The sequence below is a fragment of the Chiroxiphia lanceolata genome, chromosome 1, assembly GCF_009829145.1.
Source record: "Chiroxiphia lanceolata isolate bChiLan1 chromosome 1, bChiLan1.pri, whole genome shotgun sequence".
Classification (NCBI taxonomy): Eukaryota; Metazoa; Chordata; class Aves; order Passeriformes; family Pipridae; genus Chiroxiphia; species Chiroxiphia lanceolata.
The window spans coordinates 27,714,856-27,859,034 of record NC_045637.1 but is presented as its reverse complement, the minus strand read 5'-3'; the positions used below and the strand labels follow the sequence as shown (position 1 = coordinate 27,859,034).

At 36.6% G+C, this 144,179-nt stretch overlaps 4 protein-coding genes across 10 annotated transcripts; 3 read left to right on the top strand and 1 right to left on the bottom strand.

Annotated features, from left to right (window-relative positions):
- Positions 1-851: 851 nt before the first annotated feature.
- ATP6V0D2 (ATPase H+ transporting V0 subunit d2) lies at positions 852-19,478 on the top strand. The gene is made up of 8 exons (XM_032675241.1): positions 852-1,096; positions 7,035-7,206; positions 8,470-8,648; positions 11,612-11,691; positions 13,513-13,590; positions 16,890-17,066; positions 18,434-18,511; positions 19,041-19,478. The coding sequence occupies exons 1-8, from the start codon at positions 967-969 to the stop codon at positions 19,200-19,202; spliced, it is 1,056 nt and encodes a 351-aa protein (XP_032531132.1). The 5' UTR covers positions 852-966; the 3' UTR covers positions 19,203-19,478.
- A 20,424-nt stretch (positions 19,479-39,902) lies between these two features.
- Positions 39,903-98,629, top strand: WWP1 (WW domain containing E3 ubiquitin protein ligase 1). 4 transcript variants are annotated; one of them, XM_032697061.1, is made up of 24 exons: positions 39,903-39,972; positions 59,276-59,366; positions 64,531-64,669; positions 66,978-67,102; positions 69,869-70,006; positions 70,104-70,170; positions 72,294-72,475; positions 75,413-75,758; positions 77,784-77,879; positions 78,499-78,673; positions 81,955-82,009; positions 82,118-82,202; positions 82,290-82,418; positions 83,328-83,400; positions 83,491-83,562; positions 84,589-84,677; positions 87,319-87,478; positions 90,134-90,267; positions 90,360-90,500; positions 91,737-91,857; positions 92,983-93,087; positions 94,596-94,692; positions 95,017-95,089; positions 96,302-98,629. In XM_032697061.1, the coding sequence occupies exons 2-24, from the start codon at positions 59,297-59,299 to the stop codon at positions 96,399-96,401; spliced, it is 2,772 nt and encodes a 923-aa protein (XP_032552952.1). In that variant the 5' UTR covers positions 39,903-39,972; positions 59,276-59,296; the 3' UTR covers positions 96,402-98,629. The 4 variants fall into 4 exon arrangements, with proteins under 4 accessions (XP_032552952.1, XP_032552960.1, XP_032552944.1 ...); XM_032697069.1 differs by lacking the exon at positions 39,903-39,972 and adding an exon at positions 40,734-40,850 and having other exon boundaries at positions 70,107-70,170; XM_032697053.1 differs by lacking the exon at positions 39,903-39,972 and adding an exon at positions 40,734-40,850.
- Positions 95,071-142,357, top strand: CPNE3 (copine 3). 4 transcript variants are annotated; one of them, XM_032697096.1, is made up of 18 exons: positions 113,634-113,703; positions 114,252-114,327; positions 116,420-116,478; positions 122,911-123,050; positions 123,669-123,848; positions 125,017-125,091; positions 125,550-125,621; positions 126,420-126,503; positions 128,108-128,197; positions 131,474-131,572; positions 133,551-133,637; positions 134,209-134,268; positions 135,204-135,337; positions 135,796-135,850; positions 135,952-136,003; positions 136,631-136,764; positions 137,947-138,183; positions 139,576-142,357. In XM_032697096.1, the coding sequence occupies exons 4-18, from the start codon at positions 122,919-122,921 to the stop codon at positions 139,684-139,686; spliced, it is 1,602 nt and encodes a 533-aa protein (XP_032552987.1). In that variant the 5' UTR covers positions 113,634-113,703; positions 114,252-114,327; positions 116,420-116,478; positions 122,911-122,918; the 3' UTR covers positions 139,687-142,357. The 4 variants fall into 4 exon arrangements, with proteins under 4 accessions (XP_032552998.1, XP_032552981.1, XP_032552987.1 ...); XM_032697107.1 differs by lacking the exons at positions 113,634-113,703; positions 114,252-114,327 and adding an exon at positions 95,071-95,089; XM_032697090.1 differs by lacking the exon at positions 114,252-114,327 and having other exon boundaries at positions 113,630-113,703.
- On the bottom strand, positions 100,287-113,401 carry RMDN1 (regulator of microtubule dynamics 1). Its single transcript, XM_032697123.1, has 10 exons — positions 113,267-113,401; positions 112,521-112,632; positions 110,738-110,825; positions 108,852-109,011; positions 108,118-108,207; positions 107,406-107,461; positions 105,428-105,515; positions 103,791-103,821; positions 102,401-102,534; positions 100,287-100,434 (listed from the first exon to the last, which is right to left on the bottom strand). The coding sequence occupies exons 1-10, from the start codon at positions 113,384-113,386 to the stop codon at positions 100,396-100,398; spliced, it is 918 nt and encodes a 305-aa protein (XP_032553014.1). The 5' UTR covers positions 113,387-113,401; the 3' UTR covers positions 100,287-100,395.
- Positions 142,358-144,179: the final 1,822 nt, after the last annotated feature.

Sequence of the window (144,179 nt, the reverse complement as noted above, 5' to 3'; positions counted from 1 at the left end):
CAGCTGGTGTGACACAAGACTTTGCCTTCCAGCAAAGCTTGAAGAAAAGTGTTTCTTACACTAGTGAATTTAGCGAAAAAATAGACTTTCTGTGTTGATTACAGAAGCACAGCCACTTTTACTGCCACCTTCAGGGCACCAAATCTGAAAGGCAGAGACTTAATTGTTTAGTATAAAAATGATTGATTTAGCAACTTGAATTTCAATTGAATCGAAATCAAGAAATCTAAAAAGCACTAATTTGAATACAACCAGAGTATTTTAACTTGGACAAACTCTGGTTTTGAGGCAAATTCTGGATACTGACTTTCAAGGACAATGAAAGTCAAAACCTTCAAAGACTTTTCACCTATGTGCATGATCTAATGCTCACAGTAATTATTAGGAGGCTCTTATACTTTGTATACTTATTTCTTTATAGAGATGAGCAGCAGAAAATTTCCAGCAAGCAAAATTGTAAAAACCAAAAGGTATGCAGGCACACTAAAAAAAAATCTAAGCTCCTTGAATAGACTATGTTCTGCCACAGCCCTCTATTTTAGTGCTGAAATACTTTTCCAAAAGATGCTCACAGATAACTTCCTGTTTATAATACATATAAGAAATAAAAAAATGTTATTCAAGTTTTCTAATGTGCCTTCTTGTTCTTCAGTCAGTGCAGAGCATCCTTGTAAGAAGTAGTTAAAACTTGTACTTCCTTTTTGGTTTCTCTTTCAACAATAATAGGTTCATTTTCTGGCTCTGACAGGAGGGAGTTGGATTTTCTGGCTGGCTGTTGTTCCATCAACTAAACTGGAACTACAATACGAGCAAGAAACAGGAAGAAACCAGTTGGTAAAACACAATCATAGGCTGGCAGGAAATCAGTGACTATTTGTCACTCCTTCCAAAGAGGAGAGAAACAGTTGGTGGCAGATATTCAGTACCATCAAGTATCCAGCAGAGAGATTTAAACTTTCATTCTCCATGCCGGGATACTCAGAGTTTTATTTCAATGTAGACCATGGCTACTTGGAGGGTCTGGTCCGAGGGTTCAAAGCTGGGATCTTGACAAGTGCAGACTATGTCAATTTAGCCCAATGTGAAACGCTTGAAGGTAAGTCTGATGTTTTATTTTATTTAGAAAGAAATACTCTTGCTTAGACATTCGAAGAAAGTAATATAAAAGACTGAAGTATTGAGAGCTTATCTGAAAACCCAGAGATAACCCTGATGTCCTCTGAAGAACTGTTCTTATATTTAAGTTAATAGCTTTCCACAGACTGTGATTTGTATACAGACTATGATTTGCAAAGCAGTACAGAGGATTGGATTTTCTGGTTTACTGATAAGGTTTGGAAATCTCATCCATGGAGTTCTTATGGAGATGGGTAACCTTCTCACAGATTTTAACCACGCTATAGAACAGTTCAGATATTGAAGTTTCGTATAATTTCAGCTGGATAAAATAGTTCCCAAAATCTTATTAAAAGCTTACCATTTGGCTCTGAGTTTCTCTATAAAAGATATAATTTTAGTAATTTATTACTTCATGGGTTTTAGTGTAGTGAGAGACATTGCTTACCAGTAAGAGAAAACTAGACTCCACAGAGATAAAACTTAAGAAAATACAAAAAAAAAAAAAAAAGCTCTTTCCAAGGTGACTTTGCCACAGTAATAAAGAGAACACACAGTGGTTTCCAAAACAGCTTTTCATGGCCAAGACTGGTTACAGCCTGATGAAGACAGACTTGTACAAAGAATCACACACCTCCAGACACTTGGCAGGAAAAAAATGCAACAGAAAAAAATCCCCTTTCTAAAGGAACATTAAGTTCATTTCCCTGGTTCCAAAATGAAAGCTATGATTCATCTTGCAGATTAAAACAACTGCACATAGAAATGTACATATTTACCTGTCAGCAGGATTAAATTCCTCTGATAGTTAAAGAAGAGATTGTCAGTACAGTCAACGTGATCTAGGCAATATTGAATCGTCCAAGTGCACGTACCTACTTCAGCTGATGACCTGGAGAGCTGTATCAGCTCTCCATTTCGTGTAATGGCAGTTCAGACACAGAAAACACACGTATAAAATCATTCTGAGAACTGAAATCTATTCCTTATGTCATCTGGACAAAATCAATAGTTTCTGTATCCTATATGTTCCAGCAGTTGTGACCTATGCAATTTAAAGACGTCACAGACACTCTTGATATTGTATTTAGTTGTTAAAGTCAAAAAGTCCTGCTCCATGAGTATATAGACTTCAGAAAAAGCTAACAGAGTTAGTAAACGTCTGTAAAAGGCACAAAGGACAGAATGGTGGGATTATTAAACCTTGCTCTTACTTCACTTCTCCCTCCAGAGGAGTTCAATAAATGATGTCATCTAAAGTTTCATGTAGTGAAAAAAAAAAAATCCTGGTTGCTTCTGAATAAAAAGAAAATACAAAGGTTTGAAAATACAAAGGTTTAAAAATACACAAGAAAAAAGAATTATCTACACCCATCCCAGAAGAATCTTTGCTCATGATAAGAATAGTTAAGAAAAACTATATAAATTTAAATTTTAAGTCAACCTACAAGAATATTATTTACCACTAGGAAATAGTTTTCAAACGTTTCTGAGCTATATAAACCTTCAATATTATGAAAAGCACTCAGCAGATCAACAAATAACAACAGAGAGATAAAATCCTTTTCTAATTAAGATTTATAATAGAAAGAACAAAAAGTTTTATTTTTGAACCTTATTTTTTCTAGTGTTCATTCCATTTTAAAATGTAAATTATTTCAGCAACAGAAGCAGCAGCCTTCATAAACCTTCTACAAGCACATCTCTACTACCCACTATCACTTTGCTTTTTTCTCTATTCGACTGCATCTTTTTCTCCACTGTATTTTCTACTTATTATAGACAGCTAACAGATTCCTAACAGTTACCTACCAAATGCATTACTTATAATGTAAATAAGAGAAATACTGGATTTCTACATGACACTAAACACTCTTATTTCTCTGCACATATTGGATGCTGTAATATTGAACTTGCACCACGAGTGTACAGTACACGAAAACCACAGACCTCTAAATTTCATACATTGTCTTTTGTTTCCATTGAAAAGATTCAGCAGTGATTTGTGATGTAGTACTATGATGTGTGTCCAATAGTGCCATCACTTCATGTCTTCACATTAAAAGGTAATAAATTTACCCTATTCTGTATTCTGTGGCATAGCACCACACCACAAAAAATGGCCGTAGTTTAAACCACTATAAATATGCTAAAACAAACAAGTAGGGGGAAAAAAAATCAAAATCACTCAAAGTAACCTATAAATAGAATAAAAGGAACTTTTAATTTCAAAGTGGTTTTGATATCTCTAGAAAGGAAACCATGATGTCAGTATGGAAGAACCACAGGAAAAACTGTAGATTAATGCATTACATCTTCTTGATAATCACAGAGCAAGCATAACAGTGAAATGGAAAGAAAAAAAGGAGACTACTGACTTATGATACACTGTGTCCTCTCAATTCAGGGCCATACAGACAGGCTTCCAGCTCATCTTAGACATCCTTTTGGGCTTGATTGAATTACTATAATTTCCATGGAGCTACCTTGTGGGCAGCTTGCTACTAGTTTGACCCTATGTCACCATCTGTTTCAAGGGAATGAGATTCCCAGAGCAATCTTGCTGGCAGTCTTTGAAGTAGAAATATGAGTGTGTGTTAAATTTGGTGTTTTATTCCTACCTTGCTTATTTACGTGATGGAAAGACTCCTGCTCTGTAGAAAGGAGACTACGTCACAGAAGGACAAGCATTCCACCTCTCCTTCCAACACATCACTGAAATAAGGTTGCTTAACTTGCCAGAGCCAGAACTCACTGGCATGTGGCGGCTGAAATAACAGTGTAACTCAAAGAAAACTGCAGTTAGTTGACAATTTGGCTATCGAAGGGAGGAGTTAGACAGGTTCCCACGTACTTGATGCCAAGAGACCAGGTTGACACTTTGTTCAAGTTCTCACAATACTCTTTCTTTCTGATCAGGATCATTCCTGTCTTAACTGCATCATCTAAAATTAGTCTCCCTCTGTGCATTAATTCCCTTTACACATACTCTTAATTGTGTTTGGTTGCTATTCAATTGTGAGTAAAATCATATGATTTAAAATCATATTATTTAAAGTCATAATTTTCCTACATATTATTTTCCTGTATATAATTGTGTGAGGAAACACACAATGCAGGTGGATGACAATCATACTGACAGCTAAAATATGGGAATTTTCTTTCCTAGGGATCTTGTGGACATGCTGAAAAACCCAGCCTAGTGCAGGTCTCCAAGAGGGCCTAAGAAAAGGAATAGATATAATCAATAAAAAGTTTTGGTAAACAGGAATGTCTGAAACCACTGTAGTGCTCAGCCATCTAATCCTGCTGGGTCACCAGGTCATGTTACTAGCAAAAGTATCTGACTGAAATAGTCCCCCAGGTCTTACTTACGCCAACAATAGAGAACTATAAATTAAGATGAGCAGTTTACACTGTGGTTCATCTGTGGTTCATCTGAAAAGGAATTGAGGAAAGTTGGAATTCTCTGCATGTAATAAGTAATATTATCTAATTTCACTATAGGCCAAGTATTTTTACATTCCTTGCAATAAAAAAGAGGAAGTAAAAATGAATAGTTTTCACAGGAAATGTGGATGTGAAATCAAAATATTAATGATTTTTTAAAAATTTGGTCTTACATATTTAGACTAATTTCTGGGTATAATTCTCTGTTTTTATTTATATCTTAATCTTGCTTATCTTTCTCTCTTTCTTTAGTTAGCTAGGTTTCTTTTTTGTTCATATTTGGATTATCTTTCTTCTTCCTACACAGAAGCCTATGCTGAAACTATGATGATTTCCAAGAATCTGACTCTGACTATTGAGAGACCAATTACCTCTGCCTTCTTTTGTAAAGCTTTGTGATCACCTGTATAGTTTTAAGAAGCAACTGATTTACGCTGCTAGCATAAGTTCAGTCTATTGAAGAAAGATCTAGAGAAATGCTAACAGATCCAGAGTGCTAGCTGAGTAAGGCTGTACTATGCAAGAGTGTGTTGATGTGATTTGATATGCTTTTGATGGTTAGACTATTTGGTGGATAAGAAATGGCTGAGTGGTTGCATCCAGAGAATAGTGGTCAATGGCTCAATGTCTAGATGGAGCTCAGTGACAAGTGGTGTCCCTCAGGGGTCCGTACTGGGACCAGTGCTGTTTAACATCTCCTTCAATAACACAGACAGTGGGATTGAGCGCACCATCAGTAAATTTGCAGATGACACCAAGCAGAGTGGTGCAGTTGACAAGAACTGGGCCCATGGGAACCTCATGAGATTCAACAAGGCCAAATGTAAGGCCCTGCACCTAGGTCAGGGAAAATCCTTGTATCAGTACAGGCTGGGGTATGAAGGAATTGGGAGCAGACTTGTGGAAAAGGACTTGGGGATACTGTTGGGTGAAAAGCCAGGCACGAGCTGACAGTGTGTGCTCACAGCCCAGAAAACCAACTATGTCCTGGGCTGTATCAAAAGAAGCGTGGCCAGCAGGTTGAGGGAGGCGATTCTTCCCCTCTGCTCTGCCCCTGTGAGGCACCACCTGGAGTACTGCATCTATCTCTGTGGTCCACAACATAGGAAGGATATGGACCTGTTGGAGCAAGTCCAGAGGAGGGCCTTGAAGATGATTGAAGAGCTGGAGCACCTCTCCTATGAGTAAAGCTGAGAGAGTTGGGATTTTTGAGCCTGGAGAAGGCTCCAGGGAGACGTTATTGCAGACTTTCAGTACCTAAAGGGGGCTTACAAGAAAGATAGAGACAAATATTTTAGTAGGGTCTGTAGTAATGGGTCAAAATAATGGTTATAAACTTAAAGAGAATAGATTCAGACTAGTTATAAGGAAGAAATTGTTTACAAGAAGAGTGGTGAAATGCTGGAAGAGGTTGACCAGAGAGGCTGGAAACATTCATGGCCAGTTTGGATGGGGCTCTGAACAACCTTGAGTGGCAGCCAACTTGCACAGACAACTCTGAGATTTATCTCAGTAACCTAGAGTTCTAGACGTAGGAGTTTGAATTCACAGTTGTACTAATTGCTTTAAGTCTCGGTGAAGGCAACCTTATTGCATACTAAGAAATGCATGGGGAAATAGGCAAAAGTAGCTACTGTACTGATAAATGCATACCCTTCTAATTGCAAATTAACTTCCCTTACAGGTACACTCTTATTTCACTCAGTGGGAGTGTTGTTGTCCTTTTCCATAACTATCACTTCAGATTTTAGATGGAAATTTAATAATTATGAATGTCTAAATCATGTAGCAATATCCCAATCTATAATTTACAATAGTTTTTATATAGCGTTTGAACATAATTATGCATTGCAGCAGGAGTTTTTCTAAAAGGAAATGTTAAACTCCTTTGAACACTAAGAACTGATTCAAATTCTTACTTTTCCTTCATGGTGAAAAATGGATAGCAGAGAAAATTTGTCAAACAAATTCTTTGATATGAAAGCTTCTTTCAACTTCGTGGTCTAAACAACTCATTTTCCTCAGTCACCAGGGTTGAGAGCTCAAATGGAGTATGTCACAATAACCCAAGTTTCTGGAAGAGCTTCTTAGGATTTTCTAGTCACAGCCATAATTCATACAAAGCCAAACCAGAAATGCTATGAGGAAGGGACTAGAGATAGTAGTAAGTCACACTCTGTGTGGTATGGTTGAAAAGCAAAGTTGCTGGTGAAATTTCTGGCAAAGGTGTAAATTATTTGTTCTTTCCTGTAGCATGCAGTAAGTCTTACTGGTAGAAGACAGTACAAGTCTGCATTAATTTTGCTTTTACACTATATATTAAACCTACGCAAAAGACTTTTCAATAGAGTATGATCAGATGCTTAGTATGAAAATATGTAAGAAATTAACATTTAATTTTTTTAATTTGGTTTGCAGACGATAAAATAACAGTTTATTCTCATGATCTTCCCTGAATCTAATTCCAGACCTGAAGTTACATCTACAGACTACGGACTATGGCAACTTCTTGGCTAATGAAACTGGGCCTCTCACTATTTCCACCATCGATGATAAACTAAAAGCAAAACTGCTCACGGAATTTCATTACTTTAGAAACCATGCTTTTGAACCACTTGCCACTTTTCTGAATTTTATCACGTAAGTAATATTACCACATAGATTACCATGCAGACTCAAAAAAGCAGTTAAAAGTTAAAATAGTGTAAATGCAATGTGTTGGAATTTCTATTAAGTTTCAAACCCAGTGAAATTACTTTGATACTGCAACATTTGCATACTTTATTTGCAAATATGAGTTCGTCATATACATGTATATGTATAAATACTATCTATATATGTATATAAATATACTTTATATATATATATGAAGAACTATAGTCTTTACAACTATTTATTTTAAAGAACAGAATCACATTCTTTATGTGTACAGTGGTGGGAGTAGTAGTAGATATTAGAAAAAATGGTTATAATTTTCAAACACCTTTTAAGTTAGAGAACTTGCAAAACTGAAATTTGGGGTGGTGATTCATGCAAGATTAACAATTTCATGATGTACAGGGCAGTGATTTAATTCCTCAGCATCCTCCTCTAGACCTTTTTTAAAAAGGGGAACAACACCACATCCCATACCTACCATATTTTTTATACTATTTGAACATTAAAATCAGAATTTTATGTTACGTATTGCAAGATACTTAGATCCAAGTAGATATTTTTAAAAGTTCAACTGCTGTTTGACGCAAGATGAAGAGAAAACTCTGATCTCAATACCATCATAAACAGATGAAAGTTGTAAATAACTGGCTTAAACAACTTTAAGAACGGGGATCTGCTTCATAACAGTATAACAACATGGATTAGCAGAATGCCATAAATATCCCAAGGGAATAGCACTCCCATTTCCAAGTCACTGACAAAAACTCTTATCAGCCTCTTTGACAATAAAACTAGTAAGATGATAGAAAACTTCTACTGAAAAGAGCACTTTACTGATAGAGAAGAAATATGTGAGAATCTGTCCTTAGTTTCCTCATGGGAGGATGTTTAAAGGTGAGTGAGAAGAAAGGCCTAAGACTGGACATTCGCGTGAACTCTGCTGTTTTAGTGCAAAAATTACCATGCACTTCTCTGTCCCGTATGTCCTGCTTTAAAAAAGTCTCTTTTCCAAATCAGTCATGTTGTTTAAAACTAATGTGGTGTTACTTACTGTTTACTTGTGGTGTTACTTGTTGTTTAAAAATTTCTGTTGTTTTTTGATGAACTGTTGATACAGAGTGAACATACATACTAATAATACTTTTTAGTATTATTGCCAATTTTCAAAAATCTTAGGTTTGTATTTTTTCAAGTGAAAAGTCATTATAAAGATTTTTTTTTCTTTACCTTTTCTTTCAAATACAGATACAGCTATATGATTGACAACGTAATTCTTTTAATCACTGGCACATTACATCAGCGACCCATAGCTGAACTTGTTCCCAAGTGCCATCCACTGGGAAGCTTTGAGCAAATGGAAGCAGTCAGCATTGCCTCAAACCCCACTGAGCTCTACAACGCAATTTTGGTTGACACACCATTAGGTAGAAACATTAAATTATTTCTTACTTTCTTCTTGAAACTACTAATCCTGTATTCTTAAGAATAACATATTTCCTACTGGATATGTTGTTTTGGTAACACAAAACATGAAGTGTGGATCAAGCACTTCTGAAGTGGTGTTCAGGACACTTTCTAGCAACATTTATTAACAGCTTCTATATCCACCTTGGATAGCAGACACAAAGAAGACATGCTACTCAAGAAGGGTAGTGTATGTTTTTTATATCTGAAATAGTCACTGATTTAGAGCATCTAGGTTTTTATTTCAACACCTACATCTACAATTTAAAAGTATATCCTCACTAAAGGTCAAGCAGATAGTTGTGGTAGAACCCAGATTCCTTCTTGAGATTTGGGCATGGTTCAAACACAAAGAGAAGTCCTACTTTGAAGAACTAAATTTAAAAGCAAAACAGAGTAAAGTTTGGGAATGTCACATTATGAAATCAAGATGAAACTCTGCTCAATGTGCTGCTGCAGCCAATATGAACAAAAACTAACAAGCTGTTGTGCACTACTGTGAAGGGTACTGAGGGTCAGATGGAACTGGATGAATCTAAATGTATATGAAACCATTATATGCCCTCATCTTCAGACCATGAATGGTTTTGGGTTCTGCTTTTCAAGAGGGTGTGGTAGGTTGATCCCAGAGAGAAAACAGATTTCCGCCCAGCCACTTGCTCATGCCCTACTCCCCCTGGTGGTCTAGTGGTTAGGATGCGGCGCTTTCACCGCCGCGGCCCGGGTTCGAGTCCCGGTCAGAGAAGTCCCCCGGGCAGATGGAGCTCGTCAGCCCTGTAAGGCCATCCATCTAAGAGAAGGTCACTCGAAACAAACCTACGTCCTGAGGACCTCACTGCCACTGTCCAAGCTTGCTCGGCCCCGGCAGATGAACCTTAGGATTAAAGGGTGGGCTCAGCTCAGCGCACACTGTGTCTCACCTAAAAAATCCACTGCACAGGCTCGAAGGGTAAAGACCCTTCCCAAATCTTCGTTCGCGAAGACTGGCCATACGACTCCCAGCACAAGTTAAGATCACCTAAAAAGTATTGTTGCAGGCAAAGCAGACTCAACTTGGAGAAAATTAACTTGATTTATTATTGATTAATATATGTGTGATGTAATTAATAATTGACCCAGACAATAGGAAACAAGCAGAAATGAATGAAACATTTAGACACTTGGGGAAAACACCTTTCCTCCAGCCTTTTCCACTCCTTCATTCCAGGCTCTTCTCCCTTTCCCCCTTAATTATCACCACAAGTTACACTGCATCCCTCTAGAGAGGCAGTGAGTGTCACAAGGAGTGGGGGGGAGTTTAGAGGTATGAAATCAAAGAACAGTTTAGGTTGGAAAGGACCTGAAAGATCATCTAGTTCCAACCCTTTCCACTAGCCTAGGTTGCTCAAAGCCCCATCCAACCTGGCCTTAAACAATTCCAGGTGTGGGGCAGCCACAACTTCTCTGGGCAACCTCTTCCAGCATCTCACCACCCCCACAGTAAAGAATTTCTTCTAATATCTAATCTAAACGTACTGTCTTTCAGTTTGAAGCCACACCTTCTTGTTCTATCATGCTCTTGTAAAAAGTCCAAATTTGGTTTTCAGGTAGGCCCCCATTAGATACACCTGCTTGGCTGAGAGGCTCAGCTGTGCCCTGTGGTGGATCCTGGTTGGAACTGGCTGTGTCCAGCAATGGGCAGCCCTGGTTTTCCCTCACAGAGGATGCCCTGCAGCACATCCCCACCGGCGCTCAGGCACTAGCAACCTGTACAGTGAAAGCAGAGAAGGGACAGAGTAGGACAGCTAGAATGAACAGTGCTGCCATGCATGGACAGACTAAAAGGTTTTTGGAGTGGACAAGGCTGATAAAGAGATAAGGACAAGGTTTACAGAGTCCTAAAGGCAGCGGTTTGTCCACAGTAAGCTGCAAACTGCTGCTTACCAAATCCTTCAGAAGACCAAAGAGGTAAACTAAACCATCTTGTGTTTTGGTTTTTTTTTTTTTGGGGGGGGGGGGTTTGTTTGTTTGTTTTTAACACAGCTGGTAGTAAATCTCTGGAATTTTTTTTTACTAAACAAGTTTGTAAAAGTATTAGGTCTTTAAAACAGTCTGCAGGGAATAGATCTACGAGGAGATAATAATGGGAACTCTCAGGGCCACACCTTCTGATGTTTTCCGCTCAAAATCCAGATGCTGCAAGAGTAGGAAGGGAGAATACCACAGAACATGGCCAGGCTCACCTGCTCTCCTTAAATACCATCTTCCATTGACACAGTCTGAGACAACACTGACATGCAGCACTACTTTGCCCCACTGGCATAGCTCAGGAACAGTGAGAGTTTGGCACACTTTTGTTGGTTATGAATACAGTGTTTTTAAACAGTCCAGTTGCACAAATGAACCTTGTCCAACTGTCTTCCTGCTCAAAAGCTTTCTCTCTAGTCAGTTCTGTGCAGCAGCCGGAAGCACAGATGGTCAAGGTCAAAGTTTGTGCCCTTTACCAGTTGCAACCTGTTGCCTTTCCCCCACTACAGACATACTCAAAGAAGAAGAAGGAAAATAGGAAGGAGGATTCTCCTTAACAATTGAGGAACACCTACATGATTTAAGACAAAAATTCTTTTTCATGTCCCTCATTAGAAAATCTCCATAATACCCAAACCATATACTTCAAAGAAGATTAGGGCTTTCATTAGCATTCCCATCTGATTCTCTTCGGAGACGTGGACTCTGGCTGTGGCACTGATTGATTCTGATTAAAATAGGAGGGAGTAGGAGGATAAGGGGAAATCAAGAGAATTTCTCTTCCCCTCTGTTATATCAGCCTTTCTTATACAACAGAAACCTCAGATCCTTGTTCACACACTGGTGAGCAATAGACAGGGGATGCATATTATCAGCATGCAGATTTATACTGCAATATTGTAAACTTTGCTTTCAGCTGCTTTCTTTCAAGACTGCTTGTCTGAAAACGACCTGGATGAAATGAACATTGAAATAATGCGCAACAAACTCTACAAGGCAAGTTTTTGCAACATAACAGTAATATTTGGGATTTCTCAAAGACTCTCAGAAAAGGTCAGGATCCTGTTTTATGGAGGGGGAAACAGAAGTATGGTGAGATAAAGCAAGTTGTCTGAGATCATCTGGTTGATTTCAAGTCCAGGAATCAAATCCAGCTCCTTTCATTTCTACTCCATTCTTTGGGGAGTTTTCCAATTTTAGTTCTGCATCCAAATTCTAATTTAATATCTCATTAATGAAAATGCTTTAGATGTCAGGCTAATTTCCAGATCCATTTGCTTATGAATAACCCAGTTATCCACCAAATGTCACAGAACTGTTAGCTCCTAAGTGAGCCTAGACAGGCTTTTGGTTAACATTTATTTTTATTTATATAAGGAAGATTTGATTTGAAAAGGTCTAATTGTTTTGGGTCTAGCTAACATGATTTTTACTTAAGGATTTTGTATTATTTTCTTCCTTTTAAAATCCTCTTTAGCAGTGCTACAGCACAATGTTGTAAGGATATGCATCTAACGTGATTTGCATTTTCAAAATACTTTACAAATATTAGCGCACAGGTCACTACTCTTTACTCTCTTTAAAGACTGTACATTCCACTGATGGTTCCTCCTGGCACATTTTCTCCAAATTCCTTGTTATCATTCTTTCACAGTGGATGCCCCAGATTGCAGGAAGTATATTCTTACAGTGATCTGATTGTACTAGGGGGAAAGAAAAAAAATCTTTTGTTTGTCTTACAAATGATATTTATAAATTCCCAAGCCAATCCTTTATTCTTAAACATTTTGCTACTTCTCTCATTCAAAACAGCATCAATTATACCCAAGTATTTTAATTTTTTTCATGTATTTTAATTCTTTCACAGTTCTACTAAACTAGACACTTTTTTTCAATTTGATAACATGTATGTTTTATTCTTATATCCTGTGTGGATATTCACATTAACATATTTACATTTATTAAATCTATTTTTTATTTTTCTTCTTGCTCATCTAAGTATTAGGGGGATCATTCTGCAAAAACATCTAAATTATTAATATATCCTTTCTCCTCTTCTTCACCTGTCAGTGTGATCAATTATGCTTCAGTTCTACTATAATTCCATGCAGTAGATCCCCCTTGAGATGTCTCTACTTAAAATTCACTTAATTGCATACTTAGTGACAGCTTCTTCTAAAAAGATTTTGTGAAGTTGTAGCAAATACATTCTGATAACCCTAAAACAGTATTGGGGGATGGAGAGACAGGAGGAACAGCATCTCTGAGATATTTACTGTCCTTCCTGCACAGGTAGTTTGAAATGGGTGCAGATACCAGAATCCTTAATAGATCAGAGGGCTCTGCTGGCCAGTATTACAGGAGCTTCGTCTGCTGTTCTGTCCTAATCCAGGGTTTAGGGTAGAGCAGTAGGGATTAATTTGTGTATCCTCGTACTGCTGGCCTAACAGCCGTGGCATATGCCCAAATCCCCTCCTCCACACACTATAAATGAAGAGTTCCCTTCAACCATCTGCTTATTATGTAGTGGAAACTCCATGGAGCCCAGAAAGTTCCTTCTTTATAGATCAAGTAAATCATAATATTTGTCCTGTTACAGTTTTTGAAAAACATTTGAACTCAAATTTTAATAACGAGACATTTGCATTTTAATATTTCAACTTTCAACTAAGTAATTAAGCACATACTTGAATGGGAACTCATAGGTGGAATTATCAGAGTTAACAGAAGTATTTAAAAATGAGGTTCAGGACTATGTGCTAACCTAGTCCAGGTCTTAAGCAGCATTTAAAATATTTCTCTTCTTTTTTCATGAAGTCTTATCTTGAGGCATTTTATAAGTTTTGTGAAAAACAAGGTGGTACTACAGCAGAAATAATGAGACCTATTCTCGAGGTAAGAAAAATTTGGTCTTTATACGTTAAAGTACTCCACAATGTTGTTATATTTATCTTATTTTGTTTTTCCTGTTCTTTCTTTCTCCATTTACGAAGCTCTCTGTCAAATGTTTACTTCTCCTCTAAATATACTTGTTTTTCTAAGATATAATATGTTCTAGGCTGACTTTTACCTCTTGACTAGAGAAACAGCTAGACCATTACTAGGGAGGAGCCAGTCTCAGTTAATATTTTTCTATAATAAAGAGCAGAACAGAATAAATGGTTCACTAATCTCAAACTGTTGCCCTTTAACATTTTTCTGCATTATGTAGAAAAACTAAAGAAGTCTATTATTCTTACACTTCCTACAGCTTAAAATTAAATTTTGGATAGCTAAAGTCTAGCTTTACTGTATATTTACTAATCAATAATCTTTAAGCTTCATGGCACTGTTATGTTTGTCTACTCTCCTATTAAAATTAGTGGTAGAAGTTAGAATAGAGTGACCTTTGGAACTAGTGTCATATAAAAAAGTCCAGCATTCTATGCTATATTTTTCTCTCAGAAAACTCAGAAAAGTTTAATATTTATTTTATTTAATATTTATTTTTTCCATGACATACAAAATTCCTAATGTCCTTCTCCCTAGAGCATATTCGCATCATATGATATTCGCATGAATGATATTTTTGTCTCTGTTACTGTAACAAAAGATGCAGAAATTTCTAAAATTGAGTTCTCATCATTCAGCTCCCTTTTTTTCCTTTCTTTTTTTTTTCCCCCACGTGCTCTATCACAATTCTTTGCAGAGGCTGAAAGCCAAATCACCCACTTGCTTCCAGGAGTCTTTTTTTTCTGGATAAGCAAAATTTACACCCTGGAAGCTGAACAAAATTCACTGAGCTCTGATGACATCACAATGAAAGTTTGCATTTAGGAGAGAGATAGTAACCATGGTAGTTCATTCCTTAAGGAAGAATGGTTTCTGAATCACATTTTACAAAATAATATCCTAAAACGGATTGCAATTTCATATTTTATTTAACCAGGTCGCAGTGTTTCAGTTTACACTCTAAACAAAGTATTCCTAATCAAGTTAAATTGTACAGAAATTAAGCATTTTGACTATTCTTTTCTGAAAAATAGAAATCAAGAGATTGGTTGGCAGAGATAAAGACATTTCCTGCAGTTCATTCAGATTTTTCAGAAAGTTCATTTTTAGCTAGAAATTCATGCTTAGAGCAGATTACCCACCAACATTAGTTTAAGCATGTTGCAAAACTATCTTTATACCAGTGGTAACAATTTAGTCTATGATAAGCTTCTTTAAAATCCCTATCTAGTGTCAATCAGCCAGGAGGATAAACTTTTCTATGGAAGATTTCCTTTTCTATAACATTTTAATAATCTGAAGACACACACAGAGCAGATTGCTAATGGTTGGATTCACAAACAGCTGAAGTTTAATTATTCAAAAGAATACTTGCTATTTATTTTGTAATCTTATATGTAAGACTACCAACCTGACTCTATCAGAATGAGGTTGAGGTATTTAGCTCCCCAAATCCTTGACTACCAGTCGTGATACCAACCTTCCACATTAAGAGTACTATCTCTCTTCCACCTTGGATAACACACATTGCAGGTTTAACCCTGAATCTGTCAAGAAACTGCAGGACTGCACTGCAGCCAGTGCTGTGTCTGTTATCAGGGCCCCATGCTAATTCTGAACTAGCAGATATGCTACTTCTGTCTCCCATATGGAAACTAAATCACCTTGTAAATGGTCATCCTCTGACTTCACCTCTCCCTACAGCAAGTTGCCAAGTAACTGCTTCATGGCCTCACTCACTATGGAGAACCTCACATGCTAATAATTTGATGAATTGAGAGGTCTGTATGGACGTGAATGATCCTGCAAATTTTCTCAAACTGGGAGCCACCTGAAGCAGAACCCAAACCTGCTAGTAGTTGCATCTAGAATGTTTTTTTTACCAAAAAAATATTACAAATCTAGCCCCTATATTCTACATGACTTTATTGAGTTAAATAAGAAAGCATTTGTCCTTCTAAAACAGTTTCACCAGGACTGATATGCCTGATTGTATTAAAAAGGCGAGTGAAATTTGGCCCTGTTATTCATTAGCTAGAAATCTTTTCAAGTGCACTTATTTTCTTCTCTATTGTTTACTCATTTTACTCACTCCAAAGTCAGTGCCAGAGGGTGGCTGGTTCCTGTAATTGTGTGAGCCAGTACACAGGAGTAGATCTGTGAATATGTGTTTAATGGTTAAAGTGGTAGATTTGTGTTGTAACTGCAGCCTTATTATTCAACAGAAAAAAGTACATTTCTGCTTAAAATAGTTCAAATATTCATAACATAAGAAATTTTGTAAGATGCCTAAAATATACATATGCTGGATATACTTGGAAGATTTTCCCTGCATAATCCCTGCAATTAGCAGGGACTCTGCTGTTCTTACAACATGAAGGTAAGAAATAAGAGAAAAAAATAAAACCATAGTAAATTTAGTTCTCAAGACAGAAGAAAAAAATTAAATCAGATAGAACTGAGTAAGGTTATTTTTATTTACTATTGCATTTTTAATTCATACTGTAAGAATGGCAGGTGAAATTTTGCCTTGTACAAAAGAACAATGTGAGATCTAGACATTGGAATGACTTTCAGTTTACTGCTGCACTGAAAATACAGATACTACTGGCATCTAAACTTGGTAGAAGAAATATAGCCTTTGATTCTGTGTATTAAAAATTAACTGGTATTTGAAACACTTAAAACTTTAACTCAGCGAGTAAAAGCTTCCTCCACCGTATTAAATTAAATATGTGCATTCAGAAACTATTTTTTTTCAGGATTTTCATTCAACTTTTACTATCAACAGCACCTTGAGTTACCCCAGAACAGTACTATTGATTCTCAGTCCTTTCCTGTAGTATTATTATTTATAGGAGTATTATTTCATACACAAGGGTGTGAGGAGATTTTTTTGTTGTCAACATCTGGGTAACTAAGCAGGGAAATGAGCAAGGAGCAGCGATGATATTTTTAGTACAAAAATCACAGAATAAAAGCTATGGTTGCAAAACTCTGTTTGATTTTCTAGTTAAAATTTAACATATACTTACAAAGAAGGATTTACAGTTTCTAAAATAAAGTAGGCTTCCAATGTTCTCAAGTCCACTTTTTTTTTTTTTTAATTTTCATAGTTTAACTTACTAAAAAACCACAAAATATCCACAATTTAGAATGAGTTGTCTAATAATACCTCTTTATTCTTTGTTTTGCATATTAAGTTTGAGGCAGACAGACGTGCCTTTATCATCACCATTAATTCATTTGGCACTGAGCTGAGTAAAGATGACCGAGAGAAGCTGTATCCAACCTGTGGAAAACTTTATCCAGAAGGTTTGCACCTGTTGGCCAATGCAGATGACTACGAGCAAGTGAAGCGTGTTGCAGAATACTACGCAGTATGTAAACTAATTTAATAAAACCAAAAGCCAAAACACAAATACTTAACATCTCTTGATGTCAGCAAAACTTTAAAGAGTATTCACTTAAATTAAAAGCATTTTTGAGCAAGAAAAAAATCCGCAAAGATATTAAAGTTCCCATCAAGATGTATATGGAATCAAAGGTCTTTGAGATGAAGACATTAGATATATTATTACCTTCATGCAATACAGAGATCCCCTTACAATGATGTTTAAATAAGACCAAATCCCATCCTAATAAATAAAAGTCTCCCTACTCCATTAACCCTCCCCAAACTGAGTTTCACTTCACAGCTGCTGTCTCCAAGATTTTGGAACATAGGCATGAGTCATTTTAAAGTGAGCTGGCCAAATACTTAACATTGTGCAAAGCTGATTTATTGCTAGTGTACCGTAAAAATTCCCTTCTGAAAAGTTTTCTCTAAATTACTAATTGACTCAAAGAAGTAGATGAAGTTGTTAATATTGATGCAAATAGTACTGCTACTAAAGATTAATCAACCTGCAACACTTGATCTATGAATTAATTGTTGTACTCTGTCTATAACATTTGTGCTACCCCTAAGTAGGTACATAAAACAAAATGTTGTCTCATCAACTGCTTTTTTCCATGAAAACCCCACAAAGACGGAGCTGTACATCTGATATTTTACATAAACAGAACATTTGAATCATGAGTTACCATGTCAATTTGGTACAAAAGAAGACTATTCATGCCACGGTGGGATATTTAGATGAATTTGGTAACCATTGTAGTAGACATGCACTGCACTCCTACTTTACTGGAACAACAAACCAAACACACAGAGGAGGAAATTACACAGAAATGTAACACATAAGAAATCAAATCAAATATATCTGCACAGGATGTTCTAGGATGTCATATCAGACTAATGGATTTGGGGACAATATTAATGCAGGTAAAGCAAATCCAGCTGACTACTGGAAATAAAATAAACAGCCATGTGAGGATCAGAGTTCATCGTTTTGGCTCCATTTACAGCTCTGGCTATTTGTACAATTTGTACAAGAAGTTCAGTGCTCTCTGTTCAAAGGAGTGAAAGGTCGTGTGTCATTCTACAATAAGTCTCTCTTAGTGCCTTCAGTAAATTACTTTAAATTGTAGGAAATGACAGTAAGAAATAGAAGAACAAATCTGAATTTCTTTCTTTTGCTGATTATATGCTTTTAACTTTTGATTTATGAAGAACTGTAATCTATACATGAGTTCTATACAGAAAGATTACTTAACATAGATTAATTCATAAAGTAATGTAAGGTATCTGTGCTGCACAGAATACAAAAGTACCTTATTTCCATGGAGTGGTTGTCTATGCTTTTAGGAATACAAGGCTGTGTTTGAAGGTGTAGGGACTGGCAGCGGAGAAAAGACACTGGAAGATGCATTTTTTGAACATGAGGTAAGAGCTTCTAACCTTAAAATAACAAAATGAAAGTTACCTGCCTGAAATAATATTTAAAACAAGAATGAGTTACTAGGCTTTTGATTCTACTATACTGCATCATTCAGCTTTGTATTCAAGAATATGGATTTTCTATGGCTGTCAACAAATGGCTGAGCCAAAATAGAAGGATTTACCTTTTTAAATAAAATTAATCCTAGGACATTCTTCTGAAGACGACTTATAGGGTTGTCAAACCTGAGAGACTATCCAAAAACCATCTCATATTATCCACTTAATGAAATTTCTTTTGAGTAGTCTACTGAAGACGGTATTTCACCGCTATCCTTTATTTGTAATGTTACTGTAGTCTATGTCCAAAATTAATCCACAGATGACATTTCAATTACATATATACTCAAGAGACTGCTAAATAGAGTCACGGTTGCAAAGTTACATAGAAATCTTGATCAGAAAAGCTACCATAAAAAATCGCATTTGTTTTCTTTGATAATTTTTTATAACACGTGTTTCATCTTTTCTACAGGTAAAGATGAATGTGCTTGCATTCAACAACCAGTTTCATTTTGGAGTATTTTATGCCTATGTGAAGTTAAAGGAACAAGAATGCAGGAATATTGTATGGATTGCTGAATGTATTTCTCAGAGACACAGAACCAAAATTAACAACTACATTCCAATTTTCTAAATCTGAGAATTTATAATGCCTGAAAAGATGCATCATTTCTTAGAATATAAGAAAAATATGTTTTCAAAAGTTAGCTCTTACCACAAGTTTTAAATCGTATTAATGAGCCTCCTTATATATACCAGTGTAAGAAAAAAAGTCTTGTAATTAGAGATTACTTCATAACTTCATAAGGAAATATTCATGGTAATATTCATAGTTTTGTGGTAGATTTGTTCCTCACTCTCCTATTTTAATTTAATTGATCAATAAAAACTTCCTGCAAGGTCTCATGTACATATTCTTTCTCTTTTGTGGAAGTAAGCTTTGTATCAATGACATTTGAAAAGCTCTTTAATGGCTTATTTTGAATTAATGGTTTTCTCAAAGGGCAAATTAAACCACTACTATCTCACACTTATGGTCTTTTTCATGGCATGCAAGACTGTATGAAGGAGTTAATACACTAATAAGAGAGAAAATCTGAGATTTCCCTTAACAAGTCCCTTGACTCTATCTAACTGTAACACCTCTCTGCAACTAAATGTAAATCACAGAATCACAGAATACGCCAAATTGGAAGGGACCCACAATTCTTAGCCCATAAGTAACTCCAGTTTCAATGAAAAGTTTTCATTTATTCCTTTATGGTCAAATGAGGAGCACTGTAAGTGTCAAACAATGGGCCTCTGATCTACTCCACAGCAATACAAATATCCCCTCCCAGCACAACAAAGACACTGTCTATATGTATGCACTAGGAAAGATTATGAAACATGAATGAAAATACCAACCCTGTCTGTATCAGTTTTACATCAGACACAAACAACACCAGCTCTGAGCTATTTGAGGACCTGGCTAAGATCAGCAACTAAAAATAGAGTGAGCAGTTGAAACCAGATTGTAGCAGGACAAGATTAATTCTGCTGAAGAAAAAGGAAGGATTTTGAAAGCCGTATCAACATTTTGCCTTCCTAATTCATTCAAAGAATTTGCCCTTTTATCTCTGAAATAGGCCATACCTTGACTTTCTGCATGACTACTCAGTTTCAGGCTGCACAACAGCAAATCACAGTCTTCAGCTGACTGTTCCTCCAGTAATATGATACAGAAATACAATCCATTTCCTGCTGAGTAGACAGAAAAATAAAATATATCTGTTGTCAACACCTCAGACTTGTGGAAAACATTAATGTATCAAGGTTTTAAGAACTGAGATAAAACACAGCTCTCTTTAATATGTACAATTGCACATGCATTCATACATAAAAAATAGAAAAATTTGTGGGTTTTTTATAGCTAAAACCACGCTTCTTAAATGGTAAATGTCATCAAAGGGTTATATCCCAGAACATTGCATACTCATTTAATGCAAAATTGAGAAGTTTTTAGTATTTTCTGTATTGGGAATATCAGAGGACCTTATATTATTACTTAAAAAATACACTCATAGTTTCCTTTAGAAGTAATTTAGTAGGAATTTAGAAAATTTAACTAGAAATTTAAAAAGAAACTGCATATTTCTGGATTGCAGTTTTATTTTGCCATGTGTAGTTGCTTCCTTGCTCTGTTTTTGTGTTGGAGTACTTAATTTGCATTTCCCATTCTAACCTGTGGCCAGTGCTTTCCAGTTCATACTCATATAACAAACTGCATCATAAACTTTCAAAAACTGCAATGGAGAAAGAAATACAACTACATTGTTACAAATTTTCAGATTTTTTCTATACTTTTTAGTAATTGCATTTAAAAAAATTTTGGGAGCAGAAGAATAACAAATTCAACTGGTCTGTGACAGAAACTGAATTAAAACAATTCAGCACAGTGCATGAATATTTTTTCTGTGCTGATAAATCAAGCCTCCTTACTTGAACAAAACAAATCAGCTGGCTTCCTGCCAAGAATTTTCTGAAGTGATTTGAAAGGGAAAGAATCTGCTCTCCACCCTAAATCATTCTGTGCCAGGGAAGATATGCAGCTGCTATTGCTACAGTCTGGATACTGTTGGCTCAGAAAGAAACGAGCAGAGGAATTGCAGCTTACATAACTGTCTTGTCAGCAAAACTGGTCTTTATACTATGGAAAGGACAGCATCAGTGTTGATTGAGGTTTTTTTCAAAACAAATTTCTACCTATTTCTAAATGAAGACAGGAGGTACTAGGCCTTAATTATACCCAATTAAAGGTTAAGCAAGTTAGGACTTGAAACTTATAAGTCTTCAAATACCTAGCTTTTTCTATAATTAATACAATTTATACTACTCCCTTGTTATTAAAGCAGTCTTCATGCTGGTCTCTCTCTCTTTCTCTCTCTATATACATATATATGCATATATATATATATATATATGTGTGTATGTATGTATGAAGGCCATCATCTCTAACAAGATCTTATAGTGGAAGTCCAGATCACAAAATCACTACCACAAGCATCATTAACTTCTTAATGATAACATCAGCTTGTAAGATAGGGGACCATGAAGCAACAAGCTACTTTTCTTGCTCTCCCTTTTACCTCTTGAACAGTAGGAACTCATGTTCACACTCTTTAATGGCTAAGCCTACCCAGATAAGTTTATCCAGTATGAGTGTGTTGACTATGCCCCTTGTCCTGTGTGTTCAATGAGAAATGAAGAACAGAACCAGGAATGAGCTTCTGGTGAGCTCTGAGAGCTGTGAATCTTTCTCATCATTGCCTGTATCTCAGGTTTGATGTGCTTGCCATCTGCTCACAAAGAGCTGAGCAGCACAGAGCTGTGGATGGACTGGGCTGCAGCATTTGAAGCACTTCCCATGCCCAATCCCTCCCTCCTGCACAAATTACTGCATTAGGTGTCTGTGTTAGGAATTGAATATTTAATCATATTAGAGTGTGGTCCTAAAACTAGCTCTAGACTCACAGTCAGTTGAAAACAGTAGACTCTATTATTCTTGTTCTGTCAATTCCAGCATGACTTTCAGGAAACACAAAGAATAAGCCAGTATCATACTTGGTTTATTCTGCACATTTATGGATAATAAAGAAGCTAATATTTTGTAACTTAAATTTCTTTCCCACATGACAATAGGATGCCTTCTGGTTTTACTAACTATGCCTGAGTTAGAGTATATTTAACTTTTCAATAACTACTTTACACCTAAACAGTAGATCCAAAGTATATGAACGGAATGATAGCTGGCCAGTATTTGGATTTGCATCAGATTTATAAAGCTGTTTGGATGAATATAACTCTAATAGTTTAAAAAGAAATAAGACAAAGTCCAATGACATGCTAGACAATTAGATTGATTTACCAAAGAGTGTGGAGAAATAATTTAAGATAAATCACAGAAAAAAAGTGCTAAATGGTAATAATATCTACCAGGTAGTTGAAACAATTTACGACACAAAAAAATCTTCTCAAATAAACAGAAAGTCCTTCAATATATTGGGATATCTCCTAAATGACAAAGTGAAAATAAGAAATGTGATTCAAGAAATAGCAAGGCAAACCTCTCAAAGAACCCAGGTAAAAAATTTTTATGTCAATGACACACAATGAGAAACACTTGGCTATTTGGAATCCATATTTACTGGGATTTTCAATTAAAAAAAATTCCAACCCTCATAACTCATCTGGCACTGTAATGCAAACATTCCAGATGTGGAACACAGTCACTGACAATCCCATCTTAGTGTGGGAGCCAGAAAATGAACGCCCTAATTTCTATTAGTTTGGAGCTACTCTGCAAGTAAAAAGAAGAAAAACTAATTGCTCTGAAAGTATGAAAGTGATAACTGAAATAAATATAAGCCACAATCCTAATGGCAAGTGTGAGTTCTGAGTCTCTTTGAAGATTAAGTCCTGAAGCATTAATCTTAAAAATTACTAAAAAACCCAGTCTTGTAAGGAGGTGATTATTACAAAATTTCTGTTTATTTTTTTTTTCTTCCCTCTGTCTTTGCAATTATTGCCTACCATCAAATGATATATCCCGGGATGGCTCTTACTCTCAGTCATGGTGGAATCTGTTGTCCCCAGCATTTTTAAAAGCTTGCTGAAATCCTATTCTGTTTTCTTAAAACTGACATGTAGCAGTGCAGTTTAAGAGGAAAATATCATAAAATGCACTATAAGATGTTTCTTACCAAGAAAATAATAACAAGGAGAAATTAATGGTTATATTTTTGAAATGGAAGAAAATGGTCATTTCCACATAAAGAGGCTGGAGCCAGGCTCTTCTCAGTGGTGCCAAGCAATAGGACAAGAGGCAATGGGCAGAAACTGATGCACAGGAAATTCCACTTGAACATGAGAAGAACTTTTTTACTGTGCAAGTGACCGTGCACCGGAACAGATTGCCCAGAGAGGCTGTGGAGTCTCCCTCACTGGAGACAATCCTGTGCTCTAGGGTGACCCTGCTTGAGCAGGGAGATTGGACCACATGATCCACTGTGGTCCTTCCAACCTTTCCCACTCTGTGATTCCACGACAACTTTGTCATACGTGCCCCTTTTCACACAGCCCAAGTTGCTACATGTTCATCTCTGTCACCTTCAGGACAGCCAATGAAACCCGCATTGAGTTGTGTCATGCAGACACAGGGAACTCAACAGCGCTTTTAAGCATTACTTAACAAAAATGTATTCTATGGAAGTTCATTACATATTCTAACTTGCTATTTATAATGTGTTATTCATAATGTGCAACTCAGACTGACTTTGAAAAGGAACACGTAGAAGTTGCAAGATCCTTGACAAGATAACTGCCATATTTTCTTGTTTTCCAACCTAGAAAAACGAAACATTCTTATCTAAATAATATTATATTGAAAGTGTATATACTCTTTTTCCTTTGTGTTGTATTGCACTCTTAAACGTCTCTTTTATTATATATATATGCATTTACCCACACACATACACACACAGGTGCATCAACTACAAAATTTTCTAATGAGTCATGCACCAGCTGGAAATTGAGAGAGAGACCAGTGGGTAAATCAGTCTAGAACAAATTAAAAATTCTTGCTTCACAACATCTTTTTTTCTGAGTGAATATGTAAAGAACAACCAAAAAAATCCCAATCAAGCTTCAGTATGGCAGAGCGTGAGGACAAAAGCTGTCCCTTATGTGGACTAACCAAGAAAAAAAGGAGACCACATATGTTCTTCCCTTAGTAGGGAAATTTTAAAAATTCAAAAGGCTGAAATTATGCTTTTAAAAATCTCTCCTCACAACCAGCCCTTTGGCTTCATGAGGTATATATATATATATATATATTTGTATATATGTATTTTAGCAAATAGCATGATTGAACCAGCATAACTGTTACAAAACCAAAGTGTTTTATCTATCATCTGTTACATGAAGAGGGAGTACTAACACTGTGTAGAAGTGTGCAGAAGCCAAAGGAGCCAAAATAAAACAGATGAAGTTTATTTATAGCAAATATTATGACTTTCATAGACTTATGAAACTCACAAACAAGTTCCAAATTACTCTAAACAATATGTTATGAAATCGTTCTATGGAACCAAAAAAAATCCCCAAAACCAAACAACAAAGGACTTAACAACAGCATATAAATACATACAGCAAAAGCCACTGTACGTAATAGTCCACTAATCTGCTCTTGTAGGAAAAAATTACAATGCTCCTACTGAAATCAGCTGAAGCAGGATTAGAACGTCCGGGATGACTAAATGACTGTCTTTGTGAGAGCTGTACATGCAAGGTTTACATGAAAAACCTGAACTTGTCCTAGAGCTGCCCAGTGTGGCAGGCTGCTGCACAGCGTCCTGCAGCACCAGGATGCTCAGAGAACTATTGTGCTAGGTAGATAGCCAGCATGGTCACTGTGCCCAGCACAGGTCACAACACACTGAGCAGTTGACTGAAAAAGATAACATTTTCTTAGAACACTTAGATGAATTCCTGTTGATGACTTCTCATTGGTAGGAGACAGTAACTGAGAAGTTCTGCCAATACTATTATCAGCACTTTCCTCTCTGGTCTTCCAGATCTACAGTTAGAGCAGTTCTGATCAGGTTCAGAGGTCTGTCCATCTGGCTAATTAAACAGACCTATTAAATTTAATATATTGGGATCCAGCTGCATGAACTTTCTTCATTTTGCTCAAGGTAAACATGCAGAAACCAATGAGGGAAAGCCACTGAAAGCAGGGAAAGCAACTGCTTTTAAAGCATGCTGCTAAAAGTGACTGCATAAAATCATGTCATGACTTACATATCAAAGTCTTATTTCTGTCATTCCAACGCAAAGAGTTTGTCATTTAAAGGTGTGAGCTTTAATGTTTTTCTCTTAAAACCAGAAGTAACAATTTACAACCTCTACCATGACACCAAGGCTGTCACTCTAAATGTAATCATAGCAGTCTAACTTTTTTCTTTTATGGTTTTTAGATCAGTCCTTGCAACTGAATCATGACAAACTATAAAGCTTGTAGTTTATCCTTACCAAAACACAAGCCAAGTCTTGCATTAAAACAAACCCTTGCCAAAAGTATTAACTCATGAATTAAAATGCCTGCCTTTCCAATCCGTTCTACTCATTCTAATCACATGTGCACTACATGCTATTCTATCCTAGTGTCCCTAGTGTCCCGCAAATCAAATATTTCATTGCACAAGGCTTCAAGAGGTTTGGGCCAGAACTCGAACAAACATTCCATCTAGATGTCCAGATGTCCAGTCTTATTCTTGAAGTAGCCAGTGCCACATTTCTTGGAAGTAACAACAACAACAAAAAAAAATAGTTACTAAACCAGATCACAACCTCAACTGGATTTGAGATCTAGCAGGAAAACAGGATAGTGAACAGGACATCAAGGAACTAGAAAGTTCTTTCTTATAAGCATTGCCTAGGATGCAAGTTGCTGTATTCCATCTCCACTGGAACAACTATATAGGTGGCATATGCATTTTCAGGGTGGGATATTTAAATGTCTGCTAACTTCTTAAGAAACTACATACAGGATTAATCTCAGAAGTGCCTTTAGTGATAGCCAGGACTTTCAATTCCAAAAGAAAATCACCGCTATGGGAAGTTCCATATTGCTCTTAAATATCACCCAATGAATTGTATCAGACATTATTTGCTCCTACAGGAGACTTAAACAGTACACATAATCTGGCAAACTATGTTTCTATGGCAGTACAGGCAGTGAATTGCCATTTTTCGAGAAATAATGTTCAAATGTTGAGATTGATAACACGGGGAGAGTGTACCATCTGAGTAAAATGATAGAGGACAAAGTCAATCCAGCTCTCTGCCTTCTAACAGGTTTAAAGTACTGCAACATTTTTTCTTCTACTTAGCTTTGAGTTCTTAGTGAATAAAAGTTATAATCCAGTTCCACATGAGTAATGAGCCTCTGAAATGCTTCAGACAAAGTATATTTACGAAAAAATACTCACCTGTATTTGAATGAGGTGATAGCAATTAGAACGTAGATGCTTTTAAATATGTTCTACTCTTTGATTTCACTTAGAAAATGGGTGAAGTAAGTAGGTATGTAGGTATGTTTTAATTTGTATTACAAAGCCTATAGGTCTTAATCAAGATAATGAGACCCTTCACCCACCATCAAAGCACACAAACTAAGAGCTAAAGACTGCCAGGTACATGGCCACTTCATAGGGTGCCAAATCACTAACGTGTACTGTCTGGACAGCTTAAGCAAGTCAAAATGAATCCTGCACTTAGCTGAGCAAAGAGACATACATTGCTGAACAACAGCAAATGCTAAGCTCAGAGCACAGATATACTACTCAGGAGCATAAGAGGACTATCCCATTCTGGAACAGGAGGATGCTCCTAGGTGTAGATGCCAACAACTACATTAACTTATCAATTAAATCGCTCAGCAGAGAGATCTTGGGATTGTTCTCTGCTGCCAGAACCATTTATTTATCTATAGCCAACAGTGAAAGAGCTAAAACAGTTTTGGCTGGCTGCTGAACAAACCCAAGCTCAGTGAAATGTCCTAACCAGCACAATTTAAAGGCATGAACTTGCAAGCCTGAGACACTAAAAACCAGATGAAAGTGAGCACTGAAACCTATGAATTTTAGGTCTCTAGACTTCTTGCAGATGTACAGAGTGACTCTGCATGACAGGAAACAACTTGGAGTTGCACCAGTTCCTGCTCCTAAGTGTGTTTAAGTAAGACTTAGTCACTAACTTGTTCAGACCGAGACAATGCTGGGCAAAACACAGGCAGAAACCTCACAAATCAACTGGAAAATTTTGAAATCGAATCACAGGTGAATTTAGACATTTTGAAGAGTCAGAGGCTGAACGAGGCTTGCTTGGAGCAATTTTAGATTCAAAAGCTCCAAGCATGACAGAGTTATGTTTTCAGTGCCAAAGTCCTAATTGGTTTAAGCCCTATAAACAAAACAGAGTGGAAAAATATTAACACATTAGTGCTGGCAGATCAAAGAACAGAGTGATTTCCCAAGGCCACTTTGGCAAGAGACAAGAACTGAGCGCATATTTCTCAAGTCTTAGCCCAGCATTTCCATAATTTCTTTTTAAAAGACTTATTTCCCAATTAACCTTACCAATAATGCATAGTTCACCCCTCTAAGAGTAAGTCAAACTATCATTAAAGATAACTATCCTGAACAGACTCTCTTTTCTCTTTCATTGTGCTAAACTACCTAAACAAAGTCAGGCTCTCCTTCTAGATCACATTTTCAGGATGTCTGACAAAATCTGTTTGTTTGCTCTGGACTCTTTCCAATTGGTACACATCTTCTGAAGTGCACCAATTAAGATTAGTTTTGGGCACAGCACCAGGCACATTAATGAGAATGATGATTACTAAAAACTCTCTCAAAACATTTCAGTTTGTGAACTTAAGAAGTACACAATATAAGCAGAAAGAAAAATAAATTAAATCTTTCAGAAATTTAAGTCTCCCAAAAGAGTTCCATCACCTACTAAAGGATGCTTATAAACAAGGTCAGATTATTACTCAGTTACAGAAAGAACAAATAACTGACATATTCTGGCAAAGTCACATGGCCTCCGGAATGGGGACAATGATCTAATTCCACTGAAAGAAAAACAGGCAATCCATCTCTACTGAATTAGAAATTCAGAAATATATAGACCAATACCAAGACCTGTCATAAGCCCGAAAAATTACATGACCTGATCTAATAGTACTATGATACCAGTTCCAAACTCTCTAACTTTATAGAAATTTTGGATGAAGACAATCTATCTCAAGTAAAGTGTCTGAATCTGAGGAAAAAAAAGATGTTGTTTTTCAGGAGGAATCTACTACCTTATGAAAAGTTAGTAGTGGTTGCAATAGGATGATTTTTACAAGATAAGGAATAGTGCAGACCAAGTCATATTTTGTCCAAATGTGCTTGGGTGCAGTCTGCCCTTTGCTAAGAAAAATGATGCTCACACTCAGCTCAATGGTTTTTCTACCCGTAACACAGTACTTTATGAATCCTAACAGTAATTTATGAATCGTAACATAACTAGTACCAAAACTTAAGAAAAATAATCTGTCAGTTCCCTGTTACAAATAGGATCCATCAACTTAATATAAGTTTTGACAGTTTGAAATGGTCATGTATATGTATATACATTCATAATGTGTGTTATAGTTGCACTCCTGCCCTGCAATCAGGACATGGTCTTATATTCCTAGGATGAGAAAATACTCAACAGTGAAGGACTCCTATCTCAGAAAGAAAGCAGTACAGTAATAAAGTTATTGTTAAACTGAAAAAACTCTTGTTCTTTGGCAAAAAAAACGTTCTGTCAAGATGAAGCTTAAGTAGTGAATCAAAAACCAAACCACTTTTTGTCTTCTTAAAACAATAGCAAAGACTGTTAACCTTCTCCCTATACAAGATATTCAGATATTTATGGCCTATAAAAAGATATGAATCATCATTATCAATAATAACAAACACAGTTGGACTTGCTTTTTGCCGCACTAATACAATAACTTGTTCCCACTTTCTTTCAGGCTGAAAGTCATATGAAATCAATTAATTACCTGCTTCCAAGCTGTAAGGGGAAAAATTAAATTTATAATATTTTATGCCCTTTCTGTCTCAAAGAGAGCATTGAGCACAAGTAAACTTAGAAATGTATGTAACCCAAGGAAGGTATAATGATTGATGTATTTAAACTCAACTAACCTCTCTGGCTTTTGAAAGCCTCCCTGAGTTTTGAAAGCTAGATGCTCAGGAACTATACTACCTTGTCAAAGAGAACTACATTAGTGATAGAAAGAGTCCTCTGGAAAAAGCAGAGAAGGAAAACAAAAATTGAGAATAAACTAATTTTGTATTAAAAGCAAAATTAAAAAAGAAAAATAAACAACAAACCAAAAAACAACACTATTGCTGCATATCTTGATAATTCCTTATAAAAATATTCAGGTCTGGCCAGGTCTGTCAGTTCTTTTCCTCAGTATGTGAATGACTCAGTGGAAAAACTCCCTACACAGTGATTTTGCCTGATCCATGTTCCACTTGTTCTACAGTCTCCTAACAGTGATTTTCAGAAGTTGGTGGTTTGGTTTTTGTTTGTTTTGATTTGGTGGTTTTGTTTTTTTTTTTTAGTTATAAGATGAAAATAATAACAATTTTAGAATTGTATGTGGTAGATTTTGCATTAAACCATGCAGAAGAACAATGTATTAAACTCACACCAACCTTCTAGCCCAGCTGCACAGGAAAACAGCCCTTTCATAACCAAAATACTGACAATGCTAAAGACCAGAAGAGATTTTAATAACTGACCATCATGGGCTAAAGAGTCAACTCCACTATCTAATGATTAAAAAATTAGGCTGCTTCACAAAGATCATTTGACTTGAGTCTTCTGATTGGAGCCTGTCCAGCTTTGTCAGTTATGTTTGTTGCAATTAAAAAAAAGGCACATAGGTTGCAGCTCAGTTTTGTTATCAATTACTTATTTGTAGGTATTTCAGTATATTAAAAATGACAGTGAAACATTGGAATCCCTTGATATATATAAAAAAAATAATTTTTACACTAGACCTGTATGTTCAAATTTTGCTTTTTAAAAGAAAATGTCTTCTCATCTCCATTAGAATGTAATTCAGGTTGACTGAAAATGCAATGACTACATCTTAGCTGTTGTCCAAGTCTTGTATTTGCTGTTTGGCCACTGTCAGTGTAGCGGGCACAGCTGCTGAAAAAATAAAAGCAATACCTTGGAAACAGAAAAGGCTAAATATGTGGATCACTCTTATACATAACGTTTTAGGAAAGAAATCTAATTCAATTGCTAGCAAGAAGCCAATGTAACTGAAAAAGTATGGATTTCCATAGCTTTACAGAAAACCCAAACAATAACTTGCTTGCTATGAGCTAACTATTTTAGAATAACTCTGAATTACCTCTGCCTTAAAGGGATATTACTTTTGCAGAAATATACACATTTTCTTGTGCTTTTCTTAACATTTCCCTTTCAATTAATGAATGATCTTGAACCTTCAAGGGACTATAAAATCAATCAGATTCAAGGTGAGACACCATAAAAAAAATTTTGTATCCAAAATCATATGAGTTCTCACTTTGTTGTTATATGGATATTTTATCCCTCCTGTTCCATTGAGTTCCACTTTTGTTAACTTCTAATTTTCTTTGTATTTTCTTTCATAAAGTAAATAAGAAAATAAAATTGTATGCCAAGACAAACCAACAAAATTGGTCTGTGACTTTCCTCAACATAGCAAGACTAGCATGCTCCTTAACAAAGTTAGTGTGATATATCTTGGGAAATAGGGGAGAAAATAAAATATTTATTTTTGAGAAATGCAGGTTAACTCTCTCCTCCTATGTAGTTTTTACTTTAATTCATAATAACATTTTTATCATTAGGGAACTTGGTCTTGCTAACCAACACCCTTATATTATTATAGATATTCAAAACAAGTTAGAATGTTTCAGCATTTTCAAATAAGTTATTATTTTTACCAGAAGTGAATATCAAGACACTTCACTTGATATTGCTGGAAAATAATTTTTTAACACTGTGCTGACATAGAGTAATCAACTGTGTGAAAAGAGCTACATCAGTCAATATACCTTTTTTTCCTAGTAATTTTTTTCTTAACAGAGATGAAAATGAGTCGTTTTTGGGGTTACAAAATTTTTATGTTTTTGTAGGTAAAACTGTTTTTAAATTTAACAAATTCCATACAAATACTATTCCATCTGGTTAATCATTCCTTCATGAATACCAAAGCAGTATTTGTCTTTAAATTTTAGAGAGGAAAAATAACACACTTGAAAAGTAACTATTCTGGTGTATATTTAATTGTTGTATTCTATATATTGTTTCTCTCTCAGGAATAGTTAGAATTGTTAGCAGGAATAATCATGACAATTATAATGATGATAAAAATAATAATAACAATAACAACATATTTAATAATATATTAATTTTCTGATTTCTGTTATTCCAAACAATATATCTTCCATCACCTTTCTCCTTTCAACTCTGCTTTCATTTTTCTCCCACCTACAATCCAAGGAATATAAGAAAGCTGAAGGGTAGTACTATTTTCTGAAAATAGGAACCATCCCCGAGGCCATATTCATAAAGGAGAAGTTTTGTGCACAGCGTCTCACGTCAGTTCTGTATCCACTCAGTACTTGGTAGAGAGCCAAAGGAGATGCTTACAGCTCATATACAGAGATGTGCAAGATAGGACTCACCCTTTAAAAATATAACTAATCTGTCTGAGCATACCTCTCACATACATCTTCCACATATCTTTGCCTATAGGAATCTCTGCACTTGAAAATTCATAACTAAGCATCTTCTTCAAGGTCTTACTTCATGTAGAGAAAGAGCTATGGAAAACCCTGTGTTTTTTAAACTAGAAGCCATGGGCTTTCACTTGCGGCAGAACCTCACTTCCCTCCGTCTCAAACAGCTCAGACTATAGCAGGGAATATTGACTTAGACTTAATTGCATTACTTCTGATATTGCCAATATTTTAGTGACTATGTCACAAACTGGTCCACCAAAGAAAGAGATGTCATCTGCAGAAGACGAGAGTGCACAAAACCAGCTCTATTTGAAATGTGTCTTTTGTCATTCCATCACACCTATGCTAAAAAATTTACACATTAAAATGAATATGTAGAATATGGAAGAAAAAGTGTAATGTATTTTTAAATGCTTTTAAAGAGCAGCACTACACTGATTTTTACAGTAAACATGCAAATGTTATTCTGTATTAATATTTAATTGGTTAAAACACTTCTGTAGAAGTAATAAGAAGAATGAGGTTTCAAAAACAAGATTTTAAATAGCAAATTACATATAAATAAGTATAAATTTTATATCTTATTTTAAAATGTACAGCATGCACAAATTGCTAGTGAAATTTTAATAACGATCTGGGGACAATGTGTCATAGGTGCATTAAAACAGAGAATAATAAGAAAATCAAAAATGACAAGGCTAAACATTCTCTAACCTATTCCTATTAACAGTTGAAATAGTCATGGAAGGATCCATTCACCAAGATTACTATGTTCTACCAAGGATGTGTATTGTCTTAAAATTGAAATGTATTTAACTACATTAAACATTGGAATTATTCATAAAGAAACAAACAGTACTATGCGGTAAATACTTGACCAAAAAAGACATTCCCGAGTTGTTAAAACACATACATGTATTTATAAGTCTGTTTTATTTAGTGATATGCATACAGTACCATGATCTAATTCTTATGTCTGGTTGAGGAAAAGAAGAGGGGATTTTCAGAGACAAAAGAAATTCTAGGACTTGAGAAAAAAAAAGGCCTACAAGTGGGAATCCAAGAAAGGTCAGAGTCGCAGGTCAGGAAAAAGACGAGGTTCAAGTCATGGAGACAGTTCTGCTCAGAAATGCAATAAACACGTGATCTATACTAAAGGAAGAGAGATCAATATTAAAGGAAGAGAGAGCTCTCAGCTCAAATAAGAATGAACATTCTAAGAATCACTACAATGTTAAAAGAATAAATATATGGTTACCGATTAATGCTCAGAGATGGATCAAGAAAAGACAAAAGTAATTTGCAGCTCAAACTGATGGATGACTCCGGTTCACTTAGGCCGTGCTCTGACAAAGGATGAACAGAAATTACTTGATCATTTTCAGTTACACTACCTAAAAAGGGCAATAAAGGAAGAAGACATATGGTCTCTTACAATAACCAAAACCTTGATTCTCTGGCTATGGTCTCTAGACTGCAACATTTCTCAACCTTTTCAACTGAAGGAACTCTTAACTTCTGGAAGCAAAACAAACTGAGAGACCATCTTGTGCATACTGCGCTGAAGTAGCCACAGTAGTCACAATGACATTCTTTTAGAGGCTAAAAAAAATAAAGGTAAAAAATTTAACCTAATTTTTATTCTCCTCTTCCATTTTGCTCACAGGTATAGAAGAATATGGCTGTGCAGGAATGTCTGGGTTTGACTTGCTTTTTGAGCTCCCTTTTGATATTTTATTGACCATCAATTACCCACAGACTATGGGCTGCATAGCATTGTTTTAGGTAGTGCTGCAATTAAATCACATCACTCAGTGAGTACTGGAACTAATGAAGCTTGGTCTCTTAAAGATTTGTTATTCATGGTTGATTGACTTTGGTGCCTAAGAATGTAAACTCCAACTGAAGCCTTCTCTTATGGCAGGCATTTATAAGGCCTGGCTGGTTTATTGTTTACTCTTTCCATGCTCCCCATTCTCCAGTGGTTAACAGTGTGCAATTTAATGATGTAGCTTTTTCTTTGTCTGTAGCCTTTCCAGAGGACATTTACAGAAGCTTTCTTCTATACTCTGCCATCTATTTTCTCAAAGAAAAATAATTTATTAGATTTGTAAGACATGTTTGAAGTTGGCCACTTAACTCAAAAGAGTTATTATGGAGATGTAAGGGTAATTGCGCAGACTTGGTAAACATGCATCTTGCTTCCATGGGAAGTGAGGATAACATAACGCCATACTCCGCTTTTTTTTCCCCAAAACTCATTTATTGATGAGAAAAAATACAAAATATTGCTACTGGAATATGAACAGAAGAAACCAAATACCTTCACTTCTCTTATTTAAATGCCCCCCCCCCATCTCGTGGCTTCTAGATGATCCTTTTCTCTTCCGTTCTCCAGCCCCAAACTGAGCTGCTATGCTCCCACACTCTTCTGTGGCGTATCACTTACCCTCATACAATAGAACTGGAGCCCCTCATTCTCCATTACCTCTCTCTATATTCATCTCAGGCATCTAAGCCACACTCAGCTTAATATCTGCTCCCAACCTCACCCCACCTCAGCCTTGCTTCCAAGCCAGAAGGTCACACATGCTTCAGAAAAGTGATCTAGTACAAAGCAAGAGCCTTCAACCAGAGGCACAACACTTATGTGATACCATTTCAAAAGATAAGTGAATTTACATTAATACATTTCATGCTATTGGCAGTGTGAAAACAGTACCTGATGAAAAGATAACTATATGTTTATCTGTCTTTCAAATATATTATGTTGACATAAAATCTGAGGTTTCTGACTTTAGAGAACACCTTACAGCACGAGACTTAAAGAAAATTACAATAAAATGTATTGTAATACATCTCATTCAAGTATGAGATGAAATGTACTGGTTTGTAAATTTTTTTCTTTTTAACAAAATAAGTCTTACATACCATGCTGCTAAGGGATAGCCCAGCAGAAACAACAAAAATTTGACTATCTTTTTCATAGTTTTCTAGGATTAGGCACACAAACCTCTAGGCTTACATGAAAAAACATAATAAACTGATTGCTGATTCGCTTGTGCTTCAATACTGAAAAACAGATCTGAAAAGATGACAATGTCAAGGTATTGAAATAACTGTATTCTTAAAACATAGAGTCATTTTGGAAGACATTTGTACACAGAAAAATACATTGTTTGGAACTGTAAATGAAAATCAATGGTTTTTACCCCCTCAATAACTTTATAAAGTTAAAACTTTTGAATTAACACTTTTTGGTCATGGAAAAAGGTGTAGGAAAAAGATTCTTATTATAAGTTCAAATTTATAGATAAAGAAACTAATATTGTCTAAAATCAGAGGCAAGCAATTTTACTGATTTATACTAACTATACTCAAGTCTTTGCAATTTGTCCTATTTTAATTTCTCCACAATACTGCTTTAAAAACCTACTCATTTTAATGCAATCAGACTCCAAATTTTTGTGAGGTATCAAGTTAAATTGAGTGTGCCCAAGGTGATTACTCTTATGTATTATTTATACTACTACATATGCAAAAAACCTTATATTACACACTAGAACATGATTGTGCCAAATATTGCATACATAATAGTAAAGTCCATATCTCATACCTTAAATAAGAAGCAACATATGCATACCTCTGACAGATAGGAGGAAATAAATAAATAGGAGTAAATAATTGGAAAGTGCAGTACCCAATGGTTAAGTTTTCCTTAACCATTGTAAAACTAGTGACTTTTAATTATACACAGTAAAAAATTACTAAGGTAGGGTTCTACTTTAAGTGTAATGTCAAAAAACCTCCCATATAACAACATAAGGACAAAACCTTTCCCTTTACTTACCATATTTGGTAATGACAATATATATTTCACATATAATTTTACAGACACAAACATGCACATAAATAAAACATACACATAACTATACTCAGTCTGCGTTCAGAACATAATAATCATGGAATCTGAGAGAGAAAAATGAGAAGCCTCTGACCAAATGCCAACAGTGCAGATATTCAGTTGTTATAGGGAGTATTTATTGTCCTGGAACAGGAGCCAATATTGTGCATTGAAAAGCTGTTGATTAAAACATCTGAACACTGCTGGGAAGCAGGACCAGAAACTAAAACTTCCAGCTGCTCTAGCTATGCTCCCTAGTTGCTGAGTTTTATGGCATTACTCTGCTGCACTACTTCAGTGTGCCTTTGTAAAGCTGCACAGAACTGGCACAGGAGGGATAATCCTGGTCCCAAATCAGACAGCACTAATTGGTCACAGTCTGACTTGAAAAGAGAGATTGGTTTCAGTTTAGGAGGACAAGAAGACAAGTGTTTTAGGTCCCAAGTTCTACAATCATGATACTGTAACACCTGGTGATCACTGCTACCATGTTTCCCTCTGCTCTGTCCTCTCTGTAACTTCTGTTCTTGGTATTGATTTCAGAACTTTTCTGTACTGGATACACCCTTAACCTACTAGCATTACCCAGTCCCCAAGGAAAGCAGGCTTAAGTTAAGCAGCAATTCTTTTGCTGCAGTGAAGATATTAGGGGCCCACTGCACATGTCTATGGACACCGACTACATCCACTGGTAGACTTGGGTGACGACATCTACAAGGTTTTGCGGTTTATGCTTTAGAAGGTAGAATTTAAGTACTATTTAAACCACAGTTCAGATGGTTTAGATAGTATTTTTTTTAATATGGTCCAAAGAAACTTATCCAAAAGTTTTATTACTCTGTATGAGTTTTGTAATAGTAATGAAAAACTCAACAATTACCAGGGAAATCTTTCCCCTTCTCTCCACAGATACTGCTTTTTGAATTTTTAACATTTGGAACATTAGGGCTAAATAAGCAACCAACCTAATCACTTGCATTTAAGACTTGTTATATAAAACTGATAATTTCAAACAGAAATCACACATATATTCAGATTAGTTCTGCTTGCCTCTGCTCAGGGGAAATCAGCTTGTATTTGAATCTATTAAAGGCAGAAAGATTTGTTTTCAGCCTCATCTTTTACTACTGCATTACTGTTAAGGAAGTTGAATTATTACACTTTCACTTTTCCATGGAAGTTTTAAAACTTTTGTTTTTCTAAGATGTTAGAAAAATCAAAGAAAAACAGAAATGCAAGTAGATATGATTGTTAGTATTTTTATGGGCTAATAAAGGCGTTAATTCACAGTTTTACTGGTTCACTCCCTATTAAGTTCTAGAAGAGTTCTCCAGAGGTACATTTTGAGCAAAACTACTGCCATTCACTTGGACCTTCCACTTTCAGGTCAGCACTTCTCACTGCCAATCCTCTGCATGCAGTTACAACAGCAGAAACTATCACTGAAAAGGTAAGATACAAGTGCAGTCAGTGGATGCTCTAGTCTTTTAAAACTTAGATTTTGCAATAGCCACTCCTAAAATCCATGCTTATCAAATGTATATTGTTCCAGCATGCCAGAAAAGATCTATCAAAATCTAAGGATAAACTCAGTGTATTCTGCAGCCTATTTTATAGATATATGTTCTGAATCCAAGTTCTCCAAAACTCTCCTTACATTGCAAAGAAAAAAGGAATATCAAAAAGACACACAAGGAGACGCTGTTAAAAACTTTCAATAGTATCATAAGTGACTATCTCAGGAATATTGTGTATAGAAGGTATTAATATTTATTAAAAAAAAATAAATCTCCATGCAGAGCCTTTTGCAAAGTTTCAATGGTGATTGATTTGTTTTGTTAAGTTTGGGGCTTATAAGACCTTCTGCGAGGTTAACCCTCCAAAGGGGTAACCAAGGGGTTAATAAACCCTCTGTATTTCATCCTATAAAGAGCAAAGCTCTGAGGCAATGAGGACACCAAACCTGCATTAATCCCTCCTAGCTTTCAGCACTATGTGATAAAATATGTAATCTTTACTGGCCAAAGCACAGATGAAACTAAAAAAAGGTGTTTATCTGCAAAATGAAGACAACTGTATTTGCACTTTCTCAGATACAAGTGCACAAGTATAACTCTTAAGCATAACTTAGATGTTTTCAGCAAGTTTTCAAGGTATGACCTTTAACCGTTATGTATTTATATACTATCAGAGGGCTGGAGCACCTCTCCTATGAAGACACGCTGAGAGAGTTGGGATTGTTCAGCCTGGAAAAGAGAAGGTGACAGCTTATAGCACCTTCCAGTACCTAAAGGGGCCTACCAGAAAGCCAGAGAGGGACTTTTCATAAGGGCATATAGTGATAGGACAAGGGGGAATGGCTTTAAACCAAAGGGAGGTAGGTTTATGTTAGATATTAGGAAGAAATTCTTTACTGTGAGGTACTGGAATAGGTTGCCCACAGAAGTTGTGGATGCCTCACCCCTGCAAGTGCTCAATGCCAGGTTGGATGGGGTTCTGAGTAAAACCTGGTCTAATGGAGGCATCCCTGCCCATGGAGGGGGTTTGGAACTGGATGAACTTGAAGGTCCTTTTCAATCCAACCCATTTTATGATTCTATGTTTCCATTACCTACTGCTCTAAAAGAAGTTGGAAAAATTAAAATATCTTGAGGTTTTGTAAGACATTTAAAACCAAACTTGTGACATTTTGCATTTATTAGTGTATCAAATATCTTTTAAGAGGGAAGAACGCTTGGAATGTCACTGTTCTCCCGAATGAGACAAAAGTATGAAAAAATTTGTTTTAAAAATCGGAGGAGGCAACCAGAGAAGATCATAACTTGTGTATATTGTTTCAAGTCACTACACACTTTTGTACTTCATACGGTAAGAAAGAAGCACTTGGAAATTTTACACATATTTTAAGAAATAATACTGATATTTTTCATGAAGTATCAGTATCAGATTACTGACATTAGTAACAAGCAAAGCCTAGCAGTAGAGTAATTAACATCTTATGCAAAGACCAGAGATAAAAATATTGCCATTTACACCTTCACCCACCCTTTGTGGCTGGGAATGTAATGCTGCATCCATTTCAATTAGGCTGCTTTATGTCAGCAAAACAAATAGGCAGGAAAGAGAGATGAAGCTTAGTGGCAGACTCTCAAAGTGCTACCAAAAGATTGTAAAAGTAGTCCCATGCAGTAAGTAAGTACCTAATTTTGGACAATCTCTGAACAAGAGGGACTCTAATTTTCTTTAAATGTAAGCTTTAGTTGTACAGAAAACAGTATTTCCTGAATTCTGTAAATCAGATGGATTAATTAGGTTGTTAACTGTAAACAGTTTTACTTCTCATGCTGGATTTTATGAGTTCACATATTCTGTTATATTTGCTGCATGCAAAAGCTCAAACCATCACAGTTTTCAGGCACTTGTACTAGTATTACCAGTCAAGAAAAGACTAGTATTTTTTTCTTCTATAAGAGTCTATGATACTTTTAAAAGTTGAACTGTACATAATGTTTCTTCCTTTTCCAAACTTCGTGGTTTTCCTATATATTTTTTATGAAGAATGAATAGGTTCAAAAGTAGTACTTATAAGAGCATTCCTTTTGTTTCATGAAAGAATTTACATGCCCAAATCAGATTGCTGGCCCCCATGATGTTTTTGACGAATAATAAAATACCAGACTTGGCTGGAAGTTGCTCCAGGGTCTCATACTATTAGCTTTTGTTCCTTTCAATTAACAGTGGTGCTGGACTTTCTGTGACAACCACTCAAAGGCCTTGTTTATGCCCGAAAGTTCATGCTATCACTGCCTACACAGTATTATGTGGTACGGTACGAAGCCAAAGTTCATTAATCTTCAGTGTAAGGCACAGCTTCAGCCTCACATGTTTGTGCATACAAGTAGTTCTAGGTTTGCAAATCCGCGGGGAATGCCTCAGCTTCCTGTAAGGGGAAAGCCGTCCCCGTGCTCGGCTGTCGGAGGTGCCGTGGGGCGGGCGGTGTCTCGCCCTGCAGCAGGGCAGCCGGGCGGCCTCTCCGCCACCGTCGAGGGCTGCGAGAGCTGCCTCTCCCCCGCTTACATCCGCCCGCCCGAGAACGGGAAAGGGTAAGTTACTCAGGGAGGGACAAGAGGTCCGGCGGCGGAGGACGGGGACCAGCCGGAGGGATCCCGCTGCCAGCCGGACAGCGGCTCCTGTCACGGCGACGGCTGAGCCTCCCACAGGAGCCCGCCCTGCCTGCGCGGCCAGGGAGGGAGGGCGGGAGGCGGGTGGAGGAGACACCCCCCGCCTTTATCGCTCGCACAGCACCGGGGTGTGCTGGTTCTCGTGGCCGCCGCCGCAGAGGACCCTTCTCGGGGGGCAGCGACTACCGGGAACACTCCTTATCCTGCCCCAGCAGCTCTGCCCCGCGCACGGCGCCCCGGCGCTGCAGCCCGACCCCGCCTCCTGCGAGGTCGATTCCGTGCTCTCGGTTCTTCTCCCCGCCGCGGCGCCCGACTTGGTTCAGCCCGGGGCAGGCGCTAGGAATAAGCCCTGTCCCCTTTGAAGAGCCTCGGTTCAGGCTCGCCTCCTCCCTCCCACCGCCGCTGCGCACTGCTCGGTGCCGACTGGGCCCTCCCGCCCGGGCGGCGGCGGCTCCAGCTCCGGCTCCAGAAGTTCCTGATACCCGTGCCCGGGGCGCGCGCACGAGGCTGGCTCGGCCGTCGGGGGCGCCCGGCGGGAGCGGCGGGAGCAGCAGCAGGAGCGGCGGGAGCAGCAGCAGCAGAAGCAGGAGCAGCACCAGGAGGGGCGGCGGCGGGAGGAGGGCTGTTATGCAGGAGCCGCCGATGCCGCTGTGAGATGGCATCATTCTGCGCGGTGGCGGCGGCGGAGCGCGGCGCGGAGGGGTGAGGAGCCGCCGCGGCGGCGAGGAGGCGACGAAGAAGAAGAAAGAGGTGGGAGGAAGGAGAAGGAGGCGGCAGCAGCTGTGAGGCTGTGAGCCACGGTAAGAGAACAAAACCGGCTGTGCCGCAGCCGGTTCGGCTTGCGGTCTGGCCCGGCAGAAACACGGCTGCCGCTCTCGTCGCTCTTCGCCGCCGTTCGGACGTGGGGGAGCGGGGGCGACAGGGGCAGGGGGGTGGGCGCTGGACGGGCGAGCTGCCCCTGTCACCGAGGGGCGGGGAGGAGGGGAATGGGCGTGGGGGCTAAAATGGCGAAGGGAGCTCTGCTGAGGTCTCGGTCTCTCTTTTCCGGCAGTTCAACTCGTCGCACCCCTCGGGCTCTGCTGGCGGGGGGCGGCGGCTGTTGCTTCTCCCCTCCCGATGCCCCACATGGTGCCCGGAGGATTATTGTGTTTCCCTGCCGTCTCCCACCCTGGCTCGAGTCTGGACAGGGCTCAGGGCCTCTGGGCCCGCACCTGGCGATGGGAGGGAGGGTCGGGGCTATGTTGACTCTGTGGAGGTGTGGGGCGGGGGGAGAGAGAGGGAGAGTGTCACCGGTGTCCGGTGTCAGGCGAATAACCTTGTTTATTCCTGTCTACGGCCTTTGCGAGGGTGACTGAGGGCTGAGTCCTGACCTGTGTCAACGCTGAGTGGATTGCGAGAGGCTTTAGTGGCCAGGAGTCAGTGAGGCAGTTCCACGGCCGGCCCCCGCTTGCTTATCTGCCGGGTGAAAACAAGAGAAGGATATTGTTACGTTTCAGTTCACCTTCCTTTGGTGAAGCCGGGCAGGGAGGAGGTGAAGAGCCGTTTCCCCTCTCCAGTGCACTGCTGTCGCTCCTCACGGTGCCAAAGTGTGCCTCGGCTCAGAGGCAGAGGGCACGGTGGGGCGCGAAGTGGTTTCGGGCACCGCTCAGGTTATAGGTGTCTGCTTGTCTCTCGGGGCCCTCATGATGTGTGTTTGGCTGAGCAGACTGTGAATTCAAGATCTCAAAAGACCTGTTTATGTCATTTATCTTTGTTTACGTTGTTGGAAAATGTTACAACTCAATCCAACTGTTTATTTACTTGATTTTATTTGTAGTTGTCTTATTTTTGGAACGATACCAATTCTCATCCCAGTTTAACTAGGATCTCTGCTTCCAGATCTGTAAATGTTTAAACTACGTATCAAAGAAAGAAAAGGACTTAACACCACCTCATCATTTTAATGGTAGCTCTTTGATGTTTGGGTGAAACAGTAAAAAGAGGTATTTATATTTCGACCGTATTTTCACAGGGCACCTGTGTCGTATAATAAGTCATCAGGATATTGTGCATTGAAAAAAACTCAGGTTATGCAAGTCTAATAATACTGACTTACTAGGTGATGCAGTCACCCACTGCAGGTAGCTGGGTTATATAGGATCATACATGTGAAAGACGGTATGGCCTTCATAGTAATGAGTCTCCCCTTAAAACTGGTATTCTGTTTTAATCCCTTTGTGATATAGAAACAAACTGATTATTATTGTCTGTGATAATGCTTTACTAACTTGGACTGGTTGTTTATTTTTTTTTAAATTTTGTATGCTGCCTTATGTGAGTCTGTGTTGGTCAGGGTATAAACTGAATTATTGTTTCTTGTTGATTTTAATACTAATAAAGATTAAAGAAATTTGGCATAGAGAAAACATCTGAAGGGGTTTTCATCATTCTGAGAAAAATCTTAGGGCTGCAGAAGCACGATTTACCTGGACTCTTGATAAAGATGCTTTCAAATGGGGCAACTAGAAATACTTTCAGTTGATGTTGCTCGCAAAACTGTGGGTTTAGAACCCCTTTTTTACCTCTTCAGTATGTATTTTGAGCTGTATTTTAAAGTGTTTCTAGGTTCACCAACTTAATACTGTCAGTAGACTTTCTCCAGTGATACTGTAGAATAATTCCCTTAAACTCACTATTATACTTGAAAACTTAGGAGTAGTTTTACATACCTGGGACTGATTTAATCTCTCGACATGGGACATTTCATTACCAAAAGAATTTGGATTATTTTTTTGGAAGAATAGTTTACATTTGTTACTAAACATCAATGAAAAAAACATTTTAAGTCAGCCGGTATGTTTTTGTTTAAGTGTTGGCACTAAAGTTTAAATAATCACCTGTCTTCAAGTGCTTCTTAAATCACGGGAATACTGATTGAGTTCAGAGCCAACCCCTTTTCCTGAGTCTGTGGAACCCTTGGAAGAAGGTGATATGTTTGCTAGTTTTATTGCTTTTCTTTTTTCCTTCTTATCTTTCCATATGAAGTTGGAAATTTTGATAAGTTGGAATTTTTACCCACTTCTCTGTTGTTTCTCATAAAACAATGTGTGTGGAAAGACATTTCTCCTGGGTCTTGGACACAAAGAATCAGAGATAAGGATCTATGACAGGAAGTTGGTATTGCATTCAGTTTACTCATGTTCAGTATTCCTATGCCATTAAAACAGTAGATTTGAAAACTAAGGTACCATAATCAAAAAATTATGGCCTAAGCCATGTTTATTAATTGGAAATAACTACTCTTTATGCACTTAGAGGAAACAGTCATTGTTAGCTTATAAAAACCCCAAAACCTAAATCCCCCCCTAAAAAAAACCCCCAAGTTCATTTTAGAATTTATAGATAATGAAGTGTGAAGGTGTGGTGCGGTAATGGATGGAATAATAAACAAAAATAAGTCCTAGCTGCAAGCTGTGCTTAAGTGATTCTTGTAAGTTACTCTTTTTTCATAAAGACTGCAGAGAAGGAGTGAAGCTACTGATAAAAATGTCATATCTTTTAAGTTAGGTTAGTACTGCACTTAATTGCTCCTGCACAGGATAACATTCACCTGCAATTGCATAGCAACTCAAAATCAGAAAAGCTGTTCCAGCGTGCCTGTTCCAGTCCTGTATGAAAGTGTGTCAACTGGGGCAAACTCCCCAATTTCCATGGTAGTGTCGTATTAACCAAGATCTTGTAATTTTTGCTGTCCTTATGAAACTCGTAAACCAGAACTGCTGAACTCTTCCTTTGAATTCTGAGCTAAGCGATGCTTAGTGACATACCTTCATATTGCTTTGGTCTGTGTCCAAATGCAGAGGGTAGGAGCTGATTACATCTGGGTCCTTCTTTAAAAGTTTGTTGTCATTGCATCAGTAGCCCATTTCTGTGTGTAGGTGTTCGTTCAGATTTATCATAATCTGCTGACGTTTTCCTGTGGTGACAAAGTGCCCATAGGTAAGGACAATTGGAAGTATCACCTCTGTTTTCTTGAAGGAACTTAATATGGCTCAAGAGAGAAACCTCTTCTTCCCCATCAGCAGGAGTTGAGAGTGTCTAGAAGAGGCATTCCAAAGGCTTGTAGAAAAGAACAGGTCCTAGAGTGGTGCACCTGCTTATTTTCTTTCCCTTGTAGAACAGTGACATTGCATGGTTTTTGCTAAAATTTACTCCAATACTTTTTAAGAGGGAGTAAGAAGGAGTTTTTGTTTTTAATTGCTTTCTGTAAGTGAAAAGTTCTAATTCCTTCTGCTTGGGATATGTGTTTGCTGTGTTTGAGGACCTGCTAGTTTAACCAGAAGCAGACTTAAGTTTAGCTCTGTTTTGCAAATGTGGTGTTGCTTTACAGAGGAACACTGGAGATTCCAGAGAAATGATCACCTGTCAGAGTGGCTATAATATGTCAGAATTATTTACAGTGTGCTAGATTTTTTACTTTAAATTTCTTAGCATTGCAGGGAAAGTATGTCAGGGAAACCTTTAGGTTTCTGTTATATGTAGGACTTAATAACTATTACACATATAGCATGAAGCAATTAATCATTGCAGGTTTACATGACTGTGTTGCTCTAGCAGCATATGTATGGCAAAGAAACAATTTTTTTTAATTCCCTCTTCCCTTAGTCAATGTTTAGGTTTGTGTAAATTCTTAATATAATATAATGTACAGTTTGATAATTCAGTATTGCCAAAAAAAAAAAAGCATTAAAATCCTGTTAAATGAGAATATGGCTTTGGATTTAACTTTTGAATTCTGCTGATTTTGAAAAATCAACTGAAATTAGCTGTGCTGGTTGTGTTACTATGTAAGGGCTTTTGACTAAAATAAAGTCTTCAATAAAAATTGGAGTGAAGCATGTATTTAACAAAGCAGATTAAATTCTTGGGCTTTTATTTATCACCCTTTTCTTTTTGTTGGAATATGTTAGAGATGCTTATGTTCTACTTTAAGTGGCTAGGACCTGAGCATACTTAAATGTAACCAGTTCAAAACCTGAAGACTTCTTAACATCAGTGAGGATGTTAACGTGGAGTGATGTAACTAGTACAACCAATAGTCTTTTCTTTTGCGATGAAATTCGTCCTCTGATGTCTAATACATGGAATTTTTCATTGGCCCAAATCACTTTGGAATAATTTTTTTCAAATATAATCATCTGTTTATGAAAACACAGTAGAACAGTCTCTTGATTTGTCTTATGTGTAAATGGCTTTGGGAATATAAATGCATGTTAGTAACTGACCTTCTCAAGTAGTTCAAATGGCACAAAATTATTCCCATGTACTTTTATTCCATTAGGATTTTAGACTTTTTTTTGCAGAAAATCATTGTGGAGATGGAAGAAAGCAATATAAAAACCAATGAGAAGTGGAAGTCACATTTTGAAGATAAACAGCAAAATAATTCTGGTTTATGAATTTAAGGATCTTTGCCTTGCAGCCTGAAGTGGGCAGAGGAGAGCTCTTGTCTGTGCTACTGTGAGCATAGACAGAAGTATACAGAGGATATTCTGTGCACATTTCTAGTTACTGGGGCTTCTAACCCAGTTTTTTTGCTATAAGCTTCTAAATGGAGCAGGAGATTAACAGGAGAGGCCTTTAAAAAAAGAAACAACTAAAAAAGTTTTATCTGCTCCTCATATGGGTGGGTGAAACATATGAGAGAATTTGGATTGTATGTGCGTTTCAAGGTAGCCAACGATTTCCCAGTATAGATCAAACCAAAGGAGCTGTAGTTTTACAAAAGGGTAAAGTAAAAAAGGAAAGATAAAGTTGATAATCTGTAAAATTGCACAATATTCTTGGACATTAGAACTGAAAAAAATGACACATGTTCAGTTTTGAAACACAGTGCTCTGCTAGTTCTTGAGAAATTCAGTAAGTTTTTTTTTTTTTTTATTGTTTGTAGGGATGAACTAAAACTGCTGAACAGATTATGATATGTTAGTCTTAAAAGATGACCTTGTTTTTACTAACTAGTATACCAAAATTAGCTTTCTTGTATTTCTTAGCATCTGCAATGACATAAGAGTATCTGTTTGTAACAATCAAAAAGCAAAATAAAATATATATGAGGAAAGCTCAATAGAAGATGAAGAGTAATATGATTGCCAAACTTCCCTTTTCCCCTCGGGTTAGAAGCGTGGAAGCTGCTTTTTCTTAAATTTCAGTTCCCTTTATTCCTCCATTCTTGGCAGAATTTATTTCCACTTCCAGCTAACTTCTTACAGAGTTATCTTTTTTAAAAATGATCGCTATCTTACTGTAGTAGCTGGAAAGATTTTGGGCTTTAAAAAAAAAGAAGGGAAAAAAAGAAATGTGTTTTGACTTGCGGATGTCAATTATAAGGACAGGAAAAATTCAGTTAGTATTAAAAATCTGATGGAAGACTGATATCAATGTGTTATTTCAAAATAAAATAAAGTAAATCCCTGGTTGAATGTCTTGTGAGAGGTTGTTGACAAAATGTGTTGTCATGGGGTGGTGAGTTAAACTGTATTGATAAAGGAATTGCTATGCAGAAGAAAACTAGTTGGAATCTTAGTTTGTAATATGACAAATATCTGCTGCTAATGAACTGGCAAAATCTGTAGATAGCGAAATTATTTATTGAGTAATGGAAGCTGAACCTTCAGAGGGAAATGACAGTGAGCAGTTTAATATTTGGTGGTAGTTACATTTTTTGGGTTAACTTAGGAGACAACGTGTGTTGGAAGGAGTAGCTACAACCATTGTTCAAAATGAGGTGTAAATAGTTATGAATTGTTTTCTGAAAATGTCCCATCAGGAATGGAATAAAAAACTAAATATTGGAATGTGTTCAGAATGTAACATATACTACCTTGCATATTATTTTTATATTACTTACACAAGCATATTTGAAAATGTTCCTATTCTATGGCAAATGGTTCTGGGGATCTCCCAGCTTTAGCTCTTTGGACTGTTTGGTTTCTTTGTTGTTTGTATTCCATTTGTGATTAGGAAAAAATAACTAATTGAGGAGAAAACTATAAGAATAGTACTGCTCCTGTGCAAAATGAAAAATATTGTTAATTTTTAGCATTAAGAAAAAATGAAGGAAGAGAGGCCTCTAGCAGAGGCCCACAGAACCTTGAAAAGAATATGTATGAAGTTCCGCCTGTGCTTTTAACCCTGTGTCATAAAACTAAGCAAGGAAACGTTAGAGCCCACTTTGAAAAATTGAAGAAAGTAGTCTATCAAGAAGTAATTATTACACAGTTCAATTGAGATTGGCTGATGTATGATTCAAAAGAAGAAATAGATTGTTTTACAGACAAGGAGAAAATCCATTGCTAAGTAATAGGGATTTTAATAAAAAAGATCATACAGATTGTACTTCAGAGAATAAACTTAAGTGCATTTTTAAATACTTTTTATGTGTAAGTTAGTCTAGACTGCCCAGTAAAGCCTTTCTTTGTTAGGGTTTTTTTTTAAAAGTTTTATATATATATATATATATGTACACACACATATACATATATGTATATTTTGTAATATAACTGTGAGAGACATCGTGCTTTCAGAGTTGGTTGCTGTTCTTGTCTGCATTGTATAAATCTGTTATGCTGGTTGCTTCAGTTTCAAAACTTTAAAGGCCATAAGAAATTAAAATTAGATTATATAAATCTGTATTAGCCAAGACATATACTTTGGGCTTATTTTCCTGCATATTTGAAAATTTTGTGTTTCAATCTCTCTCTGTTAGCAGAGGGGAAATAAGAACATTTTTCCAGATGTTTATTGACACCTCACAGCTTAAAAAGTGGTAGTTTCAAAGGTTGATGTAGAAGATGTAGAAATAGAATAAAGAATAAAACAGGCAACATCATTGTGCCACTGTCTATATCCACAGTGCATTCCTAGCTTGAATGAATGCTTTGTGCATTTTTTAATCTTTGCCATGTTCTACCCTGTCTCAAAAGCTCTACAGTATAACTGGAGAAGGTACAAAAAAGGATGACAGATTCATATGGAAGAAGACTTAGATAACAACTAAGGGTTTTTAGTACTCTTCAGGCTGAAAGACCTGTATGTTGACCATATCATGCAAGTGTATGTTTTTTGGGTAAAGGACCCTGGAGGTGCTTTTCTGTTGCTTGTGTTTTCTCTGTCTCTAATATCTACCCTCAAAAGTCCCTTGAAAATCAACATGAATAAGGGAATAATTTTGAAAACTGACATCCTTCAGTGGGGAGTTGGATGGTCTTTTCTGTGCACTTTTTGTATTCACCTGGTTTCTAGTCAGTGTTGCTTTCAAGAATAAGCTGTTAATAATTTCCAATTATATAACTTAGACTTTAGCTTTTCACTAGAAAGGATACTGACCCTTGTGAGATTATGTTTTCTTATAACCCACTGTTTCCTTTGTAATGTTGTGTTAAACTTAATATGCAATGTATTACTTTGGTCCAGTATTGGCCCTTGAGAAATCAAGCTTTGGATTCTTCTGGTAAGACTTGTGTTTTATTAATTTTCATGTTCTCAGCTTGTCTTTTTTATATAGTTAATTTTGGAATCAGATAAACTCAAATTAGAATTGCATTAGAAAATAATAAGCAGAAACAGGCAACTCTGTTTTAAGAAGTGAGTATTATTTAACCGCCGGGAGCCTTAGTAAGGATCAAGTTGAATTTTCTAGAACTGTAGAGACTGAAGGGCTATTTTTGAAAAAATAAGTGACAGTGCTTGGGTGAGTGCTCTCAGGTAGTAATTGGTAAGATTAGTGCAGTCTGTGATTGGAAGTAGGACAGACATGTTTTAGTGTTTTAACACTGCTGAGATTGACAGCTGGAAAGAGCCTTGCATAGCACTTTTAAAAAATCAAATATTCAGAGAAAAGAGAGTGAGAACATGCAGTGAATTCTACTTATACCTCTCTGAGCTATTTTTTGAGATAAAGTTACTGGTGAGAGGTGGATCACATCAAATGTCTTCCTGACAAAAAGTGTGCAAAGACCCTTTCTTCCACTTTATCTCATAACACTGAGTAGGTTTCTCTTCCCCTCTTTGAATTATTGTCTCTTACTGACTTACCAAAACAATGGGGAGGCTGGGAGACTATTTTGTAGGGCAGTATTAATGTATTTCCCATTATTGGTATTCCTTAGTCATGGTTTCTTCATATCCCCATAAAAACAAGGGGGAGGAGTGCTGTAACACTAACAGCAGCGCTCTTGGTTCACATCTTTGATGTTGGTTTATGTTTGCTAATTTTGCTGTGGCTGCAGTAGAGATGTGCTCACACTAGTCGAGGCTGTTGTAACTAATAAGGTGGTGGTGACAGGCACAAATTCCTGTGAGTGGATTTTATAAGCTCTCTGGGCACTCTTGGTATGTGCTCAGGCTGCCTGCCTGTTCTGAAGCTCACACTTCTCCATTTTTGATTTCGTTGTAATATGTTACCTATAGAGTTGAATTTAATGTGGAGCTACTATATGTAACTAGGGTAAAATTTTCTGTTTGCTGTGTAGGTACACTAAAATCTGCCCATATTTTAACAATCTATCTTAATACATTTACTTTACCTTTCTCTTGATGCAAATCTGATGAACAGTAATTTATACCAAGCATTAGGATCACCCATAACAGAAGACAACTCAGAGAGGCTGAAGACTCGTGTAATTAGCATATTATATATTTCTGAAGATATGAGGACTATTCAATTAGATATTAGAATTAAGGAGAAAAGATTCTTCCCTGATTTCTAAACATGTGTATTGGACTGTTGGCCTTTAACTACCATTGTTCTGCTCCAGAATTGTTTACGCCATTTGTTTCACTGTGTGTGTGATCTTATCTGTAATGCACAGGAGGCATTAGGATACTTTTCATTATTTGATACTGTGGTAGGACGTAGGATCATCACTGTGATTAAAATTCACAAGCAAAGTGTACCCTAAATATTTTGCTCTAAGTTATTCTGTGAGCAGTGGAACTAGGTTCCATTCAGATTTTTCTTAACCATTACAATTCTCTTCTTCATCTGCTGTTCTAGACCTTTCTTACTTGTAGTAAAAAAGTGACTGTGCACCACTCAAGCTCAGACTGATTCAGAGCGGTCTGTGGTGGTTGTGTAGCCTTTGAGTGAGCAGCTTAGATAGCTTGAGCTCACGATGCAGCCCTTTGCTCAGCAAGCACATGAAATTGTGTCTCTTTCCTCTGCTGCACTACTGAGCTTTGTGAAATTCATGGGAACTTAGTGTATCAGAGGATATTACTTCTCAGTTTATTTTAACTGAATCTGGTGGTGAACAAATTCACTTAGAGGGATGGAGATGAAAGGAAGGGGGGGGGAAGAGGCAGGTGGACAATATGAGTCATGCATGTGACATTTGCTTGGGAAAAAAAAGCCTAAAAAGGTACTTGCTAGTCCAAGTATAAGGCAGAACAGAACAGGCAGATGTGTGCAATGCAATCATAGTCTGTCATTTGTTTGGACCTCTTGCGTAACACCTCGAAATACATTTTTTTGTAAACCTCGGTAATGGTACTGTATTTTTTCTTAGACCCTCCTATAAGGATAGCAATATGTTGTAGATAATGCATGGATCAATACTGGAGCATTTGTAGCAATGGTCAGAGAATGCGTATGAAAAATACAGAAAATGAAATAGTTTTGTATGTAGCTTGGTTTCCATATCAATGTGAGTAGACAAAGATTTATTTCCTGAGGTGGACGGATGGAAAATGCATGTAGATTGGCTCAAGAAGGATAAATATAGAAATGTTTATATCAGACCTAGTGTGAAGAATATTAGAATTTATCCAAAGGAGGAGTAGAGGGCATGACTTATGAGGAGCAGCTGAGCCTATTTGGTTTGTTCAACTTAGAGGAGACCAAGGTGACTTCATTGCTGTCTACAACTTCCTCATGAGGGGGAGCAGGTACAGAGGTTTTGGTCTTCTTTTAGTGTCCAGTGATAGAAGGTGAAGTTGGTTAATAAGAAAAAGTTCTTCACTGAATCTTAGAATGGTTTATGTTGGAAAGGACCTCAAAAGGGTGGTCAAGCACTGGAACAAGTTCCCCAGGGAAGTGGTCATGGCCAAACTGTTAGAATAGAATAGTGTAAAACATTTCAATTGGAAGGGACTTAAAATAATAATTTTGTTCAACTGCCAGAGCAGTTCAGGGCTGACCACAAGTTAAAGCATGTTTTTAAGGACCTTGTCAAAATGCCTCTTAACCACTGACAGGCTTGGGGCATCGACCACCTCTCTAGGAAACCTGTTACAGTGTTTGACCATCTTCTCAATAAAGAAATACTTCCTAATGTCAAGCCTGAACCTCCCCTGCTGCAATGCTGACCCATTCCCATATGTCCTATCACTGAATACCCTGAGAAGAAATTAGCACCTCCCTCCCCAATTTCCAGTCAGCAAACTTGCTAATGGTACATTCAACTCCAGCATCCAGATCATTGATAAAAATGTTGAACAGGACTGCCCTGGAACTGAGCCTTGAGAAACACCACTGAGACAGGTCACCAGCCAGATGTAGTCCCGTTTAGTACAACCCTTTGAGTTTGAGCTCTGCCCTTCAGACAGTACTTCACCCAGCATACCATGAACCTCATTCCACAGCTGGACACCTTGTCTGGAAGGATGCTGTTGGAGACAGTGTGAAAAGTCATGCTAAAATCCAAAGAACTACATCAGCCACCTTCCCTTCATTGATGAGGTGGGAGGCCTTATCATAGAAGGATATAAAATTAAACAGGACTGTTTCATGATCACTGTGGCCAAGACAGCCACCAACCATCACATTCCTCATGAGTCCTTCTGTATTCACAAATAGCTAGTCCAGGAGGACATCTTTGCTAGTTGGATCACTGAGTACTTGTGGCAAAAAGTTATCACCTACAGACTGCAAGAATTTCAAGACTTGCTCATCACAGTGGTGTAGTGCTTCCTGTCGATATTAGTTGAAATAAGGACAAGGGCTACAAATCCAGGGGTTTCCCCTAATTGTCTAGAGAATAATTAATCAGTGATTATATCCTCCACCTTGCCTACCCTGCCTATTCATCCTGAACAGCCTGTAGCCTGTCATCCCAGCACTCCAGCTGTGGGATCCGTTCCACCAAGTCTCACTAATACCAATGATATTATAACCCTTGGAACTGACCAATGTTTCCAGTTCAGTGTTCAGACACATTGCTTAACTTTTAAGTAGTCCTGTGTGGAGTCAGGAGTTGGATGACGTGATCCTCATGGGTCTCTTCCACCTCAGGATGTTCTGTGATTTAAGAAGAGTAACAGTTTGCTTTCCATTTAATTTCTCTGCAGGTTTGCTGTAGGGTTGCTAACTTGGAACTTAGTAACAAAATATTTGCAATGTATCAGGGATGTTGCAATATCTTTGGAGAATCTGTTAGTTAACTGTCAGGAAGAGCTAATGTCTTGCCTTATTGTCAGAGCCTTATAAACATTGCAGAAGGAGAGTGCTTAAGCTGAAATTCTACTAATGTCGAAGCAGATCCTAAGGAAGACACTACTATATCTATACCCACTAGTACATGCTATGGGCTTTGTGAAAAGATGGGAAATTAAATGCTTCTGTATCCTGACTGTTTTGGCTGGTCTGAAGATTCACTCTCAAAAGTGTGTTGATGAAAATGGAAAGTATGAGGACATTCTCATAGCTTTCTTCTCCTTTGTTTTGTTGGAGTACTAATTAACAATTTTGGGTCCTTTTCCAGTCCTCTCACTGTCAAGTAATTCTGGTTTTTTTTTTGTTTTGTTTTTGGTGTTTTTGTTTGTTTTTTGGTTTGGTTTGGGTTTTGTTTTTTTTTTTTGGTGAGGGGAGTGTTTGTAAACTATTCCTAGGTAAAGGAGTAAGGGACACTGTCAGTTGAAGATGGTCTTGGTAGCACCTTTGAGTTCTAACAGGAAGAAGCAAGACATTCTGCTGACAGAAAATGATCTGGGGGTCCTGACAGGCATGAAGTTGAACATGATGCAGAAGTGTACCCATGGGGGCAGTGATGACAAATGGTGTCCTGGACTGCATTAGACAAAGAATTGCCAGGTTGAAGGAGCTGATCCTTCCCCTTTATTCAGCATTAGTGAGGCCACACTTGGATCTCTGTGCAAAAGAGACATGGACAGGATGGATAGAGTTTAATGAAGGGCTATCAAGAGGATTAAGGCACTGGAGCACCTCTCCTTTGACTCAAAAAGAAGTTTCCAGTATTCAAAAGAAGTTTCCAGTATTCATTATTAGCATAGATGTGTCCTATAGTTACAAGTGTTTTGAACAGTACATATTGCTCTCCTTTAAAGTTTTCCAGCTCTTTTTGCTTCCATATGTAATATTTATGAGTCTCATGGAATACCATTGTTTTTGTTTTTGTTTTTTTTTTAACATATATATGTATATATATTTTTATATATATGTATATTAAACTCATCAGTAACTAAGGAATTGGAGAAACTATTAGTAAAAAGTAAGTACTGAAGGGATCTGGAAGAATCTTATAATCTTGAAAAGTAGCTAACTGTTCTGTTAAATAGTTTCAAGTTGTTAGTTTTTAATTTTAATAAACTATCCCAGAATTTTGTTAAGGTGGAGACCTGCATTTCAGTCTATCAGTATTTTTCTGAGTTAAGTTTAGCAGTGGGTACCACAGAAAATAATTTGTTACTCAGGTTTTTTTCCCCTCATGTAGACTTTCTTGCAAATTAGATCAAGAAAGTACAAGTATTTTGCTTTAGACATAACAACTGGCCATGAAAACTTCTCAATACTCCGAATGAATATCTTCACTTCACTTGATGCAGTTGCCATGTAGTTGTCTTCATCAAGAGAAGACAACTTCTTTGCTTGAAATTTTGTTTATTTTTGACCATGCAGGAATAGTTTCTTCTGGATCATAAAGACAGGAGGTTGCTAATCCTTAAAGCTTCTAGATTTTCAGTATTTGAAAAATCTCTAGTAGAACTTATAAAAATCTTTCTCAGCTTAAAGATTTTACTTCTAAAAAGGTAAGGTGGTAGTCCCATCCTTGTGCAAGTCTGTCAGTCCTGCTATGTGACTTCTTTACATTCCCTGCTTAGTTTCATACAGTATATACTTGCTCTCTCTGCCCCCAGAAACCTGAGATATGTGGAAACATTTATGTCAACACCATTTACTTCCAGTCTTTATTAATTTTAGACTGCTCTTTCATTGACTCTATTCTTCCAGCAGAGCTTTTTGTGTCCTGTCCTTTTCTTGAGTAGTCGGTACTAGTACCTTACACAATGTCATTAATACTGTTTTCATCACCACTGCAGTCCACGTGATAAATGGAGTTGTTGTCCCATGTCCCACCTCACCTCTGCCCCCTGCTATGTCTGCATCAGTAATTTTCCTATCAAAGTTTGAGGGGCTAAATTTTGGATTATGCTTCTCTTCTTTTTGCAGCAGTGTTTGTCATGTGTGTGACCAGCCTTTAGGAAGTAACAGGTGTCCAAAACTCTAGATAAGATAGTTCATCTTGTACCATCTAACTTGGCCAACTTCCTGAAAGCTTTGTTTACCTGGAGTAAAAATGTGTTTGACTGCCAGTGTGACCCAGTGTGTAAGAAGGAATCTTGAAGGAAAATGACAAATATTTTCATGTGAGCAGGCTGTCTCTCAGAAGAACTAGCCTGCATCTGAGCTGGTTAGGCAATAGTTTAAATTTAAATTAGGCAATAATTTAGGTTAACAATTTAAAAATGTCAGTAGCTGAGTTTGGATAGTTACTAGTGAAAATAACTGATGACTGAAGGCTAAATAATTTTTTTTGACATATCCTTGGCAAAGAAGTTTCTAGAAAAAACAATTGATGAGTTTTCTTTTGACTCAGAGAAAACTTACTGTTTACTTTCCTCTTAATTCCTAACCAGTTCTTGATTCCTAATCAGTTAAGCAAGGATGAGTGGACTGCAGCTTTGGAATCTTTGGTACATGATGAAAACAGAATTAGTCAGTTTAACTAATTTACTCTGTTCAGCAAAGCCCTTTTGAATAGAAACCACGACATAAAACTTTCTTCGTATATTGTTGATAAAAAATTATGTTTATTTAAAAAAGTTTAAATGCTTTTTTTTTGAACTTCCATGTATTTTACTTTGTAGTGTTTGACAGACATGTCAGTATTTTTTTACAACATAAAGGAAGTGTGAAACTGTAATCGTTGCTGTGTAAACGCACCTGGATGTACCATATTGGCAAGAATATAAAATAGACTTCTATTAGAGAAGAATGTTCCATTTACAGGGGCAGAACAGATCAGGGAACTGTTGACATGGGATGCAATCATGTAGTTATAAACGACCCTTCACCCAACCCTTAAACGTAACTTTGTTTTATCTCCATCAGCTGTCCATTGTAATAATTGCTAATTGGTCATTTTTTTCTTCAAGGGGAAAGATGCAAAGCTAAATGTAGTGAATTCTCACTTCCCTGTTATCAGAAAATTAGCAAACGTGTTTGCCAAATGCAGTTAGCAGCAAGCAGAGCAAGAAACTCAGGTTAGGGCAGGTGGTATGCCTGGTAGATAAATCAGCACCTGAACCCTGAAGTCTCAGGAGATTATGCAATAAACTGTCTACCTGAGGACTTTGACACACTTTATTTAGTTAGTTAGTTAGTTAGTTATGCATTTATTTTGCTTTGTGCATGCTTGGAATAGAGTTAAAAAACCCCAAAACAACACAAAACCCAACCGACCAACCAAATAAACAAAAAACCCCCATTAGATCTATGCAGGTTGAACAGTTGCAGGAAAAAAAACACCAGTAAAAATAATCATAATTTGTCAGTTAAAAAAGTATGCCTAAATTGATTTTTTAATGTACGTTTAGAACTAGATCTTGGTTTCTTGTGAAGAATTTGAGTTTACTTGCCTCAGAATTGATTGCATATGTTGCTCTTATGATGTCTTCCATGTCAGTGGCCTCCAAAGTCAGATGTACAAGACCAGCCAGTGAGATGTGGGAAGAAAATCTATGATTCATATTTTATCTGAAAAATGAGAAAGGAATAAAGCTTTTTTTAGTACATGTATTTACACTGGCACCCTCGCTTGGTCTGTATGTCACGTAGTCCTGTGTCACATCTGGTACATGAGGTGTCCTGAAGGCAGATTTAGTATTACACAGTATGGTGAGGTAGCAGTATCACCTTCATTTCTTCATTCACTTCCAGTGTATTGTAATGGATACAGTTTACTTGTGACCAGTTAGGTGGATTTATGGATTATATTATTTAGTTTTACCAAACAAACCCTAACAAAATAGGCAAGCAACTTAAAAAAAAAAATCCTACAAAGAGACCATGGATTGTAGATAATACTAATAATGTGAATACTAAGAACATGTCAGAGCTGATGCTTCTACTCCTGGTATGAGCTCTTGGTCATTTGGCAATTAGATCTGACAAGAAGTCAGCCAAAAAATTTTGTTTATTAAGAAGGGTATTTCAAATACGGATTTACATCCGCTACTATAAACGATGAACCTCACCCTAAGAGAACATTGTATCTTGAGATATCAGCTAATGATAGCATGAAACCATCACAATTAGCAAGGCATTTAAAAACTAAGCACCCAGAACATGAAGACAGACGTCTACAATTTTTTTCAGCAATGCTAGTCGTTGCTCAATCCAGTCAATACTCAATCCAGGACTTTACAAGATTTTACTAAACTTAATGATAGATATATAGAAAACTCTTTTGAGATTTTTCAGTAGCAGAAGACATAGAAGCCACATAGTGATGGGAATACACTTGGTCTTCCTGCCGCAGTAAAAATGTCTGAAATAATACATGGAAAACAATGTGGTGACAAACTAAAATGCATTCCTTTGTCAGCAGATACTGTTGGAAGATGTCTGGAAAACATTGCCAAAGTTTTGAAGAAACAAGTTAGAAAAAATTGCACAGTGTGAGAAGCTTGCTGTACTGACAGCTGGATGAAAGTATAGATGTTTGGTTTGTAATGTGGCTCAGTTTAACGGTAGTTGCTAAATTCTGTGTCCATAATGAAATTCACAAAGAACTAAGTCCCTAGGGAAAGATGTACCAAACAAGATACATTCTTAACAGTGAATTCTAAACACTATCTTCAATAGCAGAATTTTTTTTTAAATGGCAAAACTGTACAAATGTAACCACAAATGGAGTGGCTGATTTTACTGAACTGAAAAAGGTTCTGGGGTAAGGTTTACAAGGTGAGCACCACATATCTAATTTATTTACTGCATCATGAATAGGTAAGCAAGAAGGAAGTTGGAGCCATAAGTGTATAAAATGCTGCAGGATGTCATAATTGTGGTTCATTGTATGAAAACAAGGCCTTTAAATAGTAGAATCTTTACAATAATCTGTAATGACATGGGGAATGACCAGGAATATCTTTTGTACCATGCAGAAGTTTGCTGGTTATCATGGCAGAGTGCTTAGAAGAACTGCAAAATATATTAATTATTATGTTTTTATTATTATTATGATTAATTATGTGTTTTATTTCACAAAAAGACAAGTGTTACAAATTGATCTGTTCAGTGATAACAGGTGACTGTCAGCAGTATGCTGACTAACAGTTTTTTAAAAAAAAAATAAAGAAAATAAAGACCCTTAAGACACCTTCCCTTGAAAGTGAAGGTGACATTTAACAATGAGCAAGAAAATGACTGCTTTTTGAAATAAGCTGATATTATGGAGAGAGCATTTTGAAAATAGATGTTTGGAATTGTTTATACCACTGTGGGATTTTTTTGTTGTCAGAAAAGATGCATGTCATCTATAAAACCTCCCATATTTGTACACTTAAACTTGGAAGCAGTTTAAAAGTTCTCTCAATTAAGGGTTTCAGAATCTGAAAATTTGTTAAAAATATAGAAATGCAACACCTTCCACTGGCCAAACTTCAAGAAAAAATTTTGTATAATTAGTGGATGGGAATGAAAAATGAGTGTCATGATTTAGAAAGTGTAGCCAGTGATGCACTTTAATTTAGATGCTCATATATTTATAAATTGTTTTTTCTGGCTATGACAGCCAATAAACTGAATTTAAAACTAGACTTTCAAATCACTGTATTATAAAGTGTTAAGTCAACTTTTTAAAAAATGCTGAAGCATATTCAATTATACGGCTCTCACAAAAAAACCCTCCTTTTTTTTAGCAATAGCATAAAGGTTTTGTGTACCATTAAAAATTGTTTTAAAATACCGTTTATTTCATCTTTATCTCATCTGTTTTAATATATACAGAATGTATTAGTACAGTAGTGTATATATATATATGTAATTTATAAATAAATACACACATATTGGAAGTACGTACTCAAAATATTTTTACTTATAGAGGTGTATGATGAAAAACATTTAGTGACAACTGTTCCCATATTATTATTATTGAAACCAATCAGTGTACACAAAAATAAATATCTGGAAGTTCATCCAGATCATGAAAAGTGTATTTTTTCCTCATGAAAAAATAGTTGTCTGATAGAAACAGAATATTTTATTTCTAGATGCATGTCAGGTGTAGTAATTCAGGAGGACAGGAGTGATGCTGTTTGCATGTGCTTCAAATGCACCAAGAGATGTGCCAGCTGGGATTTGAGACACACTGTTTTAGTCACTGAGTGGGGTAGTCCTTGTAGAGGGCTTATTGTCTCAATAGATGAGGGAAGTGATTTGTGGGTGGATAACAGTGGTGTAGAAAGCTGATGGCAAATCTAGGGATAGAATGCAAATGTTTGTCGTCTGAATCACTTGCGTTACTGCTTGAGTGTATTGTTCTGGTGACAGCTTGATTTTCAAGCATGTAAATGTTTCAGACATTTTGTTCATTTGAAGTTGTGGGTGCTTTGCTCATCTGAAATCAGACCATAAGAGTATCTTCTAGAGAGAGGAATATTGATGTATCATAGCTGAATTTCTATTCTTACCTTACACAGTTGTTCTAAACTATGTAAATGTATATGTTCCTGAATTAACATGTACATCCATAGAGATGTAACGTGGGACAAATTTCCAAAGTGATTGCTTTTTTTAACTGCTGTTATGAAATAATGTGTTCTGCCATACGTAAAAAACATTTGGTAACTTGTTGATTGGTTGAACATTTTATTTAATAGCTGTAGCTAACATGCAAAGATAAGTACTTTTTAATAAGCTGTTTGTTTTTTTTTTTCTTCTTTCTAGGCTAAAGCATAAACCTCTGACATGGCCACAGCCTCACCAAGATCTGATACAAGTAACACCCATAATGGAAGATTACAGATGCAAGTAACAGGCAAGTAGTGATTTTTACAGGAATACACATGTATTCTAAAAAAGCAATCTTGGAAATGGGTATAAAAATGAACTACTATAGTTAATATTTTAATTAATAATGTGAATGTTACAGTTACAAATGTGATTATAAGACATGTAGATGATTAGAAAATAGAGATTATACAGTGAGTTGGATGACAGGGTTTAATTTCTCTTCAAAATAAAAAACCTGAGATATTCAGTACAACAGTAGGGACAATTGCAAGGAAATTTGCTTGGGATCAAATAATTAATGACACATATTCTGAAGAGGGAACACATATTACTGAAATTCTACAAAAGAGATTGGCAATTGTAGTGAACCACAAGCTGGAAATGGGTCTAATGTTATAAGTGAAGGTGGAGAAGAACTGGAGAAGATCACAAAATTTTCTAGCCCTGCAGAAGATTAAGGTCTTTCATTACATGTCAGGTAAATGTTTGTTGAATTTTGCTATTCAACAAAATATTGCTATATAACATCCTTAGGGCAGCAAGTTGGATTACACAGACAAGTGGAATAATTTAGGTTGGAAGGGACCCTTGGTGATTGCCTAGTCCATTTTTCTGCTGAAGGCAGGGATACCTTTGAAGTTGAATCGGGTTGCTCATGGTATTGTCCAGTTGAATGTTCAGTATCTCAAAGGCTATAGATTGCCAACTTTCCTGAGTATGAACCACATTCCTGTGAAAATGTTTTTCCTTCTATCCAGTTAGAATTTACTATGTTGTCTCTTGTGACTGTTTAGTTTTGTTGCTTTTGCTGTGCTGGTTCTCATAGTTTGAGGCAGAATTCAGCCATCTGCTGGAAGGTAAACACAAAAGGCTACAAACAATCCTGGAAATTTCTGATTGTGATGGGGACACTTTTTCCACAGATCTTGAACAGGCCAAGTAGATTATTTGCTTTGCTGGTCATGGATAAGAAGTGGTCAGTGCTGTGAGAATTGGTTTCAGTCTTAGCTGCTCTTTTTGTGGGATGGTGGAGCAGAACTATGACTTCCTTGTGGTCTGAATATAAGCAAGCGTGCATCCAGATAAACAGATTTTATAGCTAATTATCACAGTGTTACAGCAGTTAAAAGTGAAAATGTTACCAGCAAATAGTTAAGATACTATGCATAAATACATCTGCCATAAATATATGTATGTATATAAGTATTCTGTTGGTAACTAACTTGAACTTTCCAGGGGTTTTGAGAAATATGGGAACTCTGAAGTAAGAATGGATGCATAGCCAAGAATATATTAAGGCTATGCTGAACAAAATTTGGACAAAACTTGAATAAGATACCACGTCTTAATGAAAGCTGCATCTCAAGAAAGATGCATAATGCTGGGTGATCCAAAGGTGGCTAGGTTATCTGAAGAAAAGTACATTGTTGGAGAGTCGTCCAAAATGAATATTTTATGAAATTAGATAAGACAGGAACCTTAAAACTGACTAACCTTATGTAAGGATCACATAATAATGTGATGAGTCATCAAAACTGGCAAAACCTAACAGCAGAGATGGAGCCACCTGTAGATTGAAAATACATATATATAAATATATATATATAGTAACGAACTGACTTTCACAAATGACCCCTAACTTCAGATATGTGTATACAGAAATGGTAATTTTGTGTGCTGTGCTGAACTGCTCCTTACGTAAATAGTCTTGTATTTTTCTGACACTGAGTCTCTTGACTTCAAGCGATCTGGTTCAAGGATCAAACGGGAAAGAGTCTGTACAACATTTAGGATTAGTTTTCTGAAGGTTTAGTTTTCTAACCAGTCTTTATTGCAAGATCACAGGAATGCCAGTGGCAGCACAGAGAAAGGAGTGGGAGACAAGGAATTTACGACTGTATTGCTGACTGACACTGTATGTTTATGTTTAGTTTTGTTTATGCTGCTGTAGAATCTAGACTTGTATTTCAAGAACTGTACCTAAAACACTTTTATAAAGGCAGCAAGTAACATAAACTCATTTTGCAGACAAGGAAATTCATATGGAGTGGTGGCTTGTTTGAGTTTGAATAGATACATCAGGTTGCAGGCATGCTCTGCCATCAGTATTTGTTCAAATGTGCTTGGTGAGATATCCTGTCTTGTTAGTTCTTTTTGAAGTCTTACTAGTATTATTACTTATTCATAATTTTTAAGGGATGTCCTAATCAAAAAATGATAATTGTCTCCTTCTATGTTTAACAACTCAAAGCTTATTTAAAACATAACCAGATACAAGGGGGGAAAATTAAAAGGAAGCTTGAATATAATGAATAAATACCTGTGTTTTAATAAATGTATTTGCTTTTAGAAAGCAAATTATGGATGAAAAATGTGGAAGAAGTAGAGGTTGTCAAAGCTTAAAAATATATCATGATTTCAGATGAAATAATATGATCCGTGTATGGAATTATGTTTTTAGTTTTCTGCATTTAAGCTTTCACCTTATCAAGGCAGCAGTTCCCTTTTATGAACCATGATGCATTACTTAGACTGAATTTTTCAAATATGAGGGAGTTAAGTTTGCACCTTTTAATTGAAATTAAGTAAAAGTCTGTGACTAATGCCATTATAATCTTGGATGGTTGTATCCCACTAACTTTTAAGTAACTAATATATATGTCTCAGGATATTGTAATCCAGAAATTCCATTAACAAATTTGCAGATGACACCAAGCTGGGGGGGAGTGTTGATCTGCTGGAAGGCAGGAAGGCTCCTCAGAGGGACCTGGACAAGCTGGAGAGTTGGGTTGATTCCAATGGGATGAGGTTCAACAAGGCCAAGTGCCGGGTCCTCCACTTTGGCCACAACAACCCCCTGCAGCGCTACAGGCTGGGGACAGAGTGGCTGGAGAGCAGCCAGGCAGAAAGGGACCTGGGAGTTTGGATTGACAGGAAGCTGAACATGAGCCAGCAGTGTGCCCAGGTGGCCAAGAAGGCCAATGGCATCCTGGCCTGGATCAGGAACAGTGTGGCCAGCAGGACCAGGGAAGTGACTCTTCCCCTGTACTCAGCAGTGGTGAGGCCACACTTGGAGTACTGTGTCCAGTTCTGGGCCCCTCAGTTCAGGAAGAATGTTGAGGTGCTGGAGCAGGTCCAGAGAAGAGCAGAGAGGCTGCTGAAGGGACTGGAGCACAAGTCCTATGAGGAGAGGCTGAGGGGGCTGGGTTTGTTCAGCCTGGAGAAGAGGAGGCTCTGGGAAGACCTCATCACTCTCTACAACTCCCTGAAAGGAGGTTGTAGCCAGGTGGGCATAGGTCTCTTCTCCCAGGCAACCAGCAGTAGGACAAGAGGGCACGATCTTAAACTGTTCCAGAAGAGGTTTAGGTTGGATATTAGGAAAAAATTTTTTACGGAGAGAGTAATCAGACTCTAATTGGAATGGGCTGCCCAGGGAGGTGGTGGATTCACCATCCCTGGAGGTTTTTAAGATGAGACTGGATGTGCCACTTAGTGCCATGGTCTAGTAACCACGGCGGTGTTGGATCAAGGGTTGGACTTGATGATCTCAGAGGTCTTTTCCAACCTGGTCAATTCTATGATTCTATGATACATGTCTCCCTTTCAGATAGTTTACTAAACTTCTGTTGTTGTTGGTTTAACCCCAGCCAGCCCCATGAAACCACTTGCTCACTCCCCTGCCAGTGGGATCAAGAGTAGAATCAGAAGGGTAAAAGCCAGAGAACTTGTAGGTTGAGATAAAGAGTCTAATAGGGAAGGCAAAAGCCATCCACACAAGCAAAGCAAAACAAGGAATTAATTCACTGTTCCCATGGGCAGGCATTTGCTCAGCCATCTCCAGGAGAGCAGGGCCCCATCACATGTAACAGTTACTTGGGATGACAAACAGCATGACTCCAAACTTCCCCTCTTTCCTCCTTCTTATATACTGAACATGATGTCTGCTGGTATAGAATATCCCTTTGGTCAGTCAGGACCACCTGTCCTGGCTGTGTCTCCTCCCAGCCTCCCATACACTCCCAACTTCCTTGCCAGTACAGCAGTACAAAAAGCAGAAAGGGCCTTGTCTCTGTGCAAGCACTGCTCAACAATAACAAAAACATCTCTATATTATCAACCCTGTATTCAGCACAAATCCAGAACACAGCCCCATACCAGCCACTGTGAAGAAAATTAACTCTACCCCAGCCAAAATCAGCACACACATATAATTGAATTAGCAAGTACTGTATAGAAAACCAACAGGGAAGGATTATTTCTGAGTGTCTGAAAATACTCAGTCTTGCTTTAGTTTGCGAGTGGTGGGAACAAGAATCACACTGAAATATGGGAGGAATTAGAGAGAAGGCATAGTCAGCAGATAGGTACATCTGTGAGTCCATTGGTGTGGTATTCTGAAGATGACATCTGCCTGAAATAGAATTTAAAATGTTGGCAGTTAAGTTGCTGTTGTTCTTACAGTGACTTCCTCAGCCAGGCAAGGAAGTGGGAGAACAGATTTATGTTCAGGAGCACAGAGCAACTCACCAGTGATTCGGAGGTGAAAAATAGTTTCTTTGATCGAGTGCTGTTTCTTAGTTGATGAATATTTGGCTGAAACTTTTATGTTCATCTGCAAAGCTGTTTAAATAAGGGAAATCTGAGCTGATTTCTTACTTTTAACAAACTGATGTGTAAAGCCACAGGTTAACCACACGGATAATACAGGCAAGGAAATGAAGCTCTGTATACAGGGTTTGGTATACGGGGACATTTTGAAATAGGCATGAACTGCATATGCTTTCGTATCAACATATAACTAAAAAGAAAAGGTCTGCTAATCTCTCAGATGCATCATAAGTTGTATCATACTTAGGTGTTTTTCATTTAAGGTAAGAATGGGAAGAACAGTAAGAAAATAACCCACATTATTTTCGGTGTTTATCCCTAAAATAATTGTGCCGCCTCTCCAACCAATCCTGCCAGTATGTGGTGAAAAGAGTATGTGACACTTGGTTTCCACTATCTGACAAAGTGGCTTTTGAAAACAAAAACTACCATTTTTGCATTATCTTCTCTCTATTCAGCAGAAGTAGAGAGGGTGAGAAATAACATTGCCATGCAATGCATTTCCTACAATGTGTAGGCAGTACATTATCTGTTTTTCAGTAACAGTGTGCTGTTATAGATAAAGCAATGTGTTTTATTAGTTTCTAGTGCCAAACTGAAACGGAAAAAGAATTGGTTTGGAACAACTTTCTACACGGAATTAACTGCAGATGGAGAAATTAAGAAAACAGCAAAATCAAGTAGTTCTTCAAATCCCAAATGGGATGAGCAGCTGACAGTGTAAGTAGATTTTTTGGTTGTTTAATACAATTTATTAGAGACATGTTGCAGGCAAATATTTACTAAACTTGGATGCCTACATAGTTTACTCTGGCTGTTGATGTCTAAATGCAGACATAAGATGATATTTATCTCAAATGAATTTTTTTCCTCAATTCTTACAATGTTTTGAGAATATTTTTTGTACAGAGAGTGTTACTTGCATACAGTTGCTGTGCAGGCTTTAGTCTTGATGTTTGTTAGCGCTGTGTTAGCACAACTTGCTAGAAAGAGTTACTAATTGTAACCATGTAATTCTCAACTTTAAAAGGAAAAGAATCTCAGCTGGGTTAGTAGTAGTTATGAGGAAGTTAATTTCTTCCTCTGATGAGGAAGAAATATTAAGGGATATGCACTGAAAAACAGTTTACTGCAAAATGACCTTGCAACTTTTCCTGATAGTTGACCTTTTTAATCTTCTTATGGTTTAGTTTGGTTTAACTGTGCTAGGACTGTAGATATACCTAAATATGACACCGTGAAAAACTGGCAATCTTGCACTGTGCAATTGGCTAGAATTCTTTATTATAGAAGCAAGATTGTACTGGTTCAGACTTGGGTCTAGAAACAGGATAGCTACTATCAAGTGGCATTGAGCCTGGGCCGGTACATATCACAACATGTGAAGTGTCTATGTTAGTAGTAGGAGCTGTGCTAGGTTCTCATAGCTAACAGTGCTAGAGGGGGAGGAGTGGTACAATCTACCGAACTTTGGGAAACTCTTTGCTTGGGAACACTTACTTATTTACTCCAGACCTGGGCTGAATCAAGTAGGGTATTCATGTGCCACATTTCTCAGTATATCAGGTTTAGTGAACTTATTAGCCCTTTGAGGTATTGCAAAAGAGAATAACACAGTATTGGACCTGACGATGATTTCCAGGAGTTATTACTAGAACAAGTACCGAGCTACCGGTATGTTCACAGCAACCAGAGTTTTGCTTGAGGAGGCAGGTTTGATTTGCAGGATCTGGTGATTACCTCCTAGAAGTGAGGTAATTTGCGATGCATAATACAACCAAGCAGACTTATTCCATCATCAGTATTACTTACTTAGGATCTTACCCTTATATGTATGTTTAAGATATTCTGGCCGCCTCTTCCTCTGGCTAATGGAATGATATTGTTGCTTCAGTTGCCCAGTCTGTTTGAGGATAAGTGAACTTACCAAATTCTCCTCAGTTCTGGGGGTCAGAAGTATATTTTCTCTGTGTAGTTGTTGGGGGTTTTTTTCTTTTCTTTGTTGAGCTGGTCTTGTAGTAAGACTTCCATTAGAAGGAGGCCTGTTCAAAACACAAAAATATATTTGCTCATCTGTTTCAGCAAAAATGATCCACATTGTCCAACATGTTCAAGTGACTGTAGAGTTAGTCTCGTTGTTGGGAGGGTGGGGGTTGTTCTTATTGTTTTCATCAATACTGATATAACTTTCTGTATATATTAGATCAATACTGATGGATGTGCAGCCTTTGACTTTTTGCAGTAAAGTACTTCTACTCCCATTTTTCACAGCCCAGAGCACCCTTGCAGTACTAGACCCTGTACTACAAAACTACTCTTCAGGACCTAGCGTAGATTCCCATTTTCCTTCTTGAGCAGGGGAGAGATCAATGCCAAAGCTTATCATAATACTACTGTAATTGGGTCCTTTACCTCTCTACTTCCCTCCAATTTTTACTTTAGCTTCATCATTTGATTTTTCCCCTCTGATTTCTGTGAGTATGCGTTATGGTTTCATATATATTTGTGGATTCATAAAAGATGTTTTAAAAATACTTTCATGGCAAACTGACACCCATTAAGAGGGTTCTTCATGCTTGCAAGTAGCTGTTTGGTTCTTTTTTCCTTTTTAAAAAGTATTTAGTATTTTTCTTTTTAGGGACATAAACATATACTTCCCACCTTTTTCTCCTTTAATAATGTGAGATTTTAGCTAGAACTCTGGAATAATGAGAAATATGGGAAAATATGCCTTTCATAAATAAAAATATGTTTTACATAACTGAGATTTGAGTTTAGTGTAGGTTATTCTGGTACTTCTCAAATACTTTATGCTATTGTAGTAATGCACTTTAAGTTTGATCCTAAGTATAAATACCAGAGTGTTTGCAGTTCTTAGTTAAAAATTTCCCCTTGCAATACGAAAACTTAGTTCATAAGTATCAGGAAATACAATGAGAAAGTGAATTAAGTTCAAATACTACTAATTACAAAAACGAATACTTTAAAATCTGTATATATTTTTTAAAAAAATGTATTTTATGTGCAGGAATGTGACTCCACAGACTACGCTGGAATTTAGAGTGTGGAGCCATCACACTTTAAAAGCAGATGCTTTATTAGGAAGAGCCACTGTAGACTTGAGACAAGCTTTGGAAATACACAATAGAAAATGTAAGTTATCATGAAGGATATTTTGAATAAAGTAGAATTATTATTACTAATCTATATATCAAACTGGAAACCAGACTACTAACTACACACATAATTGCAACTGACTTTCAGTTGATGTCTTTACTTGTCTCTTCTAGAGATGTCTGTGCTATTGAGAGCAATTTAAATGTAACAATGGGATATAATACTTTTGAAACAAACAGAGTATGGGTTACTACAAATTAAGTAAAAACGGAAGTGATTAAATACAATGTTTTGTAGCAAACTAATAACTAATTTTCTAGAAGATCTGTTTTAGATTTGGTACCAAAAAAAGTTAAACTTTTAGAAAAACCATGTAATTTTTCATATTTTCCTTCTCTGGAGTCACTAATAAAAAGGCTGGATATTTTCCCTCATAATTTAGCTGACCAGCAATCAGTATAAACCATTGATTAATGAAACAATTGAGAACTTCCTTTTAGTACATTAGAGATTGTTTGTTCTATGTAACTTCTAATTTTAAATGTCTTTAATAGAATTAAAACAGGTCTTCTAATTTGCTTTTCAAAATTTTTTTCTTTAGTACAAGAAGATGGTGAATCCACACTTTAAATTCCACTCCAGAGTGGCAGTAGAATTCCAGCTAAACCAATCTTAACCTTTCTCACAAGTTAAACATACAAATCTGAGATCTCTGTTTAGGAAGGTGGGGGGAAAGGAGAGCCAAAAAAAAAAAAAAAGCTTAATTTTTCTGATTCTCACAGAAAATTGAAACAATCCAAAATTAAGTGGGGCTTCTTCAGTATTACAAAGATTCTGCACAAGATTCCATAGTTAAGAAGAAAACTTACTTTTTAAATAAGAAAAATGTATCAGAAAAAACCTGGGTTTTAATGATGCTAGCAAAAAAAAAAAAGAGATTAATTAGTATTTTAACTATTTCTAGCAAAATAGTTAATGTTTTTTTACTGTAGATCCAGGGGAGGTAGGATCTAACAACTTGACAAATTCTTTCAGGGAATGGTTGACTGAGTTAGTTGCACATTGCACCAAAAGTAATTTATGTGCAGTGTTTCTGATTTCGGCAAGTCAGTAGTTTGACACGTACTAGATTATCCAAGAATTCAGTGGTAGAATAGTCTGATTTGTAGACTTCAGTCATTCAATTATTGATACCTAATCTAAAATGAAGCACTTGAAAGGATCTTTACTCAAGAGGATGGAAAGGGGAAGTCCACTAAATGCAGAAATTAGAATTAGTGTGGTTACTTTCTCTGCTAAACACCACCAGTATTGAATTGCAGCCCACACACCTCACAGTTTCCTTGCCAACTCAGTTGAACTACAGCCAACTCTTGATCTGTTTTAGGAAGATAACCTGTTAAAATAGCAGCAATTAAACCAACCAGCTTTTGCACAAGTTAGGATTCATAAATATGTTAATTTAACAACTCTGTGGTAGGCTAGTTTCTTCTTTCTCCTCTTTGACGTAGTACCATTTTCCAAAATGCACATTGCTAGATCAATAATTTGGTAGACTTGAGAGCTTTGTACTTGTTCCAGAGATTTAAAGTCCTCTGAAATCCATTGTAATATAGCAGTGTGTGTCTGCTAATAACTGCTGCCCAGCTACACTGTTGCACCTGCTCTTCAAAGTTACAGCTTGAAGGTATCTGGCAATAAGTTATGGTAGCCTTCCCTGTTTTCATGTTTACTGTTCAATTACGATACATGTTAAGAGGAAAAAATAAGGAAATGCTAGTTTAATGCACAGGAGTGCACCATGAGCTTTGACTTGGAATGTTATCATATGGAGGGAAATATGGTAGTATGTCTTAAAAAACTAATCTTTTAATTTGAGACCACAATTACTGAAAGGTCTTAACAATTTTAACCTGATTAATGTGAACTCATAGCTTACCATGTCGAATTTATGACATGTAGCTTAACTGTTGTACTAGTAATAGTTGATTTAGAGAGAATTACGCAGCATCCACAGCATGTTTTACCTCTGGATTATTTATGTCTCTCTACAAATGTGACCATTGCTTGTCAGTCAGATTGAATTCTTTTATTGCACCATGTATCAATTATCTGAAAGTTTCTTTTGGTGAGAATAGTTTCTGATTTAATTTTTGCTTACCGAAGGCATCCTCTCTTTTACTGTTTAATCTTTGGAGTCACCATCTATGAAAATCCTAGTAAGGGTTTACTAAAAATAGCTTTAAAAAATCAGGAAGCACTCTATGCAGTCTTTGCATTTACTTCTTCCTCAAAAACATGTTCTCTTCAGTGGTCTTTTAGAATTAGTTTTGGAAGGTGATACAAGAAATGAACATAAGCTTTGGTTGTATAGTGAGGTTCCCAGTGACTTGTAGTATTTGGATGTGTACTTCAGAAGTTGTTTGACTTTAAGCCATCACATGTTGTGTAAGTAGTGCATAATTTCAAAGGGGCTTAGTGGAAATAGCAAACCTGGGAAATCATTAACAAGAAATTACTGAAACCACATGAATTCTATAACATATTTATAGAATATACTATATAAATGGTTAATTCATTTTTAAAATAAACTCTGTGTTTATCCACAGCAGATGTAAATGTACACAGCTCCATACTGATTACTGTGTTGATTTGAATCATCTGAATATATATTATAGAACTAAATATATGCGTCACATTTGTGTTGAAAGTCTCTTTTAATATGAATATGATTTAGAATTTAATATTTCCTTTATCCCTTCTCTCCTTCTCTTCCCCTACCCACCCCAACTCCATTTTTAGTGGAGAAGGTGAAAGAACAGTTGAAACTCTCTTTGGAAAACAAGAGTGGCATGGTGCAAACAGGTGAACTGACAGTTGTGCTAGATGGTTTGGTTGTTGAACAAGAATCTCTTACAAATCTCAGTTCATCAGCGACCAGTAAGTTAAAACAATTAAATCAAATGGTAATATTTGGATTAAGATTTCAAACAGATATAATAAAATATTTCTGTTGAATTTGTTTCTTACTGTTCAGTAGAAGTTCAGCAAAATGGTGAAGCTGTGCATGAAAGCAGAGATGCTTCAGCAAGAAGTTCATCCAGGTTGGAATTTATTTTTGTGTTTTATGATATATGATGTATATTAGCAAATTTTTCAGTTGAAATGTTTGGATTGTTTGTGTTTTGATGTGTTTCTTTTTGTTTGGTTGGGTTTTTGTTTTGTTGGTTTTTTTGTTTGGTCGGATTTCTTTTCATTTTTTTGAAGGCAATAGATTTTAACTGTTAAGGTCTAAAATATGTTGCCATAGGTTTTAGAATCATTACTTGTTTGATAATTACATAATTTAACTTGAGAAAATTAAATTGACACTTCTGTTCTTTGCTGTCAACTGATTGAAAATCTATTGAATGCTGCAGAAGAAATTAGGGAGCAGTGGTTCAGTGTGGTTTTATGTACTTATTCCATTTGTTTTCTTTTGTTGTTTAAGAAGTGTTTCTACTAATGTCTACCATCTTGTTGCAATGTAGCATCTGAACGGAAGGAAAAGGAAAAAAAAAGCCTGAATTACTTCCCTCTCACCCTTTTTAAGGTTTAGATCAGGAACTTGTTTAAGAGACTTGTCGAGTTTCGCAAGCAGTATTCATAACACTGAGGCAAAGGCTTTGCCTGCTCCACGCTGAAGTGGCAAGAAAAAGACTTTGGGACCAATTTAGAACTTCTTTATTGTCTTCTCTGTTGTTATGTCAGCTCAAGGACTGACTGGAGAGAAGTAGGAGTAGTTTTTTTGCTCCCTTACCACTAGTAAGACAAACAGGTCAACATTCACAACAATTTAATGTTACTGCCCTGCTCAGGTACCCTACGTGAGCCCCTTACTGTGTAAGTTATTGACACCCATTGGAGTGAAGAAACATACAGTTGCTATGAATTTGAGTGACAAGGACACATTTGTCCTTGTATGCTCGACTTGATTCTTTTTTTTCAATATATAGAGGTTTGTCTCTGTTCCCCGATGGGTGCCCAATATGAGGGAGTGAGAATAAAAAACTGCTTATCCTTTGTTTTCATTAGAAAGGTTTGGGACTGCTACAAGTGGTTTGAAATTCATCTGCATACCATTTCGAAACAGTAGTAACAATAATTTCTTTTCATTCAGCTGTTGTTGCTGGAGATAGGTCTTTTACTGGGATCCTGCTCTTGATGTCGATATTTTAATTTACAGTAGTTTTCAATACAACTATCCAACACTTTTGATTTGCAGTTTTAAAATTAAGAGAGGAAGAAAAGTTTTAAGGTAGCTTCTCTGCATGTCTTTCAGAAGCTAAATTGGGTTTGTAGTACAGAGTTGAAAAGGGATAATACTTTAATTCTCTGTTTATACTACTGGTTTGTAGTTGTATAAGGTAGCATGGGAATACTGCTTCTTCCCTTCTTAGTCTGCAAAGTTGGACTTCTAACTATTCTAACATTTTTGTCATCTGTTTAACTTTTCTTCACTATTTAGCCTCTATTCCTCGAGAAGATAGGGAGCTGGCACTGAGTGTAATTTTCACAATATGTATCTCTTGTGGGTAGCTTTAAGCATTCTGGAATAGATTTAAGTAAGAAACCAGTGTAGTTGAACAAAACTCCATTCACAAGCCCTCAAACTGCATTTATTTCCATGTGGCCTTGTAAACACAGAGCTGCCTGTGTATATTTGTCATCATAATGTCCCATCCTGCCAATGATGAGCACAGAGAAGCTCATCTTATTTTCCTTTTACTGAGGGAGAATTTTGTTGCTTTCTTATGGTATAACTATTTTTAGTGATATGACTAACAAACCTAATTGTTCCTGTTGCTTAATGAGAGAAAAAGTTTTCTTGTTCATAGCTGCACCTTGGAAGAGTTCCTCAGGCGTTTTTGGAAGATGTGGCAGGTGCATCAGTCTGTTCAACTCAATTCCAATATGTCATTACAAGAAAAAGAGGAAGTGAAAATGGCAAATCTTACCTATTATAAGTATCTAAAATACTCAAAACTAATTTTTGCCTTTTTCTTAATTGCTTTGGTCTTGCACTTGACTGTTACCCAGGCTGCAAACACCATTCCATAAACTGTTGTGGTTTATGGACTACTGCCATTTCTTTATTTGTTTCTATAGCATGATTTAGTGTAGGATTTGGTTTAGTTGCAGAACTGTTGTTTGTAATAACCTGAAATGATCTTTTATTTTTACCAAGATCGGCTTGTGACATTTCTAATGGGATAGACAATCAAGTACCTTCCAACTCTGTAGTACAGAATACATTCTGTATAGAAGCTGTTAATGGAGACAGCACACCATCTCCTACTCATGTTGCAGCCAGACCTAAAAATACGCCAGTACCAAAACCACTTGAAGCTCAGCCTGTCAACAGCACTGGTAAGAATGGGAGAGTTAAGAGAACATGTTCTGTGAGGCTTTTTTGTCTGATTGAAGTATACCTGGAGTTGGGCCAATTTTTCTGTACAATTTTTGTTGGATTTCAAAAATACCGAAAGGATGTTTTATGGCTAGAGTTTATAATCTTGTGTGTCCACTTTTGTAAATTTTTCTGCACTGACCTAATTCTGAAATGTATTGTGTTTCACAGTCTCCCATCAGTTCTTTTCTCTGATGAAGAAAGATTAAAGTGTCCAAAAACTTCCCTGTCTCTGTCCCAGATAACAAAAACGTATTACTGATTGTCTGGAGGAAAAATAAGATTTCTTTGACAATTAATTTGAGTAACTGTAGTTAAATAACATAAATCTGATTTAGTCAGTGAACTGTTGTGCTCTGAGTCAAGATGTGTTTAAATTAACATTTAAAACAGTAAAACAAGTGAAAATAAAGTATTTTTAAATTTTTGTTCCTCTGGCAAAACTTTGCATCTAATAATGACTGTACTTTCTAAGCACTTTGTCTTTTCTCAGCTGTTTGAGATTACAGTGATAGCAGAGAGAAAAGATAACCTTAAATAGAAATAGGCAAGCTGTTACTAAACAGTAGAACGGAGACTGTCAAACTTTCTGTAATAGAGTGGAAAATGTGAGTACAGTTGGAAGATAGCAGAAACAATTATGAACTTTAAAAGGTAATAATTAAATTAGACCTTCTCTGAAGCTTTTCTCTATTTGGAGAAGTTTAATTTGATTCCCCTCTCTTTTCAGCTTGAGGCTAGAGGGCATAAATATTATTTAGGCATTTCTCCCTTTTTCTTCAACAGTGGAGAGATCCATTTGAAATCTGTATGAGGATAGGATAATTGAAAAATAATTGATTTGTTCAAATGGTAATGGTGTAATCATCACTGAGCTTGTACTGGGGCACTGATCTAACATTTTTCAACTACTGTAGCAATTGGTGGAGATGTTTTTAAGGCAAGGCATAAAGCAGGTCTCCACTATTTGTTGATGACACTTTTTTCTTTTCTCCACTGTTGTGCTTAGCAGGATTGTAATTTTATGTGATATTGCCAGAATTGCTGTTTTAGGCATAATTGATGAGGTAATCACCTGATGTAATGTTTTATAGATCTGTTTTGGAGATCAACTTACTAATAGAGGAGATGATTTGTCAGTTATTTTGCTTCTAACTTTATTATGTAATTCTATTCACTCTTTAATGTAGATGAATTGAATTTTTTTTAACAAAAGCTGAAATTTCAGTTGGCTTTTTTCCTGTTTAAGTAAAGTTGTTGCTAGTTTAAGCAAAAGTTTGAGGAAATTGGATCAAATTGTTGGTGGTTATGATTTTTTTTTCATGTTGTACTTTCCATTTGCTTGAAGTAATATAAAATCATGACAAGTCTTAATGTAGTTAATTTGTTTTGTGCCATCTGGAAGTAGTGATGTATTACCCTGGAATAGCTGTGTTGAAAAAGCAATACCTTTAAAGATTTTACAAATTTGTTGCTGCCTGTAAAAGCATGCTTATCATTATGCATATCAAGAAAATATATATGGTGCAGTGATAATTCCTTAAAGAAACTGATTCACTAATTTAAATTAATTCCTGAGGACAGTTTTATTGTTTGTAGTTCTTTGACCTGCTTTTCTGACCGTCTGTGAAAGCAAAAAATTACTGCCGTTCTATACAAATTGCAAGTAATAAATAGAATATTTTTTTTATTTCTAAGAGTGTCATGCAGAATTAAAACAAAGGAACTCTTTAAAATAATCGAACAGCATTTTATAGACACTAGTGTAGGGTTAAATTTTGCAAATCTATATCATTAAGGTTATGAGTGTAGAGCAATTGTGTTGGCCTCAGTCCTTAGCATGGTAAGGTGATAATATGCTGTAGGGTAGAAAATTGTTTGAAGTCTATGTTGCATATTATCTTTAGTCCTGTAGAAGAATTATTCCAACTCCAAAACAGGTACAAACTGCTAAGTATAAATACGATTGTCACTGTATGATGTCAGTTAGTGATACAGAAGATGAAAGTTGTGAATGATGTTGCACTTCTTTTTGTAGGGCCTTGACTTTTAGTGATAGTCCTATAGACTGCCATACCTGATTTTGCTTGTCTAAGACAAGATCTTGTTGTGCTGAGATACTGTTCTGTTAATCTCTGCAGATGATTGGTATTGATGTATTGTTGGCCAAGTGGTTTTGGGAATAATAAAGCCTTCTTAGCACCCTCTGCCTGCTTGAAACCTTTTATGAGGTTATGCTTGCTTGAGTTGGATTACATTTATATTGTTCTTTAAAAGACAGAATTGATTTACTTTGTGACTCTGAAGTAATTTTCTTCAGTCATTGAACTATATAAAATGTGTTAGCCAATAATAATTTTTATATTTTAATCCTGCTTTTGGAGGGAGATTTTTTCCAAGTCGCACAGAGGTGTAGGGTTAATTGTAGGGTTCTGTACGTCAACTCTGAAAAAAGAAAGAAATAATCCGTAAGAAATGCCTCTTAGTTTTCCACATCTCAGAGAGCAATCTCATAATATTTGGTTTTTGTGTCATACCGATCAAGATTCTTTTTTGAACTTGATATAAGTGCAAAGTTTCAAAAAAAGCCAAACTGTTTTCTGGAAAGCAGATGAGTGCCTCTTGCTAATGAAGAGTAAGGTGTAACATTGAGTTGACCAAGATATACAGAAACTAAGAAATTACTTTAACAGGGAAGTGTAGAGAATGGCTTGCAGACTGTAAATTTTAACTGAAGGCAAATGCATTGTGACTTTTTGTCGTCTTAGACATAAGTGCTGCTTGTGGCATTTAAGTACAACTAAAACATAGTCCTTCCAATTTCTTTTCTCCAAAAGCTGGTAATTTGAAAAATAAATCTCATCAGATTCTGAGACACAAATGTTTTTATTTCTCAGTTAATGGTGAGTCATCCTCCTCTGCACCTGAAGCGGGTAATTCTTCTGTCTCTGAGGCTCCAATGACTTCAGTTGAAGCTCCCATGTCTTCAGATTGCACTAACACTACAGTAGAACCTCAGTCAGCAACAGAAGCAACTAGTTCTGAAAGCCACACTTCTGCATTACCTGCTGTGTCTGCTGGACTAGAACCTACAGCTGCAACAGACTGTGCTCAACCTACTGCTCGAAACAGTATAGCTGCAGATGCAGCAAAACCAAGGGAATCCTCCTCCACCTCTAGTGCATCTGCAGAACCTGTAAGACAGCAGCCTGGTAGTGCTAGTACAGAACCTTTGCCACCAGGGTATGTGATTTTGTTTTTAATGCTATAATTATGTTTTGTCTGAATGTTAGTATAAAGAAACAGACACTTAATTCTACACTAGGAATCAATTCTATACTGGAATTGTCAAATGCAGGTCAGGTGGCTGAGACAGGGTTATTTGATCTAAAATAGGATTTGTGCTGATACTATAACTGGCTACTCTTGTCCCAGAAAGTAACAGCTGATAACTGGTTTGCTGAGATGGTATTGTGATCTCAATAGACAAACTCTTGGGCACTATGGATGTGAAGACTTTTCATTTCATATATTCAAACTTATTTGGGCTGTAATTTGTTACTCTTTTATTACGTAAACTGTGCGAATGTTGTAGGAACCAAAACACAGAGAAGTGAAAGTCATTAAACTAGTTTATAAATCCTCTTAGGTGCTTCTCGTGTAAGGATAGCTAGAATATTTTAATTTTACCAGACTGTTAGAAACCTCTTCTATAGTCTTAAATACAAAATTAAAAATGAAAATATAGTACATACTCAAGTGTGTGTATATATATATATATATATATATATATATATATATATATATATAACTTAACATTTTTTTATAGATGCTTTCATGTTTGGGTGAAAAATTATCTTCAGTAACTAATTGGAAATACTGACATTTCCATAATATTGTAAATATTAACTATTTTAGCATTTTCTGATCCCAGAAATTGTTTCTTAACCGAGACTGTGTACACCTTGTGTCATTGTAGCTGATCTTTCAGAGAGCCTCTCATGTACCTGCTCCCTGTGAAGAAGGTTCAGTAATTATTAGTGACGCTTCACTTGAGTTTCTGCAGTTAGATAAACATGAAAACAAACATTTTAAAATATAGAAATATATTTTTATATATAAATTGTTGAGGAAGAGTTACCTTGTTTTTAACTTTTTAACTCTGACAATGGAAATTTTTTATAGGTGGGAACTCCTGTGTGTATCCCCCCTTCACACACTTTTTTTTAAATTAATTACATGCTTTCCCATTGAGGACAGGATCATGAGTTCCAGGCATAGTACACACTATGGCCAAATGCATTTTTTCATCATTCCTCCCTGATCACGTTTCCGTGTGTGGTTCCCCATGCCCCTCTCCACTCCACCCCCCAGTCTAATTGAGTCTCCATTATGTCTAGCCATAGTAACTCTGTAAAACGGTGCTTCTCCTCTCCTCTCTTCTCTTCTTGAAATCTTAACATGTAACCTCTTAAACTGCAGAAAACATTTTGCAGGAGTTTTATAGTGTACACTGTAATAGTGAGGAAATGCACACCCAGACCAGTGAGAAGGAGGCTAGGTGTTCTCCCTGCGTTTTGAGGAACTAATTATGTATATATGTAAGAAAACCAAACATATATCATGTATCAACTGCAGATTTTTATTGCATTATGGTAGTTCTCACCATCATGAAACTTTAGTTCTTGATAATGTTTGGTCCTAGCTCCATCTTCAATGTAAGTTTGCTTTGCAAAACTTAAACAGAAGAAATAATCCCCAGGGATTACCAGGATAGGAAATAGAAACACAGGAAAACCATCTGATAGCACACACTTCAGGCTCACTCTGAAAGATGCTGTTGTTTGTTGGATATAGGAAACAGAACTTCAAGATTTAAACTCCCTCTTTTTTTGAGAGAGGCATGAACTTGGAAATGCAAAGAATGCATCTCTAAGCACTTTTTGAATGAGGTTATTTTATCATTCAAGTATTGAGCAGATAATTAATTACTTTGTTCTCAGATAGCTTAAATATAACTTGAAAGTGCTTGTGAATATTGACGTATACTCATTTTATGTGCCAAGTTCTTTGAAGAAGTCTTTATGATGATATCAGTTCAATAGAAAGTAACTGATACACATTCTAGTGTGAATTTTCTTCAGAGTTCTAGAAAGAGTTTTGGATCCTGATATTTTCATTCAATACCAAGGTACTTTTTTGTCTTAATGGGATGTCCCAAGGAAGTATTTTCACCTTGATTTATGTGAAAGTCTCTTTGTCTTGAAGGTGGGAGCAAAGAAAGGATCCTCATGGTAGAACCTATTATGTTGATCACAACACACGAACTACAACGTGGGAAAGACCACAGCCCTTACCTCCTGGGTAATGTAGACATTTTTGAATTCAATATGATAAATATACTATTTTTTTATTTGTTTGTTGCAGGACACAAACAGCAGCTCATGAAAACTGTATCATATAATAAGAAATTCTAACTTTCATTTAATGCGGAATTATAATAATTGTAGCTATTGTTATAGGAATGTTGGTACTGTGTTTGTCACTTGTTCTGAGCACTTGTTCAAATACAGCTACTAAAGTATTTTGTTCTTCCTTTAAAACTTAAACATAAAATAATGCACGTTTGACTACCTTTATTTAGGTGGTGCCACTAAGTGTAGTGCACTGATTCCAAACCTCAGATTTCCCAGCAAAGTGTTTTCTGTGGAATCTGCCAACATTACTTGCAGTCACAGAAATTTACAAAGCTAAAAATGCAGTGACAGAGAGCTGGGCATGCTACTGCTTGAAGTATGTGCTCTGTGTAGTTGTTCTTCTACCAATTAAGTTGGGGAGTACTTTTGTGTCCTTTAGAAATTTAAATCATGCCTGTGACTCCAGTAGTTCATTCAAGCACTGCCTAGGAATTTAAGCATAAAAAGAATATCAGCTAGTAACATTACTGAAAAATTTAGCTGTTAACATTTGCGTTTCCTGAAAGCTGGGAAAGAAGAGTTGATGATCGTGGGAGAGTTTACTATGTGGACCACAACACCAGAACGACAACGTGGCAGCGACCAACAATGGAATCAGTCAGGAACTTTGAGCAGTGGCAATCTCAACGGAATCAACTGCAGGGAGCTATGCAACAATTCAACCAACGATACCTCTACTCGGTAACTTTTACATAAAATTTAGGAATTAGTAGAGAGGTATAGGTATACTTTTTGTTCTTTAACTTTAGAAAAAGTGATTTTGTAACTATTCAACCAGATGTGTTATGAGACGTTCAGCATCAGTAATTCAGATTCTGATTCTTTTGAAAGATGCTAACGAAAATCGTCTACAAGGGCAGAAAGTACTCCCTTCTGAGTCTGTTCCCTAATGGAGCTTTGTGTACTGCATTTTACTTAAGATTTTTCATTACAGTAATAAGAGGTAAAAATAAAGCAGTCCCTTAAACTGAAAAGGAACATAAAGGCTGAGTTATGGACATTTTGAACATTAAATGGCCTTCAAAACTCTTTAATGATTAGGAGTCATTCATTAATACAAGTGGCAATTCTTTTACTTTGAGCTTACTTTTGAAGCTTATGCACCTGGTTCAGCTCTGGAATTTCCTACATGGTTTTCCATTTCTCTCAAATAGTTGCTCACTTCTGCCTGAAGAAAATATGAGTAGCTTCAAAGAGGATATTTCTTGAGCCAGATTTTCCCATCTGTGATTGGATAAATAGGATAGTTGTTTTTTCAGAGTTAAGAATGATGGTACTTGCATGTCACTATCACTCTAAAGAGTACACTTTAAGAATTGTGCTTGGCCTTTTAAAAAATGATCCAATCCCAGAGACTTTCTAAGTGATATGTAGTAAAGCTGGAGTGTTTTAAAGAAGAAACCATTGAAGTACAAGTCTAAAACAGTTTCATTGGAATAGGACTCTATGCATTTGCAGATCTAACTTTGAATTTGATGGATTTTATTCACATACACCTCTGAAGTAAAGGATGCTGCAGTATTCTTACATTTAAGAGTTCTCGACCTCTCATTATCTAATTGGACATTCTGTCTTGTCACTAGCAATAGCAGAAACATGCATCACCACTAGTTAACTCCTGGAGCTCTGCATCAGAGTCAATTTGTCTTATGCAATTAGAGAAAGATAGAATGGTCAAGGCTGGAAGGGACCTCTGAATGCTATTTAGTCCAATGTCCCTGCTCAGACAAGACCACCTACAGCCAGCTGTCCAGGACTGTGTCCAGATGTCTTGTAAATATCTCCAAGGACTGAGACTCCACAACCTCCCTGGAAACCTTTGCCAGTCCTGTCACCCTCACAGTAAAAAGTGGTTCCTGATGTTCAAAGGGAACTTCTGTGTTTCAATGTGTGCCCATTGCTTCTGGTCTTGCCACTGTGCACCAGTGAAAAAAGCCTGGCTTCATCCTTTTTGCACCCTCCTTCAGGTACTTATACACACTGGTAACTTTCAATGCAAATCTGAGAATCACTACTGAAACACATCCAGCCAAGAACTCTTCCTGACCAACTTTTTGTACTTGTGTACTACTTTGATCAGAGAAAACTCCCACTTTTCCTGATGCCAGTATGGGTTTTTTTGAACTGGATTTATTCTTTCAGGGGACAATACATTTTTAAAATTAAATTATGTTTCTTCCTTCATTAAATGATAACTCTAACTGAAAACCACACTCATTTCTTAAAATGTTCCATCTGACCTTAGAATCATTAAATGAGGATTTGTTTTGTGAGGCAGAATATACTTGAAGGAAGAATTCTCTTTAGAATTCTGTTTTCTAAGTATTATATCAGTTGCATAAATAGAACTCCAGTTTGTTGGGGGGAAAAAAAAATGACATTATATTGAAAAAAGTGTAAGTTTTTTACTTTAGCGTTTCTGTATACTTTTCTTCTAGAATAGTTAGGGTCAGACTCTAGCTAACTTTTCATCCTCTGATGACGTACCAAGACTCTGCCTATCTAGCAGTTTATGATTGAGATTGTATTTTATTTTTTGGGAAAAAATAGATGAATATTTTCAGTGAGTAAGAGAATGTTTCAATCACCTTGAGTGGTCAAAGCTAAACTATGTAAAGGAAGGAGAGTAGATAGGCTGTAGTTATTTTAGTTACTTTCATTTTTACCTGGATTAATTTATTGTAGTCCTTTCAGTATTGAATCTGCCTCATCCCATGCCACTGCCTACTATTGTGTGTGGCCAGCAGCCACACACAAATCCTTGGGCCTATTAAGAAGGTTGGAAATCTCTAAACTGTGCCACTGTTCAGTTATTTGGCAGACAGCATTTTGCTTTTGTGCACTATTCTTTTTTTATACTCACCACAGAGAAGTCTTTGGTTAGAGGGTCATTGTGATTGTGTAGTCTCAAAAGCAGAAAAGGCTAACTGCATTTGCTGCTGAGATAATGATAATTCTCTGTTCACATGTAGTAGCTGGTGGTTGGAACAAATACGCAGCTTGGTTTTGAGTGTAACTAAATGTATTTCCTTCTGATTCTTGCTCTGTTTCTCTTTCACAGGAAAAATATCATAGATTTGTTTTGCCTGAATTTGCTGTTGTAAACCCCTAAGTGGATTTGACTTTTTGTACTGCAAATGCTATAAAGCTGTATTAGTAGCAAGGTGTTCCTAAGATACTCTTTGGTTCCCATGTATCAAAATTCCATTCTGCACATACACATGAAAAAATTTTGTGTCTACAAAACTTTAGGGGTGGATGCTTTTAGTTATAAATCAGAGCATGGATCCTACAGTCTGTGGGATTTCTACCTTTTGTTTTTATTTCCCTATGCTTTGTATTTTTGGGAGCTACTGGGGGACTTCTACAAGGTTACAGTATATTATGAGCTTAGCGTGGTTTTACATAATAACCTAATCCGTTTTTTTCTTTTTTTTTTTTTCCTTTTAACCTTACCATATGTTGGTATAATTTTACCCATCAGCATATTTTAACAAATGCAGCTGCATTTTCAAAAAATGATAAAGTCTGAAAATAGCCAAACATCCAGAGAAGTCATCGTGTATTGAGGAAGCAAAACCCCTTATGTTGGCAGTATTCTCTGTGCTTGCAAATGTTTATTATGGTAAAACGTGTTCTTAAGCAACAGCATTGTGCTTATCTGCTGATACATGTTTCCTCAAAGCTTTGATGAACTGTACCTCTTTGTGAGACCTTGCCTCTCAAGTTTGCTGTAGGAAGGGAAAGGGATACATTGGGTTGGAAACAGTGGAGGCAAGTGTGCAAATCATATCTTATTATCATATAATCTATGTTTCTTTGCAAAACCAGATGAAAAATTACATGATTTTTTTTTTTCCAGAATGAATAGTTTGCAGAGCTAGCAATAATTTTAAAACACATTAAGAAAAAAAATAGGATTAATATTTGGCCTAACAGAAAGTCCTCTTGTTTTTAAATAGGCTTCGATGTTGTCAGCAGAAAATGATCCACTTGGGCCTTTACCACCAGGTTGGGGTAAGTTAATTAGCTGTTGATTTCAGGAAGTGACAGTTACAGAAATTTGGAATGCAGTTGTTCTATACTGACTTTTTTTCTTTTCTTTTCTTTCTTTTTCTCCCTTAGAAAGGAGAGTGGATTCAAATGATAGGGTGTATTTTGTAAATCATAACACAAAGACAACACAGTGGGAAGACCCTCGAACCCAAGGGTAGGTGTGTATATAAAAAAAGATCATGCTTAATTCTTTTTTATCCTGATATGGGAGAAACCACACTGTCTGAAATTTCTTCTGCAGTTTACAAAATGAGGACCCTCTTCCAGAGGGCTGGGAAATCAGATATACCAGAGAAGGTGTCAGATACTTTGTTGATCATAATACAAGAACGACCACATTCAATGATCCTCGTACTGGGAAATCTTCTGTGTAAGTGAGAAACTAAATATCTTTTTGAATGTTTTTACCTTGTTATAGTTTAATAGTGAAGTTTTCTCATACTATAAAACAATCTACAGTTTTAGATGGAATTACACACAAAATTATGAACAAATTCTTGTTATATAAATTTAATCTTCTTTTAAGCTTTAATTGTCAATTTATTTATGACACCCTTTGCTGTACTGCTCTGATGTTCAATAGTTTTTATACACTTTTCGAATACCAAGATTTATAATAATTTTATAAATAGGGAGGGAGGGAAAGTGAGGTAAGCTTGAATATTGAACTAATGGAAGTAACAGTTACACTTTTTAAAGAAATAACAAATGATCATTATGAGTATTGCTTATAATTATACACACTCCAGCAACAATAATGTGTAAACAAAGTAGTTCTGAATACTTCTCAAAAAGTTTGCATAAAAAACTTTAAAATAGTTTAGTTAGAAGTACTGACCTAACCTATAGTGGCTGTCTTTGTCTTTTATGTAGGGTAGGGCTTCTGATGACATGTTGATGATCTTTCATTCAAAGAGCCTGTAGTGTTGCACTAGAAAGTCCTTCATAGTTCCACAAGCAGCTGAATTTATGAAGCCTAGCTTAGTTGTCTTTCTCTCAGTGAAGATGGTGTCTCTCCTTTAGGTGACTTGTAATTTTTACAAGTTTAATAGGGATTCAATATGCTCTTGAGCTCTAACTTTCTCAATTTAGTAAATTGACTTACATCTTAAACCAAAAAAAAGACTGGCATACCAAACCATCAGCTGCATTTTGTTTCTGATTGCATCTTGCAATAAAAATTTTTGTGTATTTTTGATATCTACATGCTGTTGTTTAGCATTGAAAGTACTGTTTGATGTCTGTGTGGTTAATGTATCTCAAATATATTTCCTTACAGAAATAAAGGGCCACAGATTGCTTACGAGCGTAGCTTTAGGTGGAAACTTGCTCATTTCCGTTACTTGTGTCAGGTACTGATTTAGTAATTATTTACTTATTGAAACTACATGAGTTTACATTTATAAATACTGCCTTTTAATGTTACTGCCTTATGATTACAGTCCAATGCGCTGCCAAGTCATGTGAAAATCAATGTCTCCAGACAGACTTTGTTTGAGGATTCCTTCCAGCAAGTAAGCCTGCAAAAATTACTGTGTTTGTTTATCAAGACAAAAATGCCCATAGCCAGTTCAGACTAATGGTCCTTTAGGCATAGTAATCTTCCTCTGGTATTAGCCAGTGAGAAATTCTTAGGTAGGACTGTAAGAACAGAAGTATTGTATATAATATTTTTACCAAATGATCTTTCAGCTTCCAACTGTTTACAATTGAAATGCCTCTCAAGCTTGATGTGGTTTCTGAGTATTTTAATAATTCTCAAGGGACTTCGCTTCAGTGAGCTTGTCTGTGTTCCTCTTGTGAACTTTTTGCATCTACAGCCCCCTGTGGTAATGAGTTCCGTACCTTAACCACATTGCCTACTGTATCAACCACATCAGATTTGCTTTTCTGATTCCTGTGTGTGGCTAGATACATTACAATATGTTGCTTTCTCCAGTTAGAACTGGTGTTCTGCTTTGCCTTTCAAAGGTTAAATCTACGTAATTGAAGCTTACAGTTCTTAATCTCTTACAGTCTGCAGCCAATGTATGGTATTCCTCCTTTCTCTGTAACAATGGAAATTCTTGCTGCTGTCACCACATCAAAACCTTCTGGGAGGGATTCTCTATAATTAAAGAGCATATATTAATGAAAGTGTATTACACTTATTCTGCATTAAATTACTTTTTTAAGTGATTTGCCTAAAACCAAAAATCATATATATCAGATGAGGTGCCTTTTTGCCTATTTTCCTTTAATAATGACTGCCTTAGGAAGAGTGTAAGAACAGGGCACCATATAACAATACTTTCCAGATATTCTCTCCCACTTGCTAGCAGTCTGTTGTTAAAGGATTTTAAGTCCAGTTTGGTGTTTTTGTGTGTAGTTCATTGATTGCATTTTCCATGAGATGGTCTAATTACTTGTCAAACCTGTGTAACATTTGTTATATATAGCATTTCTGTATCAAAATAAAATTAAATCTGAATGAGTGATGTAGTGACAATTCATAGTTTATAACTTATTAATTATTTTTGTGTTTGTTTTTTTTTTAATAGATTATGGCATTAAAACCCTATGATTTGAGGAGAAGACTATATGTTATATTCAGAGGAGAAGAAGGATTGGATTATGGTGGCTTGGCAAGGTAAAAGAAATTTGTTTAAAATAACTTTTTTTTAATAGCACTCTAACCTTGATTTCTCTTGCAGTCTGACCCTGGGTACCTTTTTAGTTCCCCTAAATGTATGAAGAAGATGGAACTGGCAGCACTGTCTATTGTTATGGGTTATAACCTTGCATTGCTAAAACTGTGGTGTCAGTTGTTAAGTTCTTTGACAAAGATTGATGTAAAAATTGGAATTTTTTAATGCCAGTTAATTGCTCTGGACTGAGTTATTTCAGAAACTTTCTGTCAGAAAGTTCCATTTCCCTAGAAGTGGGGACTGTGGAAAAATGTTCTGCTTATTTGGAAAAAAATAAGCGAACACTAGATTGGGGCTGTTATGAGTAGAAAGGGTATAAACAATAGGAGAGTACTGCAGGCATGAAGTAAGAGCAGACAGACAATGTAGGCTCCACAGGAATGCAAACCAGTTGAACTGCTGGCTTTTCTAAGATCTGAAGTGGAACTCAGAGGGAAAAATCTGATACCAAGAAAACCATAGACAAAGTATGTTTCATCTCTTGTCCATATAGAATACAACCACTCACTACTGCTGCCAGTTACTTTCAGACTGAAATGATACTTTTAGGATGAAAATTTCAGTACTACTGTAGATCCAGGGAATTGGAAGTGGTTATAGATGATAGAATTTTTCCTGTTAGGTTGGGATTTTTTAATGTAAAGGTGTTCTGTTTTGGTTTTGTTCTGGTTTTATGTAGCTTACTGTGTTAAAATGAAATTCAGTGAAAATATATAATATTTATAAATAAGGAAGCTTGCCTCTGAAGGTTTAGCTTCCTTGGATATGTGAGGTGTTATGCTTCTGAATTACAGTATCTCATAGGCTTTTGGGAAGTGACTGCAGGGCGGAATTCAATTTTTGCTTTACATGGGTTTTGTTTGGTTGGTGTCCCTACTGTGATGTCCCTAGGCATAGGATGGGAACCGGGCGAGTTCAAGTAGTCTGTTCCATAGAAACCAAGTATTCCAAAGAAGTGATGTTAAAATAATTTAACCGAAGTGTGTTAGTCACAGAAAGTAGCAGAATAAATAGATAAATAACAAATACATAAGTAGTATAGTTTCATAGTTAGTTAAGTCTTGCCCAAGATTTTTTATGTGATACTGAGAAGCAGCAAGGATCTCACTGTGGCTTGAGCTGAGAATTTTTAAATGACACTGAGTAAATGTTCATGTACTGACTACTGCTGCATTAATACAAATATAAAAAGCTGATGCCCTGATTTATCAGCTGTCTTGCAGCAGGCTAAACTTGGTGCTCCCTCCAGACTTTACCTTGCATTTAGCAGGACCAATCTGACACTGTGTCTTGTGGCAAGTTTTAGCTGTTGATGTGAAAAATTCTTTACTTCTCCAAACTTTTTGTTGATGACTGATTTATTTAATTCCTCCCTTGTTATCTGACTTTGTTCTAATTTAAATGCCTGTTAAATTTTATACTTTTATATAGAGTTAATATAATTGTTGTAGTATAAAACTTGCACAGAATGCTGTACAACAGTCTCATACTTATTGAAAGATACACAGAACCCTGTTAGGGTTATCATATCCTGGCTGCCTTTCTCTGTTTACTCTTTCTTCTTAGCCTTTGAGTTGGAAATGTATCATAGCGAATCATGATCCATGACTTGAGTTTCATAGAACTGTTAGGAGAAACATGCCAGCAAATCTCATTTCTATTCCCTAATCTCAAGTAAATACAGGGGTAGAAAAGATACCTCTCAAATGTGACAGCTGAAAGGTAGTTAGAATGGAATTCAGTCCCTGCACTTATTATAGGATAGACTTTTAGCTTTTTTTATAGGTTTTCCCTAAGCCTGGCTGTTTAGTACTGAACACTTAGTGCCTGATACAGAAGTTCCTGAGAATATATGACTGCTTCTGAAATCTCTGATTACATATAAATATTATAAAGCAACAAATATTATAAAAATCACCTATCCGAACACTAAATACCAGATTCGGGTATTATTTCAGATTAGCTGAGCTGGAAACTATTTAAGTGGTGAATAACATGTATTCATTTAATCTCAACAAAGACATTTCACACTATTGTGTTCTGTAGGCTTAACTAATGCATGGTAATTTGTTAAACCACAGTAACTCAGTGTCACATTGGGAAAGCAAATAAGGTGTACTGAGGGTTGGGCTTATTTGTTTTGTTTTGTTTGATCTAAATTGTTTATAATAAGCTTGGAATAATCTGTGATTTTTTGAATAAAGATTTGAGTTGTAGACAGTAAAGCAGGCATGAGGAGGATAAATGCTGTGTACTGGTTGAGGCAAAGACTGTAAGAAAAAGTGTTACTAATAGGCATCTAAAACCTGTGCTCTGAGGGTGTGTTCAAGGTGACAGCCTTAACTATCATTTCTAAACTTTGAAACCCATGACTTTCTAACATTATTGTTCTTGATAATGAATTTTTTATATTTAAGAAGTATATAATACCACGTATTATTCTGTGATTCTAATACAACACTGTTTATATTATTTTTCAAAGTTTGCATATATTTTGACCATTTTGCTAGTTACCTAAGGGGAATGATGATAAACATCTGTATTTGATGGTTTTTATGTGTATACATGTTTTTTTTTCCTTAGAGAATGGTTTTTCTTGCTTTCCCATGAAGTACTGAACCCTATGTACTGCCTATTTGAGTATGCTGGCAAGAGCAACTATTGCCTGCAGATAAATCCAGCATCAACAATCAATCCTGACCATCTTTCATATTTCTGTTTCATTGGGCGCTTTATTGCCATGGTAGGTTAGATTTTTAAGGTTTTATATTTGCTGTAGCTATACATTTATTCCTGAATAGTATTTGTTTTTACAGTTATTAAAGGTTATATTAATCTCTCAGAAGTGGAAGATTAAAAGCATATAAGGTTATTGAGCCAAAATATTCCCTGAGAGTTAAGTCTCTTATGCATTTATGTCTCCTGGAAGAGTGATGAAAGTTAATATGACATTAAATATAATATTTTATTTTCATCAATTGGATGTGTGTGCTTCATGCAAACCACTGTTTGATTAAGTGTCTGAATATTGATGCTCTGAAAAATGTGACTAGTATTTTGTGAAAAAGGCTCCTCAGACTTGGTATACCTTACTGTATTTGAAAAAATTAGAATGCAGAGTACACTGAGCCTTTTTTTAAATGTACATGCTTAGAAACAAAAGTCAAATACTGAGGAGAACAGAAGCTGTTAGGGAGCTGGTTCTCTGCCATCTAGTCTTGTAAACTAGAAGTTGGGGAGACGTGTTGTGTCACTTCTGGTGTCACTGTCGGTTTTCTATAGTGACTCCTGTTCTGTCACATTTCTTTCTTTCCATGTAGTGATACAGTCATCTTTCCACATAATCATCATGTCTACAGGTAGTCCTCAGCAACATCCCTTAACATGGTGAATAGTGAAACCAAAAAGAATAGATAAAAGTACATTTTCATATTGAAGAGAATGTTGTCTTTTGTTGTTCAGGCTTTTTGTATGAAATTAGAATAAATACAAGCCAAGTGTAACATAAATGAAAAAATATTATCAGACTTATAATAATTTAGGTTTGGGCTGTTTCTTGATTTTGCTTTTCTTATAGATGCTTTCTGAGATATTTATTCAGTTTTGACAGTAACACCTCTGATTCCAAGAATTTTATGGCTGAGTTCACCATTTCTGTGCTGTCATGACAATTTATCTCTTTGGGTTAACGCTTTCAATCGGCTGCCAACTTTTTTCTTACTTTTAGAACCCTCAGCAAGTTAGAATGCCATTTAGTGGGAATATGTGATATAGCCAGTTAGGTGCTAGAGCCAGATTTTGTTTCTTTTAGTTGGTGATTTTTGATCTTGTGTGTAAGATAAATCCATACTTGAAATGTTAACTTCAGGAAAACTAATTCATAACAATACAAATCATAGTAGAGAATTTAATTAAACTAATTAGTGGAATTAAAAGACAGACTTTTATTTCCTGAAGTATTTATGTGCTTGCATTTTAAATTCTCTCAGCTGGACAAGAGAGAGAGCTGTGGAATGGTGCCTTATGTGGTCTGTTTCAAGGTTTGAGTGTAGTCATGGTTTATACTAGATGGTACTTTCTGCAGTGCTTCCTGGGGTACTCTCCAGTGGCTTAAAATAGCTCAGGTAATAATGTAACTGGGAATCATTTTAAAGAGTCTAGATAGGCTTTTTAGGTTCAGTTGCAGTTTCTGACCTTCTCACAGTTCTAAAATAGTTGTAACTTCTTTTAGTTTTACGTACTGAAGTCACCACAGAGGTTTTCAACTGAAACAGGATTAAACACAAAGAATACACATCTTATTCTGTAACAAAAACCTGTTAAATGAAGTTTGGCTGAGGCACCTTTTATATTTTGCTGTTATCATACACATTAAATGAGATGATTTTAAGAGCTTACCTTTGCAAAAATGAGAAAATCATATGCCTAGATGCTGCACTTGACATTGAATTTTTCAGTTTCTGTCAGCTCACTCTACTGTAAGACATAGGGACTGGTTTAAAAATAAATAAATAGATAAATAAACAAATAAATAAAGACCTCTGAGAGAGCCTCTTAAAGCTCTCCTAAAGCAGAAGAAAATGCATGGTAGACTAAGCCTTAGGGAGGAAATAAGATCAGGAAAAAAAGATGGAGCCTAGAGGAAATGGGCTGTTAATTGGCTCTTCTGCTCATAGAATTTCAGCTGTGAGGAAAGAGGAACAATGAATGCCATCCATGGCCTATGTTTAGGATGATAGCTGTGCTCCATTAACTCTCAGATGCACTGAGTCAGTGTAGAGGTTAACACTGTGTGTGTGTGTGTGTGTGTGTGTGTGTGTGGGTAGTGCTGTGCTTCAGTAGTAGAAATTAACTTATACCTATGTGCATGTGTGATGAGACAAGTGTGACTATGTTTTGGGTTGTTTTTTTTCAGTTTCATGGAGAACCTAATTTCTCAGTTCTGTTACTCACCTATAAAAAATGTGGTTCCCAGAGCTCTTTCTTACAAGCTGCAGCAGCATTCTGTAAAGGATGATTTTGCTGGATATATGCATGTAGTAAAAAATGGCGGTAGTACCAAGTAGAATCAAATATTATGATCAGGTAGGATTAAATAACACTTGGCAATTATGCTTATTCACATCATAAAGTGAAGAAAGGATGAAATGCTTTTATGAGAAGGGTTTTTTTTAATCAAAGAATTTCTAAATTGTAATAACATATGCTTGGATAAATTTTGTCAAATATTTTTTTTGCTTCCCATTTAATGTAATGTTTTGTACTTTTTAAATACCAAACTGCTACTGCTATTTGGTGCTTTGTGTTATTTGAAGGAGAAAGGAAAAAATGACTTCAAGTCCAGAAACACTTCAATAAAAGTTCAATAGAAGCTAAACGGACTTTTTCTGTTCAACAGGCATTGTTTCATGGGAAATTTATTGACACTGGTTTTTCTCTGCCTTTCTACAAACGAATGCTGAGCAAAAAACTTACTATTAAGGATCTAGAATCTATTGATACTGAATTTTACAACTCCCTAATTTGGATAAGGTTTGTAATTTATTTTTTGTGTGTGTGATATTTTATGGATTTTTTTGTTTATATAAAATTTATTGCACTATTTTTTTTTTCTTTTTATCCAGGGATAATAACATCGAAGAGTGTAACTTGGAAATGTACTTTTGTGTCGATATGGAGCTCTTAGGAAAAGTAACCTCTCATGAGCTGAAATCAGGAGGTTCAAATATCTTGGTAACTGAGGAGAACAAAGAAGAATATATTGGGTAGGAAGATGTAGATGCTGAAAAAGCATTCAGTGTTTCTATTGTTGCTCTAGTCTTTTTTGACACAATGTTGCTTTTGGTTTTGTGTTTTTCCTTCCCATGTTACTATGTAATTCTTGTGACTGTTATTGAAACAGTATTTTGGTACATGTTGCTATCTCCATACATATGATCTGTTAGTACAAAAAGAGACCATGGTGGAGAGAAGATGACCTGTCATGCTGTTAGATGTACAGTAAGAGAACAGGTCAAACTGAAAATGAGCAAGCCTATTTTCGGTAACTGCAGGTGACAAATCCAGGTGGAGGGAAAGACATGTATTTGACAGAAGATTCTAAAATCGTTCAGAACTTTGCTGTCAGTGTGGCAACCGAAATTCAGAATGGTGTATTTCCTAATTTTATCATTGTCTTTCTTTTTTGGAACATGGGTTTCTGATCCATCTGTTCAGTGATCTGAAAAGAAGATGTACACAGATCCTTTTCTGTGATTCAGTGTATGTCCAGTGCTGCTCATAAAGTTTCCACTTAAATTAGCGGTCTTTAGTTTGTCAGAGAAATAGTTTGTATATATAAAAATATATTTCTTGTCTTATTTTTAATTTTTTTTTTAATTATTATTATTCAGAAGTGGCTTGATCATTTTAGTTGAAACTTTGAACACATTACCTCTTCCTCCAAATCTTAGTGTCAATGAGCTCAGAACAGAAAATTACTTCTGTTTGTTGAAGCTGGAAGTAGTCTTAAGCTAGAAGTATTGGGCAATGATAGTTTTCAGTATTATAAGAAACAGTATTTCTTACTATTCTCTGCTTACATGGTGTTTTTTGTAAGAGAATATTTGAAAATCCATGGAAATTTTTCTTTTCTACCATTGAAATACTAGGATTATGCGTTTTTTAAGCTAAATCAAATTTTTTTCATAACAAAGTCATAATGCCCAAGTAGCATTATTTTAATGAAAAGGCTGCTGAAATAATCAAACGTTAATAATTTTTTTTTTTTTCTAAACTGGAACAACATTCTAAGTACATCTTGCTACTTTCATTGTTATCTGAGTTTGGAGATTTGTGATAACATTAGTATGTTAGGTTCTTTATAGTTAATGGAATCATACAGTGCAAGAAGTAAAATTTGAGGGAGTGTTACCTCGTGGGAACACACACACAATCATGTTTGAACTTCACCTTGAATGCTGATTGATGTTTAATTCACCTTTGATTTTGTTCCATCCCAGGCTAATGGCAGAGTGGCGATTTTCTCGGGGAGTTAGAGAACAAACCAAAGCTTTTCTTGATGGTTTTAATGAAGTAGTTCCTCTACAGTGGCTACACTATTTTGATGAAAAGGAACTGGAGGTGAGGTTTTCTGTTCAACATTTTTACCTTTTGCAAAGGTAATACATATGGATTGACTAAAATGATAGGTCAGCTTAACTCTCTCTCTCTGTGCTTGCTGCATTTGGTGGATTCTGGAACATGGAGAACTTAATAGGAGCATTGGGATTAAATCATGATGAAAAGCCATTACTATTGAATCAATGTTTTGTGAGATCACTGATAGATCTGTTAGTCACAGAAAACCTTTTCCTCTGTGGTAGATGGGTAGAATCACCATGTAACAGATGACACAGAACTTGATTCTGGTGTATAATGATCGCTTAGTATCACATACAGAATCTAGGATAGGTTCTAGGGTTCTTACGTTTAAGGACAGAAAAATGGAGGAACCAACAAGGTTTGAAACTGAAATTTGCAGATCCTCAGGATGTAGCCATAGGGAATATGGCTACATAACAGGAATTACTTGCATGCACCGTGTTTACTTAGCAATCGACCTGGCCTGTGTTCACTCTTGGGGTTGTGATTTGGAGCAGGGACAAAAGGGTCTGTACTGCTATGCTTATTTATTTCTGTGAGACCTGCCAAGGTTCTCTGTATATAATCAGTAGTTTTCTGAAAGCTTCCCAAGTTAAATGGGAGGCTTTTTCTGAGAAAGGACTTTGATCAATCTTATTCAGCGTTCAGTTTTATAGGAGGCTTTGCCTTTAGAACTTTCAGTTTTCCTTGTCTCTTGTAATGAATACTTTTGCAGTGTGTTTTATCTTTACTAGTATAGCAGTAGCAGCAATGTAATCACCATCATCTTGGAATATGAGGCAAAGTTTTAATGAGAGGAGAAATATCCTCTTCAATATAAAAATTACTTTTTTGGGGAAGGTAATATCTTTTATTAATGAATTATTAGTTGGAAGATACCATGTTTCTGGTATTCAGTCTTTCAGACCACTTAAATACATAAACAAATTTGGAGGAGTTCTGTAAATTTAGGATAAAGAAAAACCTAACTGTGGAGTAAAATGAAAAAATTAGCAGTCCTTTTTTTCAGAGCAAGAACTTCCATTTTTGTTACCATGTTTCATACAAGATAGAAAATACTTTTAATTTATGTGTTTAATGTGAAGTAATCATTCTCTTTTCTAGGTTATGCTCTGTGGTATGCAAGAAGTTGATTTAGCAGACTGGCAGAGGAACACTGTTTATCGTCATTATACAAGGAATAGCAAGCAGATCATATGGTTCTGGCAGGTGTGTTGATCAGTAAAATTTCTGACTTCTTTGTTTTGTTCTGTAACACAAATGACGTGGAGAGGAGGGATGCCATCCAAATGAGGGTTCTTAGTGCTTCCTTTCTTTTTTCTTTTCAGAGAAGGAAAGGAGGATTACTGGTCTTTAGGGAGCATACTTTAGGGTGAGAAATGGCAGATAGATACATACATTACATTTAGATGCTGGGTCATGGATATTTTTTCTGTATCTTGTCCTTACTGATAATACAATGAGTTTTTTGTATTCTTAGCAGTGATCTACCTTCTAAATGTTCCTATGTGTAGTTGACCTGTACATCTTCACCTTCTAGTATGTGAAGGTTGCCTACAAGAAAGACAGAAAGGGACTTTTTACAAGGAGCAATGGATTCAAACTTAAAGAGGGTAGGTTTAGATCAGGAATTCCTTTGCTGTGAACCTGGTGAGGCACTGGGACAGGTTGTCCAGAGAAGCTGTGGATGCCCCATTCCTACAGGTGTTCAAGGCCAGGCTGAACGGAGCTCTGAGCAACCTGGTCTAGTGGAAGGTTCCCTGCTCATGGCAGGGGAGTTGGAACTGGATGACCTTTAAGATCCCTTCCAACTAAAACCATTCTATGATTTTATGATCTAAAATGCTGCATATTATTTATGATTATTGTCATATTAACTATTTTGGTCTAGTGCTGACTAATTATAACTAATTTTAATGAAGTTGCCTAAGGAAAAACACTCCAAAATGCTATTCAGGCTCACAGTTTCTATGAAGTTTTCTAAAGAGAGCCAGGCAGTTTCTATCTTGTGATAAATCACCATTTTAGAGATACTTTTGACTAAGTTGCTATAGGAAAATGATGCAAATCAATTACTTCCTAGCTTGTTTATATTGTAAGATCTGATATCTCTCTTTAAGATTCTTGATACTGAAAGGATCTTAACCAGAAGCTTAAGTAATTTGGATATGGTATCAACATTTATATGCAAGTTTTTCTGAGTCAAAATTCTAGGTGTATCGATGCCCCCTCTCTTACTGACATGCTCTCTGTGTCCCCTCTCTTCTTCTTCTCCCCTTCCCTGTGAATTCCTGTACAAAGTGAAGCAGCTGTTAGGGATGAGTTTTCTCTGAGACTTCCATACACATGGAATATTTCAGTCTTGAAATACCCAGAGCCTATGGTTAGGCTAGTGCTGTGTTTAATCAAAATGGCAGTAGCCTACATATAAAACATTGGCATAATTTATATTTTAGTGTAATATAAAATAGATAAGGAGTCTCCTTTTTTTTGCTGTTCCCAGGCTTCACATTTTAATGGTCGACACTGTTGACACTGCATAAAATCTGAAATTACTGTCTTCTCTCTCCAACCAATTTTGCTAAAATCAAGAAATGCAAACTATTGCCAAGGCGGTGTATTTTTAAATGGAACTATACTTTTTCAACCACCTTGTGGGGTTTTTGTTTTTCTCCAGCTAAAGATTTTTATTAAGTAATTTGAATTTCTGTGCCTAGTTTGTAAAAGAAACAGACAACGAGGTTCGCATGCGGCTTCTGCAGTTTGTCACTGGCACTTGCAGATTACCACTGGGTGGATTTGCTGAACTTATGGGTAAGTAAAAGGGGACCAAAACTGTTGTTATACTGTAACTGTTTCCTTTGCAAATGAACCATCCTGCAATCGTACATATAACAGGAACTTCAGGTTTATCACCTTGGATCTAGAAGGGCTTTTTATGTCAGAAATCCCATGAATATATTTATAAACTATTGGGAAATTGGCTCATTTGTATGAGAAGCATGTTCTTGCTCATGTAACGATGAGTAGCACCTAATGAGCTCTGTCTGGTGTATCTGAGTTGTGTCTTATGTCATGTATATATCAAGTGTGCTACTTAAAAGGAACAGATTACACTTTTAAAATCTTCTTTTCTAGGAAGTAATGGTCCTCAGAAATTCTGCATTGAAAAAGTTGGTAAGGAAACCTGGTTACCAAGAAGTCACACTTGGTGAGTTTTTACATGTAAACTTCCTGTGCCTTTAGTGGTTCTCTCTTCTGGTCTTGCACTGACCAAGTCAAATGAAATCTAATTTGAATCAGTTCTCTGTCTCCATTTCATTGCCCTGACATGCCAGTATTGAAAACTTTTCTAGCCCTATGCTTAAATTTAGCTACTGGGCTGAACACAGTTTGTCAGCATCTGTCAAAAGTATGAGAATATCCTTCATGCATAGGACTAAGTGAGGTTTCCCTAATTCTTTATTTTAGAGAATATTAAATACCTAAACAAGTCACATTAGTATTAGGCACATTCAGTAATTAGATACAGTTATTATGCAGTAACATTATAAAAGATAAAATGTATAGTCATGAGAAGAAGCAGCGTGAAAGAAATCACAGCAAATATCCGAAACAAGGATGCTTAGCCAAGAATGCTGATACTTTTTCCCACCTAGGCTTCAGATGGGCCAATATTGGCTTGGCATTCCTGTCCCAAACTGGTGCCAACAGGTACACAGATCAGTTTCTCATATATCCTGTGTGCAAAATGGACACACTTTCCTTTGGCAACTTGTGACAATAATATTTGTCATACTTTTAAACCACTTTAGGGTATTCTCCATTTCACATTTTCTCTACTAGATTTTTTTTAAGTGATGTTTGCAAGAGTTAAACATCTCTCTTTATCTATGATAATTTGGGGGAAGACATGGAATGAAACAGTTTTGGCAGAAGCCTTTTAGGGCAAAGTTTAGGGGGAAAAACCTATATCCAGGCATATGTAGGAGGGAGCCAAGTTCAGCTTGTTCATACTGTTGTTAAAATTTGGAGATGCATCAAACTAGGATTATATTAAACTTCATGCTGAAAATTTCCTTTTCATTTTCTAAGTATTATAGGGTTTTTTCTAAGTATTATGTTTATATTATATTTTTTGCTAAGTATTATAGTTCTCTGAATCTTGGGCTGTCTTCGGTCTTGAAAGGTTTGTTTTTTTATCTGGTAACAGTCTTTTATTTCTTTAAGTATTTGTCTCAAACTTTGTTTGGTTTTACTGCTTGTAGAAATGTCAAGGCAGTGAGATTGTGCTGATTGTTATTTCTTTGTTTCTAATTGTTAGATCAGAACATTTGTAACTTGTACTATAGCAGTCAAGTTCTGTAGACTTCTACATGGGATTTAGATAAAGTTAACAAAATTTTATGTTTTTTCTGCTCAGTTTTAATCGTTTGGATTTGCCACCATATAAAAGCTATGAACAACTAAAAGAGAAGTTGCTTTTTGCCATTGAAGAAACAGAGGGATTTGGTCAAGAGTAGAAGCAGCTTCTAGTCAAAATGGATATCTTGCATAATAAAAGGCCCAGCCAACTAAAATTGCACACTTAATTGTATATAAGCTTTTTGTTCTGTACAGTGATCTTTCTGGAACTCTAAAAGTTTAATTGTTCTCCGTTCTTCCACAAATATATGCAAAACAGTTCAGCCTTTTCTACTTTTATTTATTGCCCTCCCAAAAGACCAGAAAAACCCCTCCATAAATTTTGAAAGCAGACAAGAGACTTATTTAAAATATATATATAAAAAATATAAATATATATACTAATGGGCTCTAGTTTTATAGAGCTTTAAGGGTATGAAAAGTTGCAGCCATTTAAAAGGGCCTGGATTTGCTTTATCTTGGCTTTATCATTCAGAAAAATGTTTAAACTGCTCTGTGTTCTCTTAAGAAACATCTCCAAGTTTGTTTTATTGCATGGCTATTCTAAAAGGTGTTAAAGGCTTAGGCCAAACGTATCCTAAATATATAGAAAGATGCTGCTGGTATTTGAGATGACAGAATCTGTTCTTCTGTCAGTTTAATTTTTTTAATACCTAAATAGCTGATATATCCCTCTCTACTGATGTAGCCAAGGTCATGAATAAAGCCTTTACTACTTGCACAAGAGTCATGTACAATAAGATGAATGTGATTTAATGTTGAAAGGAGTTGGTGCCACTGTTCTGAATTATTGGAGGAGCTGAACAGAGTATTTTAATTCATTTGAGCAGCATTGAAATTTGTTTACATAGTACCTTGGGTTATTACCATGAGGATGTTAGGTAATCTTCAAAGAAAAAATAATAAAATAGAAAATATTACCCATTCTCTTCCTGGTCTGGTGTCTTGCAGGTTTCTTTTTTCTTTTTTTTTTTTCCTGTTTTGATTTCCCTTTTCAGTCTATGATGTCCTTTTTGTAACTGTAGAGTTATATTAATGTAAACTGAGCTATAAGGGTATACAAAAGGTATACAAAAGGTAATGTGAATTTTGCTGCTTTCTGTGTTCATGTTCAGTTTCAGTTACTGGATCTAGTAAACCCAAATAAAATGAAAGTTACTTAAGCTTTGCACAGATAAAAATATTATTTAGTATTAAATTCTCTCATTCCTCTAAAGTTCTTACAGAAATTGAGACGTACTTGAATTAAGTATGTCTAAAACCTGTCATTCTTTTAGGTAGGTCAAGATTGTCCTAAGTGCACAGTAACATAAAAGCATTTTAAAATTAGTTTTATTGGCATGGAGGGCATTTGCTGAACTGCAAAGATGTGTTTAAAAAATATTAAAATTTAACACCTTATTCACGTGATTTATATTAAATGCTACTTTTAGCAAACCGTGCTTCCTTATTATAGAGTAAAAACATGTTTGAAATCACCATTTGTATTATGCTTTAAATATTAACTGTAAATTCCATTACATTTAAATTATACAGAATTTTGTATACACATGAAAATGATTTTAGAATATGATTAAAAACATTTGTGTAACATATCATATTGCACTGTTAAAAGTGTACATGCAAAAAAACAGCTGTATCTGTTCATGTATCCTTCCAATACAGCAACTGAATTCTGCCAAAATTTTATTTTTCTACATACTGGATTGTCTTGAGGCTTTGTATTCAATATGCACATCTTAAAGTGGAGCTGTTAATCTGTGCATAGCTCTGGTCATACTGGTAGTGCAATGACCCCTGCCTATTTACATGAACTTTTCTGTAAGAGCTTCAAGAATTTCAACCACCTTGAGGGTTTTTCATACAACACCAAATATCTTCTACAAAACCACTTTCATGTAGCACTACATCAGTTTCAAGTGCAAGTCCACTTTAATTATTACCTACACTTGTTAGAATAGAGGAAGTTTAAAAAAAAGCCTAAGACCAGAAGTGTGTGTGACTTGCCTAAAAGACAATGAGGAAAGATAAATGTCACAGTTAAACTTTATGAATCTGCACTAATGAATGACTTAATGGCCCTCTACCAACTGCTGAATTTTGTGAATCTCTGAGTAACTGAACAAAATAATAATAATAAAGACAGCACATCACAAGAATGTAGTTGGTTTATTGTTTTGATAACTTTAGCTGTCTCGTAACTGCAGTAGTTTTTCCTGTGGGTAAGGGTTAGTAAGCAAGAAAAAACCAAACCCAGTAGCCTTCTGTACATGTGTATGATCTGTGAATTGGTGCCAAGGGACTGACTGAAAGCATGGCTCTGGAGGAAAAAAAGCACAACACTTAATATACTCATGTGCATGTGTGTACAGGTAACTTAAACTTTCAGGGAATTTCAGTAATACTACACTGTAATATTTTCTTTTCCCATTTGAATTCCCCATAATTCACCTCTACTTGGGGGGAGTGAGTAAGACTGAAGAGAGGGAAGACAGCAAAGGCTGGAGCTCAGACAAGGGAACCATTGAGGTAACACTACTTGAAGGAGCTACTGTGTAGTTCATGGGTTTTGTTGGTTCCTTTCTTCCTGCAACTCAGCTGGTTTTCACTATACACTCAACAGTTGTTACTCAGTACCTGGATATCCTTCCTCTGTGCAGCAGCAGAAAAGGCACTTAAGTAAGGTGCTTGTGCCACAAAACTACTGGAGGCAAATCTGTGTATGGCAAATGTTTTTGTAGTACATGAATGCAGAAAGTTCTCCTAAACACCATATCATCCACTCTGAGATGCTGCCACACTGAAGACTTCATTTTGATGCTCTACTAATAGAAAATATTAGAAATATTTATAATATAACAGAAAATAGTAATAGAAAATTACTTTAAATTACTTAATTACTTCAGTGGACAAACCCCGTTTTAACTAGTTTCATAACCTGAGGCTAGAATTAAAGCCTCAGATTCTCTCTCAGATGTTAATTTTTACTACTGACTTAGACCAGGCTTGGTTTGTTAGTCTTAGCAACAATGCTGTTCTTCATGTTCCTCCTATAGATTTTCTAGTAAAGCAAACATTAGGTATTTATAGTCAATTTGATCTAGATTGTTCTCCTGACAATACCACATGTAATTGATTGCCTACCATCTTTTCATTATTTGGTCCTCTTTTTCTCTTGGGTAATCTGAATATACTGTCTGGAAAGTCTGGAAATGTTTTCTGTGCTGGATATGTAACTTAGGTTACTTTATATTGCTGGTGAAAATTCCTGCTAAAATGGTAGCAAGACCAAGTAGAGAATTTTATCTTTACAAACAGAAGTCCATATGCTTCCACATAGCCGTTCCTTTCTCATGTATTGGGAGTGTGTATTCCTCCTGTTGTCAGTCTAGGGGAAATTGTGTGTACCCAGCAAACATTTACAGCCACAAAATCATCAGAATTCACAGCCTTTAAATAGAAAAGTAAGTAGTCACCCACAAATTTTCTTTGATGTTCCCTACTTGTGGGGGTTTTTTTGTTTGGTTTTTTGTTCGTTTGTTTTTTGTTTTACCACAGCACTTTTTGCAAACACTAGCATTTAAGAGTATTGGAATTAAGATGGTGCAGGCTTAAAGAGAAATCTTTAAGAGCAGGTAATAATGTGAACATCTATTACTCTTGAAGACCACTGAACCCCACAGCAAAACGCTCTAGAAAAAAATTGCAGAATTAAAATTGTCATGGCCCTATCCCTCCTTTTTTAAACTTATGCTAATCATGTTTCTTATTATTCCTCATACACAACTTGTAGTTTAAGAGTGTAAAAAACTTAATTAAAAACCTGTGCAACCCCTCTCCCAGCCTTTTCCCTCTCATATATCCTATATATATTCCTAGGTTGTCCATAAAGCCCTTCATTCCCATACAAGTCAGCAGAGACGATCACATAATGAAACATCTTCTAGTTGACACCATAATTGAAATGATATGGAGATAGAAGGTCTGGGCTATACTTTTATTAACAGCTTCAATAAACCAAAGTAGTATTTGAGGCCTTTTTCCTATGCTGCTCAAATCTGAGGCACTGAATTCCCATTATCTTGTTTCTTCTTATATAGAATTAAGCAGCTCCAAAGCTTCTTTCTGTACCTGAAAGAAATAAATGGTAACAAAAGAGTGCCAAGTAGTTATAGGCCCTTCTAGCAATATTTGCCACACAAGCACCCAAACACTTCACCACAGTTCTGTATATTCCAAATCCTCCTAAGACTAGTAATTTTTCATCTGTAGTTCAAGGTGCTCAATACTTGAAACATGAATAGGAATAAAACTACTTAAGCCAGTGTCTTCAGTGTAATTCATTCTATATATAGTAAGTTTATTTGTGTTGGATACAGGTGATTAGGTCTTTATTTGCTGTAGTCCAATAGTAGCAATGTAGGAAGTTGTCCTACCTCTGACCAATTTCAACCAACCCAGAGTTTTCAAGATTCTGGACAGCAAGTAAGAGAGTGTGAGAAGACAGTTTCTGAGGTTCCCTTTGCCTAGAGGTTCTGGGTGAAATCTAATACGATTTTAATATGACCTCTAACATTTATATTAACCCCCCCCAAACCCCCAAAAAAACCCAAAATCCCAGCACCACCACCCCCCTCACCCCCCAAACAGCCCCTCCAACTCAACAAACTTCTCCTGACAGAGCAAGCAGTGCAGACAACATAAGCCAGATACCTCTGAGTATCTGTAGTAACAAATGTTCAGAAAACCTCGTTATGCTGAGACAAGAATTCAAATTCCTTTGCACAGGCCACTTTCCTTCATACTGGACTACCAAGTCTAGCTCCCAATAAATTTTGCACTTTGCACATTCACCCAGAGAACGGAGAGAATACCACCTCTCTCAGTTCAGCAGCTCTGCACCCCTCTAGGAGATCAGAAAATGGATGTTTGTACCAGGAGGCCACGACTGGCTGCAGCAGATAAATGGTTTAACAACCTGGCTACTGCACAGAATTCACTCCTGACTATTCCTTTTCTGTGGTTCTTAAAAAAAGGCAAGCTTTTGGAATCACTGGTTTCACATGTGCCTCTAGCTACTAGTAACTGTCAAAAGAATTGACCAATTTCATACACACCTGAGACCACTACTACTTTAGGCTGTTAAATTCCTATACATTTTACAAGGCAGTGGAGTAACGTAATACTCCTATTTCTACTGAAAGGTGTTATTAAAGGAGCTCACTTTTGGAAGAAACAGTTTGAGCCTTACCAGCAAATCTACAGAGGGATCTACACTACTGAGGTAGTGTTTTTTCTGAGGTGTGAAATGCAAAATCCTATCAAAGTATTTCTGACAATTAGGATATTAGAATGTCACAACCCATATGGATGATTTCTGTAACAGTTAAAGCATCTCACGCTGTAGCTTAATGCTTAACAAATTAGAGGTCAATCAACCATAAGAAAAAACAATTAGCAATGAGTTAGTACTCTGTATATGTTTAGGTAGGAAGTAGATGCCTACCCATCCAAACCAGGATCCTTCTGAGCAGTTCCAAAGGGTAATTAAGTGCCTGATGCCACCTTGCACTGCAGGTTTGCTGTCAAAGATACATTACCTCCATTTGTGTCAATTCAGACCATCTGAATCTCTCCCTAAGGGCTTGGAATGGACTGCAGTATTAAGTTTTTCACATATATGTGGTGGTTTTTTTCTTCCTCATGTTCGTGTGATTTTTAGCTCTTCCAAAACGTGATTCCTACCTTTCCAGTTTTAGGCATACAAAAAGTCAATTTGCTCATAGAGACAGAGGCTAGCCCGGGTGCCTGCCTGAACTTCAGCAACACAGCTAAGGCTGGGTTGTTGTTAGCACTACAAAACATCATGGAGAAGGAAATGTAACAGTTCTCTACAATAAATAAACAGAATATTTCCAACCACTCTGTTCAGGGGTGATTAGCTACATACTGGAATTTTTTGGTGCTGATGTGATTCTGAATAATAGGTGCTGAACTACAATTTCATCTGAGTTAACTTTATAAAACATTTCACTGCCATGATGCCACACGTTAGTTACAATACATGATTGTACTATTACAGTTCTTAACTTCCTACCTGTTTGTCCTCTTCTGTCTGTGCAGGATACTCCTTTGCTTTGCTTAACCAGAGAAGAGCCATCTTTTTATTGTTTAACTTCAAGTATGTCTTCCCCAAAAAGAGCAAATTTTTGCTGTAGAAATTTGGATCAGCTGCATAGACAGGAGAAAAGCTTTACATGAGAATGAGTAGTGTATAATCAAAGCCCTTTGATACTTATTTCAGAAAACACATGATCTTTGGCTTTGGATCAGAAGGAAGCCAATGTAAAACTTTCACTTACTAGATTTTGGTCTTATATACAAGTATATTAATTAGAAGCTTGTTAGTTAATATACTAAATGAAACTAGATTCCTCACAAAGAGCAAAAGCAGTGAGCTTAATGCATAACAGCTTTGTTTTGCAGATCTTGGGCTTTTTTGGACCTAGCAGGTAGTGCAACCAGCTGAGCAAGTATAGGCAAAGGAAAAAAGGGCACATTTCCTAGCACATAAAGATACCAGTTTAGCTTTTGTTGCACAGAAGAAAACTTAAAAATTATTTGTACCCACATTCAACATTTTTAAGTAGAGATTTAAAGCTTTTTACTAGGCAAGCTTGGCTATCAATCATTATTAAAGGCTAATCTTGCCTACAGCCCATACTTATAAATGCAGGCTTTTTCTGCTGCTGGATCTAAGATCAGGATTCAAAACATATGAAGGTATTTTAAAGGCAAATTTTAAGACAAAGTTCAGTGTTCCAGCTCACAGCTGCCTTACGGGACACCCAGGACTCAATGAGCTTTTTCTTTAAATTTCACTGGTTTAACTATGTACAAGTCTTTCATAAAACACTGTCTTTCCTTGTCTTCCTTTATCTCTCAGCTAGTCAGTTTTGCTTACGACTTCACTCTTGGAGAAATAGTAGCTTCATATTTTCTTCTACTTCATGTGGACAGTTTTACTGCCAGTTAGATTGGCACTCTGATCCTAATCACTTCTGAAATAATAAAAAGTGTGCTTTTTCTGTTGTTCTATTTAGAATACAGAGAACTAAGTTTTGAGAAAAATAACGTAAAATTCTCTTTTTTTGATTTCTTCTTTCTCCTGCACTCCAGTTGAATTCCTTGGGAAAGAGTACTTTGTTACTCAGGAAGGTACAAATTTCACTTTAATACTTATTCTGAAAAAACCTTCACATTACATTGTAAGTGATGATAGAAAGTGTGTAGCATACTTTGAGCATCTCTGAAGAAATGTGCCAACCTAACAGTCCAGTGTGCTGACTGGCACACCAGGCTGATACATTTGGTTTACCTGGCTATTAATAGCTACAGCTATTAAGGTGATACCAAAAACTAGAGGTTTACTGCAAGTCATCATTCACAAAAGATACTTTTCAGTCAAAACAAGCTTGAAGTATTACCTTCCTCTGCCATGTGAAAGTAACGTAGTGCCTGTAAAAGACAAAGTTGTCTTCCTTAAAATGGAGAATAAACCAAATACAAACTAAAGCCTTACGTGCATGCTTAAAATAGCTGGATAAGGACTTCCTGTCTGTGATCTTATTTTTATTAATTCAACATGCTATGATGCTTCTCATTCAATGTACAATCAGATTTGACATTATTTCAGCAGAACTAGTACTTATCCAAAATATCCCCCTACCACTTCTTCCATTAAGTGCAGTACCACCTGTTTGTCCCCAGCAAACCGGATTGTGTATTTTCAGTTCAACTTGTCAAGATAATTTTGCATTTTATTTGTACCATCCAGCACATCTGCAGTTTTCCCCATACACTTCTCATGTATAAATTTAACAGATGAAATGAATCTTATGATTTAGGACATTAATGTTAACAAATGCTTCAGAGAGAGAACTAACTCCCACAGAGCACTAGTTAGCACCCTCTTAAATGAGGATAAACATTTCTGAAATCCACATATTTTTCAATCAGTTTCCCATCCCACACATACGAAATTTCAGTCCAACTCTACCTCTTCCTAATGGTACTAGCTGGGGGGAAAACACTCTCAGAGAACTTAAAAGTATGGATGTATATATAAAACATATTTTGTACTGAAACTGCAGAAATCCTTCCAGTACAAGTTTGCTTCTTCAGCCACTTTAACTGCTACAGAACTTGATGCTGGGACTGGCATCATTTTGCAGTATTTGAAATCCTGGTTGATGCTTTGTATTCTTCTGAGAGTGATTTTCAGCAAAACTTACAAGCTTGACATTCCATTAAAAAGTTTTATTTCTTTTTCAATCAGACCTTAAATTGCTTTCTCTGTAACAGCAAGCAGTCTTCTACGATTACTTCCTAGTGACTCCTGCCCCCCACCATAAAAGAACAAAACAGTTACTAGTTGATCTAAACAACCAGAGATTGTAACAGCTGCAGCAAACTTTCCTATTACCAATTTAATTTTCAAGTTTCTATATATGTACAGGTGTTTAAATAAGATACACGCTGTTTTAGACACCCTAGAAGATAAATATCTGGACAGTATGTTTTAGGGCATATGACAGCAGGAATTTTCATAGCAAAGAGTGAAAAAATTATTTTCAGCTTAAAGAAACCCACCCTTTGTGGCCAAGGAATGAGAGGGTATTTGCTCATGTTAAGTAACAAAGCAACCTGTTGCTTTTTAGCATTTAAAGGGACAAATTCTAATAGTCCTATCAAATAAATACATGGTATAACAGCACCATATAAACCATCAGCACTGCACTAGTACAGACAGTTATCTGCAACAGATCACAACAGTAAATACAAACTAAGTTACATATAGCTTGTTATTTTCTGCTGCATAATCTACATGGAATAATTTTCACTATTTTGTGTGTGCTACAGCTGAAAAAAATTAAAAAGGTTTTTAAGTTTTTAGTTATCCCTCACCCTCCTGTTCTATTCTTATTTTATTATTGATAGTTGTAAACTCCCAAGTCCATGCTTATTCCATAAGCAGAGGTCAGCTTTGACAGGAAAATAAGTAAAAGTATATCAACAGCTTTGTGGGGAAAATAATAATCTGTGAAACATTTTCCTACTGTACCTCTTGAAAGGTGGAAGTTGGTGGTGTGGCAAACAGCGTTGCAGCAATTTTTCTTTGGTACCATGGCATTTCAGCAAAGGAGTAACACCTGAAGTAAAAAGAAACATTTATATCTACCCTTCCCGTATTTCACTTGTTTTTGAGAAATATTCTCATAATTGTTGTTGAAAACTGGATGTCGTAAGTGTTGTTTTCAAGAGTCAAAACTCCAGACACACTGCAAGTTTTAAAACCATGTTCTTATATCTGTACAAGAAGATAGCAGGATGTCCAAAACTGCTACTAAAGAAGTTTTGATGTGTCTTTTACTGGGAACTAATTACATTAGGTAAAACTGGAGACATTTACTAAGCATGAGACAGCTTTTGAGCTTTAATGATTTTAATGTGTGTATTTTGTTCTAATATATTTGTAAAAATGGCACAACTGAGTAATGTCATTGCCTTACCTCAACACTACTTTGCTTTTTTCAATTATTAATATAAAGCAGATCTGCAGTACATTCCTGAAAGACTCTGATCTATAAGAATGAAAATAAATCCAAGAATCAAACCACTGTGTTCTAGGCTAGGTCATGCTACACTGTTTTCCTATCTACTAAATAACACAGGTAATCAATCAGTCACCTTTTTATTGGTGAAAACATTTGTGAAGCATTTCAAGTCCACAGAACATTCCAGGTGTAAACATTAAACAACGCTTAAACATTCAGTTTAGTAGCCTCCCACAATGAGTTTACAATTACACTATGTAAAATAGAGCACTCTAGAGGAGGTGAAAAATTAATAAATATTCAAGAATCGGCTGATACCAAATGCCAGTTTCAGATGAAGATGCTCTGGGATTCAGTAATGAGTATATTTAAACACAACATGGGAATATTTTAGAGCCAAAAGCAGCAATAATCTCACATTTCTTATCATGTTTTCTAATTTTCCTTGAGAACAGTGTCTTCAGTACTTTCCAGAACAAGCTTCCTATCTCAAAATGGACCTTGAGGCTCAGTCAGTTGGTAGCATATGCTTTTGTTTAGATATTTGGACTATTGCAATTGTTACATCATATGGGAATGAGTGGTGGATGCTGAAAAACCAAAGTAAGTTTGTAAACTAATAAAAAACTCTGGAGCAGCAGATTGTAGTTTTCTCTGATACTCAAGAGTCCAAAAAATCCATACAGAAAGTAATTGTGTTTTTTAGTATTTTTTTTAAACTGCAAATATATTGGCTTTCTTTATTTTCAATCTCACAGCAGAGATTTCCTGTAAAACAGTGTAACAGCTTTGGTCTTTTTGAAACAAATAACCAAAAGCACTGTCTGGAGTCTCTCACCAACACATAAAAAATACTGCTTTCCATCACACCACTTCCACAGAATGCCCTGGTTTGTACGGAAAGTTGTATTTCCAGTCCCTTTGCCTGCTATGTAACAGTAATTTTAAATACCAATTTCACTGAGCAGTAAATTAAATTTCAAAGATTTTTTGTTAATATATATGAATTTATAAATCCATTTATTAATATAACTTTGAAAATACCATATCATGACAGATAACAAGAGAAGTATTTTAGGAACACATCTCACTTAGGTAGTTTTTCACAGACTGTATTAAGTTGCAGTCATCCCTGGAATTCAACAGAAATTCAGTGTTGAGTTGACTTCATTCACACCAGTAAACCAAAATGAGCAGCACTCAGAATTGCTGATGCCTGCTATGGATTCTATGAAGCAAACTTAATGTCTGCAAATCGAGTGTTTAATAGTTCCATACAAATAAATGAACAATTATTTTTCATCTTTTTGAACTGCTTAACAGCCAGACTTTTTCAAGGCACGATGTTCCATACCTGTTTAATAGGTTTTCATGTCTGCATCAATTACAAGTCACTAAATTATTACAAGCAATTCATGTAAGATATTTTATATTCTGGCATTTTTCTTTGTCAAATCCTAAATTTTGTTTGAAAATATGCCTTACCAAATCCCTATGAGATGAATTGTTGTAGCATCTTTTGGATTTAGTTCAATGGCTCTCTGTTGAGGGGAGAAAAAAACAACACAAGATATAAGAAGTTGTTCTGACATGTGGATTAAAATACATTTAAAAAGTAGACTTATCCTGCTGTTAATTACACCAGCCTCATCAGGTGTAGAATTTCAAGGCAATGTATTATTTATTCAGTACATAACTACATCAGCTCACCTCCAAAAAACTGACAACACTGACAGATTCTAAGCACTTCTACTTACTAGGTCATTAAAAGTTGCATATGAGACTTGGTGTGTTCAGATTTTGATATAATCTCTGGTGATATAAAATTAGTAGTCCCTTATCTTTTCCAGTATTTGTCCTTTACCACTACATAATCCACAATTCAAAGGACGGCCACAGAGCCATTTCTCAATATCACTGTTACATTTTATCTAGTCCTCAGAGGTGTCTAAAGCACTTCAGCTATTTCAAGACTCTCTTCTAAAGGGATTTAGTTTACTGCAGGAGATAATTTGTACTCCTTGTTTCCGTAGCATTTCTGGGGCATATGTCACAAGAACCCAAAAAACAAAATGTCACTAGAGATATAAACAGAAGTACGCTTTCAGTATTTTGCCAGAAATTAGTTACCAGCTGTCACACAATCTATACACTGGACACATTGATGCTGTCATATGCAAAAAACTGTTTGCATTACCTGAAAATGCTCCTTGATAACAACAGCATTTCCAATTTTAGTCTTGATTCCTTCATAGTCTCCAACATCACTGAGGCAAATTCCATACCACTGTAATTCAAATAACAAAAATAAAACATTTAATACAGCACTATAGCTATTGATAGTACATTTTTAAAAACCTGCAACCAGAAGGGCTGCCACCACCACAAATGACAAACAAGCAAGAAGTATTTGTTGTGAACAGCTGAGGCAGCATCAGTGTGACCTGCTGGTCTGCATGTGTAAGGAAATAGATGTCCTCTTCTGATCCTAGATGTCAACACAAGTGACTATACTTTGCCCGTGAGAGAAGCAGCACCAAAAAAAAGCAGAACGAAGTCAGGGCCTGAAGTACTTCTAGTGAAGCCCTACAGAATACAGAAATAGCATGCTGAATGTGGGACATGTACAACATTTTTAAGGCTACATCAGAGGAGGAGCTGATTACATCTGCAGTAATAAACCTCATCAGTCACACCTCTCTCCATGGTCCTGCATACATTTAACCAGTTTCTGTTTCCTGTATAGAGGAAATTTAGCTGGAGAAGTCTGAACTCAGATCTTCCAAAAAAGTTAGGGAGAATCAGAAGTCTCATTCATTCTCAGCTGAAAAGTTAAATCATGCTGAAGTTTGCTAACGCAGCACAGTGACATTTCCAGTTTCTACTAGCAGAAATCAACAAACAAGATTTCAGTTATTTTGCATGGCTCACCTTGTGCGCTGCAGAATTTGACTCATTTTTTTCAAGAGCCTTTTTTGCATACTCAAAGGAGTCATAAGTCAGTTGTTTCTTCTCCTCTGCAGAAGTACTACTAAGCTGAGCTAGATCTCGTGATGCCCGTGCCAGCCGCCACAACAACTCCGCATCATCACTAGTTAGGAAGAGAAACACTAACATTTTAAAGCAATAATGGAAACAAAGCCCGCAAAGGTCTTAAACCAGTCTTTCAAAATGTATCTCAAGTGGGTGATAAGACAACATTGTATCATCTGTCCTATTATGCTATATACAATCCCAAGATTACTAATAGAAAAGGAAAGCCCACCATTACAGACTGACAATACTTCTGTTCTCCCATTCTGGTCTGCAAAGCAAATAGGTCTGTAGGAAAGGTCTTTGTTTTCTCAAAAAAACCCCAAACAAAGATAAAAAAAAAATAATGCTACCACTTAACACACGGGAAGGAAAAGAGGACTACTCTGTTCTTAGCTAGATGGTATTTTTTCCAACATTCCACTGATTTGTATTGATGTGTACTCGGAATATTTAAAACACTATCAATCTTTTTCCTAGAATTATACTTAAATAATTAAATTCTTCCTAGAACAACAGTGAAAAAACACAGATTAGCCACACCACCAGCACAAAAAGCTTTATGTTTATGTATTTATTTATATCACTTTATCAAATGGTATATGGTAAGTTATAGCCAAAGATAAAGGATCTAAAATTTGATTTTGTTCACATTGTTATGAAACACTGCTTGCACTTTTAGAGCACAACCATTTTAATTTTGGCTTTCCATTTTAATAGAGACTTAAATTTAGAGTCTTTCAGAGTTCTTGTCTGTGTGGCTATAAACCTCCAGCCTCGGAACACTGAAGTCAAAACTACCAGAAACTAAAAGTATTTAAAAGCATGTAAGAATTATTGCTAAAGTCAGAGTATCAGTTTTCTATTCTTATCTGGAGTAACAGTGAGTCACTGCTCTCCCAGCACAGCAGTCCTGCTCTATTCAACAGAGTAACACGGACCTAGAAGACTCATTTTTCAGTCACAAAAATCTTAAGTACTGCTACTGGAATCATTACTCCTCAGAGAATAATTAGTGTTGTTATACACCTAGTAACAAGCTTACACCTCACTTACAATATGCTGTCCCTTACAGGCTGGGAACTTCATTTAATTTCACAGGTTTTACACTTGCACCCCTAGCAAGAACAAGGGAGGAAAAAAGAAATAAGGGAAAAAAAACCAAACCCAGGATCTGCAAACTACTGAAAAAAACCAAAATGTTTTTGGAGCGAGATGTTTTGTCTCTTTCAAGGGAATGGACTCTTAAGTTTGCAATCCCTTTTCTACTTTTTCTTTAAACAGCTTATCCCAGTTCACTTAATGTTTTGTGCACATAAGACATAACTACATGAGCAAGGGCCTTTTTTTGTTCAGACTCAAATCCTAACATGAGACAAATGAAAACAGAAAGAATAGCTGGTCAGCAGTGAAAAAGAAATGAAACAGTGACTCAAATTTTCAACACCTGAATTTTAGGTACCTTGATCCTTTACTAATGCATAGCCACATTATGAGTTTTTGCAGTAATTTTAAAATTATTTAAAATTTGAGTAACAAAGCAAACAAGCAAAAACCTCTCCTTTGCAGGACTGAAAAACTTAAGGGTTAACTCTCACCTTCTACAGCTACCAGTTCTTCCTTTACTCATTTTTCCAGTATAAGGGAAAAGATTAGGAATCCTTTCCTACTTAAATAAGGGTGAAAGCAAGGTTCTCCAGCATATTACAGTGAGAATATTTGTTGAAAAACTGATACAGAAGAGCACTGAAAAGTCACAGTAACGTCTCAATGCAACGAAGTACCTATTTTTATGCTGAACCAGCAACCGATACAGTTTTTCAGTTTCTCCACTCCCGTACAGGTAGTCTGCTTGTTCTATCACTTCTTCCACTTCAGAAGAAATTAAAATTGGGGAAACAGAAGAACAAATTACAGGTAATTAGCACATTATAGCATAAACAAAATATTTTAGAGCAAGACAACCTAGCTGAAAATGATATAACTCTTTTTTAGGCCATCATTCCAAACAACTTACAGGTACAGCAGGATTGAATAAGCAACACGTACAATGCTCAACTAGGATGAGAATCAGTGCCTCTCTAATGCAACTGCAACAGTTTTCAGCAAGACAGCTTGGATGCTTAACAAAACATAAGCTCTAAGCTCCTTCATAAAAATTAATTGTGTTTATAAGCTTTCCTTTTTGACGTTACCTAGTAAATATGGTAGACACATTTAGCGGCAGCAGAGTTTTCCTTAACGGAAGAAGGAAAACATTAAAGGTTATTAAACACAAAAGCCTGCTCTTCAGTTTAAAAAGATCCTAGACTACAAATCTAGATAATTTTTAACCTTGCTGTCTTATCTTTCAAAGATAAGCTAACGGTCTACCTGGACTTTAGATCTTAGTGTTTAAAATGAGCTTCATGGTACATCTTCAGTATTATCTTCAGTAAACTGTTATGTTTGCTTCTTGACCTGAACACTACTAACATATCTAATGACTAAATGCTCAAAACTCTGAACACATTTCCCACGAGGTGTTTTTATGCAAATTATTATACTTTTATTGTTTTGGAGTATTTTTCAGGTATTTCTATTTTCACCTTATCTATTACTTGTTTTGCAAAGAAAGGCCATAACCATTGCTTTTCTTGGCAGTGTAAATGCCAGATTCAAGAGCGAGCACTGAAAAGACCAGAGGTGACTACACAGTGTTATTTATGTTCCTCATGAGAAATGAGGAATTCCTTATTCCTTGTTATTACTATTTCTTATTTGTGTACCAAGTGGCTATCTCAAATCTATTCACTGACACTTCTTCTGTTATACAAAATGAGACAGTTCTTTATTTGCTCAAAAATTGTCTGAATTTTTATTTCTATAAGCATCAGCACAGTATGCATATAGCCAGTCAGGCTCATTCTCTATTCAGCTAAGCTTACTCTCAAAATCCTTAATTTACCATGTGATAGACAAGTTCTAAGTCTGCAACAATATCCTCTTTTAAGATATTGTTACTGTTCTTCCAGCAGTGAAACTATCCTTATTTGAATTTGAAAAGGATATTTTATCACTTGTTATATTGTTTTCTGGAAGGGAAAGCAGGGTTTTGAAGTGTCACAAAAATACAAGGCATTTCTCAACTCTCTTTGAGATGCAATCTCAGTATTGCTCAACTAGATAAAATGGGAATCACACTTTTTTCATACTGAAAATCTAAACTAACTAAAATTTCTAGAAATCAAATAAGCTTTGGTCTGTGTTCCTAACTGAACTTTTCAGTACGATTTATTTAAAGCTTGGGAAGCAAGTTAGGTATCATACACCTTGTACATGTGTTCTATCCCTGTCAGGATGAGCTACTAGATCTGCTTTCAGTGACAGCTGAAAGAATCAGTTGTTAAACTGCTACAAGGCTACCCATAAACGATTCAAAAGCATCCTGCCATTAAATCACATTGCATGCAGTCTTAATGGAGAAAATCAAAAAGCATTACACCATTTTCCTCTATAATTCTTGCACTAAAAATTTTAACTTTCACATGAGAATATCCTACATACTTCAAAATTTAAAAATATTACCTTTGAAGCTTGCATGAACCTCAGCAAAGCCAAAAATCAGCTTATGAGCTTCGTAAGCCAAAAAGGACCCTGTTGAAAGCACAAGCCCCCTTTGAAGGCTTTTTCTAAGCACCTGTGTGGGATCATAAGATAGATATTAACATTATCGTTCTGAGTTTAAATTTTTTTTTTTTGTCTGTAGCACCGGTTATATTTCAGATTTTGAGCAAAGAAAAAACTTTTAAATGTTAAAAAACCTTCATAAGACAAAACAGTTCATCAAGAGGGCATTTTAAGTATATTCAACAGAAGCTCATGATTACGCTTTAAAACGACCGCAGCGCTAGACTGAAAATAAACCATAGATACGGAGCAAATACAAGATAAGAAGCAAAAAAAGCGCACTAGTGTTCTTCAAACGAGCAGAGGGCTCCCAGCTTTTGCAAAACGAAACCAGCCCTTCGCTACGCCCCGCGATGCCGGAGCCTCCCCACTGCCGCCTCCTCCCGCCTCCCCGCCCGCGGCGGAGCGGCCCCGCGGGGGCGAGCGGCGGCACAGGATCGATCAGGTTGCCAAAGACCTCTGAGATCATCGAGTCCGACCCATGACCGAACACCACCACGTCAACGGGACCACGGCACGAAGTGCCGCGTCCAGTCTTTCTTAAACACCCCCAGGGGCGGTGACTCCACCGCCTTCATGGCAGCCCGTTCCAAAAGCCCCTGGGAGCGGTCGCGCCCCCCCGCCCCGAGGGGCACCCCGGCTACCTCGCTCCACGTCCGGCCCCGGCCCCACGGGCCGCCCGTCGCCTCCCGTCGGAGCCGCAGCCCTAGGCCGGCAGGACCGCGGCGGAAGGGCCGCGCCAGCACCGCCATGACCGTCGCCATCGCCGCCGCCAGCACCGCCCCCCGCCTCCGGAGGAGCCGCTCCGCCCCGCGGCCCTGCCCGGGCGCGGGGGCACACAAGGGCAGGGGCCGCCCGGCCCGCCGGCCCGCCCGCTGTGCCGAGCACCGGGCATTGCGCGGCCCCGAGCCGGAGCCACACCGGGCCTCGACCCGCCCGCCGGGGACGCGGGGCGGGCGGGAGGGGTGGGGGGGCTCTGCGCCTGCGCCCCGGTGTGGGGCGGGCGTGTCCGGCTGGAGCGGGCGTGGCCGCCGCGGGCTCGGGACTGGGGGCTCGGGGTGCGGAAGCGCCGCCGCTGCAGGTGAGGAGGGGCCGGCTTCGGCCCACGTCCCCTGGCTGTGTGCCGGCCCAGTTGCAGCGGGGTTTGCGCTCTCGGCCCACCAGCCTTGTCCAGTGAGAGCCGTGCGGCGCTGGGGCTGGGGCTGCGGGGCAGGGCAGGGCTGCAGGCGCCTGCGGCCGCTTCCTCTCGTGCAACGTGCCCCAGGTGCGGCTCTGCTCCCTGCGCCGGGACACGGGCGCGCTGCCCGGTGCTGCTGCGGGGCTCAGGGCATCGCCCTTAACCCGCCGTCCCGCAGGTAGCGAAACTCGGCGAAGCTGAACTTCTAGGCCGGAAGGTTTGAGTCCGCAGTGCCGATTTCTGTGGCGCTATAAGCGCCACTCTGAAAAGCACCCTCACCTCTTAAGAGAGGAGTCTGTTGAGATGCAGCATCGTTCCTGAAAACCACATGCTGTTCTTCCTGAGCTGCTGGTTGAGTGGGTGGTTGTTTTCTTGCTTCATTGCAATTGCATAATATATATAAGACAAGCCTTAGATGACGTTCATGTTGTCATAACTTGCTCTTCCACTAGGGGAAAGCGAAAATGTGAAACCTCTTCACTTTTGCTTCCGTACTCCTGTCTTCAAAGTCCATTAAGTATCTTCAAGGTAACATGCATTGCCCTGCCTCCAAAACATTTGTTTCCTTGGGAGTTTTGTTTCTGTGGTGGTGCATAAAGTTTGTTTAGTAGAAGTAGAGTCAAACTTACTCCCAGATTTTTCTTTTTTGAGTTGAAGCTTTAAATTTTAACTTTGTAGGTGTATAATCACAGAGGTAAGATGTTTCAAAGGGCATGCAGAACACCAACAAGAATTAGAAGAAAAAGTGAGCAAGAAAGATATGCAAGGAGAAAGAGAAAGGGGTCTTTCTGGTTTTCTGTTATGGTGCTAGAAAGAACGCAGTATTTTTGCAACAAGTATGTTTGTGTTAAATATCTCAAATTTAATAGATACAGATTCATTATAGATGACTTTAGGACTAATTTTTGTTTTGCTGAAAACAAAAGTCCGTTTCTGGTAAGCTGAATAACTAATTTTGTTAAATGTCATCTGCCAGAATGCCAAGGTAGCAGTGCGGTATTGCGGTGTTTGTACAGCCTTCTGTTATGCCCAGGACATTAACATTTCTTCAGAATTGAAGGCAGAGGGAAGCCACAGTAGCTCTTTAGTACAAACAACGCCAAAAACTAAAATCTCAACTCCACAGATACCTGGGGTGGAGCTTAATTTTTTTTTTTACCTTATTTGATTTAGGAACAGATGCTGTCATTACCATGGTTTCCTAAAGGAAATACCTTTAGGGGCAAAGTGAAGGAGGAAGATACATTTTTTCCCTTCCTGTTTATTTTCCTGTGAAAGCCAGGATGCTATTGCAACATAAATAATACATGATTATGTTAGTATTTATAGATACTAGTTTCTGTTAAACCCAACAAAATTGCTTCTGTTCTTAGATCAGTTAGGCAAAGATTAATAATATCCCCTTCTAATATCATGTTTGAAATTGTGGTGTGGCTTGTGCAAGCAAGTAGGAAGTGGAATTACAGGGCTCTTTATTGTTTTATAACTTTAAAGGTCTTTTCCATCAATTCTGTAATTCTGTTTGATTTCTGTGGTTTATCTTTAATATTGCTTTAGTTGAGATGCTGTTGCTCAGGCATTTGAAAAAGGGCATTGTTAAGTGTTTGAAGGATCTCTGAATATAGGAATTTTGGGACTGGGTTCTGGATCCAAGCTTCTGTTTAAGAAATAGTCTTTAGTTGTTTGGATCACTTGCTTAATACTTTCTACTGTGGTTGAAAGAAGACTTTATCCTGTAGATCCATTCCACCCCGTAGGTGGAATAAAATGCATATGTTCACTCAGTGCTTTATACAAGGCACAGCTGAATTAGTGCTAGTCATGGCAATTTGGTTCTGATGCTGCCCATATCCAGAGGGGTTGTTCCAAAGTCCTCATGGTAGGTGATTAACATATGTGCAATCATCTGATCGTTCCAGAAATTAGCATGATTGCTGTGTGCCTGTGTTCAGAGCCACTGCCTATGGGTATGCAGAGCGTGTATGATGCCTGCCAGGCACAGGGAACGCTGACTGCAAGTGGCTACTGTGATACGGAATTGAAGACAGCTGACTGGAGAGCTCTTGGTTTGCATATGGGAAGGTTTGAAATACATCTGGGCTATAAAAAAGTATAATTTTGTGATTTGTGTGTTTCAAGATGTTATTGTTTATAGCAAGATAAATAATATGCTGGACCATTGTAGGATACTGTTTTTATGGATTTTTCTTAGGCGTCCTTTAGCAGTATAAGAAAGCTTAGGTTTCTTAGAGCATAAACCACATTGGGAGCCACTGAATTTGATCTACTTACTCTAAACCACTGTCACCTTATTGGAAAAAAACATATTAAATGAATAGGACAAAAACTGTAATCTGATCTTTGTTTTTAAAATCTTAAAGGGCTTTTCTTGCTGGACTTTTTAAACGTCTAATATATACGGTTCTGTAACAAAGACTCTGAGTTTCTCATAAGTAATCTTTTCAGTGCTGCTGTCATGGAGACGTGAAGCTGTTAGACAGGTTATTTATTTTAAGAGGAACTGTAGTTCCTAAAACTCTATGCAGTCAACCCTCTTACTTTGATTGATATATGGGAATAACAATTCTTAGTTTTATTTTCCTTTCACTTCTCATTTTAGTGTTCCTGTTGGTTGAAGTTTTAGCCTTTTGCTGAGAGGCCCAGAGGCAGACCTCTGAGGTAAGTTACCATTTTTAAGAACTGGTATTTGTAACAGTGAAGTGTCACAACATGCCTAAAAAACAATGTGTGAGAAGGAGTAGTCTGAAACGTCGTCACCTGCATCTCAATGTATAAAACACAGCAAGTTTTAGTGAGATAAAAGCTTTTCTTTCTTCTGGGTAATGTTAATTATGTATTCAGTCAGTCAGTGGCTCTACACAGAGAAATTGCAATGAAAAATACATGATTTAAGATGCTATTCACATTGCATAGTCGATAGATTGTTTTCTATGGTGTTAAGATACTCTGATAAAGCATATAAACATATATGCAGGAAATACATGTTGCCCTGGTTGGCTACTGTATGCTTAAAATAACTAAATTTTGAAGTCAGGAGATCTGTCTGTCTTAATTTTCTTGCTAAAGGCACAATATTACCTTTTATAGTTTAGCTCACTTGAATCAAAATGTCACCTAAGGTTCTTGTGATACTTTTGTGCGGGGAAGATGCTGGGAAGATCCCTCAACATTAAAGATGTGCCTAAAGGGTGAACACGTGTATACAGGAATAAAAAAAAAAAATCAACAGAAGGATATTTAGAAATGACTGTTTCTAAGTCATTTTGTGAAGAGGTGTCCTAGAAGTCAAATTAGTATTTTCTGAGTAGTGGGATTTCTTAAAAATAGAATTCTAAACATGTTGTTTGGCAATGTAACTTAATGATAGATTTTTATATATAGGAACAACCTGCAAATAGTTGTCCGACTTGTTACACCACTGTGCTACCAATGCAGTAGATAAATATTTGCACTACCTGAGTATCATGAGGCTTATAAAAAGTAGATGATTCATTTCCCATAGAGAAAACTGTATCTCCTTCTCACACATTCATATACCTCAGATTTCTCAGATATTAGCTCTTATTTTTGTTTGGCATAATCCCCAGTAAATTAGTTGTGTGGTCATTAGGGTTTTGTCAGCATTGTTCAATTCAGAATGCTTTAATTCCTTCATGCATAGTAAATAGTGAATATGAAAATTATAGAATCATATAGGTTGGAAAAGTCCTTCTAGATCATCAAGTCCAACCTTTGACTGAAAGCCACATTGTCAACTAGACCATGGCACTAAGTTCTACATCCAGGTGTTTCTTAAACATTTCCAGGGATGGTGGCACCACCACCTCCCTGGGCAGTCCATTCTAATTCTTACCAACTGTTTCTATGAAGAAATTCTGTCTGATATCCAGCCTGATCCTCTTCTGGCACAGCTTGAGACCATGTCCTCTTGTCCTGTTGCTTGTTGCCTGGGAGAAACCAACCCCCACCTGGCTACAACCTCCTTTCAGGTGGTTGTAGAGAGTGATAAGGTCTCCCCTGACCATCCTTTTCTCCAGGCTAAACAACCCCAGCTCCCTCATCCACTCCTCATAGGAATTACTTTCTAGACCCTTCAGCAGCTTTGCTGCCTTTCTCTAGACTCACTCCAGCACTTCAATGTCTTTCTCGTAGTGAGGAGCCCAGATCTGGACACTTGAGGTGCGGCTTCACCAGTGTCAAGGGCAGGGGGACCATCACTACCCTGGTCCTGCTGGCCACACTATTCCTGATAGAGGCCAGGATGCCACTTGCCTTCTTGGCCACCTGGGCACACTGCTGGCTCATGTTCAGCTGCTGTTGACCAGCACTCCCACGTCCCTTTCGATGGGCAGCTTTCCAGTCACTCTTTCCCAAGCCTGTAGCACTACAGGGATTGTTGTGACCTGCATGCAGGACCCGGCACTTCACCTTATCACTTCATATCATTGGCCTTGGCCCATTTGATCCGGCCTGTCCAGATCCTTCTGCAGAGCCTTCCTACCCTCCAAGATAGATATAGCTATCACTCTAGAAGTAGATAAAAGATACAACTTACACTCCAGGTTTTGTGTGATTCTTCAAATACAAAATTACTCGAGTTGAGATGCTCCCGTTACTCATCTTGTCAGCACATCAGCTAGTGCCACAGGACAATTTTACCAGCTTTGTTCCCTGTAAACAAAATAAAAAGAGGGGGAAGAATTCAGATTTAGAGGTATGATTTTTAGAGAAGCTGGGTTTTTTTAGGTTATTTTGGTTTTGTTTTGTGGTTTTTTTTCAAATGCAGTGTTGAAATTGGGTTGTGAAACAGTCTTAGCCTTTGTAACTGTATAAAAAGTCAGTTTCCTGTGGGGCTGTCAGTTTCCTTGAGAATTGAAGGGTTATCTTGAGATTTTTAAAAAGAGATATTTATATATAAGTAGTCCAAGATCACTAGCAATTTTGTCACTACTAGCCCCATCAGTGGAACAAGCATCTGTTTACCATAATTTCATTGTCAGCTTCTTGCAGCAGATGTGGTGTTTTCTGGGAGTATGATGTCATTCTCTGCTCTTTGCATGTGCATCTGTTATCAAGAGATGTTAGAGGTCTATGCTGAGATAGAGGATAGAACAGGTTATATTGTTAGATGGATGTTGTCTCCCAGGTTACTTCATTCAAATCTTGCCTTGTTCATGTTTGTACCAGCTCTTTACTGGAACCCTTCTTGTGAAAGGCTGTTGCAAGAAGTACTGTTATTGCTTGGTCTGAGATGCAATAGAAGAGGTAATCAGAAATACAGGCCTAGAGATATTTACCACAAAAATTTCTGTTTGCACGTATGCTATCTTAGTCCTGTCTGAAAGAACAGAGACTGAAGAATTGCATGCACTGAATGTTCAAGACAGTAAAGCTTCATATGCATTATTTCAGGTTTAGGCTTGGGTCAAGGCTTTCATTTTTACAGTCTGTTTGAATAATTAATCTATTTCCTTTTTGTTATCTGCCCAGTTTCATGGGAAATACTTAATAATCCAAGAAGGATCAGAGCACTGATTGTATATGTTACTGCCTTTTTCAGTCTAGCACACGGTTGATATAAAATGCTTAAGCGTAGCGTCACAGTGAGAAGATCAGCTAATCAGGAATAGACTTTATTAGCACGTTTCCTGTGGCTTTTCTGTGTCCTGAGGTATCTACAAATTACAGATTTTTGGTCTATTATCATTAGCAGTTCACAGGAACTAGTAAATGTTCTATGATGGTCATAACTTGCATCAGAACAGGTTTGTGACTAAAGACAGTGATGAGAAATGGAGCTAGAGCAGTGTTCACTTCATTAGTCTTTTTGTCTTCTTGTCGTTATATATGTCTGCTTGTCAGATTGGAAGCACCTATAATTATGAATGTGTCATTGTACTGCTCTGGAAAGTTATCTGAGCAAGCCAGTACTGTCCTCTGATATTGCAACATTGAGAGGATTGCTACAGTCTGACAATTCCCAACTGTGCTGTTAGATTATTCTGATAATAGATCTGTTCCTTCCAGGTAGAAAGCCATGTTTCTAGTTTCTGTTGAAAAACAGGCAATGGCTGTGTTACCACTTATCTTCAATAGAATCATCTGTGGAATTCAGAGAACATTATGATCTGTACAACTGCAGGACAAGACTAGTCCTTGACTTACATTTCTGCTTTGATAATGACAACTCAAGACCTGTCATATACTTAGTTGACCTAATGATGCTCTTGAGCAGCCCAAACCTGACATAGGATTTTATCTCCCTTGTGACCATACATTGCTGCAGTTCAAAGTCTGAATGTCACAAGTTCCACCTTACAATTTATGCAGTAATTTTCAATCTTTTCCTGCCCAGAATTTTATGTATATGTAATATATATAAAGCCTGATATGCTCTTGCAGTCATAAAAGCTATTCCTATACAAAGGACTGTTAAGCTATCATCTGGACACATTCTGGCATGTTTTACCTCCCTTTATGGTGTACTCTACGTGGAGGACAAACAGTTGATAGCTTGAGAAAAGCAGAGGTTTTAATTAAATTTAGCCAATGGGGAGCATAGCTACTTTAATAACAATAACTAATTAAATAAGTAAATCTCTTGTTATGTGTTGTAACTTACTGGCAGTCAAAACTCATCCTATCAGAGCCCAAACAATATAACCTGTCCAGATAAAGTTATTCCAGAATCCCAAATGTGCAAGTAATCTAGTCATGTATCTAGAATATTTTGCATTTGGGAAGTTTTGCTTTGGTATCTGGGTTTTAAGTAGAGTATCCTCCACCTGGATAAATGCATGTTCTTGTTACAAGTTGTCTTTTATCTAATATGGATGCAATTATTGCATCTCAAATGGGCATTTGTGTTTCAGGGAAGGGAAACAGCCTTTTTATTTTTCATTTCTCCGTGCTGAAGGATGCTTTTTGCCCAGCACCTCTTTTGCTAAATCTACCCTTTTTCTGCATGAGATGCACAATGGGAGAATTGATGACAGGGAGGAGGAGAGTAAGTAACAGAATCGATGTGTTCATGTGAGAAAATACTTGATATATAAGAGAAGTAGGACATGTGTAGACACACACACACAGAGGCAAAGAAGAAATGCTCAGCATATTTTTAGGGTGACTGGGTGCTATCCATTTACCAGTGATTTTGGAAGTACTACCTTGACAAAAGAAATATGGCTGCAAGTGCTTTCAAGGACTCCAAATAATGAGAAGTTTCAGGCAAGTTGAAGCAAGAAAATTTTAACTGGTTTGAGAAATAGCTCTCAATTCAAGTTTGAATTCAGTTGAATTTCATGAAAACCCATTTTACTTGCTGTTGCAGCAGGTGTTAGAGCATCATTTTGTCAGCAGAAAGTTGTTTTCCTGGAAACAGCCATTAAGGAGTCATGTACTGGTCTGCACTAGATTCTGTGGGAAAGGCACTGCTTGTTAATGAGCTCAGCCTGGCAGCCAGGAAAGTAATAGGGAATGGAAAATACCGGAATAAAAAGAGAACCAGAAAAAAGGGGGCAAACTGCTTTTAAGAGGTATGCTTTCTAAGCCTAAAAAAACATTAGTTTAAAAACTATTCAAATGCTTAGAGCTTCACTTTTTTCCCCTCAAGGACAATGACTAAAACTGGGAACAAAAGATACTCAAAGATGAAATCACATTTAGGTGTTTGGGAGATGCAGGAAGATTTCCATGAATCTTTAAAATTGCGTGGATGTTTGAGTGATTTCTTTATAGATAATTTATATGTACTTCAGCCTCCAAAAAGTCCATCACTAAGACAGCAAAACAGAGATGAGATGCACCAGGTGAAGTGTGCCCTAGGAGTACAAGAAGCCTCTGGAAAATTCCCTCAAACCCCACAGTGTTTTCTTTCTCCCGTTTTCGGTTTGTTCTTCCTCTTTTCCATGTTCCTTTCCCTTTTTGCCTCTAAAAAACCCCATTCTTATTTATGAAAAGTCTTATGAATACAATGAAAGGGAGAGAGATAGGTTGGGTTAAGTATAGTTTCAAGTTCAAATACACCATGTATATGATGCAAGTAAGCTGGCTAAATAGAGGCAGATACCTTTTCTTCTACCTTCTTCTGTTGAGCATCTGATGCAATTTCAAGGTAAGTTAATCCAGAAGGATACTTTGTCTAGACTGTAGAGTTACTTACTGGAGAGAAGGAAAACCTGAAACTAAAGAGGCTTGGGAATTTCCAAGATAGTCTGCTTTGCCTGTATCCTTGAAGTGTATAATTATAGAGGGGTTTATATATATATATAAAATAATCTGCTGCTCAGACCTAATTGGGCTTGCAAATGCATGTTGTCCCAGCATGAGAATGAAGTAGTTTCTGTAGGTTTGTAATATTTGCTGGTCTTAGTTCCAGTGGAAAATGATAGAGATACTTAAACAGAAAATGTAAGAAGGCTTTCTGTTGTTCTTTTTTTTTAAGTGAATCTCCAGAAAGAACAGTTCCTCTTAATTTTCAATTGCTACTTGACTTCCAAGTGTTTATCCTTATTATAAAAATTTGCAGTTGTTTTTGTAGGTTTACTGAAGCAAGATCACCTGTTACCCACTTAAACTCCTTTTCTGATTTTACCGTGCTCATGGTTTCTGCATATTACTATAAAAGTTTGATGGAGGAGTATATCATATGACTTTTTTCCTTATTCACTGAATTATGATTAATATCTACATTATAGGATAGTGGCATTCATGTGGGCTTTACAGGATTTAATTCAAAGCTTGTGAAGTTTTATTGTCAGCAATTCAAACCACTGTGCTTTCTTTGAGGTATATCCCATTTTTCATTTAGTTCCTCAAGCATTCTAAGAAACCTGATCTTTTTTTTTTTTTCGTGTACAGATTTTGAATTTAATTTTTTCTACCTGTGTGGCAAAGCCAAGAGTGAGGCGTAAATAATATTGTAATGTTGGTACATCATAAGTCCTTAAATTTGCATTTTTAGGCTCAAATCATCACTCCTGACAAGCTAACAATTCTAGTGATCAGATAGAGAATTAATGCGCTGTGACAATTCAATTGTTTGCTTTTTAGTCACTTTACAAAATAATGATTCCTGTCGCTGCTTTCCAGCTTAACAGATGGCGGCACAGTGCGTGACAAAGGTGGAGCTGAGTATTGCCTGCACCAATCTCTTGGATAAAGATGTTGGTTCCAAGTCAGACCCTCTGTGTGTGCTTCTCCAGAACACAAGTGGTCAGCAGTGGTATGAGGTACAATCTGATGCTTCTTATGAATCTGCTAAAAACACGTTCTAACTTGTTGGAGCTTTTAAAATGCTGTAGCGTATGATTTTATTAAAATATTTTAATTTTACACCAGCACCTCTGAATACTTTTCATTAGATTATGTCTCTAATAGTTATACAGGCAGCACACTAATGATTGTTTTCTATTAAATACTTACACCTGTATGATTTTTAGCACATTCCCCCAGCCATGTGTGACCCAACAGAAGAAGCTTTCTAAGTGCTTAAATGGGCTTTTGTAAATACGGTACTCCAAAACTAGGGTCTCATCCTGGATTTGACAATGTGCAATTCTATGTTGGTCTTCCCTATGCAGGAATAGGTATTCCTGCAGGGAGGGAGTGATGAAAAACAGGTTCTCAAATATCCCTTACTTACAACAGTGGTTTTTGTAATATGATGTGTATATAAAATATAATATTTTGTGATATGTTTTATGTTTGATGAAAGGTTTGTAGGAAGATATAGCTTTGTACTTTATAGTAAGAACTTTTGAACATCTTTAATAAAATGCTATTTGATTTGCATGCTTGTTTATTTAGTTTGTGAAATCCTGGAAAAAGTGGTATCTTTCTAATTGCAGGTTGATCGCACAGAAAGAATTAAGAATTCCTTGAACCCAAAGTTTGCCAAGAAATTTTTAATTGATTATTATTTTGAGATTGTTCAGAAACTTAAGTTTGGAATATATGACATTGACAACAAAACCTTTGATCTGAGTGATGATGACTTCTTAGGAGAATTTGAATGTACGCTGGGACAAGTAAGTATGGGGATGATTTGCCTTAGAATTGAGAAAATATGAGTTATCAAAAATCATTACCAACTTTCACCTATGTTCTTGTGTAGTTGAAGTACTCTTAAGTTGAATAGGATTCCCTTATTTTTTCAAGCCTCAGTTCAGTGAATATACATTTTATTTGCAAAAGGTCTTGAGATGATGCCCTGAAATGTATTCTAGGATGGCAATTGTTAGATTGCTGTCTGAAAGTAAGTGGACTGTCAATCAGCACAAAGTAGCAATTGCTGTTTACTTACTCTAATACTCAAATTCTTTTTTTTTTTATGTTCCATAAAAAGAGAATTGGTGTAGAAGAACATATGAGTGTTCACAAGGGCCATATTATCCTTGTACTCTGCTTTGCAGTCAATGCAAACAGTGATCCTAGTTCTGCCAGCTGCAGATTTTACTCCAGTTTCCCAACCATATTCTACTATTGGTTCTATCACAACTGGGCAGCTTCTTTTTAACTTGTTCTTTTGAACAGATTCTTCAAAGGCACTTCTTAGGAGAGTTGTCTTGGGATTTTTCCTGCCCTATGTCTGAAGTATTTTTATTTTAAGTGCATTGTGAAGATGGAAGAATTGTGAAATGCAATTCAGTATCAACTTAAAATTAATCAATCATTTTTAAGGTAAAGAAGAACCTGTAGAATGAGTAGACATACTTCTGAAGAAGAATTACTTGAATAGGGTAAAATAAAATCTGCGAGAAAGAGTGCAGGGCAGAGGTTGTTGTTTGTTTGCATGACAGACATTGTGTTTACAAATCTGTTTGCTGAAGCCATTTGTGAGATATGCCTTGAATGTATTTGAAGGGTATATATAAAAACCTTAAGAACAATTTGAGATTGGAACTTAGGATGTTATCTTTGTCCATGTATGTGTATCATGTTCCCAGAAAACATTTAATTTCATATTACTCCTGAAGCTCTGCATATGTTCATCTGTACATGTATTTTAAAATTTTGAAGTGTGTCAGCTATTACCTGTTTTTTTATAGAAGATTATGGGAAGTAAATGCAATGCTTCCAGGTTCAGGATAAAGGAAAAATTCTTAAAATGAAAATACCTCACTACTTCATTTCATTCCTTTGAAAATCTATTAAATTGCATTAGTAATGCTTGATACTGAAATTTTGTCTTGGCAGATAGTTTCCAGCAGGACTCTAACTAAACCGTTAGTACTTAAAAATGGCAAACCTGCTGGAAGAGGAAGCATTATGGTAAGACAGTTAAGGAAATAAATCTCTTCAGAGTTTATCCTTAAATGTTTTTGTGTTGTTTTTTAGTTTATTGATTAGTGACTTTGACACCACATGTCTATTCTATAGTGCTGTAAAAAATATTGTAAAGCGTTTTTTTTCCCTCCACTAATAAAGCTTTGTCATCCAATAGTAGCCCATCTTCTCTACTATAAGTCCCATTGCGTACATCAAAATAATTAGGGCATCTGCTCTGCTACTATTTGGGGAATATCTTTGTCAGTGCCATCATCTATGGTAAATAAATGGCATGGAATCCCAATATAAAATGAAATTGTTCCTCTCTCTCTTCTATTTTTTTATGCTTCATTTGTGAGAAAACGTTATTTTTTTTAATGGACCTGTTATAGGAATGTTGTGAATATGATAAAACTATGTAGTTCCTCAATGACAAATAAGTATTTGGTTTACCTACCTAGATTACAGCAGAAGAAGTAAAGGATAACAGGGTGGTTGTATTGGACGTAGAAGCAAGGAAACTGGACAATAAGGTATTTAAATGATTGCTGTTTCTTTGATAAAGTAGTAAAATCAGAATCTTGTCAAAGCAGGAAACGTTTAAGTTTTCATTCTCATTTTTGCTTAAATAATAAAATCCATTAAGATATTTCTTAGGCTAAAAACAAAATTGAAGAAAGATTGCTACAGAGTAATTTCATTGACTGTTTTGAAATGAATTATAATGTATTTCTGAGTAAGAAAAGTGCATTGCAGGGATAGTCCATGAACAACATGCTCCCATTTAGATGTAAATCTTTACATTTATTCATAAATGTAAGGGAGTTTTGGTATATGCATTGGTTTGAATAGCTATATAAATGGTTACCTGTCTCTGAAATAAATGGTAAAGAGCATACTTGATATGTATAAATTTGTTACATTAAATATATTGGGGCTGGCTAAAATTACTGTATTTAGAAAGACTTATAAAGCAAAATTAAAAAGAAAATTGAAAAAATGTTTTTATTTTTGCCTTTTGATTTGATTATACTTCTTTTGAAGTGGATGAAATCCTTAATTTCCTATCTATCCATTGTAATAGTTACAAGTATTCTTTTAATTGAACTGTCAAGTATTTGGTATGTGGAGACTTTTATCCTAAATTGAAGGACATGCCCCATTTTCTTTCTCTTTTTCTCAAGTGGTAATATAATCAGACTTGTATTTCTTCATCTAAAGCTTTTGTTCCCTGAATTTACTTTTTCTTAACCTAAGTGTGTTTTAACTAGAATTTAATGATATTCATTCTACAGGCTATTCTGAGATAATTGCATGTTCTTTAAATACAGGATTTTTTTGGAAAGTCAGATCCTTATCTGGAATTCCACAAGCAGACTGGAGATGGAAGCTGGGTGATGGTTCACAGAACAGAGGTAGGATATTTTCAGTTAACAACCAAGAAACTAAAGTTATTTGATTTCCAGTGTGTTACAGCACTAAAGATACAGTGCCTTACATAAATAAATGAATGGCCTGGGAGTTGACATGCAGACCAGTTAGAAATTGCATTAGCTCTTTCATTGTTTTTTGGTTTTTTTTTCTCATAGAAAAAATCTATCTTATTCTCATTATTCTGATTTTGATTTATGCCATCCTATTTGAAAGGAAAATACTTCGTTTTTTTTATTTAACTTTCTGCAGTCTAGGAGAAAACAAGCGTTTTGAAAAGGTACTGCACACTCACACAGGGATATTTGTCTCCATTCTACCCAGTACTGGGGTAGGACTTAGGCATTCATGCAGTGTCACCTGGCTGTAAAGTTTACTAATGAAAGTAATTGTGCTGAATGCTTGCATAGCAAGGGCAAGCCAAGGAGAATGCTGGGTGAGGAAAAATGTGCTTGAGCAGCAGCAGCCTTTCACCCAGGAGGATGTATAGTTGTCCAGGGACAACAACTGACAGGGTAAGAGCAGGTTCAAAATATCTGACTGTAGGGGAAGCACAGGGCCTAATCACAGCTGAAGTACATTGAAAGTGATGACCATATTCATTTTGAAGCATGAATATTGAGGAAGTATAAATCCTTTTTGTGTCAGACTTCTAAAAATAGTTTCTCTCATGAGGTGCTGCTTCCGTTTAAGCTGTGTCTTTTTCATGAGAATTTCTGTCACCAATTTCAGTTACAAATCTAGAATTTGTTTTCTAGCCTAGTGGATTAGTTCTTTATGTTACAGAATTAAAAAACCTCTTTTTGGTACTAACTACTATTTTTATTTTTTTCATTTTCAAGAGAGAGATTTCTTTCTCAGCACTCCTACAGTGTTGGAAGTATTACTATTGTTAGGTATTATTAATCAAGTAGTGCATGTTGTGTGTAGTTTCTGGTTCTTTATAAGATCATTATTTGATGTATTGGGTATATTTACAGATACTTACCAGGTGATAAATTTTGAGGATCCTTCAGTATTTGTAAATAACACTTATTTAGCATTCAACTTGAGAGGCCTTTTATCCTCATGCACGTTTTTATTTACTATACCATTTCTTGAGGAAATATTTCCATAAATGGCATTTCAGAATAAATAGTAAGTGAATTGCAACCTCCAGTGCACTGATGTATTCAGAAATTCCAGTGTGATATTGTTCCACACTTTTTTTGGTAAGTTGTGTCTTTATATGTGTATGTATATATGTATATATGTGTGTTTATTAAAAGAAAACAACCAATATCTATTTATGTAAAGATAAATTTATTTTTTTTCAGTGTAGTATCTGAAGGATATAGTGGCTGACAGTGAAGTCTAGAAAAATACAGAGCTGAAAAAGACCATCTCTTTGTGAATGATGGTATTGCATGTTAAGAGTAGTTTGTTTATATACTATATACTAGGATTCAGAGTGCATTGACAGCAGCATTAGTCAACTGCTTTTTTGCATACAAAAATCATGGCATGAAGGTATGACCCATTCTGATGACTACCTTCCAGTCTTGTGAACAGTGTTGTTCTGGCTTTTTTTTTTTTTTTTTTTTAATAGGTCATTAAAAATAACCTGAATCCTGTTTGGAGGCCCTTTAAAATCTCTCTCAATTCTCTATGTTACAGTGACATGGATAAGTCAATCAAGGTAATGTGTATTAAATGTGTGTATAAATTAATGCATTAAATATGAGAATATATAATAAAGGGAAAATGTGTTATTCTAGTTATTGCTTCTTTTTGTTTCAAGTTTAATTGAAAGTATTAGGTTTCTTATTTGTAAGTCACAGATACACATGCATGATTTAGGGGGGAAAAAAGCAAACAATGTGCATTTGTGATGCATTATCTGGTAGAAGTTGGTCTTTGAAAGTTTGGGAAATGAGTTGAACACGAGTATCTTTGAAAGGTCCAATTCAATTTCTTATTTTGGTTGTATAGTTGTAGCATTGCATCAACCAATATTGGTGGTGTTAAGATATTGTATACTGAAAGATGCGTGGTAAAGGCTAGTATATACTTTATTCTATGTAATGGGTCTTATAATACTTTGTTACTGGTGCAACAGGTAATGCTAATGAAATTCTTAATATACTTACTGCCTAATATACCAGGCATAACAGATGTGGACCAGATATAATTTATGAATACCAGTTTTAGCAACTTTTTTTTCCTCATATAACACTGGACTTTCTGTCAGAAAATGAACCAAACCTGTGAAGTGATAGTTCTACCAGGGCTGGTCTTTAGTGTTTTCTATCTTTAAATTTTATCTTGAATAAATTGTGTTTAGCTTCTGACTGTTTTTGTTCAGAAATCCCCTTTATGGGTGGAATTGAAGCTAAATAACCAATCAAAATGCCATTTAAGCTCTTTATGTTAGAAATCTAATATTTTAGCATTTGAAAAAGAAAACAAAAAACCCAAATGAAACAAATCACTATACTTGCTGTTCTTCCTCCGGGAAGGAAAACTGAGAGCATGATTTGCATGTGGCAGATATTAGTCATATGACTTGAGGCAGTCCTGGAAAATGCTTAGCAGCCACAGGGATCTGGGTGTTACAAGCACCTAGATGGATTTAAATACATATTTATAGAGGAGACTAATGAGGAACTTTACAAGCCCAGAACCTGCTTCCCTTACTGCTTCTGTGTTTTCTCACTCATTCATTTCCACTTCCCTTTTCCCCAAAATAGCTATGACAGCTCTTAAATCTCTGTATACTGTAAATATATTTCTCTTTTTCAGTAAGCAACCATACTAGAAGTATAGACCATTGATCTAAATATATGTATAAAGAGTTATTCTCAGCTCTGCCATCATTTTAATAAAGTCTGTTTTGTCAAATTTTACCTCAGAAATGTAGGTTTATGTCTGGAGGAAATAGACTTGTCTTGGAATAGTGGACTTGCAGACAGCAGTAGGATTATGCCTTGACTTAGAAATTCAGGAGCTATCACTTCAAACATTAAAATGCAGAATTGTATTATAATGTTATTGAAGGATTAAACAGTACTTTTAACACTTTTATGTGCACACAGTTGCATGCATAATGGGCTGTTTGTCATAGTAAGTAAAACCTGCAATTTTTCCATGAGTGGCTTTTTACCTCTTTAATGTCTTAGTTTGTGTATCCCCAGCAATGCACAAACCAAGATAATTCTTTATCTTCTGGATTCATTTTTATGTTCCATGTGAGTGTGTTTGCACTCAGTGAAGTTTTTGTGTGTTGAAAATGTGAACCTTTCATCTGGAGCAAGCTGCCTAGTTCTGCTGGGAAAAATATATATGTGCAGTTTTATCACATGGTTCCATAGCACTATTGTGTGTCCAGGGGAACATACATGGAAAAAAAGTTTCTCTCTTGTCTGGAATAAGTATTAAAACTTGGCTTAGATGGGTCAAATATGTCAAGCAAAACAAACTTTGACATCCTTGAAACAAAAAAGAAATAACTACTAACTGTGCTAACAGGTATCCTAACTATTGGCTCAGGAAATGTCTTCAGTTTTAAATTTCAGATTCTGAAGCAGTTGGCTGAATATTTGATGGGCATAATTTATGGCATTCAGAAGAATTTACATAGCATCTGCTATGAACATTAATTAGTCTGTTGGTTGTGTAGCTGTTTTTATGAGATTTAAGTTGCTGTTCAGTGCATGTGCATGCATTTATTTATTAGTGCATTCAAAATGTTGTAGGAATAGTGCAAACTGCAACAGGCATGTTCCGTGCAGTAGAACTCCCAATCTATACATCATGTTTTGTACTTCAACATTACTGTTTGTTTTCAGAAACTTAATTTCTTTCAGAAGCTCAAGGGTATGTTGAAGTTGTTTGTTTAACTTTTTTATTTCTAACCAAAATGTTCAAGTAATTGGTTCAATTGTTTCTTGAACATAAGGTACAATATTTTCAGTCTTGGAACATGGACATGAAAATAGCTGTTTGGTTTAAGCTGTACATACTCTGATAATTTTTCTTGAAGTTTGTTTAGATTCCAGATAATGTGGGATTCCTACTTTGACTCTTGATTTATTATTGTTACCATTTATCATTGTTATTAAATTATTTTAATACTTTTTCTGTGACTAACTAGCATGTCGGTGTTGCTGAACTGAAATAAAATGTCAGAAGTGGGTGGAATTAGCATGTGCTTTTATAGATAAATAACCAGCTTTTTATATAGAAATGCAGTTGGATCACGTTCTTTAAGAGGAAAAAAGTCTACTTTTCATTTCTTCTGCTTTCTTTGGTAGATTGGGCTGTTAAAAGATACATTGATTGAATAGTAAAGCTTAGCATTAAACTCTTAACACAGGAAAAGACATTTTTAGTTGATATTAAGGTACATGAAATGGGGATCATAGTTTTAACAGATCCACTGTTTAAATTTGCTAATCTTAAAAAAAAAATCAAATATTGTTTCTGGATTTAGGGCTGAACCTTCACATGCTTATAAATTCTGGGTTATTTTGTGGATTAATAAAGTAGTATAAAAGTGTTACTAAAACTCTCATGATTGCTAAATAACTGATTTACTAGTTTTTTAGCTGGATGCTCAGATGCATGATAAGTGTAAAAAAACTCCTATGTTGTTTTTCTACTTTTCCCAACACCCCGTCACTCTCATAGCATAGTTCAATATAATTGATGTTACTTACTCATACGACGCTACGTAGTTTTCTCGTCTCTCTTTCACTTGAGTGGAAGATTAAATCTTAAACTGAGTGTATTGGCTTTTACTCAGTCCTAACCTGTGCTTTTTAAATGCAACTCTGTGCAGTTCTTAGACTTCAGTGGGAGGAAAAACTAAGTGATATAAGAAATATAAGAATGTTTTGAATGTTCAGGTTTGCCCTTGCAGTGTTTATTGGCTTTGTAGGGCCATATCTGTTACTAACATATTGCTTCATTCTAGGTTGAGTGCTATGACTATGATAATGATGGGTCTCATGATCTCATAGGAAGTTTTCAAACGACAATGTCAAAACTGAAGGAAGCATCTCGGTCCTCACCTGTAAGTCTTACATAGTCTAAGCTGCCTGTGTGTTCTTGATAAGATGTTTTAGTCATTTTGGAGCAAAACTTATGTCATCTGACTTGTAGGTGTTGAAGTTGTGTTAGGCTACTACTGCTATGGTAGTTGAGGCCAAATCATCATTTACATTACACATGAATTTTCCTAGGATTAATATCTTGGTTACAGTTTTTTGTATTACACAGCTAAATACCCAACCATCAATACAAATTTCACTAATCATAAAAATACAGAAATAAAAAAAAATTAGATTGTCAGAAGACAGAATGCAGCACAAATTTAACTACTGTTTAAAGGGCAAAGCTTGTGCTGTTATTTTCAGGTTTTACTGAAAATTATTTTAAAAGTGTGACACTTATCAGTTATCATGCATACATTGATGAATATGAAAAAAATCAGTATTTATGCCACTGCACAAAAATGCAACTGAATATGTTAGTCTAGGTGGCTCTTCTTTAAAGTAATATTGCTTTTCCTGATCCTACAGACTATAACAATTTGCAAACCTTTTAATAGGCAGGGTTTACATACAGGAGACAAAAGTTAGCATAACCACCTTGACATAAAAGCACGTACTTGTTTTCAAGCTGTGATAGTGAGTTCCTGTGCAGTGTGAAGTGTGTTGTGTAAAGGCTCCTTGAGAATACAAATATCGATTTTTATTGCACCCCTAATACCATAATAGGTGCAGTCTCTTTTGAATTTAAATAAGAGATATTTTAAGTTATAATCTGTACCTATGCTGTTTTTGGAAATGACTTAAGAAAGTTGTTTTGATAAGAACTGTGACCGTACCTACTCTAATCATGTGTGATCTGATTAATTTGTTGTCTGTAAAATATTTCTAATGCACATTAGAACTTGACTTTATATACCCCAAGTGTGATCTTTGTTTACTCCCAGAATTCTGACATCAGTTGCACCTATGGGAGATGTGGCACAACTTTCTTCAAGTTTACTTGAGGCAAGCATAGATGTGACTGTATCCTCAGTTGCTGAAAAAACTGATCTTGTATGCCTGAAAGGGATGGGAAGCTTTTAATTATCTGGAGAATTGCTGGTCTTAGTGTGGAGGTTTTTTCTCCTTCCTGTAAGGTGTATCTTTTCCCCAAGCATCCTGTTAGCAAGCTCTGGTTGGAGGATTATAAAATGTAATTGAAGGATTCTCAATGCTGCTGTGTACCTGTTACTAGTGAGTACCTCACCAAATGACATAGTACAAAAGCAAGTCCCTGAAAGACAATTTCCATCACATAGAAGTGATACTGGTAGTGAAATGTCTGAAAAAGGGTAAGCAGAGGCATGTAGACTTCTCAAGTCTTGACCTTGTTAGTGCATTTTTTTCACTTGAAAACAGTTGCAAATTCTCTTTGTAAAAAATTAACTTAAGCCAAGCAGCTGAACCTGTTCCTGTCAGTGAGCCAGAAGGCATGTCTGGAATACTGCTTCAGACTGTTCATGAACCAGACACGCTGCGTTGTACCATCATGATTTGATGATGGCAGGAACTGCTTAATCTGGCTAGCTGTCTGTTGTTAAGGTATTGGTTTAGTTGATGAAGCCTTGACAAGTGATTTTGGAAAACTTAAACATATAATTCTTATTTCATATGTTACTGTCACAGCTGCTGGAAACAGTGATGCTTTGCTTGATTTGCCATGTCTTTACCAAGTGGCAAATTGTTAGCAGAATCCTCAGAGAGAAAATAGTACAGAATTTCTTTGTCCAAACAAACCTATTACTAACCTTTTGGGTAAGAGAGGATTTCTGTCCTGATAATGATTTTTTTTTTTTCTCTTGCTGATATTGGGCAGGCTGGGTTTAATTTTGCTTGATTGTGAAATGAACTGCATTTTTAATACAAGCCCAAAGTACCAGTCCTAGAATAAAGGATTATTAAATTTGTTGCATAAATGATATTATAGCACCTTTGTTGTATTTATTTGCATTCATGCAGGTTGAATTTGAGTGCATCAATGAAAAGAAAAGACAGAAGAAAAAAAACTATAAAAACTCTGGCATTGTGACCGTTAAGCATTGTGAGGTCAGTAATATATTCTGGTATGACTCTGTGTTTTAAAGCATAACAACTCTCATCTAATATCTCTTCACCTTCAAACTGTAAGAAACTTTAAAATGTCTATGAGTTCCAGACACAGTAAGTATCTAAGGGACTGATTGATATAAGGAGACAAACTGACAACTGAATCACATGTTTTCCCATGTCACACACTTTCTCTTGAAGATGCCATTTCTATGGCAAAGGTCATTTACCAGTTTGTATGGTCATTCTTTAACCTCTGCATTTTCCAACTCACTGTTTTATGGTGAATTGAAATTGTGTAACTCTGTCATATGTTGTTTTCTAAATGATAGTCTTTTTGGAGCAGCTTTGTTGTCTGCCTGTAATTTTGTAAAAGGCTTGATTCTGATGCACTGAGTGAATGCTGGCACGTGATGCTGATATCATTGCAGCAGGTGGGTAGGATAGCTATAGAGCAAAACTAGTGCTTTTCATGGTAAAGATAACAAATCTAGAACCTCAGAGGTTGTTGCAATAATACTTGCTGGTTTTTTCCCATTGAAAAAACAAAATTTCTCTCTTCTATTTTTAGATCATTGTAGAATGCACATTCCTTGATTACATCATGGGCGGGTGTCAGCTGAATTTCACAGTAAGTTAAGTCATTTATATGAAGTAGCTTTTGGGTTTTCGTACAGACTGAAGTACAGAATTGATTGCTTGTGCTCTTCATTTGATGTCTGTATTTTGCCAGAGTGCATCTACTGGATTTAGAGAGAAATATTTTCTTTACATATGGCACAAAGTACCTGTAGTTATGTTTGTTAGGAACTAGCTAAGCTGTGTGGATGGAGACCAAGGAAAAATTTACAGTTCTTTGAAAGCAACATACAGAGGTCATCATATGGGTTAGGACCCTTAATTTATGTAATTTGTGAACCAAATGTAGCACAAATAACAGTAAGATGTCTTCACCCTAGTAATAAGCCTCATCACCAAAGCAGAGAAGACCCATTGAAGTCAGAGAACTCTAGGCTTCTGTGGTACCTGACTAGTTGTACTTCTGAGAGGAAAGATGTATGTAGCAAGATACAGAATGAAATTAATTTATCAGCTTTTGAAGAACTGTTGTGAATAGTAACTGAAAGTAAACACAGTGAAAACCTGACAGGTTGCCCAGAGAAGTTCTAAATGCCCCATCCCTGGAAGTGTTCAAGGGCAAGTTGAATGGAGGTCTGAGCAACCTGGTGTAGTGAAAGCTGTTCCTGCCCATGGCAGGCAGATTGGAACTAGATGATCTTTTTGGTCCCTTCCAACCCAACCCATTCTATGATTCTGTGGTTCAGATGAAAGTTGTTTCAGCCTTTCTGAAGAGATGCAGAGCTTTTGCTGGTTTTGTAGTGGCATTGTTTTAAGAGTGTTAATATCCAAGAAAGCTGAATCTAAATGTTGTGCCTGTTAGATTTGTAGATGTCCTCCTAAGTACTGTTTTCAACTGTTCCATGATTTTTCACTTTGGCTTTGCCAGAGGCGTGACAAATAATTTTAACTCTAACAGCAATCAGACTTAAATATTGCATTTGACAGGTGGGGATAGATTTTACAGGCTCCAATGGAGACCCTCGCTCTCCGGACTCTCTGCATTACCTCAGCCCTAATGGAGTTAATGAATACCTAACAGCCATTTGGTCTGTAGGAATGGTCATTCAGGATTATGATGCGTAAGTGTTAAATTTTTATTTAGGTCTTTTTTTCTTTTTTTTTTTTTTTAGGTATGTATAGATTTTTATGGTAGTTTATTAAACCAGTGTTGAAGGTGCCTGCAGGTATATTGGAATGAAACTGTTGAGCTAAAATATAGAGCTAAAAATAATGATCACTGCACAGTCATATAATCACAGGCATAAACTTGTGTTTGCAGCAGACAAGCAAGGCTTTTTGTCTGTGATGTAAAGAGCAGGATTGATTTAAATAAATTATTTCATTCCTGCTAATTTGGTGCTAAAGACTAGTTTTGGTCCTAGCAACAATTAGAAGGGGGAACTTCCATTTTTAATTTTGCCTCTTAATAAAGAGCATTTTCAGTGATGAAAAGTAGCACTGTTAGTGGAATTTACTGAACTATGGCAGCTTTTAAAGGAAGGCACTGACTTAATTTTCTTTAAAATTGCTTTTTTAGAGATAAGATGTTTCCAGCCTTTGGGTTTGGTGCACAAATTCCTCCTTCCTTTCAGGTAATGGAATATGTAAATGCACTACCTAAGACAGCTGAAAGAACTTACTTCAGGAGGAGACTGTATATACAGTCCTGACTATGTCTTTTGTGTATTGACAGGTGTCTCATGAGTTCCCAATCAATTTTAATCCTTCGAACCCATTCTGTAGTGGTAAGTCTGAGAACGTAACATCAGACCTAGGGAATGAAATGGCTGAGGTGAAGGGATAAAAACTCTTGAAAAGTGAACTGAAGCATGCAGTTCTAATTACATAATTAGTTTAATCGTGTGGCAGGATGACCAATTTCCTAGTTATGAGAAATAGCATTGCATCTGTCTTCTGTAATGATTTGTGAAAGAAGTGTTTTAAACAGCTGGGGCACAGGGCTGGGAACAGGTCTCTCATGTTGTCAAGCTACTGTATTTCACTGCTGGTGTGGAGTGTTCTGGTTTGAGTGTGATGCTGCTAATGCCTGTTTAGCATGGTGTCTCTGGTCACACTACTAACTACCACAAGCTGCCAGGTGACGAGAACTGTTGTAATTCAGTTCCACGCAATTCAGCGTATAGTATTTGGCTTTTCTGTTCACGTAAAGCCATTCATGTGGTCCTTAAGCATTGGTTAAGCAGAAAGTCTCCATTGTTCATGAATCACTTATTTTTTTCATCATGGTTAGTTTTAAATCTTCGTGTTATCTCTTCAATTAAGTAATTTATACAGCTTTAGGTAGATTGAATGCTTCAAAATATCCCAATTTTAATATGAAAAAAATAATATGATCCATTTCTGTTCTCTAGGGATCCAAGGCATTGTTGATGCATATCGGGCTTGTCTTCCTCAAGTGAAGTTATATGGACCAACAAATTTTTCTCCAATTATAAATCATGTGGCAAGATTTGCTGCTGCAGCTACACAACAGCAAACAGCATCTGTAAGTTCTTTATCATACCATGTGTATTTTTTCTTACTTTTTTATTTCCCTTCTATTTTTCTCCTTTAATCTTGTTTCAACAGCTGGTCGTTTGCCTTGTGAATTAGTGTTTGTTACCCTTAAAACAAGATGAAAGCTACTGTTTTTTTTGCAGATTGTACACAATAGCCCTCTCATAAATTAACTGAATTAGCTCTTCAGAATTGAAATATCAGCTTAAAAATACACAATATCTTTATGGTATCTTCTATTCAGAGTTCTTGCAGTACTATACAGGTGTTAAAGTCTAATTTAAGCCTTTACACACAAAAGAGTGATTTAATCTCAGCTGAGAAAAATCAGCTAGATCTTGTTTCACATCAGATAGCTGAGAGAGAGAATTAACTAAGGCGGTAAAGAAATGGATGATATAGCTTCTGACACCTATGTGCCAACACAGATAATTAACTCTCTGTACTATAAACCTTTAGGTCCTTTCACTGTCCAAATTAGTAGGCATATTCAGGGAGGAGTGGGCTTCTGTAGATGAGCAGCTGTTTCTTTGCAGTTTTCTACAGTGGACAAGTGTCTTTGGGTGATCATGACAGTGTTTAAGCCATTAACCATTTCAGTCTCAGACAGATGCCTTGGTAGTTAACTTTGTAAAGCAGCTAGAAAATGTGATTGAAAGAATTTGTAAATGGCCATGATGTTTTTTCAGCACAGAAAGGTGTGATTTAGTATTTTCAGGATGCTATAATGAAGTCAAGGATAGCGTTTCATAAAGGTATTGATACACCAGAGAGGAAACAAGTTTTACAGGCGTTATCTGTCCAAAACCTCGATAAACTGCCTTCTATCTCAGGAAAAATAATTGGAAGAGAGGTTAACTGTTGGTTTGTGTGGGGATTTTGAAGAGTAGAAGGGTGATATCACTGGGTTTTTGGGAGGTGACTGTTTAAAGATGACTTCTTTTTAAAAATGACTTCTTTTAAAAGATTGATTATGTTGTCCCTAAAAATGTCTTCAGACCGTACAGATGAAACCTGACTACAACTTAGATGTTTGATTGTAAAATTCAGTGAGCGCATTGAACGTGCTCGAAGTAACAACAGTATGTGGTCTGTATGTGCATTTTTCTAAGTGTACGTGCCTAGATATTTGCTATTTCTTTACCATAACACATTGTTTATTGATTGACAGCAATACTTCATACTTCTGATCATAACGGATGGTGTGATAACAGACCTTGATCAAACTCGAACTGCCATAGTTAATGCTTCAAAATTGCCCATGTCCATTATCATTGTCGGTGTTGGAGGAGCAGACTTCGATGCTATGGAGTTTCTTGATGGTGACGATGGAGTTCTTAGGTCCTCATCAGGAGAACCAGCTGTCAGAGACATTGTTCAGTTTGTGCCGTTCAGGAAGTTCCAAAATGTAAGTAATCTTAATGTTATACTTAATAAATATTATAGAGGTATCTAAGTTTGCTAGGATATCCTACATATAGTCCTAAGCTTTTGTAGCGTCTCCAAGATGAACTCTGAAATAAATCTTTATCAAATGCTAAAAAAGAAAAACAAACAAAGAACAGAAGACTTCAAGATCTGTAGAATTTCCATTAGGTGAGCTGGCTTGTGTTTAAAAAGACTGTTTCTGGTCCTAGCAGTGCATTTCTGACTAGTTGCTGTAGGCAAATGACCTTTGTAAAACTCTCTCAGACTTGATTAAATGAATGGATTTGTTTTTAGTTTGGGAGAAAGAACTTACTGTAGTTTTGTTCTTATGGTAATTTTTTTTTTCTAGTGGATGCCCATTTGTGAATGTGTCTTAGTCTCACATTTTAGTGCAGTGTTAAAATTCAAGACTGAATCAGGGAGGTCATAATCAGTAGTGATGATACTTTTCATTTTCATTGAAGCAAATATGCAAAAAAAAACCAACCGTGATGAAAGAACAGACTCCTGACATTTTTTAATTTCTGTGAAAGCCATTAAAATATGTGAAGGCTAACTGAGGACTACTTTTAAATGTCATATGGTTTGAAACTGTTGATTAAAATAAAAAAACACCAAAATTTCCTCAGGATGGGGAAGATCAATAATTTTATTTCCATAGTAATATGTTCTAATTTTGTTTTGTGTCTTAATACTAACCCTGTTAATACTCCTTACATCTTATTTTGCCTTTGTGTTTTTGTTTTTACTTTTGATACCCTTTCATTGTTTAATCTCAGAGCAACTCAAGGCAAACTGAACGAAGAAGGAGAGCAAAATCAATACAGAATACGCTTCCCAAATAATGCACTTGGATTAAGATTAACTAGCATCCATATTCAGTATAAAATTATATATTCAAATGCTTTCGTTTTCTAGAAAAAGGGATTTTTTTCCCCCATACACTTAGTCTTACAGTAAAAACAGTATCTCCAGAAGAACTGCTTGATAAAAAATAGTTACTATGGATGAAACTTGGTGAAAAAATTGCAGATTTAGACAAGTCCCTGAAGGGTCATCTTAATCAGATAGTGGAAGTATGTGTTTACGTGGCTGGAATCTGATGTCTACACTGTATATTTCATATGAAAAAAGATACATTCAGGCATGGCAGCCTTTTGTGCACTCAGCTCTTGTTACTTTGATGAAACAAGCCATCTGATTTCTGGTAACAGGAGTGAGAAGGTAAAGATGTCAGAGAAGCTTTGATCTGTCACACAAGGGCACTGTGTAGAGTCAGACTTTAAATTGGCTGAGGAGGTGCTTATTACTTGTCTTAGCATCTCTGTTAACAGTTGGTGGAAACTGAAACTTGATGTTCTTTTTTTATAAGTCTCCAAAAGAAGCACTGGCGCAGTGTGTCCTGGCAGAAGTCCCTCAGCAAGTGGTGAACTACTTCAGCACCTACAAACTGCAACCTCCTAACAATCCTACTGCGAAGTGAATGGGCTGAGCAGAGGACCTGAGACTTTATGCTTGCTTTGCTTGCTGTATCTACAGACTTTGGTTCTCAAGATACTTCTGTGTACCTGTACACACACCTCTGTATGGAAATGTCTGTTAGCTAGAAATCACTTTGCCAAGTGTGCCTTTTAAGGGCCAAAATTATAATGGTGTTAATATTTGCTGTTGATTTGAGAGATAGTGCTTACATGGATGCATTTTATTTTGAAAAGTAAGAGTGGAAAAAAGAGGTTGACTATGCAGAGAGAAGAGGGAGAATGGCTGAAAGTGGAAGAGCTACCTGTTTGATAAATATGGCCAGTGGGAGTGTTCAGTTACTTTTGTGTGGAGTCAGCACTGAGTACTGCAGTTTCTCAGTGATCATAAAACCAATCTGAAATAGAAAAGAGGGTATATCCCCACCAAAACATGTGCTTGAACAAATCTGAAATATTTCAGGCTTCTGTGTCTATAACAAAATTTTGTCATGGGAGTTTCATGATCAGACAAGTGCCTCAGAGCGTAAAAGCCTTCCTTGCACACTGGCTTCACATTTGCCACTTCAGTGCCTTTGGCCAGTGCCTGGGATTCAGGGCTATGTGAACATGAACCAAAGAAGTCATTAAAGTATATATTCTTTAATAGTGTACCTTCTCTTAATGGCAGTATGGGAATAACTAGGATGAATCAAGGTAAACCTCAAACATCTTAAAAGGATACTATTGACCTTAGAGGCTACTACTGTAAGGGCTGTACGATGTGTTTTAATGTGGAGTGTACTGGAAAATGAAAACTTTGGATTTTATTTTGGTAGGGGTTTTCTTTTGGGTTTTTTTCCCCCCAAAGAACAGTCATGACTATTGATCTTCAAAAGACTTTTTGTGAAATAGGAATCCACTTTTTGCTTAAAAAGTTTCTTATCTGATTTATGACTGTATATTTTCAGGCAAAGGCAGTTCTTCAAAGTGCTGCCTGTATCTATTGTTGTCATATTTTGAGTCACGCTGCTTTTTCATGAACCTACTAATGAAAAGTACCTACAAAAAAGCCAATATTCCCTCTTTCCTCCCTTTAGGAAGACATAAGAAAGTCAAGTCTCTAAACCCTAATCCTATAATCATACTGCATTTCTCTAGGGCAAACAAATTTCTGGTTCATTTTGATGACTTGAGTTTTCTCTTCATCAGTTATACCAAGTATAAATCATGTTGTTTGCTTAGTGGAAGCTTTCTTGTCCCCCAGTTGCACACTGCTTGCTGAGGATTTCTTCTGATCCTGTCACTGCATGTAACATAAGTGGGTGTAAAAGGTCACATTTATCACTTTGAAATGCCAATCTTGGACGTTAATTTTGCAGTTTCACATTTGAAGTGGTTTAGAGTTAGGCATCCAACTGATTTCGTATAAGAACAGAATGGACTAATGCTATACTTAGCACACTTGGACACTCAAGGTTGCACCAGGTCATCATGTATGTGACTTACCAGCTCGCAGTGTATGTGACTTTTAATTGCTGGAGCTGCTTTGTGTAGGTTTTGTTTCTTTTTTTTTTTTTACACATATAATTCTTTAAAAATCTGAATTCACATTAACATTGATGGATGAAAGATATACGTATTGAGATTGTCTTATACGAGATAATTGACAGTTATCAATCAATCATGAATGGATCTGTTATCTCCATTCTATTTTCCTTGGTGGAAGGGGATCCTAAATGCTTTCAATAGTGGAATACAAAGGAAGAGATTGTGTTTCATATTAAGCCAAACTCTTTTAAAAAAAAAATGTAATTCATGTATTTATGTAAAAAATCTATAATCATCTTTTTATCAGTGTAGTGCAAATCTGTTACTATTTTATATATAAATTATAATGAAGTGCCATATCAAATATGCAACCCAAAATACTAAGATCAAGGAAGATGTTATAATAAACGTAAATCACACTGCTGCAAATTGAGAGTGTATGATTTTGGAACAGTAAACTGTGTCACAGCTACCTGCTCCGTACAGAGATAACTGGATGCAGTATTAATGCTTTATCTAGATTAATTGAAGTGGATGGGTACTATTGATAGGATTACAGAATACTACTGAAGTTCCTCTGAGTTGTCTGCCAAAAATGTAATGTTACATCTGAGTTCTCTTATCAATTCTGTTTTAAGTTGCCATGGAAGTGCATTTAATTAAGTGTTTCAGACCTGACAGTGGCAAGAACCATTTTCCAGGTATAACTTCACTTAGAGACATACAGCTAATGCCTGTTGAAAACTTCCAAGGTAGACTGAAGCAATATTCTGAATCAAAAAATGCAGCAGATTGAGTCCAAGGGAAAGGTAGTTACTGTATTGTTTTGCCTTTTTTTATTATTTTTAATGTATTTTTACGTGTAAAAACTGAGTTATTTGCTTGAGAATGACAAAGCTAAATGACAAAATACTATCAGTTTTGTAAAGTGAATGTGCTTGTAGGTCACTGGCACCACCTTGTGATAAAAGTGATGTATGGCAGTCTTTGTCATCGGATGCTTTTCGCCATTTATTGATCATAATATAAATATGTACAGCAGAGAGCTAACCTGTAACCAGAATTTTTTTACTTTTCTATATATTTCAGTTCTGATGAAGTTAATTGATTTGCAATACCCTATGCATTAAAATGATAATTTCAGTATACTGTGGTGTTGTGCTTTTGTTTTCAGCATTTTCTGTGTAGTGCTAAATGCTGCTTTTGTGATTCCTGTGGTGACTATGCCACAGATTTATAACAAGTATCATCAGATATGAGGAAAAATGCCTTTTCATTTAGTGGTTATGACTCTGCAGTGTATGTTTTGTTTTATAAAGCATCTTATATTGGCTTTTAGCAAGAAGGTATTCTGAAACTGGACAGTTTTAGCTGTCACTGTTTCATGCTCTGTGCCACATTACAGTTCTCCCATGCGTGCCATTTCATACAATTATTATCAGGTTTTCAAAAAAATTTTTCAGAACAACATCTACATTTTAATTGGAGAGGCATGGGATTTGATTATTTGTACTTTTCAAATACATTATTCTATTCCATCCTTCAGTTTCTTTACATTCATCATCCTGTTCCACCCTTCAGTTTCTTTACATTCAAGTGTAGTCAAGTCTGAGGTACTTTATTGGGAAACACAGATATTGGAGACATAATGTTGCAGCAGAATTCGATGCTGTACAGAGCCTGAATCAATTTTGATAACTGGGAATTGTGTCTTCTAAGTGCACTAGAGTAATTCACTTGGCTTCTCCAAGTCAAGAATCTCCAGTCAAGAATCTCCAGGGTAGAATTAGTTTGTGAAAGGATTTATTACAGCTTACATCTTGACCTTTCTTGTTGTTCCTTCTGGCAAAAAACACTACAAATAGTTGCAACTTGGATTCATGGAACCTTCTTGCCCACCCCCTAAAAATGGAGGAATTTTGGGAAGGGGAAAATACTCCAACAACAGAGAAGTAGGATGTCAGAGAAAACCAGAGGGATGTTACTTCTGTGTGGCCACAATCTTCTGCACTGATTTTGGGTCTAAGGAACTCAAGAGCTGTGTAACTTGGTAATCATGCAGACAGAACTGTCAGGCTTTCCTGCAATCCTGGGCAGTTACGAGCTGTAGCAAAGCAGCAATTTGTGGGATGCTCTGTCTCTTCAGTGTAGCGCTCGCTGCTGCAGCCTCAGCCCTTACTTTGGGACTGATGAACTTAAATACACTCACAGAGAAAATATTTAAAGTTACCTGGTAGCATTTGTCTAGGCAGAAGGGAATCAGTTCTTTTGCAATGAGAGCAAGCTTTAGTCATTAATATAAAAGTGTTAAAATATGAGGAGTTCAGTTTTTTCCCTTTTACATGATATTTTGACAAATCTCAAAAAAAAAAAAAAAGTGAAACTATATATTGTAATCAATTCATAGATGGCTATTATTTGTGGAGGGCCTCATTTGTGAAACAGTTCTACAGTATTTCTGATTTTGAGATTTCATTGAGTCATTCCTGGATGTGCAATAGATGGGTAATTCTTTATGATGTAATGTTAAATTTTCTCCCTTTGTTTTGATATCATTTTATGTATTAAATAACAAGTAATATACAAATAAAGATGTTCCCACATAGCAGTGGAACGTTTGTCTCACTGCTAATGCAGCAGAACTTTGTTTTTGAAAGAGATTTGGGTTTTTGTCATATACATGTCAAATACTGCATTTGTGGAATAAGTAACATACAGAATTTAGTCACCCAGCTTTTACTCAGGCAAACTTCCAGCTGATTCTGGTTAAGCTGCCAGCCTTTTCTTTGATTAGAGAAGTTGAAAGGCTTTAAACTATAGATGTACAGAATGTGTAGCCTGCAGAGTCATTTATAGCATGCAAAGTGAATGCTTAATTTTGTCATGGTGCATTCCTTGGTTGGCTGGTCAGCTGAGGAGCTGTGAAGCCTGCCCATACAATTTCTTGGCTCAGCCTCTGCATAATGTT

Excerpts from the sequence above, each read along its gene's own strand:
- WWP1 (XM_032697061.1), top strand. The coding sequence starts at position 59,297 with ATGGCCACAGCCTCACCAAGATCTGATACAAGTAACACCCATAATGGA. Across the intron at positions 82,203-82,289 it reads GAAGACCCTCGAACCCAAGG|TTTACAAAATGAGGACCCTC; the intron begins GTAGGTGTGTAT and ends TTTCTTCTGCAG. Across the intron at positions 94,693-95,016 it reads TGGATTTGCTGAACTTATGG|GAAGTAATGGTCCTCAGAAA; the intron begins GTAAGTAAAAGG and ends CTTCTTTTCTAG.
- CPNE3 (XM_032697107.1), top strand. The coding sequence starts at position 122,919 with ATGGCGGCACAGTGCGTGACAAAGGTGGAGCTGAGTATTGCCTGCACC. Across the intron at positions 128,198-131,473 it reads ACATGGATAAGTCAATCAAG|GTTGAGTGCTATGACTATGA; the intron begins GTAATGTGTATT and ends GCTTCATTCTAG. Across the intron at positions 135,338-135,795 it reads GTCATTCAGGATTATGATGC|AGATAAGATGTTTCCAGCCT; the intron begins GTAAGTGTTAAA and ends TTGCTTTTTTAG.
- RMDN1 (XM_032697123.1), bottom strand. The coding sequence starts at position 113,386 with ATGGCGACGGTCATGGCGGTGCTGGCGCGGCCCTTCCGCCGCGGTCCT. Across the intron at positions 108,208-108,851 it reads CAAATTCTGCAGCGCACAAG|TGGTATGGAATTTGCCTCAG; the intron begins GTGAGCCATGCA and ends TTTGAATTACAG. Across the intron at positions 107,462-108,117 it reads TTATCAAGGAGCATTTTCAG|AGAGCCATTGAACTAAATCC; the intron begins GTAATGCAAACA and ends TCCCCTCAACAG.
- ATP6V0D2 (XM_032675241.1), top strand. The coding sequence starts at position 967 with ATGCCGGGATACTCAGAGTTTTATTTCAATGTAGACCATGGCTACTTG. Across the intron at positions 17,067-18,433 it reads GTGTTGCAGAATACTACGCA|GAATACAAGGCTGTGTTTGA; the intron begins GTATGTAAACTA and ends CTATGCTTTTAG. Across the intron at positions 18,512-19,040 it reads ATGCATTTTTTGAACATGAG|GTAAAGATGAATGTGCTTGC; the intron begins GTAAGAGCTTCT and ends TCTTTTCTACAG.